We start from the raw sequence: 121,896 nt of genomic DNA on the forward strand, positions 1-121,896 counted from the left end.
GAAGTGTGACACTCTCGAATGGTCTCCTTCTGCGCCTGCTGACTACGAAAAGAAGGACGCCTTAACAGCGACGATAAGTGTTGTCCCCAAAGATGCGACCCTCACTTGCTCCGTCAAAGCGCAGGTGAAGATCGTAGAACTGTATGCTGTTGTGGCCAAGTTTAAGGACGGAGAGATAACCAAAGTCAAGGACATTTTGAAGGGCGCCTTTTCCGGGTTCGTTCCAAGCGACGGCATGAATGAGGCTGCCTGCGCTGCCTCGAAAGAGAAATACGTCAAAGGCACCCAACCGTTGCAAGCTGAAGAGGTCAAGTTCCAGTGGACTGCGGACAACTCGGCTTTAGGCGGCGCTGGAATTGAAGCGCAAGTACTTGTTGTGATCTGCGAAAAAGGGACCAAAATAAGCTGTTCAAAGATACTGGCCTCCACAAAAGCAGCTCTTGCACCAGCCGGCCCTCAAACTCCGGAACCCGTGAAGTGTGACACTCTCGAATGGTCTCCTTCTGCGCCTGCTGACTACGAAAAGAAGGACGCCTTAACAGCGACGATAAGTGTTGTCCCCAAAGATGCCACCCTCACTTGCTCCGTCAAAGCGCAGGTGAAGATCGTAGAACTGTATGCTGTTGTGGCCAAGTACAAGGACGGAAAGATAACCAAAGTCAGCGACATTTTGAAGGGCGCCTTTTCCGGGTTCGTTCCAAGCGACGGCATGAATGAGGCTGCCTGCGCTGCCTCGAACGAGAAATACGTCAAAGGCACCCAACCGTTGCAAGCTGAAGAGGTCAAGTTCAAGTGGACTGCGGACAACTCGGCTTTAGGCGGCGCTGGAGTTGAAGCGCAAGTACTTGTTGTGATCTGCGAAAAAGGGACCAAAATAAGCTGTTCAAAGATACTGGCCTCCACAAAAGCAGCTCTTGCACCAGCCGGCCCTCAAACTCCGGAACCCGTGAAGTGTGACACTCTCGAATGGTCTCCTACTGCGCCTGCTGACTACGAAAAGAAGGACGCCTTAACAGCGACGATAAGTGTTGTCCCCAAAGATGCCACCCTCACTTGCTCCGTCAAAGCGCAGGTGAAGATCGTAGAACTGTATGCTGTTGTGGCCAAGTTCAAGGACGGAGAGATAACCAAAGTCAAGGACATTTTGAAGGGCGCCTTTTCCGGGTTCGTTCCAAGCGACGGCATGAATGAGGCTGCCTGCGCTGCCTCGAAAGAGAAATACGTCAAAGGCACCCAACCGTTGCAAGCTGAAGAGGTCAAGTTCCAGTGGACTGCGGACAACTCGGCTTTAGGCGGCGCTGGAATTGAAGCGCAAGTACTTGTTGTGATCTGCGAAAAAGGGACCAAAATAAGCTGTTCAAAGATACTGGCCTCCACAAAAGCAGCTCTTACACCAGCCGGCCCTCAAACTCCGGAACCCGTGAAGTGTGACACTCTCGAATGGTCTCCTTCTGCGCCTGCTGACTACGAAAAGAAGGACGCCTTAACAGCGACGATAAGTGTTGTCCCCAAAGATGCCACCCTCACTTGCTCCGTCAAAGCGCAGGTGAAGATCGTAGAACTGTATGCTGTTGTGGCCAAGTTCAAGGACGGAGAGATAACCAAAGTCAGCGACATTTTGAAGGGCACCTTTTCCGGCTTCGTTCCAAGCGACGGCATGAATGAGGCTGCCTGCGCTGCCTCGAAAGAGAAATACGTCAAAGGCACCCAACCGTTGCAAGCTGAAGAGGTCAAGTTCCAGTGGACTGCGGACAACTCAGCTTTAGGCGGCGCTGGAGTTGAAGCGCAAGTACTTGTTGTGATCTGCGAAAAAGGGACCAAAATAAGCTGTTCAAAGATACTGGCCTCCACAAAAGCAGCTCTTACACCAGCCGGCCCTCAAACTCCGGAACCCGTGAAGTGTGACACTCTCGGGTGGTCTCCTTCTGCGCCTGCTGACTACGAAAAGAAGGACGCCTTAACAGCGACGATAAGTGTTGTCCCCAAAGATGCCACCCTCACTTGCTCCGTCAAAGCGCAGGTGAAGATCGTAGAACTGTATGCTGTTGTGGCCAAGTTCAAGGACGGAGAGATAACCAAAGTCAGCGACATTTTGAAGGGCACCTTTTCCGGCTTCGTTCCAAGCGACGGCATGAATGAGGCTGCCTGCGCTGCCTCGAAAGAGAAATACGTCAAAGGCACCCAACCGTTGCAAGCTGAAGAGGTCAAGTTCCAGTGGACTGCGGACAACTCAGCTTTAGGCGGCGCTGGAGTTGAAGCGCAAGTACTTGTTGTGATCTGCGAAAAAGGGACCAAAATAAGCTGTTCAAAGATACTGGCCTCCACAAAAGCAGCTCTTACACCAGCCGGCCCTCAAACTCCGGAACCCGTGAAGTGTGACACTCTCGAATGGTCTCCTTCTGCGCCTGCTGACTACGAAAAGAAGGACGCCTTAACAGCGACGATAAGTGTTGTGCCCAAAGATGCCACCCTCACTTGCTCCGTCAAAGCGCAGGTGAAGATCGTAGAACTGTATGCTGTTGTGGCCAAGTACAAGGACGGAGAGATAACCAAAGTCAGCGACATTTTGAAGGGCACCTTTTCCGGCTTTGTCCCAAGCGACGGCCTGAGTGAGGCTCCCTGCGCTGCCTCGAACGAGAAATACGTCAAAGGCACCCAACCGTTGCAAGCTAAAGAGGTCAAGTTCCAGTGGACTGCGGACAGCTCGGCTTTAGGCAGCGCTGGTGTTGAAGCGCAAGTACTTGTTGTGATCTGCGAAAAAGGGACCAAAATAAGCTGTTCAAAGATACTGGCCTCCACAAAAGCAGCTCTTACGCCATCCGGCCCTCAAACTCCGGAACCCGTGAAGTGTGACACTCTTGAATGGTCTCCTTCTGCGCCTGCTGACTACGAAAAGAAGGACGCCTTAACAGCGACGATAAGTGTTGTGCCCAAAGATGCCACCCTCACTTGCTCCGTCAAAGCGCAGGTGAAGATCGTAGAACTGTATGCTGTTGTGGCCAAGTTCAAGGACGGAGAGATAACCAAAGTCAGCGACATTTTGAAGGGCACCTTTTCCGACTTTATTCCAAGCGACGGCCTGAGTGAGGCTCCGTGCGCTGCCTCGAACGAGAAATACGTCAAAGGCACCCAACCGTTGCAAGCTGAAGAGGTCAAGTTCCAGTGGACTGCGGACAACTCGGCTTTAGGCAGCGCTGGTGTTGAAGCGCAAGTACTTGTTGTGATCTGCGAAAAAGGGACCAAAATAAGCTGTTCAAAGATACTGGCCTCCACAAAAGCAGCTCTTACACCAGCCGGCCCTCAAACTCCGGAACCCGTGAAGTGTGACACTCTCGAATGGTCGTCTACTGCGCCTGCTGACTACGAAAAGAAGGACGCCTTAACAGCGACGATAAGTGTTGTCCCTAAAGATGCCACCCTCACTTGCTCCGTCAAAGCGCAGGTGAAGATCGTAGAACTGTATGCTGTTGTGGCCAAGTTCAAGGACGGAGAGATAACCAAAGTCAGCGACATTTTGAAGGGCACCTTTTCCGGCTTCGTTCCAAGCGACGGCCTGAGTGAGGCTCCCTGCGCTGCCTCGAACGAGAAATATGTCAAAGGCACCCAACCGTTGCAAGCTGAAGAGGTCAAGTTCCAGTGGACTGCGGACAACTCGGCTTTAGGCAGCGCTGGTGTTGAGGCGCAAGTACTTGTTGTGATCTGCGAAAAAGGTACCAAAATAAGCTGTTCAAAGATACTGGCCTCCACAAAAGCAGCTCTTACACCAGCCGGCCCTCAAACTCCGGAACCCGTGAAGTGTGACACTCTCGAATGGTCTCCTTCTGCGCCTGCTGACTACGAAAAGAAGGACGCCTTAACAGCGACGATAAGTGTTGTGCCCAAAGATGCCACCCTCACTTGCTCCGTCAAAGCGCAGGTGAAGATCGTAGAACTGTATGCTGTTGTGGCCAAGTACAAGGACGGAGAGATAACCAAAGCCAGCGACATTCTGAAGGGCACCTTTTCCGGGTTCACTCCACCCGACGGCGTGGCAGAGGCTGCCTGCGCAGCATCGAATGAGAAATACGTCAAAGGCACCCAAACGTTGCAAGCTGAAGAGGTCAAGTTCCAGTGGACTGCGGACAACTCGGCTTTAGGCACCGCTGGTGTTGCAGCGCAAGTACTTGTTGTGATCTGCGAAAAAGGGACCAAAATAAGCTGTTCGAAGATACTGGCTTCCACAAAAGCAGCTCTTACACCGGGCACCGCACCGCCACCCCAAGGCCCGGAACCCGTCAAGTGTGACACTCTCGAATGGTCTCCCCCTGCTACTGGTGGCTACGAAAAGAAGGGCACCTTAACAGCAACAATAAGCGTTCTCCCCAAAGATGCAACCCTCACTTGCTCCGTCAAAGCGTTAGTGAAGATCGTAGAACTGTATGCTGTTGTCGCCAAGTTCAAGGACGGAGAGATAACCAAAGCCAGCGACATTCTGAAGGGCACCTTTTCCGGGTTCACTCCACCCGACGGCGTGGCAGAGGCTGCCTGCGCAGCATCGAATGAGAAATACGTCAAAGGCACCCAAACGTTGCAAGCTGAAGAGGTAAAGTTCAAGTGGACTGCGGACAACTCGGCATTAGGCAGCACAGGAGTAGAGGCGCAAGTACTTGTTGTGATCTGCGAAAAAGGGACCAAAATAAGCTGTTCAAAGATACTGGCCTCCTCAAAAGCAGCTCTTACACCGGGCGGCGCGCCACCAACCCAAGGCCCGGAACCTGTAAAGTGCGACACCCTGGAATGGTCTCCCTCTGCGCCTGCTGACTACGAAAAGAAGGACGGTTTAACAGCAACAATAAGCGTTGTCCCCAAAGATGCAACCCTCACTTGCTCCGTCAAAGCGTTGGTGAAGATCGTAGAACTGTATGCTGTTGTCGCCAAGTTCAAGGACGGAGAGATAACCAAAGTCAGCGACATTTTGAAGGGCACCTTTTCCGGGTTCACTCCACCTGACGGCATTACAGAGGCTGCCTGCGCAGCATCGAATGAGAAATACGTCAAAGGCACCCAGCAGTTGCAAGCTGAAGAGGTCAAGTTCCAGTGGACTGCGGACAGCTCGGCTTTAGGCAGCGCTGGTGTTGAAGCGCAAGTACTTGTTGTGATCTGCGAAAAAGGGACCAAAATAAGCTGTTCAAAGATACTGGCCTCCACAAAAGCAGCTCTTACACCGGGCGGCGCGCCACCAACCCAAGGCCCGGAACCTGTAAAGTGCGACACCCTGGAATGGTCTCCCTCTGCGCCTGCTGACTACGAAAAGAAGGACGGTTTAACAGCAACAATAAGCGTTGCCCCCAAAGATGCAACCCTCACTTGCTCCGTCAAAGCGTTGGTGAAGATCGTAGAACTGTATGCTGTTGTCGCCAAGTTCAAGGACGGGGAGATAACCAAAGCCAGCGACATTCTGAAGGGCACCTTTTCCGGGTTCACTCCACCCGACAGCATGGCAGAGACTGCCTGCGCAGCATCGAACGAGAAATACGTCAAAGGCACCCAGCAGTTGCAAGCTGAAGAGGTCAAGTTCCAGTGGACTGCGGACAGCTCGGCTTTAGGCGGCGCTGGTGTTGAAGCGCAAGTACTTGTTGTGATCTGCGAAAAAGGGACCAAAATAAGCTGTTCAAAGATACTGGCCTCCACAAAAGCAGCGCTTACACCGGGCGGCGCGCCACCAACCCAAGGCCCGGAACCTGTAAAGTGCGACACCCTGGAATGGTCTCCCTCTGCGCCTGCTGACTACGAAAAGAAGGACGGTTTAACAGCAACAATAAGCGTTGCCCCCAAAGATGCAACCCTCACTTGCTCCGTCAAAGCGTTGGTGAAGATCGTAGAACTGTATGCTGTTGTCGCCAAGTTCAAGGACGGAGAGATAACCAAAGCCAGCGACATTCTGAAGGGCACCTTTTCCGGGTTCACTCCACCCGACGGCATGGCAGAGACTGCCTGCGCAGCATCGAATGAGAAATACGTCAAAGGCACCCAAACGTTGCAAGCTGAAGAGGTAAAGTTCCAGTGGACTGCGGACAACTCGGCTTTAGGCAGCACAGGAGTAGAGGCGCAAGTACTTGTTGTGATCTGCGAAAAAGGGACCAAAATAAGCTGTTCAAAGATACTGGCCTCCTCAAAAGCAGCTCTTACACCGGGCGGCGCGCCACCAACCCAAGGCCCGGAACCTGTAAAGTGCGACACCCTGGAGTGGTCTCCCTCTGCGCCTGCTGACTACGAAAAGAAGGACGGTTTAACTGCGACTATAAGTGTTGTGCCCAATCATGGGACCCTGACGTGCTCCGTCAAAGCGCCTGTGAAGATCGTCGAAATGTATGCTGTTGTCGCCAAGTTCAAAGATGGAAACAGAAGACGAAGACGTCGCGATGTTTTGAAGGGCACCTTTTCGGGGTTCACTCCTAGCGACGGCGTGAAAGAGGCTACCTGCGCAAGATCGAAAGGTATATACGTCAAAGGCACCAAATCTTTGCAAGCTGAAGAGGTCACGTTCCAGTGGACTGCGGATAGCTCAGTTTTACGCAGATCTGGTGTTCAAGTGCAAGTGCTTGCTGTGATCTGCGAAAAAGGCGCGGGGACCAAAATACGCTGTTCAAAGATACTGTCCTCAACAAAAGCAGCTCTTCCGTCGCCGAAGACAGATGGCGATGACAACAGCGGTTCATCATTTTTTATGAGCGCTCTTGTTGCGGGATTTCTTGTTGTTCTCAGCTTGCTTGCCTTTGGACTCCCAGGAAGACAGGTCGTCTTAGTCACGGCTTCTCTACATTAAAGCCTTGTTTCCGGTAACCTGTGCTACGATTTTGTATTTTTCTTCTGGTAATGGGAAAGCGCGGCATATCACTCCATCAGCAAGAGACATTGTTCAGTGGCTTGACTCTCACGGCCAGAGTCGTGTAGCAGACTTGTAAAATAACATCGGTGAAGACACTGCTTTGCTTTGTTTACCTCCTAGAAGCTATAGCATGATAATACCAGGAAGAATTATCTTGCGTGTGGGTTTGGAAGTTTTGATTGCACAAGTTTTCCAATAATTTGCACATAAACCTGAAATTGTTATTCTCCCTGTTGCTCATGATCATTCTTTCTACACTGCAGCAGTCTGTAAAGCGTATCATTGCTGACTGGCTCCTCAGTCTTTCTCTCTTGTTTTAGGCTGTGCTTTCATTCAAATGGTGCACACTGCGCGCGTTTTCAAGCGCGTTTTGATGCAGGCACGCTTTCAACGTTGTCATGTTCGCTGCACCATGTTAATATATTATTTTCCTTATTGCCATCCATGCTACATGAAAAATCCTGAAACAAAATCGCCGAAAGAATATTAGCCTTCGCAGGGTGAGAGATCTACACCCCTCGGGTGGGCACCTGGACTTCTGTCTGGCGCTTTAAGCAGCTCGCATTGCGCTGATAGGCGAGCTGCTCAAAGTTCCAGCTACAAGTCCAGATGCCCATCGCCTATCAGTACTGTGCAGCCGCCGCGGTGACTTAGTGGTTACGGCGCTCGGCTGCTGACCCGAAAGACGCGGGTTCTATCCCAGCCGCGGCTGTGGAATTTTGATGGAGGCGAAATTCTAGAGGCCCGTGTACTGTGTGACGTCAGTGCAAGTTAAAGACCACCAGATGGTCGAAATTTCCGGAGCCCTTCACTACATGGTTACACATAATTGCGCTTTTGGAATGACTTGGGACAACACAGAGAACGACACAAACACTGGTGCGCACCAGCGTTTGTGTCGTCCCTGTGTTGTCCGAGGTCATTTCAAAACCGCAATTATGTGTGACCATGATAACTACCAACTCGCCCAATTTGACACCCTCTTAATATTCTCTTCACTACGGCGTCTCTCATAGTTCAGTCGCTTTAAGAAAAACCCTCATAAACCATATCAGCGCAATGCAGCTTCGCACTTTTCTAAAGAGCGTTTGCACTTGTAAAGTTTTCGGTACACGTTTATCTTTGAGAAGTGACGGCTTCATGCGAAAAATGCCGCGCGCACAAACGAGGAACGAACTCAAGATAGAGAAATTCATTAATGACGCAAAAATTAACGATGTTATAAGCAGTTTTTCTGCGTTTACTGAACAACGAGAGCTCAGAGGTGCGCAAAAGATGGTTTGGTTTGTGGGGTTTAACGTCCCAAAGCTACTCAGGCTATGAAGGACGCCGTAGTGGAAGGCTCTGAATTTTCGACGACCTAGGGTTTTTGAACATGCACTGACATGGCAGAGTGGGTGGTGGTGGTGGTAAAAACATTTATTAATTATAGAGAGAGGTGTTGGGGTCCGTGACCTGAAGGGTCACGCCCTTACAACCACTAGGTGGGGATGCCTAGTCAGGCACCCCATTGGCGGTTGCCGCAGCCCGGGCACGCTGCGTTAAGGCCCATTGGGCCTGGAGGGTGCAGCAGCCGGACAGGGTCGCCTCCCAGTCCTCTCGGGTGGGGTTTGAGATAGGGGGTAGGGATGGGTTCTGCTGGCAGGCCCACACCATGTGGTAGGTGTCCGACACCTCCCCACAGTGAGAGCACCGCCCGTCGAATTGAGGATTGAAATGCTTTAGAGTTGCCGGGCACAGCATCGTGTTAGTGAGCAGGCGCAGGAGTACCCGCTCGTTGGCCTTCCCTAGCCCTTTGCAAGGAGTGGGAAGAGTTTGGTGGGTGGATTTGTAGTAATCGCATATTTCCTTGAAAGTGTAAACCGGATTGAAATCGGAGTCCTGGTCATCGTCGGGTCCCGAGGGAAACGCCCGGAGAGAGAGCGCGCGGGCCGCGGCGTCGGCTGCTTCGTTTCCGTGGAGGCCTTGGTGACCTGGAGCCCAAATAATAGATCGGTGCGCAGGATCGGAGTCCCGGCTACAATTTTGATAGATGCGATAAGCCAGGGCAGTAGCCCACCCTTGCTCGACGTTTCGACAAGCCCCTCGCGAGTCGGTGATTATGTATTTGGAGGAGGAGTCGGAGGCTGCCAGGGCGATGGCGACCTCTTCTGCGTGAATTGCTGACTGGGCCTTGAAAGTAAGGGCGTCTACTGTTTTGCCCTCGTGGACGACCGCGGCCGTGTACCATCCCTTGGGGTCCGGGCCGGAGGCGTCCACGTAGAAGACTCCTGGTTTATTCCAAAAATGGCGGTTCAAAGCTTCCGCCCGCGCCTGGCGCCTGCCATTATGGTCCTCTTTGGACATGTTGGTGGGGAGAGGCCGCACGTGGAGGGCGCGTCTCCAGTGTACGGGAAGGCGGCATCTCTCCTCTGTGAATTGGGTGTGCTGGATGTGAAGCCGGGCTAGAAGGCGGCGACCCGACCCTGTCTTTGTGAGACGAGTGTATTGGTTGGTGAGCTGGGCAGAGTAGACGGGCCTCCAGCATTTCGCCTCCATTTTAACATGAACGCCGCGCCCGGGATCTTTACGGTCGGCAGCCGAGCACGATAACTACTGAGCGAGCCTCCGCGGCAACTAGAAGCGCGCAAAAGAGGTTTCTGGGGCGATTTCATGTGGCGCCCCTGACCCCAGCCCGAAGCAACAAGGAGTCATGACTTTCGATACGGCGAAGCGTCAGTGCCTCCGAAAACAGCTGGCGAAACCCGAGGACAGAATAATAATTGGTATTTGTGGAAGGGAGATGGCGCAGTATCTCTCTCATATATCGCTGGACACCTGAACCGCGCCGTAAGGGAAGGAATAAAGGAGGGAGTGAAAGAAGAAAGGAAGAAAGAGGTGCCGTAGTGTAGGGCTCTGGAATAATTTCGACCGCCTAAGGATCTTTAACGTGCACGAACATCGCACAGCACACGGGCGCCTTAGCGTTTTGCCTCCGTAAAAACGCAGCCGCCGCGGTCGGGTTCGAACCCGGGAACTCCGGATCAGTGTAGCCGAGCGCCCTAATCACTTGGCCACCGCGGCGGGTAAACCGAGGACAGATGAGCATCTTTTACAGCACCTTTAAGATAAGAAGGGCGGAGTAATTTAAAAGCAGTATTTTGAGGATCAGCGCTTTCTTCGGTATAATATTTTCAGTAGTGCTATGCATCAGAATAAAGCTATTTTATGTTAATTGACAGAATGCTTAATAATCATAATAGATGACGTTTTAACTATTTGAGATAGGGGCCACATTCATTGAGAGGATTGGCCATATCAATATTTGGAAAATCTAAAATCTCCCGCGTAGAGCTTTCTTTTGAGAGAGATGAAATTCTGCGGGCCATTGTTTTATTGACCCATCTGCAGTTTTGGTGGTGGTAATGGTCAGTTTTGTAAACGATACTCAGGAGGCCGGTAGTTTTCCATCCCTCCAGCCTCAAGGAAGGGGCGGCAGCTATCTTCCCAACGCGTAATATAAGACGCATGAAAGCGATCAGCTGTTTATCAAAGCGGCGCCATTGTACAGAGGAGACCCTGATGTCATGCGCTGTGCGAAGCCAGTGCACGCTCAACAACCCCAGGGGGCTAAAATTAATTTTGGGCCCTATACTTTTGCGCCGCCTTCTCTCTTCCGTCTTTCAGTGACTTTGCAGTCACTTCTATTACGGTGCGGTTGAGATGTCCACCGAGAAGTGAGAGTTACTGCTCATTTCCTATTAACTATTTATTACTCTGTAGCGTGCGCAAGCATGGCTACATTCCCCCCTCCCAATAATGGTGATAAAAGCGTTTTATTTTGAAATAAAATTGGTCGTCGATCTCCCTATAATTGGAACCGCTGTAGACCTTTCGGTCAACTGCTGAACTTTGGGGTCTCATCTGGACAGCATTTCCTCCCACTCCTCAATCGTCGATTCTTTTATCCTTTCTATTTCTGAGCTGTTTTGGTAGGCCCATACCATGTTGTGTACATCCGCCTCTATACCACAGTGTCTACATTGTGGCTTCTGGGTAGATTTCGTGAATTCTTTTGGGGTTTTAATATGCTGTAAGTTTGGTTTTCTCCAGAAACTCCTTTTCCTTATCTTCTTCCTGACGAAAAATCAAAGCATGTGCATGGTGGGTAACTCGTGTTAGACAGCATTAGGAACACAATAACAAGTATCCCTTCTCTCAAACGTGGATTTAAAAATTCTGTATGCCGATTTAAACGTTTCAGTTTTAGTAGAAAGGTGCTGAACATGACAAAAGCGAGGAAGTTAGCAGAAGAAGCACCAATGTGTAAGCCAGCGGCAAATTTAAGTCGCGGAATTGCTTGCTTGCTTTGCTTCGCTTTGCTTTGCTTTGCTTTGCTTGCTCCTTTCCTTTCTTGCCTCTCATTCTAGAAACGCAGCGACTCTCATTTTCTTTCTCTTCCCGCTCTCAGTATGCGCGAATTTGAAACATTGCGTGCGTGGTGTTCGTATTTCCGCACAAAGCCATTTTCCGTTCTTCGATCTCCCAGTTTACAGGTACCCTGTCGTTGCGTCGTCCAAACTGTCCGCCTATGCCCTTTTACTAATCCGTTTCCCCCCTCTAAACGCACCTGTTTCCAGCAATTCACGGCCTCTGTCTCGGCCACTACCCGTAGTGGGTATGTGTCATCTTTATTTCAGGCCAACCAACCTTTCTGTGGCACTTCCCCGGAAGGTTTGGTTTTCTTCGCTAATGACGGATTCGAAACAGAAGGGAAAACAGAAACGGATGGAAATTACGCCGTGCGAAGCAGCTGTGGCGCTTGAAGGACTGGTACGGAATGCGACGAACACAAGACGCACGTTCCGAAACGAGTAGTATGCCAACTGTTCATAGCGACCAGACGGCTACACTTGGCCGTAAACTAGATATGAGCGTGCCATAGGCGATGACCAAGTACATTCGTGGTCATGGAACTTAGTGAGCCTCAATGGCCGGCCAGCGCCGCTTTCAGGGTGAGGACACCGCCCTCGACAGCGGCATGTTGGGTCCCACTCTCCCGTTCGGCTACATTGGAAGCAATGCGGCGGCGGGCTGCTTCGAACAGAAAACTGCCTCCACCGAGTGATATTCCGCAATTTTAACGCGATAGCATTAAGGAGCTCGTGTCGCAGAAAAGCCGGTGTCGTCGGCGTCTTTGGCCGTGAGCGAAAAATGACGCATCTCGGTGGACACCAGAACCGCGCCGTAAGGAAAGAGATTTTCCTTCCCTCACGGCGTGGTACGGGTGCCCAGCGAGAATTGTGACAGGCGTCATTTGCTTTGCTTAAAACCAATTTTCATTTCAATCCCCTTTCCTTACAGGCGTCCTTTCCTTAAATTGTCCAACAGGCCAAGCGTCGCGCCGAACTGGCGTCGGCGTTCCGTGGACTCCTTGGCAGCCCTGCAACACGCTTTCGCGTCTCATTCTGAAAGGCGAAGCTTAAGCGTCCTCCAAAATTTTTGTACTCCCAAGTGGGGTACCGGTCGTACATTCCGAAACAACATTAGTGTCCCTAGCCGTTAGCGGCGAAACCTGCAGGGGAAGAGCGCTGAGACCCGCCGCGGTGGCTCTGTGGTTAGCGCGCTCGGCTACTGATCCGGAGTACCCGGGTCCAAACCCGACCGCGGCGGCAGCGTTTCGATGGGGGCGAAACGCAAAGGCGCCCGTGTGCTGTGCAATGTCAATGCACGTTAAAGATTTCCAGGTGGTCTAAATTATTCCGAAGCCCTCCACTACGGCACCTCTTTCTTCTCTTAGTCCCTCCTTTATCTCTTCCCTTACGGCGCGGTTCACGTGTCCGTGAGACAAATACTGCAAATACCAATTTTCATTTTCACTTCTTAAATCTACTTATGTGCTTTCAATGCGAAAACATTGTTATTTCCTTTTTACTTTGTGTGTGTGTGTGTGTGTGTGTGTGTGTGTGTGTGTGTGTGTGTGTGTGTGTGTGTGTGTGTGTGTGTGTGTGTGTGTGTGTGTGTGTGTGTGTGTGTGTGTGTGTGTGTGTGTGTGTGTGTGTGTGTGTGTGTGTGTGTGTGTGTGTGTGTGTGTGTGTGTGTGTGTGTGTGTGTGTGTGTGTGTGCGTGCGTGCGTGCGTGCGTGCGTGCGTGTGTGTCACGTTTGGAAGACTCGGGCTGCATTTTTTTCGCTTTCCAAAAGTTCGCGGCCGACGGTTAGGGACGGATTGATAGGTAGGTAGAGTGACTTGACTCCCCGTAACATTATCACTCCCCTCACCAGGCAGTTCAAGTTTTTACTCTGCTCTCTTGAGATCCAGGTAAGGGGTGGCGCACACGAGCCGATTAACGACGAAAGCCTTAACGAGCCGACGTGTGTTGCGCTCTGTCATGCCCTGTCGCGGAGTTGCCACGCGTTTAACGAGCCGTATGGTCTGCTGGACCGAGGTCTTCAACCTGTGCGGCGTTATTTGTTGCATGTTGTTGTTGTTACTTTGTTGACAGGCGTACAAGGCGCCTCTAGGCCTCCCCAGAAACACGTACACCACGAGACTTCTGTCTCTTGGCGGCCAAAACACCCTTGAAGAGCTCACTGAGGCATAACTTACATCTCAAGAGCAGCGGCTCAGGCAGACAGATACAGGGCTCTAAATTTGCGAAGCTTAAGCATACAGGGCGCGTACCCTTCAGGCCAGGTGATTATACCTACACAGATGCGCGAACGCATTCGGGTCAAACCTATCCCCAAGAGCATGCAAGCGGACCGTCATGAAAACCGGAGGAGGGCCAGGACGAAGAAGTTCAACAAAAAGTATCAAGGGGACGATAGTGCCGTGTATTTTGATGCGGCACATTATACATTTACAGGCAAATACGCTTTCGCTGCGAGCGCGGTGAGCATCTCCCGCAGGGTAGCGGCTACGGTGGTCACGGACCGAGTGGAAGAGGCCGAAGAGGCTGCAATAGCACTAGGAATCGTTCAGGAAGGTACCAGCACAATTATCCGTGATTCCAAAACAATAATAATAATAATAATAAATAATCATTGGTTTTTGGGGAAAGGAAATGGCGCAGTATCTGTCTCATATATCGCTGCACACCTGAACCGCGCCGCAAGGGAAGGAATAAAGGAGGGAGTGAAAGAAGAAAGGAAGAGGTGCCGTAGTGTAGGGCTCTGGAATAATTTCGACCGCCTAAGGATCTTTAACGTGCACGAACATCGCACAGCACACGGGCGCCTTAGCGTTTTGCCTCCGTAAAAACGCTGCCGCCGCGGTCGGGTTCGAACCCGGGAACTCCGGATCAGTGTAGCCGAGCGCCTTAACCACTTGGCCACCGCGGCGGGTAAACCGAGGACAGATGAGCATCTTTTACAGCACCTTTAAGATAAGAAGGGCGGAGTAATTTAAAAGCAGTATATTGGGAATCAGCGCTTTCTTCGGTATAATATTTTCAGTAGTGCTATGCATCAGAATAAAGCTATTTTATGTTAATTGACAAAATGCTGAATAATCATAATAGATGACGTTTTAACTATTTGAGATAGGGGCCACATTCATTGAGAGGATTGGCCATATCAATATGTGGAAAATCTAAAATCTCCCGCGTAGAGCTTTCTTTTGAGAGAGATGAAATTCTGCGGGCCATTGTTTTATTGACCCATCTGCAGTTTTGGTGGTGGTGATGGTCAGTTTTGTAAACGATACTCAGGAGGCCAGTAGTTTTCCATCCCTCCAGCCTCAAGGAAGGGGCGGCAGCTATCTTCCCAACGCGTAATATAAGACGCATGAAAGCGATCAGCTGTTTATCAAAGCGGCGCCATTGTACAGAGGAGACCCTGATGTCATGCGCTGTGCGAAGCCAGTGCACGTTCAACCAACCCAGGGGGCTAAAATTAATTTTGGGCACTATACTTTTGCGTCTTGATGGAGTCTGGTAGTATGCCCTGTGCCCTATAGGCCGCGAGCATATCGCACATTACTTATTGTGTAAATAGTTTGTACATATTACTTCTCCCCCTATCCTCTATTCCTGTCCCCTCACCTCTTTCATTTCATCTCTCCATTCTGCCTGCTGTCCTTTATTTCCGCTGCCCCAGCTCAGGTGCTTCAGGATCGATGGCAGATGCCGGGGCTAGCAAAAATCTTTTCCTTCCTTTTTACTATTATTTTTAATAAAACCACTACCACCACCACCACCACTATACTTTTGCGCCGCCTTCTCTCTTCCGTCTTTCAGTGACTTTGCAGTCACTTCTATTACGGTGCGGTTGAGATGTCCACCGAGAAGTGAGAGTTACTGCTCATTTCCTATTAACTATTTATTACTCTGTAGCGTGCGCAAGCATGGCTACATTCCCCCCTCCCAATAATGGTGATAAAAGCGTTTTATTTTGAAATAAAATTGGTCGTCGATCTCCCTATTATTGGAACCGCTGTAGACCTTTCGGTCAACTGCTGAACTTTGGTGTCTCATCTGGACAGCATTTCCTCCCACTCCTCAACCGTCGATTCTTTTATCCTTTCTATTTCAGAGCTGCTTTGGTAGGCCCATACCATGTTGTGTACATCCGCCTCTATACCACAGTGTCTACATTGTGGCTTCTGGGTAGATTTCGTGAATTCTTTTGGGGTTTTAATAAGCTGTAAGTTTGGTTTTCTCCAGAAACTCCTTTTCCTTATCTTCTTCCTGACGAAAAATCAAAGCATGTGCGTGGTGGGTAACTCGTGTTAGACAGCATTAGGAACACAAAAACAAGTATCCCTTCTCTCAAACGTGGATTTAAAAATTCTGTATGCCGATTTAAACGTTTCAGTTTTAGTAAAAAGGTGCTGAACATGACACAAGCGAGGAAGTTAGCAGAAGAAGCACCAATGTGTAAGCCAGCGGCAAATTTAAGTCGCGGAATTGCTTGCTTGCTTTGCTTCGCTTTGCTTTGCTTTGCTTTGCTTGCTCCTTTCCTCCCTTGCCTTTCATTCTAGAAATGCAGCGACTCTCATTTTCTTTCTCTTCCCGCTCTCAGTATGCGCGAATTTGAAACATTGCGTGCGTGGTGTTCGTATTTCCGCACAAATCCATTTTCCGTTCTTCGATCTCCCAGTTTACAGGTACCCTGTCGTTGCGTCGTCCAAACTGTCAGCCTATGCCCTTTTACTAATCCGTTTCTCCCCTCTAAACGCACCTGTTTCCAGCAATTCACAGCCTCTGTCTCGGCCACTCCCCGTAGTGGGTATGTGTCATCTTTATTTCAGGCCAACCAACCTTTTTGTGGTACTTCCCCGGAAGGTTTGGTTTTCTTCGCTAATGACGGATTCGAAACAGAAGGGAAAACAGAAACGGATGGAAATTACGCCGTGCGGAGCAGCTGTGGCGCTTGAAGGACTGGTACGGAATGCGACGAACACAAGACGCACGTTCCGAAACGAGTAGTATGCCAACTGTTCATAGCGACCAGACGGCTACACTTGGCCGTAAACTAGATATGAGCGTGCCATAGGCGATGACCAAGTACATTCGTGGTCATGGAACTTAGTGTGCCTCAATGGCCGGCCAGCGCCGCTTTCAGGGTGAGGACACCGCCCTCGACAGCGGCATGTTGGGTCCCACTCTCCCGTTCGGCTACATTGGAAGCAATGCGGCGGCGGGCTGCTTCGAACAGAAAACTGCCTCCACCGAGTGATATTCCGCAATTTTAACGCGATAGCATTAAGGAGCTCGTGTCGCAGAAAAGCCGGTGTCGTCGGCGTCTTTGGCCGTGAGCGAAAAATGACGCATCTCGGTGGACACCAGAACCGCGCCGTAAGGAAAGAGATTTTCCTTCCCTCACGGCGTGGTACGGGTGCCCAGCGAGAATTGTGACAGGCGTCATTTGCTTTGCTTAAAACCAATTTTCATTTCAATCCCCTTTCCTTACAGGCGTCCTTTCCTTAAATTGTCCAACAGGCCAAGCGTCACGCCGAACTGGCGTCGGCGTTCCGTGGACTCCTTGGCAGCCCTGCAACACGCTTTCGCCTCTCATTCTGAAAGGCGAAGCTTAAGCGTCCTCCAAAATTTTTGTACTCCCAAGTGGGGTACCGTAGACGTATTCGTGCTTAATACAACGAGACAAGCTGTTTAATAGCGAAACGAGCTAGTATAAAAAGAAATTCGCGGTTAATTACGCAAAAATATTTCTTTCGCAGCTATAATCTGTCGAGAAACGGCGTCTTCTGAACAGTCGTTACATCCTCACAACAGGCGTGTCATACTCCAGTAGAAGCTGTTGACCCGGATACTAGACATTTCATTACTTTTCAAACAAACAGGATTACTTATATCGAGCTGCATTTTTATATTCGCCATACCCGCCGTGGTGGCTCAGTGGTTAGGCACTCGGCTACTGATACGGAGTACCCGGGTCCCAACCCGACCGCGAAGCAGCGTTTCTATGGGGGCGAAACACTAAGGCCCCTGTGAGCTGTGTGATGTCAGTGCACGTTAAAGATCCCCAGGTGGTCGAAATTATTCCGGAGCCCTCCACTACGGCACCTCTTTCTTCCTTTCTTCTCTTAGTCCCTCCTTTATCTCTTCCCTTACGGCGCGGTTCAGATGTCAAACGATATATCTTACAGATACTGCGCCATTTCATTTCCCCAAAAACCAATTATTATTATTATTATTAGACTAATTCAAACATCTCGTTCGCCATGAAGTGCGAGGAGTCTTCATTGACGGCTGCTAATTCAGTTTACGAGGATGGAACTTTGAAGTTGCGCATTATACCGCCGCCCCCCGCAAAAACTGGTCTAGAATCTACGGGCGTCCTCTGTAACGTCGGTGTAGCAGTCAGAAATGACGGCTTACCTCAACTGGTGAAGTCTGAGATTGAAGGCGCCATAACTCTCCTGGCTTCCCGTTTTTGTCTAACTTATGTTTCGTGAAGAGTATGTTCAATTGCGATTGCTCTCGTCTCATATAAAGGTATGTAAATTTCGGCGCGAAATATGGTCGTACATTCCGAAACAACATTAGTGTCCCTAGCCGTTAGCGGCGAAACCTGCAGGGGAAGAGCGCTGAGACCCGCCGCGGTGGCTCTGGGGTTAGCGCGCTCGGCTACTGATCCGGAGTACCCGGGTCCAAACCCGACCGCGGCGGCAGCGTTTCGATGGGGGCGAAACGCAAAGGCGCCCGTGTGCTGTGCAATGTCAATGCACGTTAAAGATTTCCAGGTGGTCTAAATTATTCCGAAGCCCTCCACTACGGCACCTCTTTCTTCTCTTAGTCCCTCCTTGATCTCTTCCCTTACGGCGCGGTTCACGTGTCCGTGAGACAAATACTGCAAATACCAATTTTCATTTTCACTTCTTAAATCTACTTATGTGTTTCAATGCGAAAACAGTTATTTCCTTTTTACTTTGTGTGTGTGTGTGTGTGTGTGTGTGTGTGTGTGTGTGTGTGTGTGTGTGTGTGTGTGTGTGTGTGTGTGTGTGTGTGTGTGTGTGTGTGTGTGTGTGTGTGTGTGTGTGTGTGTGTGTGTGTGTGTGTGTGTGTGTGTGTGTGTGTGTGTGTGTGTGTGTGTGTGTGTGTGTGTGTGTGTGTGTGTGTGTGTGTGTGTGTGTGTGTGTGTGTGTGTGTGTGTGTGTGTGTGTGTGTGTGTGTGTGTGTGTGTGTGCGTGTGTCACGTTTGGAAGACTCGGGCTGCATTTTTTCGCTTTCCAAAAGTTCGCGGCCGACGGTTAGGGGCGGATTGATAGGTAGGTAGAGTGACTTGACTCCCCGTAACATTATCACTCCCCTCACCAGGCAGTTCAAGTTTTTACTCTGCTCTCTTGAGATCCAGGTAAGGGGTGGCGCACACGAGCCGATTAACGACGAAAGCCTTAACGAGCCGACGTGTGTTGCGCTCTGTCATGCCCTGTCGCGGAGTCGCCACGCGTTTAACGAGCCGTATGGTCTGCTGGACCGAGGTCTTCAACCTGTGCGGCGTTATTTGTTGCATGTTGTTGTTGTTACTTTGTTGACAGGCGTACAAGGCGCCTCTAGGCCTCCCCAGAAACACGTACACCACGAGACTTCTGTCTCTTAGCGGCCAAAACACCCTTGAAGAGCTCACTGAGGCATAACTTACATCTCAAGAGCAGCGGCTCAGGCAGACAGATACGGGGCTCTAAATTTGCGAAGCTTAAGCATACAGGGCGCGTAGCCTTCAGGCCAGGTGATTATACCTACAGAGATGCGCGAACGCATTCGGGTCAAACCTATCCCCAAGAGCATGCAAGCGGACCGTCATGAAAACCGGAGGAGGGCCAGGGCGAAGAAGTTCAACAAAAAGTATCAAGGGGACGATAGTGCCGTGTATTTTGATGCGGCACATTATAAATTTACAGGCAAATACGCTTTCGCTGCGAGCGCGGTGAGCATCTCCCGCAGGGTAGCGGCTACGGTGGTCACGGACCGAGTGGAAGAGGCCGAAGAGGCTGCAATAGCACTAGGAATCGTTCAGGAAGGTACCAGCACAATTCTCCGTGATTCCAAAACAATAATAATAATAATAATAATAATAATAATAAATAATCATTGGTTTTTGGGGAAAGGAAATGGCGCAGTATCTGTCTCATATATCGTTGGACACCTGAACCGCGCCGTAAGGGAAGGTATAAAGGAGGGAGTGAAAGAAGAAGGAAGAAGAGGTGCCGTAGTGGAGGGCTCCGGAATAATTTCGACCACCTGGGGATCTTTAACGTGCACTGACATCGCACAGCACACGGGCGCCTCAGGGTTTTATCTCCATAAAAACGCAGCCGCCGCGGTCGGGTTCGAACCCGGGAACTCCGGATCAGTAGTCGAGCGCTCTAACCACTGAGCCACCGCGGCGGGTGATTCCAAAACGGCCGTTCGCAACTACGTGAGGGGTCGTATCTCCGCCACTGCATACAAAATTATTCGCACGATGCCAAAAGATAGGAAGGAAGTGGATCTGGTGTGGGTCCCGACACACGTGGGTGTTCCAGGGAACGAGGCCGCTCACCAATATGCTCGAAATTTTGTCAGCCGAGCTGGTGAGGTGGTCCCGACCCGGATGTTCCCAGGGGCGAGACGCTAATTGCATATCATGCCATGCCCAACTATTAAAGCGAAAGCTTTACAAGCCGCGAACTTGCGATTTCACCGTGGCGGTGCTCCGGGGAGGAACATGACGTCACAACGCGCTCCTCTCCGCAGATATTTCTCTTTCTCACGTTCCCTAGTCACTACTGGGCATGCCCCAATAGTAGCACCGAGCCACAGGTGTTCCGCCGCAGCGCAGCGCCGCGCCTTTCCTCAAAATCCAACTTTCAATTGTTAGTTTTCTCTTTCCTTTTTGCCTTTCTCCTTTATTCCTTCCTTTACGGAGCGGTTCGGGTGTCCACCGAGATACGTGAGACGGTTATTGTGCCATTTCCTTTCCTCAAAAACCAAACAAAACAACTGAGCCGACGGCGTTCATAGAGTTCCCCGCCGCGGTGGCTCAGTGGTTAGGGCGCTGGACTACTTATATATATATATATATATATATAATTATAATTGGTATTTGGGGAAAGGAAGTGGCACGGTATCTGTCTCATATATCGTTGGACACCCGAACCGCGCCGTAAGGGAATGGATAAAGGTGGGAGTGAAAGAGGAAAGGAAGAAGGAGGTGCCGTAGTGGAGGGCTCCGGAATAATTTCGACCACCTGGGGATCTCTAACGTGCACTGACATCGCACAGCACACGGGCAACTACTACTGATCCGGAGTTCCCGGGTTCGAACCTGACCGCGGCGCCCGTGTGCTGTGCGATGTCAGTGCACGTTAAAGATCCCCAGGTGGTCGAAATTATTCCGGAGCCCTCCACTACGGCACCTCTTCTTCCTTTCTACTTTCACTCTCTCCTTTATCCCTTCCCTTACGGCGCGGTTCAGGTGTCCAACGATATATGAGACAGATACTGCGCCATTTCCTTTCCCCAAAAACCAATTATTATTATTATGTTCATAGAGTTCATTGGCGTTGACAACTTGGCAAAGGCCGTTCATTTTCACGAAAGGAAAGGCGCACAACCGGCTCTGTGAGTCAGTGGAGATCACAATCTCGCTTTCGTGTACATTGCGTTGGTGTCCAATTGCAAAAGCCTGCTTTGATTGCGTTCCGCACACTGGATATGCAGCGCGCCCTCCCTGCCACCCTGGGAGGTGGCATGCAGTTAATGGTTGATCGCGAGAGATTGATAACCAGATGAATGCTGCGGCCTAGCTATTGCTGCAGTGCCGAATCTCAGCCACAACGCTGTCAGCCCTAATGCAGTCAGGCCACATCTCTCACCACCGCCACATGTATAAAAGCACGAATGAGGCGTCCGCATATCCAGGAAGCCAGTTACGCACCCTTCCTTTGCTCAAAACCATCGCCGTCTAGAACAATGTCAACGCCAACAACAATTAACATGGTGAACGCTGACATCTTTCGCTTTGTATATTCTGCTAATCCACATTAATTTTTTACAGGGAGCTTAGAGCGAGCGTGCCCCCCCCCCCCCCCCCATGCGCGCACGTTTCACTCAGCCGCGAACAGGTGTGGAGGCGGCTGCAAACGCGGTCGCAGCCAAACCCGTTGACGTATTCCAATACCTTTCCCGATTTGGTAAATCCGTGTTGTCAGCTGTGCGGCGAGCCTGCCACCTTAGACCACTTAACCTGGGACTTCACGGAGGCTCCGCCTACGGCAGATCTAGTCACATCTCCCAAGCTTGAAAAATTTGAAGCCGTTCTCGCCAGTCCGGACCCGGACGTTCAGACCCGGGCCGGGGCAAAAGCGCAGAAGGTCGCCGACAGACAAACTGCCGGCCACCTGGAGGGGCTGAAATAACCCAGGAAGATCACCTTCTTCCTGACAATAAAGTTTCTCTCTCTCCCCCCCCCCCCTTCAAATTCTCTGACGGGTGCCAACAAAGTTATTTCTCTCTCTCTCGCATAGAGTTGACACAAAGTGCAAAACGCTTGTCCATAACGGCCTGAGGTACGAATCCTCGGCGTGTTCCAGACTGCCCACTCGACGTCTTTGGAAACGGACAGGACCTCAACATACGCAGCTACGCTTTTGGTATTGCATCGTATTTTCTTGCCTGGCTAGACGTAGCGGCTTTGGCCGCCGCTCTAGCAGTCCGGAGCACGCGCTGGGCCGTTCGAGCTGTTTTGCTCTCTGCGTGACAAAAAGAAAAGAAAGCTATTCTTACGCGATGCTTCTTAGTTGGAGCTGTTCTAACAAATTCAGTTTAAAGCGAAAGCTTTACTACTCGCCTCCGTAGCTTCTTCGCCGTGTGCGCGAGTTTGACCTTGAACCGACCTAGAACCACGTGACAGCTATGACGTCACTCAGCCGCCGCCGCCGAAACCGAGCGGTCGCCTCTGTATATATAAGCTGTCGGCTTTCATTGTGTTCATTTGCGTTGGCGTTGAGTACGTTCTAGACTTCGACTATTTTGATGAATCCACGTATGTTTCCTGAAGTAAGATGATGTGAGGGGGGGGGGGGGGCTGGGCTTGTAGAATGTGCCTTGGAGCACACCCTGCATGCCCAGCCACACACCCTCCACTAATATTACCAGCTACGCCCCGTATAACCAGCAAACTGCACCGGACACACGGCTAAGCACCGCAATCTGGTCCACCGAAATTTAACAGGCAATCAAATAGACCTAAATCACCCCGACGTTCTGCACACTTTCGTGCAGGTCCTACCGAACACCTGCTCAAAAATCCGGTTCCACATCCTTATGTCTACTCACCCCCCTCCCCCCCCTGCGACAAAAGCACATGAGTGGCGACCCTCGTTCTTAAGGCCTGCGCGACTGCACAAACAGGGAAGCTACACATTCTTGGTGACTCAAACGCCCCGCATGCACCCGCAAAGCATGCGGTGGAAAGGGAGCCAAAGTGTGGGAAACAGCCCAAGCACAGGGACTGATACTACACCTAGACCCCGACAGGCCTACTCGTATTAGCAACAGCGTCACGCAGGACAGCTGCACCGAAGTCACTTTCGCCCGCAACATCCCAGACGCGCGCTGGGAAAACCTCGGCATGAACATAGGCAGCGACTACTATGTTCTCAGCATCACCTTCACGGCTACTTACAGCAAAGCCCCCTAACCGAACATCAAGCACACTAACTGGGGCGCCTTCAGATACGTGCGCGCCAAATGCACTTCAACCCCCGCAGACGATGTGGACACATGGACAAGCTCACTGCTCCAAGACACCGCCAATCCTACTTCCACAGCTACCCATGACGAGGATAGCCCCACTCCCGACGAAAAACTCATACACATGTGGGAGGCCCAGCGCAGTCTTCATGCTCCGTCTCGTTCGCCTCGAGCGGGAGATCAAAGCTTACTCCATCAAACTGAGTCAGGAGCAATGGCATCAAAGCTGCAAATGTCTTAACGGCAAGCTAGGATGCAAAAACTTGTGGTTTCTGCTCAGACATCTACTGGACCCAACTCACACCAAATCCACATCTCACACGAACTTCACCCGCGTCATATAAACCGTTCAAAGCACAAATGAGGAACACCTCACCACCCTGAAAGACACCAGTACTTCCGCTGAAATGCCCATCCCTTCAGGATACACGGGCGCTCAGAACACTGCATGGACGCCGCCATTACAGCAGCAGAAGTCCGCGTCGCCCTCAGCCACATTAAAACCATCGCGGCGGCCGGCGACAACCGCATATCCAACAAGATGCTCCGCAACACCGACGATCAGTCCGTCCAGGCGCTCACGGACCTCTTCAACCAACACTGGCATGAGGGTCACCTTCCAGATACCTGGAAGCATGCCAAAGATATATTCATACCTACAAACGAGTGGAGCTGGGCAACCTCCGGCCCATCACGCTCACGTCCTGCCTGGGAAAGGTCACGGAACACGTCATACTCAATAGACTGCCCACTAACGTACACCAATAGGACATTTTCTCCCCCACTGTAATCGGCTTCAGGACCGGCCTCAGCACCCAAGACATTATGTGGAAAAACCGACACGGTATCCTCGATATGAGCCAAAACCGAGCTACACGAACCATCGTAGGCCTAGACGTCAGCAAGTGTTTCGGCAGTGTCGCATGCTTCTATCCTGGCCAACCTCTCAGAAATAAATGTAGGCGTCCGCACCTACAACTACATCGCCGACTTTAATCATCACCGCAGAGTGAAACTTCACATTGGAGACCTCCAAAGCAAGATTACCTAGAGTCACCCAAGGAAAGCAACAAGAATCAGTCCTATTTACGTTCCTTTTCAACACTACTATGACAGGCCTCCGTCCACTTCTGGAAGACATTCCTCACATTAAACCCTGAATATATGCCGATAAAATTACCCTCTGGACCAACTCTGGCTCAGAGGGGGAATCGAAAACCCCCTCCAAAGAGCAATTGACAAAATCCAAGCCTTTGTAAGGCGAACGGGCTCACATGTCCCCCCCCCCCAACTAAGTCCCAATCGCTAGTCGTCAGGGATAGACAAGTTCGCATGCCCGTCCCTGACCCTCAAGAGCCTATTGTGCTCTATGTCGACACACATCCCACACCTCCGGTCCAGACCAACCACGTTCTTTCTGGGCGTTATAATACAGAACAACACGCCAAACTAGGAGGCGATTCAGCGCCTCCGCACCACAGCCAACCAGATCAACGGCCTCATCCGCCGCAGAGGTGTGAAGGAGGTCGACCTCTGTCGGCTCTGGCAAGCTTTCCTCATTAGCAGCATAGTCTACTCCTACCCCTACTATCACCTTCGCCGGGAGGTCGAGGAAGCTGTGAACATTATACGCTCAGCATACAAAGCTGCACTGTGGCTGCCACAGTGCGCCAGCACACAGCATCTCCTCCAATTCCGCATCTACAACACACTGACAGAACTCATAGAGGCACTCAAGACGGCCCAAATCTACCGCCTCTCCCGCACCAAACACGGCTGGCCCATACTTGACAATCTCAACATCAACCCCATTGGTTACGTCCACCCCACGGCCCCCCTTCAACTAGGGGTCCATAGCCTCCTTGTCGTCAAACTAGTCCCCTATATCAGGCTACCTGGCCGCCATAATACGTGCCGCAAGCTCAAAGCCCAAGCACTGGTTGCCACATACCTTGCCGACGAGCGCGCAGTACACGTGGACGCTGCCCGGCAAAATGCAACCACGCCACAATCCACTCTCGTCACCACAGCCGCAGTACAAGCCCACTCTCCTACCGCGGCAGAAGAAGCCGCCATCGTGCTGGCCATCGCCGACTCACGTACGCCCACAGTCCCAAGCGACTCCAGAAGAGTGGTACAAAAATTACTCGGAAGGTTTTATCTGCCACCCCGCTGCACGCATCCTTCGCGGCACCACTCCCGACCATAAGATCAACCTAGTCTGCGTACCCGCCCCCGCGGGAAACTCAGGAAACGAAGGGGTCGACCGACAAGCCCGAGGCCGAACCAACCTGACGGCCGCCTCCATGAATCCAGGCGTTCTTGCTGAGGCTCACCAGACCTTTGCTGAAATCAGCAACCTTCACAGAGAGACGAGACGCCAATACCCGCCTGCCTACCTCGTCTAAATTCTAGCGCAAGACACCATTCTCCACAGGTCGCAGACACACTCGATTCTTGGCCATTCTAGACTATCAATCATCACAGACGGTGAATACGACACCACCTGCTGAAATTTCAACCAAGGTAAAGTCAAACTCAGGCGCATACCCTCTCGGGTTGCGCGGGAAACCCGTTTTCCCGAACCTTACTGCCAGCTCCCTCCAAAGAGGGATGGAATCAACTCCTCAGAAGGCCAGACAGGACCATACAACTGGCACTCGTTTCGTGGTCTCAGGAAGTCGCCCCCAGCTGGGGACCACCCCGAGCCCACCAGCCCTGAATCTCGACATTCTATGGTAATAAAGTTGTTTCTGTCTCTCTCTCTCAACAGGAAAGGAAGCACGCATAACTGACCCCCTGGGTCAATGGACGCCGCGTACGTAGGGTGGTGAGAGAGAGAGAGAGAGAGATGTGCGTTGCATGCATTAGCGCTGACAATGTTGTGGTAGACGCGCGGCACTGCAGCAAGAGACCGCAGCGTTCACTTTGTGACCAACCTCTCGCGGTCAACTATTAACTGCCACCTGAGGGGGTGGCATGGTGGACGCGCTGCCTATCCAGTGCGCAGAACGAAACACACTCAACGTTACAGGCGCCAAGCCGCTGTCTACTTGCCCGATACACCACAGCTTTCACTCTCTAACTAGGTTCAGGAGTAGTTAAACCGCAGATGATTTTTTGCTACTAATATGTGGTAGGAGGTACTCTAATTACCACAAGATTTCCAATCGGTTTTGGGTACAATATTTTAGGAATGTCGAAAGCAGCATTATGGACGCGCAAAGTTTGTTTGTTAGACGCCACGCTTACCTAATTTTTGTTATATCATCGATTTGGTGGCATCTTCAAACAACATAAAACGTATAGATGGCTAAATTTTCGCAATAGAAACTTTTTGCTGCGCAAAAAACCGCCGATTTTTTCCCACCTACCAACTTATTTTACACCAAAAGTAGGGTTGCATCGTTTCGGTTCCAAGCTCGCGAATGGGCTCAGTTGGGTTGCGGTTCCAGGCAGAAAAATTGGCAGTGACTTAGCTCTGCTATTCCAGGATATACGTAGCGAGGGGTAAGTTTGCCTGGCTGAGCTTGTTGTGGTCTCTGTATATTTAGTAATGTGAGACATTGGGTATACACATCTTTTATTCATTTTGCTTGACTGAGACGAAGACTGCCCGATGACCTGTGAAGTAGCATGCAGCGATCTCAATTTTGTCGATACAGTATTTCGATTTGGTAGAGCCTTTTTAGTATAGAAGCTCAATAGTAGTTCCCCAATGTGTAGTCTGGACGTGAGGGTCGAAAGCTAAATTAGTCAAACTTTTCCTTCATACACTGACTAAAGGGGTCCTGTTTCCTGTTGAAATCACCCAAAATCACACACAACTGTGAAACCGTGCCGTAGGCTGGTATACACGTGGGAACCACATCAATCGTCTGCTTGACAGATGTTCCGGGTGCCACGTAGACTCCTTGGATGATAATGAAGCTCTCCAGAAGCCGAACACAGCAGGCTTCACCATTATTCACCGCGATCGAAGGGAGATGTCTGACAGCTGTGATACCTTGTTTCACGTACACACAGACTCCAGCGTTCTTATTTGGTTCATGCCAACTGCAAGGCGAAAACCTCAGGATTGGAAGAGTTAATCTTCTCTTGTCTATACCGCCGTTTAGCAGCGGTTGGACTCTCCTTCTCACCATGCATGTCAAAAGTTGTGATACAGACGCCCACTACATCTTCCACTACATCTCCGCCTTTTATACGCAATCCTACGCATGCGACGCGGGGTTCGGGTGATACAGCGGCGTGCGGCCAGGCGGCGACGAACAACACGGCGCAGCTGTGGGGTCTCTGGTTACCGTGGTATCGGCGCATGCGCACAACTGCTCATCCGCGTGACGTCATTCTCGGATTTGACGTTGGAGTAGGCGCGCGGCCACGGCGACGGCAAAGCTCAAGCCGCACTTTGCTCCTCTTCGGTTGCTATGGTAATGGCGCATGCGCACAACTTTCCTCTCCCCTGTACTGCGAAATGCTCGACTGGTAACCCAGTGTACCTCTCGCTACAAAATACTGGCTCATTTCAGGTTTAGGCGATTGATCGATTGATTGATTGATTGATTGATTGATTGATTGATTGATTGATTGATTGATTGATTGATTGATTGATTGAGTAAATTCGACCACCTGGGGATGTTCAATCTGCACTGACATCGCACAGCACACGGGAGCCTTTTTTCGCCCCAATCGAAACGCGGCCGCCGCGGTCCCGTTCGCACCCGGGTACTCCGGCTCAGTAGACGAGCCCCTTAACCATTGAGCTACCGCGGTGGTACGTTAAAGAACCCCAGCAGGTAGCAATTAACGGAGACCTTCACTGCGGAGTCCCTCATATCCTGAGTGTTTCGGGACATTAAACCCCCGTAAAAGATAAACCATCCTCGAAACAAGGCCACCACAGATAAAAGAATTTGGCTGTGGTTTAGCTCTGGTTAACACTAGTTGAACTGCGAAAGCTTCGTTTCCTCGGCACGTCGTCTACGCAGCGTCTCATTCCGACGCTCTTGAGAACTCAAACCGGTCTCTTCCGCAGTTGAAGCGTCACTCCGGGACGTGGCACGACTTCTAGCCGCATCTTCTTTACGACGCTCCTCGAGTCGTGCGGCGCGTTCTTCTGGCGTCTCTTGAGCGCGTTGTCTCTTCCTCGCTTCGTTCTATCGTTGCTGCGTATCTGTCGCGCTCTCCATAACGACTACAATATACTACTACTGCTACTGTTGTTGTTGAAAGGAAGAAAGAAAAGGAAAGTGCACACCTCCTCTCCCTCCGCCCCTGCGGAGCACATCTGGTGGAGCGAGCGGCGACGGTAGCGGCGTCAACGGCGGCGCCATCTGTTGGAGCGCGACTGCGGCCTTGCTAGACAACGGCAACTCAAGATCGTTCGTCGGCGACGGCACACAGCATACGGCATATGGCTTAAGTGCGCGACGAGCCTAAATGGCACGCTGGCTGGAGTAGTGAAGCTTTTGCTTTAAAATGTTTTTTTTTTTTGTGGGGAAAGAAAATGGCACAGCATCTGTCTCACATATCACGGCGGACACCTGAACCGCGCCGTAAGGCAAGGGATAAAGGATGAAGTGAAAGAAGAAAGGAAGAAAGGGGTACGGTAGTGGAGGACTCCGGAATAATTTCGACCACCTGGGTATCTTTAACGTGCACTGACATTGCACACCACACGGGCGCCTTAGCGTTTCGCCTCTATCGAAACGCGGCCGCCGCGGTCGGGTTCAAACCCGGTTACTGCGGATCAGTAGCCGAGCGCCCTAACCGCTGAGCCACCGCGGCGGGTACCACCAACACCACACCTTTCTTACTGCCGCACATCTTGCCTTCTTCCGCCAAGGAACGTACTCGCGGGCCCGCCACTTATGTGACAGCCCCAAGAGCCGACTACACTCATATCCCATTCTCCTGTCCAGCACACTTGCCCCTGCCTCTTGGCACCTAACCAATCTGCAGTAGTGGAGGCGACTAGGCACGGCCAGGAAGCCACAACCAGCACCCTGAAGGCCGTCCAATATGCTGCTGCGTAATTTTCTTTATTTTATGCCTTCACATCAATAAACGTTTTTCACCACCACTCCGTTTCGATGGAGGCAGAACGCAAATGTCACCCGTGCGGGGCGCAATGTAAGTACACGTTATCGATCCCCAGGTGGTCGAAATTATTCCAGAGCCCTCCAATGCGGCAGTTCTTTAAATTCTTTCCCACCCAACTTCCTCCCTTCCCGCACGGCGCGGTTGAAGTGTCCACAAGAAATAAGACATTTACCACACCTTTCATTTCCTCATAAGCAATCATGCAGCAGTAGCTAAAAAGCAACGGACCGACGCCGTTGGCAGAGACTAAGATTGTAGTGAATCGAAACCCTTCGTCGCCGGCAGCCCCAGACCAAGCTCCGAGTTCCAGCCAGCGCGCGCATTCCGAGCGTCAAAGCGTGTGGCGTCATCTTCATCAGCCGTTTGTCGCAGCGCGCTGCTCACAACCAGAAGAAAACACTCGCGTCTCCAGATCGCAACAAAGCGCAACAAATTGTAACACTTGCCAAAAATATACACACTTCGTAAATTATAGCATAGACGTCATCGGCTCACGCAATTCTATACGCGGCATAACCCACTAAAGAGTGAAGAATACGTGGCATTCACCTGCACTTCTTTCTTTGCACTCACATGAAATATTACCTTCCCTTTCTTTGCTTTAATTTTACCGAGATAACGCGCAACAATTTGACCACCAACGCCTCCCGATAATCCGCCGATCTCCTAACGTAGGCATGCATCATCTGCACTTGCAAAAAACAAGATGTCATTAAGGTTTATCCCACTCGGTCTTTCAAATATTATATTTCATATACACTGCTCTATATAGCGGATCTAAAAAAAAATCAATTTCAAACAAAAACACAGCAATACACCAAAAACATTTTCACACTTAGAACACCAAAAGCTTTTAGTTCAAAGACAAGAAAGAAGAAAGTGCCCTCCGCAATGGCCAAAGGTATTCTGCTCCAACTGTTCTTCGCATGCTTTCTTTGTAAGTCAGCATCCCAACCCGTGAAGTGTGACACTCTCGAATGGTCTCCTTCTGCGCCTCCTGACTACGAAAAAAAGGACGCCTTAACAGCGACGATAAGTGTTGTGCCCAAAGATGCAACACTGACGTGCTCCGTTAAAGCGCAGGTGAAGATCGTAGAACTGTATGCTGTTGTGGCCAAGTTTAAGGACGGAGAGATAACCAAAGTCAGCGACATTTTGAAGGGCGCCTTTTCCGGGTTCGTTCCAAGCGACGGCATGAATGAGGCTGCCTGCGCTGCCTCGAACGAGAAATACGTCAAAGGCACCCAGCCGTTGCAAGCTGACGAGGTCAAGTTCCAGTGGACTGCGGACAACTCGGCTTTAGGCAGCGCTGGTGTTGAAGCGCAAGTACTTGTTGTGATCTGCGAAAAAGGGACCAAAATAAGCTGTTCAAAGATACTGGCCTCCACAAAAGCAGCTCTTACACCAGCCGGCCCTCAAACTCCGGAACCCGTGAAGTGTGACACTCTCGAATGGTCTCCTTCTGCGCCTGCTGACTACGAAAAGAAGGACGCCTTAACAGCGACGATAAGTGTTGTCCCCAAAGATGCCACCCTCACTTGCTCTGTCAAAGCGCAGGTGAAGATCGTAGAACTGTATGCTGTTGTGGCCAAGTTCAAGGACGGTGAGATAACTAAAGTCAGCGACATTTTGAAGGGCACCTTTTCCGGCTTCGTTCCAAGTGACGGCTTGAAAGAGGCTCCCTGCGCTGCCTCGAACGAGAAATTCGTCAAAGGCACCCAACAGTTGCTAGCTGAAGAGATCAAGTTCCAGTGGACTGCGGACAACTCGGCTTTAGGCAGCGCTGGTGTTGAAGCGCAAGTACTTGTTGTGATCTGCGAAAAAGGGACCAAAATAAGCTGTTCAAAGATACTGGCCTCCACAAAAGCAGCTCTTACACCAGCCGGCCCTCAAACTCCGGAACCCGTGAAGTGTGACACTCTCGAGTGGTCTCCTTCTGCGCCTGCTGACTACGAAAAGAAGGACGCCTTAACAGCGACGATAAGTGTTGTCCCCAAAGATGCCACCCTCACTTGTTCCGTCAAAGCGCAGGTGAAGATTGTAGAACTGTATGCTGTTGTGGCCAAGTTCAAGGACGGAGAGATAACCAAAGTCAGCGACATTTTGAAGGGCACCTTTTCCGGCTTCGTTCCAAGCGACGGCCTGAATGAGGCTCCCTGCACTGCCTCGAACGAGAAATACGTCAAAGGCACACAACCGTTGCAAGCTGACGAGGTCAAGTTCCAGTGGACTGCGGACAACTCGGCTTTAGGCAGCGCTGGTGTTGAAGCGCAAGTACTTGTTGTGATCTGCGAAAAAGGGACCAAAATAAGCTGTTCAAAGATACTGGCCTCCACAAAAGCAGCTCTTACACCAGCCGGCCCTCAAACTCCGGAACCCGTGAAGTGTGACACTCTCGAGTGGTCTCCTTCTGCGCCTGCTGACTACGAAAAGAAGGACGCCTTAACAGCGACGATAAGTGTTGCCCCCAAAGATGCCACCCTCACTTGCTCTGTCAAAGCGCAGGTGAAGATCGTAGAACTGTATGCTGTTGTGGCCAAGTTCAAGGACGGTGAGATAACTAAAGTCAGCGACATTTTGAAGGGCACCTTTTCCGGCTTCGTTCCAAGTGACGGCTTGAAAGAGGCTCCCTGCGCTGCCTCGAACGAGAAATTCGTCAAAGGCACCCAACAGTTGCTAGCTGAAGAGATCAAGTTCCAGTGGACTGCGGACAACTCGGCTTTAGGCAGCGCTGGTGTTGAAGCGCAAGTACTTGTTGTGATCTGCGAAAAAGGGACCAAAATAAGCTGTTCAAAGATACTGGCCTCCACAAAAGCAGCTCTTACACCAGCCGGCCCTCAAACTCCGGAACCCGTGAAGTGTGATACTCTCGAGTGGTCTCCTTCTGCGCCTGCTGACTACGAAAAGAAGGACGCCTTAACAGCGACGATAAGTGTTGTCCCCAAAGATGCCACCCTCACTTGTTCCGTCAAAGCGCAGGTGAAGATTGTAGAACTATATGCTGTTGTGGCCAAGTTCAAGGACGGAGAGATAACCAAAGTCAGCGGCATTTTGAAGGGCACCTTTTCCGGCTTCGTTCCAAGCGACGGCCTGAGTGAGGCTCCCTGCGCTGCCTCGAACGAGAAATACGTCAAAGGCACCCAACCGTTGCAAGCTGAAGAGGTCAAGTTCCAGTGGACTGCGGACAACTCGGCTTTAGGCAGCGTTGGTGTTGAAGGGCAAGTACTTGTTGTGATCTGCGAAAAAGGGACCAAAATAAGCTGTTCAAAGATACTGGCCTCCACAAAAGCAGCTCTTACACCAGCCGGCCCTCAAACTCCGGAACCCGTGAAGTGTGATACTCTCGAATGGTCACCTTCTGCGCCTGCTGACTACGAAAAGAAGGACGCCTTAACAGCGACGATAAGTGTTGTCCCCAAAGATGCGACCCTCACTTGCTCCGTCAAAGCGCAGGTGAAGATCGTAGAACTGTATGCTGTTGTGGCCAAGTTCAAGGACGGAGAGATAACCAAAGTCAGCGACATTTTGAAGGGCACCTTTTCCGGCTTCGTTCCAAGCGACGGCCTGAGTGAGGCTCCCTGCGCTGCCTCGAACGAGAAATACGTCAAAGGCACCCAACCGTTGCAAGCTGAAGAGGTCAAGTTTGAGTGGACTGCGGACAACTCGGCTTTAGGCAGCGCTGGTGTTGAAGCGCAAGTACTTGTTGTGATCTGCGAAAAAGGGACCAAAATAAGCTGTTCAAAGATACTGGCCTCCACAAAAGCATCTCTTACACCAGCCGGCCCTCAAACTCCGGAAACCGTGAAGTGTGACACTCTCGAGTGGTCTCCTTCTGCGCCTGCTGACTACGAAAAGAAGGACGCCTTAACAGCGACGATAAGTGTTGTCCCCAAAGATGCCACCCTCACTTGTTCCGTCAAAGCGCAGGTGAAGATCGTAGAACTGTATGCTGTTGTGGCCAAGTTCAAGGACGGTGAGATAACTAAAGTCAGCGACATTTTGAAGGGCACCTTTTCCGGCTTCGTTCCAAGTGACGGCTTGAAAGAGGCTCCCTGCACTGCCTCGAACGAGAAATACGTCAAAGGCACCCAACAGTTGCAAGCTGAAGAGATCAAGTTCCAGTGGACTGCGGACAACTCGGCTTTAGGCAGCGCTGGTGTTGAAGCGCAAGTACTTGTTGTGATCTGCGAAAAAGGGACCAAAATAAGCTGTTCAAAGATACTAGCCTCCACAAAAGCAGCTCTTACACCAGCCGGCCCTCAAACTCCGGAACCCGTGAAGTGTGACACTCTCGAATGGTCTCCTTCTACGCCTGCTGACTACGAAAAGAAGGACGCCTTAACAGCGACGATAAGTGTTGTCCCCAAAGATGCCACCCTCACTTGCTCCGTCAAAGCGCAGGTGAAGATCGTAGAACTGTATGCTGTTGTGGCCAAGTACAAGGACGGAGAGATAACCAAAGTCAGCGACATTTTGAAGGGCACCTTTTCCGGCTTCGTTCCAAGCGACGGCCTGAATGAGGCTCCCTGCGCTGCCTCGAACGAGAAATACGTCAAAGGCACCCAACCGTTGCAAGCTGAAGGAGTCAAGTTTCAGTGGACTGCGGACAACTCGGCTTTAGGCAGCGCTGGTGTTGAAGCGCAAGTACTTGTTGTGATCTGCGAAAAAGGGACCAAAATAAGCTGTTCAAAGATACTAGCCTCCACAAAAGCAGCTCTTACACCAGCCGGCCCTCAATCTCCGGAACCCGTGAAGTGTGACACTCTCGAGTGGTCTCCTTCTGCGCCTGCTGACTACGAAAAGAAGGACGCCTTAACAGCGACGATAAGTGTTGTCCCCAAAGATGCCACCCTCACTTGTTCCGTCAAAGCGCAGGTGAAGATCGTAGAACTATGTGCTGTTGTGGCCAAGTACAAGGACGGAGAGATAACCAAAGTCAGCGGCATTTTGAAGGGCACCTTTTCCGGCTTCGTTCCAAGCGACGGCCTGAGTGAGGCTCCGTGCGCTGCCTCGAACGAGAAATACGTCAAAGGCACCCAACCGTTGCAAGCTGAAGAGGTCAAGTTTCAGTGGACTGCGGACAACTCGGCTTTAGGCAGCGCTGGTGTTGAAGCGCAAGTACTTGTTGTGATCTGCGAAAAAGGGTCCAAAATAAGCTGTTCAAAGATACTAGCCTCTACAAAAGCAGCTCTTACACCAGCCGGCCCTCAAACTCCGGAACCCGTGAAGTGTGACACTCTCGAGTGGTCTCCTTCTGCGCCTGCTGACTACGAAAAGAAGGACGCCTTAACAGCGACGATAAGTGTTGTCCCCAAAGATGCCACCCTCACTTGTTCCGTCAAAGCGCAGGTGAAGATTGTAGAACTGTATGCTGTTGTGGCCAAGTTCAAGGACGGAGAGATAACCAAAGTCAGTGACATTTTGAAGGGCACCTTTTCCGGCTTCGTTCCAAGCGACGGCCTGAATGAGGCTCCCTGCGCTGCCTCGAACGAGAAATACGTCAAAGGCACCCAACCGTTGCAAGCTGAAGAGGTCAAGTTTCAGTGGACTGCGGACAACTCGGCTTTAGGCAGCGCTGGTGTTGAAGCGCAAGTACTTGTTGTGATCTGCGAAAAAGGGACCAAAATAAGCTGTTCAAAGATACTAGCCTCCACAAAAGCAGCTCTTACACCAGCCGGCCCTCAAACTCCGGAACCCGTGAAGTGTGACACTCTCGAGTGGTCTCCTTCTGCGCCTGCTGACTACGAAAAGAAGGACGCCTTAACAGCGACGATAAGTGTTGTCCCCAAAGATGCCACCCTCACTTGTTCCTTCAAAGCGCAGGTGAAGATCGTAGAACTGTATGCTGTTGTGGCCAAGTACAAGGACGGAGAGATAACCAAAGTCAGCGGCATTTTGAAGGGCACCTTTTCCGGCTTCGTTCCGAGCGACGGCCTGAGTGAGGCTCCCTGCGCTGCCTCGAACGAGAAATACGTCAAAGGCACCCAACCGTTGCAAGCTGAAGAGGTCAAGTTCCAGTGGACTGCGGACAACTCGGCTTTAGGCAGCGCTGGTGTTGAAGCGCAAGTACTTGTTGTGATCTGCGAAAAAGGGACCAAAATAAGCTGTTCAAAGATACTGGCCTCCACAAAAGCAGCTCTTACGCCAGCCGGCCCTCAAACTCCGGAACCCGTGAAGTGTGACACTCTCGAATGGTCACCTTCTGCGCCTGCTGACTACGAAAAGAAGGACGCCTTAACAGCGACGATAAGTGTTGTCCCCAAAGATTCGACCCTCACTTGCTCCGTCAAATCGCAGGTGAAGATCGTAGAACTGTATGCTGTTGTGGCCAAGTACAAGGACGGAGAGATAACCAAAGTCAGCGACATTTTGAAGGGCACCTTTTCCGGCTTCGTTCCAAGCGACGGCCTGAGTGAGGCTCCCTGCGCTGCCTCGAACGAGAAATACGTCAAAGGCACCCAACCGTTGCAAGCTGAAGAGGTCAAGTTTGAGTGGACTGCGGACAACTCGGCTTTAGGCAGCGCTGGTGTTGAAGCGCAAGTACTTGTTGTGATCTGCGAAAAAGGGACCAAAATAAGCTGTTCAAAGATACTAGCCTCCACAAAAGCAGCTCTTACACCAGCCGGCCCTCAAACTCCGGAACCCGTGAAGTGTGACACTCTCGAATGGTCTCCTTCTACGCCTGCTGACTACGAAAAGAAGGACGCCTTAACAGCGACGATAAGTGTTGTCCCCAAAGATGCCACCCTCACTTGCTCCGTCAAAGCGCAGGTGAAGATCGTAGAACTGTATGCTGTTGTGGCCAAGTACAAGGACGGAGAGATAACCAAAGTCAGCGACATTTTGAAGGGCACCTTTTCCGGCTTCGTTCCAAGCGACGGCCTGAATGAGGCTCCCTGCGCTGCCTCGAACGAGAAATACGTCAAAGGCACCCAACCGTTGCAAGCTGAAGAAGTCAAGTTTCAGTGGACTGCGGACAACTCGGCTTTAGGCAGCGCTGGTGTTGAAGCGCAAGTACTTGTTGTGATCTGCGAAAAAGGGACCAAAATAAGCTGTTCAAAGATACTGGCCTCCACAAAAGCAGCTCTTACACCAGCCGGCCCTCAAACTCCGGAACCCGTGAAGTGTGACACTCTCGAATGGTCTCCTTCTACGCCTGCTGACTACGAAAAGAAGGACGCCTTAACAGCGACGATAAGTGTTGTCCCCAAAGATGCCACCCTCACTTGCTCCGTCAAAGCGCAGGTGAAGATCGTAGAACTGTATGCTGTTGTGGCCAAGTACAAGGACGGAGAGATAACCAAAGTCAGCGACATTTTGAAGGGCACCTTTTCCGGCTTCGTTCCAAACGACGGCCTGAATGAGGCTCCCTGCGCTGCCTCGAACGAGAAATACGTCAAAGGGACCCAACCGTTGCAAGCTGAAGAGGTCAAGTTCCAGTGGACTGCGGACAACTCGGCTTTAGGCAGCGCTGGAGTTGAAGCGCAAGTACTTGTTGTGATCTGCGAAAAAAGAACCAAAATAAGCTGTTCAAAGATACTGGCCTCCACAAAAGCAGCTCTTACACCAGCCGGCCCTCAAACTCCGGAACCCGTGAAGTGTGACACTCTCGAATGGTCTCCTTCTACGCCTGCTGACTACGAAAAGAAGGACGCCTTAACAGCGACGATAAGTGTTGTCCCCAAAGATGCCACCCTCACTTGCTCCGTCAAAGCGCAGGTGAAGATCGTAGAACTGTATGCTGTTGTGGCCAAGTACAAGGACGGAGAGATAACCAAAGTCAGCGACATTTTGAAGGGCACCTTTTCCGGCTTCGTTCCAAGCGACGGCCTGAGTGAGGCTCCCTGCGCTGCCTCGAACGAGAAATACGTCAAAGGCACCCAACCGTTGCAAGCTGAAGAGGTCAAGTTTCAGTGGACTGCGGACAACTCGGCTTTAGGCAGCGCTGGTGTTGAAGCGCAAGTACTTGTTGTGATCTGCGAAAAAGGGACCAAAATAAGCTGTTCAAAGATACTAGCCTCCACAAAAGCAGCTCTTACACCAGCCGGCCCTCAAACTCCGGAACCCGTGAAGTGTGACACTCTCGAATGGTCTCCTTCTACGCCTGCTGACTACGAAAAGAAGGACGCCTTAACAGCGACGATAAGTGTTGTCCCCAAAGATGCCACCCTCACTTGCTCCGTCAAAGCGCAGGTGAAGATCGTAGAACTGTATGCTGTTGTGGCCAAGTACAAGGACGGAGAGATAACCAAAGTCAGCGACATTTTGAAGGGCACCTTTTCCGGCTTCGTTCCAAGCGACGGCCTGAATGAGGCTCCCTGCGCTGCCTCGAACGAGAAATACGTCAAAGGCACCCAACCGTTGCAAGCTGAAGAAGTCAAGTTTCAGTGGACTGCGGACAACTCGGCTTTAGGCAGCGCTGGTGTTGAAGCGCAAGTACTTGTTGTGATCTGCGAAAAAGGGACCAAAATAAGCTGTTCAAAGATACTAGCCTCCACAAAAGCAGCTCTTACACCAGCCGGCCCTCAAACTCCGGAACCCGTGAAGTGTGACACTCTCGAGTGGTCTCCTTCTGCGCCTGCTGACTACGAAAAGAAGGACGCCTTAACAGCGACGATAAGTGTTGTCCCCAAAGATGCCACCCTCACTTGTTCCGTCAAAGCGCAGGTGAAGATCGTAGAACTGTATGCTGTTGTGGCCAAGTACAAGGACGGAGAGATAACCAAAGTCAGCGGCATTTTGAAGGGCACCTTTTCCGGCTTCGTTCCAAGCGACGGCCTGAGTGAGGCTCCCTGCGCTGCCTCGAACGAGAAATACGTCAAAGGCACCCAACCGTTGCAAGCTGAAGAGGTCAAGTTTCAGTGGACTGCGGACAACTCGGCTTTAGGCAGCGCTGGTGTTGAAGCGCAAGTACTTGTTGTGATCTGCGAAAAAGGGTCCAAAATAAGCTGTTCAAAGATACTAGCCTCCACAAAAGCAGCTCTTACACCAGCCGGCCCTCAAACTCCGGAACCCGTGAAGTGTGACACTCTCGAGTGGTCTCCTTCTGCGCCTGCTGACTACGAAAAGAAGGACGCCTTAACAGCGACGATAAGTGTTGTCCCCAAAGATGCCACCCTCACTTGTTCCGTCAAAGCGCAGGTGAAGATTGTAGAACTGTATGCTGTTGTGGCCAAGTTCAAGGACGGAGAGATAACCAAAGTCAGCGACATTTTGAAGGGCACCTTTTCCGGCTTCGTTCCAAGCGACGGCCTGAATGAGGCTCCCTGCGCTGCCTCGAACGAGAAATACGTCAAAGGCACCCAACCGTTGCAAGCTGAAGAGGTCAAGTTTCAGTGGACTGCGGACAACTCGGCTTTAGGCAGCGCTGGTGTTGAAGCGCAAGTACTTGTTGTGATCTGCGAAAAAGGGACCAAAATAAGCTGTTCAAAGTTACTAGCCTCCACAAAAGCAGCTCTTACACCAGCCGGCCCTCAAACTCCGGAACCCGTGAAGTGTGACACTCTCGAGTGGTCTCCTTCTGCGCCTGCTGACTACGAAAAGAAGGACGCCTTAACAGCGACGATAAGTGTTGTCCCCAAAGATGCCACCCTCACTTGTTCCGTCAAAGCGCAGGTGAAGATCGTAGAACTGTATGCTGTTGTGGCCAAGTACAAGGACGGAGAGATAACCAAAGTCAGCGGCATTTTGAAGGGCACCTTTTCCGGCTTCGTTCCAAGCGACGGCCTGAGTGAGGCTCCCTGCGCTGCCTCGAACGAGAAATACGTCAAAGGCACCCAACCGTTGCAAGCTGAAGAGGTCAAGTTCCAGTGGACTGCGGACAACTCAGCTTTAGGCAGCGCTGGTGTTGAAGCGCAAGTACTTGTTGTGATATGCGAAAAAGGGACCAAAATAAGCTGTTCAAAGATACTGGCCTCCACAAAAGCAGCTCTTACACCAGCCGGCCCTCAAACTCCGGAACCCGTGAAGTGTGACACTCTCGAGTGGTCTCCTTCTGCGCCTGCTGACTACGAAAAGAAGGACGCCTTAACAGCGACGATAAGTGTTGTCCCCAAAGATGCGACCCTCACTTGCTCCGTCAAAGCGCAGGTGAAGATCGTAGAACTGTATGCTGTTGTGGCCAAGTACAAGGACGGAGAGATAACCAAAGTCAGCGGCATTTTGAAGGGCACCTTTTCCGGCTTCGTTCCAAGCGACGGCCTGAATGAGGCTCCCTGCGCTGCCTCGAACGAGAAATACGTCAAAGGCACCCAACCGTTGCAAGCTGAAGAGGTCAAGTTCCAGTGGACTGCGGACAACTCAGCTTTAGGCAGCGCTGGTGTTGAAGCGCAAGTACTTGTTGTGATCTGCGAAAAAGGGACCAAAATAAGCTGTTCAAAGATACTGGCCTCCACAAAAGCAGCTCTTACACCAGCCGGCCCTCAAACTCCGGAACCCGTGAAGTGTGACACTCTCGAGTGGTCTCCTTCTGCGCCTGCTGACTACGAAAAGAAGGACGCCTTAACAGCGACGATAAGTGTTGTCCCCAAAGATGCCACCCTCACTTGTTCCGTCAAAGCGCAGGTGAAGATCGTAGAACTGTATGCTGTTGTGGCCAAGTACAAGGACGGAGAGATAACCAAAGTCAGCGGCATTTTGAAGGGCACCTTTTCCGGCTTCGTTCCAAGCGACGGCCTGAATGAGGCTCCCTGCGCTGCCTCGAACGAGAAATACGTCAAAGGCACCCAACCGTTGCAAGCTGAAGAGGTCAAGTTCCAGTGGACTGCGGACAACTCAGCTTTAGGCAGCGCTGGTGTTGAAGCGCAAGTACTTGTTGTGATCTGCGAAAAAGGGACCAAAATAAGCTGTTCAAAGATACTGGCCTCCACAAAAGCAGCTCTTACACCAGCCGGCCCTCAAATTCCGGAACCCGTGAAGTGTGACACTCTCGAGTGGTCTCCTTCTGCGCCTGCTGACTACGAAAAGAAGGACGCCTTAACAGCGACGATAAGTGTTGTCCCCAAAGATGCCACCCTCACTTGTTCCGTCAAAGCGCAGGTGAAGATCGTAGAACTGTATGCTGTTGTGGCCAAGTACAAGGACGGAGAGATAACCAAAGTCAGCGGCATTTTGAAGGGCACCTTTTCCGGCTTCGTTCCAAGCGACGGCCTGAATGAGGCTCCCTGCGCTGCCTCGAACGAGAAATACGTCAAAGGCACCCAACCGTTGCAAGCTGAAGAGGTCAAGTTCCAGTGGACTGCGGACAACTCAGCTTTAGGCAGCGCTGGTGTTGAAGCGCAAGTACTTGTTGTGATTTGCGAAAAAGGGACCAAAATAAGCTGTTCAAAGATACTGGCCTCCACAAAAGCAGCTCTTACACCAGCCGGCCCTCAAATTCCGGAACCCGTGAAGTGTGACACTCTCGAGTGGTCTCCTTCTGCGCCTGCTGACTACGAAAAGAAGGACGCCTTAACAGCGACGATAAGTGTGGTCCCCAAAGATGCCACCCTCACTTGTTCCGTCAAAGCGCAGGTGAAGATCGTAGAACTGTATGCTGTTGTGGCCAAGTACAAGGACGGAGAGATAACCAAAGTCAGCGGCATTTTGAAGGGCACCTTTTCCGGCTTCGTTCCAAGCGACGGCCTGAATGAGGCTCCCTGCGCTGCCTCGAACGAGAAATACGTCAAAGGCACCCAACCGTTGCAAGCTGAAGAGGTCAAGTTCCAGTGGACTGCGCACAACTCAGCTTTAGGCAGCGCTGGTGTTGAAGCGCAAGTGCTTGTTGTGATCTGCGAAAAAGGGACCAAAATAAGCTGTTCAGAGATACTGGCCTCCACAAAAGCAGCTCTTACACCAGCCGGCCCTCAGACTCCGGAACCCGTGAAGTGTGACACTCTCGAGTGGTCTCCTTCTGCGCCTGCTGACTACGAAAAGAAGGACGCCTTAACAGCGACGATAAGTGTTGTCCCCAAAGATGCCACCCTCACTTGTTCCGTCAAAGCGCAGGTGAAGATCGTAGAACTGTATGCTGTTGTGGCCAAGTACAAGGACGGAGAGATAACCAAAGTCAGCGGCATTTTGAAGGGCACCTTTTCCGGCTTCGTTCCAAGCGACGGCCTGAGTGAGGCTCCCTGCGCTGCCTCGAACGAGAAATACGTCAAAGGCACCCAACCGTTGCAAGCTGAAGAGGTCAAGTTCCAGTGGACTGCGGACAACTCAGCTTTAGGCAGCGCTGGTGTTGAAGCGCAAGTACTTGTTGTGATCTGCGAAAAAGGGATCAAAATAAGCTGTTCAAAGATACTGGCCTCCACAAAAGCAGCTCTTACACCAGCCGGCCCTCAAACTCCGGACCCCGTGAAGTGTGACACTCTCGAGTGGTCTCCTTCTGCGCCTGCTGACTACGAAAAGAAGGACGCCTTAACAGCGACGATAAGTGTTGTCCCCAAAGATGCCACCCTCACTTGTTCCGTCAAAGCGCAGGTGAAGATTGTAGAACTGTATGCTGTTGTGGCCAAGTTCAAGGACGGAGAGATAACCAAAGTCAGCGACATTTTGAAGGGCACCTTTTCCGGCTTCGTTCCAAGTGACGGCTTGAAAGAGGCTCCCTGCGCTGCCTCGAACGAGAAATACGTCAAAGGCACCCAACCGTTGCAAGCTGAAGAGGTCAAGTTCCAGTGGACTGCGGACAACTCAGCTTTAGGCAGCGCTGGTGTTGAAGCGCAAGTACTTGTTGTGATCTGCGAAAAAGGGACCAAAATAAGCTGTTCAAAGATACTGGCCTCCACAAAAGCAGCTCTTACACCAGCCGGCCCTCAAACTCCGGAACCCGTGAAGTGTGACACTCTCGAGTGGTCTCCTTCTGCGCCTGCTGACTACGAAAAGAAGGACGCCTTAACAGCGACGATAAGTGTTGTCCCCAAAGATGCCACCCTCACTTGTTCCGTCAAAGCGCAGGTGAAGATTGTAGAACTGTATGCTGTTGTGGCCAAGTTCAAGGACGGAGAGATAACCAAAGTCAGCGACATTTTGAAGGGCACCTTTTCCGGCTTCGTTCCAAGTGACGGCTTGAAAGAGGCTCCCTGCGCTGCCTCGAACGAGAAATACGTCAAAGGCACCCAACAGTTGCAAGCTGAAGAGATCAAGTTCCAGTGGACTGCGGACAACTCGGCTTTAGGCAGCGCTGGTGTTGAAGCGCAAGTACTTGTTGTTATCTGCGAAAAAGGGACCAAAATAAGCTGTTCAAAGATACTGGCCTCCACAAAAGCAGCTCTTACACCAGCCGGCCCTCAAACTCCGGAACCCGTGAAGTGTGACACTCTCGAGTGGTCTCCTTCTGCGCCTGCTGACTACGAAAAGAAGGACGCCTTAACAGCGACGATAAGTGTTGTCCCCAAAGATGCCACCCTCACTTGTTCCGTCAAAGCGCAGGTGAAGATTGTAGAACTGTATGCTGTTGTGGCCAAGTTCAAGGACGGAGAGATAACCAAAGTCAGCGACATTTTGAAGGGCACCTTTTCCGGCTTCGTTCCAAGCGACGGCCTGAATGAGGCTCCCTGCGCTGCCTCGAACGAGAAATACGTCAAAGGCACCCAACCGTTGCAAGCTGAAGAGGTCAAGTTCCAGTGGACTGCGGACAACTCGGCTTTAGGCAGCGCTGGTGTTGAAGCGCAAGTACTTGTTGTGATCTGCGAAAAAGGGACCAAAATAAGCTGTTCAAAGATTCTGGCCTCCACAAAAGCAGCTCTTACACCAGCCGGCCCTCAAACTCCGGAACCCGTGAAGTGTGACACTCTCGAGTGGTCTCCTTCTGCGCCTGCTGACTACGAAAAGAAGGACGCCTTAACAGCGACGATAAGTGTTGTCCCCAAAGATGCCACCCTCACTTGCTCTGTCAAAGCGCAGGTGAAGATCGTAGAACTGTATGCTGTTGTGGCCAAGTTTAAGGACGGAGAGATAACCAAAGTCAGCGACATTTTGAAGGGCACCTTTTCCGGCTTCGTTCCAAACGACGGCCTGAATGAGGCTCCCTGCGCTGCCTCGAACGAGAAATACGTCAAAGGCACCCAACCGTTGCAAGCTGAAGAAATCAAGTTCCAGTGGACTGCGGACAACTCGGCTTTAGGCAGCGCTGGAGTTGAAGCGCAAGTACTTGTTGTGATCTGCGAAAAAGCTGCCAAAATAACCTGTTCAAAGATACTCTCTTCAACAAAAGCAGCTCTTCCGTCGGCGCCTGTACAAAGCACCGAACCCGTGAAATGCCACAACCTCGATTGGGTTCCAAGACCGAATTACGTGCAGGACCCAAGCGTTTCTCCGACTATTAGTATTATCGCAAAAGGCAAAATACTTACGTGTTCTGTCGTAGCCCCGCAAAGCGAAGTGATCGCCGATTTGTATATCGTCGTTGGAAAATCTATGCTTCCAAACACTTTCCCTACGAGTGTGACCAACGTCCTGAAAGGGTTGTTTTCGATATCAGTGCCCATAGATGGTCTCAATGTCGATAATTGTCCTTCAAACGGCTATCAGTACCTCAGGAGCCTCCAGGTGCTGAACGTTCAAAAGGTCGATTTTAAATGGCAAATCGATGATTCTCTTCTAGTCAGCGGATTTAAGAGAGTGCAAGTGTTTTCAGTAATGTGCTTGAAGGTAAATGGCGGGGTGAAGAAATGCTCGCCCATCAAAACATCGGCTGAAGTAATAGTCACGAGTGGCGATATTCCTATCGAAGAGGACCCAAATAACCCACGGCGCACAAGCAACAGCGGATCATCATTTTTCCTGAGCGCTCTTGTTGTGGGAATTTTTATTTTTGTTCTCAGCCTGTTTGCTTTGGGACTCCCCGGAAGACTGGTCATTTCAGTCCCAGTTGCTCTACAATAAAGTCTTGTGTCTCGTAGCGTACCGCGATTTTGTATTTAACTTTTGGTGACGAGAGAGATCGGAATATCAGCTCTTCAGCAAGTGGCACTGTTCAGTGAATTGCCTTTTTTTTTAGTCTTGTTCTATTCGCAAGATACCATCAGTGAAAACTCTGCTTTGGTTTATTATTTGATTGTACTTCAAAGGCCCGCAAGGGGGCATTACATGTTTACCTTCTAGAATATCCACACCGGGCTTCTAAATCCAGCGAAATTGTCATACGATGTCGCCGCAACCCTTTAGAATTGGACCCAGATTCTTGCTGATAAAAGCAAGCCATCTAACAAAACATTCAAAAAGGCCGCCAGCGTCTGGAAGACGTTAAGTAACAAGAGTAAGCTGTTTGGCTTACTAGACGAAGAAAGCGAAGAAGAACGCGCCCGCTGTCGAGTTACTCCCCCTCATGATACGTCCCAAACGGAATTTGCTTCATTGGGGGGTCAAGGTGGGCCTAGAGTTCGGCTTGCGGTGCGACATGGTAACGCTTCAATTAGTAATTGCATGTGTACAATTTTTACCTACTAATTGTGGTTTTATTTCTATACCACAAACATAGGGTTTTATTTGCCTACCAAAATCGGTACACAGCTGTCCACGGATGCGTGCCCCTTGTTGTCGGAGTATATATAGCGGAACGGATGTATACGCACATACATACCATATGACGCATATGATACCTGATACCTGATTTAATATCTGCTGCTGATCCTTGCACCCAAGATCTTAAACTTATTTTTGGAATATGGCAGAGTGCTAGACGCACTCTGGCACGGGTCGGCCCGGTATTGCACTGCCTCCGGGATCGGCCCGGGGCCTATGGGCCTATTAGCGCACGGCGCCTTTTCTGTCTTTTCTCTCCAATCCGTTAACTCTCCTAATTTCAGCAGGGGGCAGCGAGTGTGGCTCGGCATGAGCCAGTAGGTAGGCCCGCGCACTTTCCTTTCTTTCTTCCTGTCAGCAGCAGCAGGGGATGTATAAAAATACAACGGTCCCGTAGCGGGTCAGTTTTCCTCCCTTTGTAGGATATTTTTTGGGGGGGAGGGGCAGGGGGGGGGGGGGGGGGGGCAAAGGATGGGATGGGATCTTAGATTCGAGAAACCGACACTATAACGCCATTCATTTCCCTAACGTCATACTCACATAGTTCCTCCTCTATCTACCATATTGGACCGTGACGTCATCATTGGCACGCGGCAGGTGGTTGTTTCTACAATGCTATTGTAGATGGCGCTTCAAGTTTCAATGCGAGATGTGCTGTTTTCTAGTTGCTGCAGCCACTGGCGTTGTGAACTAAGGGTCCAAGCCGAAATCTTGAAACGTGATAAGTAGTTGCTGCCACGGATGGCGCTGGGATCTCGGGGTGGTAGCAGACCCCACGAAATCTCTAAACGTGGTGAGTAAGAGCTACCGCTCTTAAAACCCCATCCACGCGCGGGTTTCTCTCTTTCCACGTTGATGCCGGGTACCTTCGCTACTGGCTTGCAGTCACTTCCTTCCAACGTCTACGCGTGCTAAAGCAACAATTTTTATATAACCAAAACAAATTTATGTAATTCTGTGCAGCAGTTATTAGAGACATGGTTTAAAATAATTCCGGTAATTAAGAAGGGTGCAATAGAACAAACGTTATGGTGAGAGGAGACAGCAATGATAATAATGATGTCGCCGTGTACTACGCGAGGACAATAGGCTCCAATCAGACAAAGAATACAGTAGCCGACAGTGATACTTCTTCATATGTTCTTTCTATCTGTCGGTACTTGGAAGAAACTTTCCAGACAAGCATCGGGTTACAAGTTGAAATTTGTTTGTTTTGCATCATCACCCGAATTCTCTTGTCCACGCTGAAAACACGATTAAATAGGGTTACAAAGCAAAGAACACAAATCGGGTCCGAGGTTCAGCGCCGGGGTGGCACTGCCCGCCCAACGGCAGTGTTCCTTCTTTCACTCGGAGATCGCCGTGAATCACCACCGCACGCAGACTCTTGCCGCTAGATTTACATCATAGCACAGCTGGGCCTCATCTGCGCGTCCTCCAGTTCTTGAAAGAATTCCTGTTGTTGTCGCTGCTCTCATCAGCGCCACCGGCCGGCGACACCAGTGCTAATCCCCTTTTGACTTCAGCGACGACTCGCCACTGTGCACTTGCCGCCGCCACGTGCAGATGGTTCGTCACTGGCCCCGCACGCTGCTGGTGCTTCGTTCGCAAGAGCGCGTCTCGCCCTCTGTTGACCGGTCGTACCCGAGGGGGAGCGTTCTTCCATTAGACTTGTTTACATGGACCCGTCAACGGCGGGTCGAGTCGGGACGCGCCTGATGTCGGGCTGACCAGCCCGACCCGAACGCGTTTATATGAAACCGTTTGCTGTCGGGCAAAGATAGCCACTACCCCAAGCGTCGAGCAAGCAAACGACACGCGGACGCTAGAAGAGCAGGAGGAACGCGCAGCCTTGCGCAGCGCCGCCGGACCAGAGAGGCTCCTTCCAACCGGGTCGGGCTGAGACAACCCACCCCGTGCAGTCGGGCTGGCCCAGCTCGACTCGACGGTCACTCCGCTCGACCCCCTAGCATATACATGAGTCCGACAACCGGTTTTCAGCCCGGCAGCCTACTCGACCCGAATTTTGTTGGGATCATGTAAACCCCCAGATTGAACTAAGGCTGTCTCGAGGAAACCCCTTGTTTTCGCTCCTCAGGCGGCCTTGCGGTAGGTGTCAGGCATAATGCGGATACCATAGGAGTTTCAGACTGTCGACACCGCATTCAGAGACGCATATAAGGCTGTATTGGCCAAATCCGAAATTGAAGCCGAGGTATCGGTCTGCAATGGTCCTCCATTCCAAACCCAACAAGTAAGAGGCTTGGGCAGTGGCCCCAATCACGCGCACTGTTATTTAGCAAGGTTTAATTCGGCCCCATCTCAATGACACAACTGCTCCGTATTCGAACGGCTCCGTTATTCGAATACGATCGCCACGTCGTCGGCAAAAGCAAGCAAGCGTAGATCCTCGTTCCGACGATGCAGTCACCGATAAGTAGTTTGGCGGGGCAGCAGGTCTGTCCGGATAGCGACGATTGTCGACAGCCACCTTTTTTGACAACGCAATGCACAGCGCGCACTTGTGGTCACAGGCAAAGGAGCCTTCTTCGAAGCGTCCTCGGCTCACCGGTATTTTCTGCATGGACTGTTCACGCGCTTTTGTCTGCTTCCTCACAGCCTATGCTGGCTCAGACGTTTAAGGGGCAAAACCGGTTAACGCAGCGTTGACGCGCCGACATGCCTGGCAAGAGCCACTGACGCGACTACGCTTCCTTGGGCGCAGACGTCTCGGAAAGTTCCGACTGATGGATGACGAGGCCTCTACCTCAGTCAAAGCTGGAGGGGCGAAGTTAGCAAAGCAATAATTGAGCCGTAGACACCACTCCCGAAAAAAGAAAGAAAAAGCTCACGCAACGCAAGGATATGACCTAAACTTCACTTATGGAGACTCGCCCTGCTCTGTACCCTATAGGGTTTGCTTCCCCGCGATGCGTCCTCTCTAGTTACCTTAACTATAAAGAGAGGACGCCAGTGTCGCAGCGACACTAGCGTCAACAGACGGCGTGGTTGTTGCGGGCGCGGTGGGGATAGCTCGCTCTTCCTTCGGCTCGAGAACTCATAGCGAGCGGACGTTTCAGAGCGGCACTCCGCTCTCCGCCAATCAGGCGAAGCCTCGTGGACACATTTCCCGCGAGTTCATGCCGTGCGGCCTCGGAGTTCCTGCCCTACACGAGAGTGGGCGAAAATTCGTCCGTAACAAGGATCTATCTAATCTGAAAACGCAAAATGAGCACAAATCAACGAGAAATGATGAATAATTGATAAATAAATGATAAATAATGTAATAAATATTTTGCGTGCTGTTTAAATTGTATGTTTAAAAAGGACACAGATCAACAGATCTATCACAGAAAAGGGGTTCGAACCGTTCTTTACGCATCATAAAAACACAAACGCATCCCACTGCGCCACAGAAGTAGTGAAACGACAACAGATCTATCACAGAAAAGGGATTTGAACTGTTCTTTACGCACTCTAAAAACACAAACGCTGTCCATTGCGCCACAGAAGTAATGAAAATTGAAGATTTTTTGTGCTTTCACACTTTCTCACAAATATTCGCCTATTACTGAGCATGCCCCCTAATGAATATACCGCACCGGTGAACGTCACGTGAGTAACACCCATACCACGCAAAGGCTTAGATGAACCAGCGAAATATATATATATATATTTAATTTTGTGATCAAAACGAGCAGCGCCATAAAAAATAGTGAGAACAACTAGCTTCTCACCAGAAGTCGTCCATCACTAGCTGTGAATGGGTATTATGTTCCTTCGGCTTAAGAACTCATACCGAGCGGACGTTTCAGCGCGGCACTCCGGTCTCCGCCAATGAGGCGAAGCTTCGTGGGAACATTTGCCGCGAGTTCGTCCCTCGGAGTTCCTATCCTACCCGATAGTAGGCGAACATTCGGCCATAGCCTTGCTAATGAATCAGATGACCTCGATTCCTTAGGATATTTGGTCGCTAGTCGGCGTTATTGTTTCTGCACCAATAAATGACATTTTGTGTCAGCCAGCGTCGTGTCGTTCCTGTGTTCCCCCAGAGTGCGGCCCGCCGTGGTCTGCGTGCGCTAGGCAGCGCGCGCGATACCGGAATGGGTCCGTTGTTTGAACTGCCAGCCGCGAGTGAGCGGGCGAAATGTATTTCTCCCACCGTTTCAAACCCCGCACCTGGCAGTTCAAAGTAGAGTCGGCTCTTGGAACACTGGATGACTGTCTCTTCATTTCAAAGAGCGCTCTTTGTCCGGACTTGGCAAGTGCTCTAGGCCTGACGTGAATTCTGATCGCTAGAACCTGTGGCATGCTCTGCTGAGTACGAGACAGATTCCGCTGCAGCATGTTTGAACTCTTCGACATGCCTAGCGCATTTTGAATTGGATTTCCAAGTATTTTCCTGGAGTTTCTTCAGCACGAGAACCACGTTCTCTGCATCGATGGACCACGAGGCCTTATGCTCGCGAAGTTGCCAAGCCCGAAGCGAGTGATTATGGAAGCCGCGTGGGTGGTCCCAGTTTTCCTGTACATAGTTTCTCTGTTGTCTCTGTTTCGACTCTGAGAGTTGCGTCCCCGGGAATCGAGTGGCCTGGGGCCACGGGAGCCGTACAAGCTTGGTGGTATTGCAACTCGGCACCGGGCTCTCCAACACACTCCGATACGGTGGGTGCTGGCCGCTCAGAAGCTGTTTTCTGCAGTGAGCGGGGTACGACCACTTCACAGAACTAACGTCTCCTCGCTGCTGCGCGCACGTAACCCTTTTCAGGTCTTTGTTCTGGCTTCCAGTCGCTTTCGGGGTGGCAGTCAGGCTATAATCTTCGGAGCTGCCAGCATCACGTCAGAACAGACACTACCATCTGGCCGTGGTGTCGGGAGGGGCCCTATTTTGTGCGCACACGTTTTTATAGCCTCGCCCGAACTGACCAGCCTTTCTCGCTCGAACTTTTCATATGCACAGCCGCGCGAAGCGTTCCGCTAGTGAGTTAGTATTGCGCCACGAGGCCCATGCGGACACCGCTGCCCCTACGTTAAAGGTATGCGGAGAACGTTTCGGCAATCACGCAGATCCAGTGGAGTCAGCCGGGCTTATGTCCTGTGCACAACGTCTCGGTGCCGCCTGTATCCTGTTCGGCGCATCCATTCGAGGCAGCTGTGGCGAGACCAGTCAGCCACTCCAGATGACCAGTCACCTCCTACTGCTGTTACCTTGGCGAGAAGATGCAAGCGTGCTGACTTGCGCGCGACTACTGCAGAATCCTGGCCTACAGTCTTCAGTCTGTCTTATCAACATGGCCCTATCCCGCATGCCAGTCGTTCCTACACAGACCTGCACCGCGGCTACCTTTGGCAAATCGCGGAAGTATGCGCGGACGCCATCGGTATGACTTCCGCTGCGAGACCTCAAGTTCATGAAAACCAGGAGTCGCCAACGCAGCATGCAGCGAAAAATCATAATTTCCGATTCGCATTCGGCTCTATTTTTAACGACACTGTTCGATTCGGTTTCGAAAAGCTACATTCAGACACCCGTAAACACAGGTTTCGCTTTCACACGTTCCCGTCTTGACTAGTTCGTCTTTTCCCACCTCAGTCGTCGCTTTTCTTGCCTTTCTAATTCGAGTGTCCTTTTGCGTTTGTCCTTAAGCAGTGTGCAGCGGTGGGCACGTTCGCCCGATCAATTACGGCCCTGTGTATACTACCAGCAGCAAGGAAAGTTTTCTGGATAAAAGTCGTCGGCACTAGCTCATGATTGGCTACTTAGGGTGTCATGAGTATTTTTCTGCGCTTTTCACGGCCTCGGCACAGTACATTTTAGGTTCTGTCAGGAGAAGTACTAGACTGACCCGGATCTTGCTAGTTATCGGCTACAGCACGAGTGTAGTCCCTCTGCTATTTCTCGCGGCCATCCTTGGCTGGTGATAGCTTCTGAGTGTTAGGCTTAAAATATTCATGCGGCTCGACGCAGCTGAAAGCGTGTGGAGTGAAGAATAGCTTGCGCCTAGTGCGACTCAGTAAGATCGGCACATTTCAGCAATGAGGAAAAATAACTCGAGTGTTAAAACTGTTCAATGTGAGAGTGAGGGCTAGGGAAAAAATGAGGGTGAGGCAGGAGCAAGGATTCAAAAGTGACGTATAGGGAAGAGCAAAACGAGGCAGTTTGCCCACCTCTGGTGCCCCGTACCACCGGGTGCCCATCGGCTTCTTAATAGCTGCAAGCTTTCTCCTGGCCTGGTGGCACAAGGTAGAATTCCTCCGCGTCATTCGCGCCTCGTGTTGTCGTTGCAGTTCGTCCACCGCCGTGAACAGTTCCTGCTGCATTTATGGCCCGTGTAATTCGGCCACCAAGCAGCTCCGGGGATGTATGTGGAACGAAAGCAACTTGCGATTAGGGTTATTTGCCGCATTTGCCTACAATGCCGTCACCAATAACCGTTTTAAGTTTATGCTTAGCTTCAGTAGTTCTTGCTATATATAGATGTCGTCAATATGGTACTTTCGCTTCTGGGCCATCTTCACTCGTCCGCTCATAAACAGTGAGCTAGGCTCTACGTTTTCTCTTCAGACATACTTGATCATTGATCTCTTAACTCACTGTGCCACATAGTGTTCATTAATAAAAATTGTCCTCCACGAGCTGCGCGTCCTCAATTTAAGTTGAACTCTTTTCGTTAGCCTCCACGCTTCTGCCCCAAAGGTGAGTACCGGTAAGATACAGCCGTTATGTACTTTTCTCTCCAGGGATACTGGTAAACTGCCATTCAAGATCTGAGAGTACCTGCCAAATGCGCTTTATCCATTCTTATTATTTTAGTTATTTCGCTCTCGTGATCAGGATATGTGCTCACCAACTGCCTTATGTAGATGCTTTCCCTTACCACTTCCAGCGCCTCGCTACCAATAGTAAACTGCTGTTCCCTTACAAGACTGTTGAACATTACTTTAGTTTTCTGCACATTAATTTGTAGACACACCATACTGCTTTGCCTAAGTCAATGATCATGCTTCGCCATTCATCCCACGAGTGACCTAGGAAGACAATGCCATCAGCGAATCACTGATTATTAAGCTATTCACTATTATCCGTTATCCCTAGCGGTTAACAATTCAGGTCTCAAATACCTATTGTAAATAGGCGGTGAATGGCATTGCAGCCACCGAGATTCGCTGCCTGACAACCTTCCTTATTGAAATTTTATTGCTCTCTTTATGTAGGACTGTCGTGGCTGTCACCACCGGTACTCACCTAGAGGGCAGAAACGTGGAGGCTAACGAAAATGGTTCAGCTTAAGTTCAGGACAGCGCAGCCAGCTACGGAAAGAAAAATGATAGGTGTAACGTTAAGAGAGCGGAAGCGGGCCGAGTGGGTGAGGGAACAAACGCGTGTTAATGACATCCTAGTCCAAATCAAGAGGAAGAAATGGGTTCGGGCAGGGCATGTAACGCGAAGGCAAGATAACCGCTTGTCATTGAGTGTAACGCAGTGGATTCCAAGAGAAGGCAAGCGTAGCAGGGGGCGGCAGAAAGTTAGGTGGGCGGATGAGACTCAGAAGTTCGCAGGCATAGGGTGGGCGCAGGTGGCAAAGGACAGGATTGACTGGAGAGAGAGGGGGGGGGGGGATTTTAATGAGAGGAAAGGAGGAGAGGTCGGCCGGTGGTAGCGTGAACCTGGCCTGCTACTCCACACTGGGGAAAGGGGAAGGGGAGGAAAGGGAAAGAGCGAAAGAAGGTTGATGGCACAATACAATGAGTTTCATGGGGTGATGTCCACACACACACTGCCTGGCACTCGCATCGCGGTGATTAGACGCACGCGACCATTATGTCTCAAACCCACACCGACGCATGTCATTAACACAAATCTGCACACTCGCGCATCATGTCAGAGCTGTCACTGTGTATGCACTAACGCGGTACGCTGTTTAAACCGTGTAGGCAGTGCGCAAGTGGTCGCAGACGGGTACCCAGGCCTGTTTCACATAAAAACTTGAGCACGGCCTTCGTTGCACACCACCCCTCAGCGCGTTTTGCCCTCGCGCGTAAAAGATTTTCTTCAGAGAGAGGGCGAGAGTCCAGTTGTCTCACGGTCGCTTCCAATGTTCTCCTCTCATCAGTGTAGTTCGGGCACTCTCAAAGAAGGTGTCCAATAGTCTCTGGAGCGTGGCACTGCATGCAATTTGGATTAGTTTCTATACCGATCTTGTGACGATAGTGTTTGGTGTAGCCAACGCCAAGCCGTGACCGGTGAAATGAAGTCCCTTGACGTCGCATTACCCTAGATGGCAGACGAAATCGTGAGTCGGCGTCAAGCTTAGAGATGCGGTCCTGTTGATGGTTGCGGTTTGCATTAAATGCGCCAGCAAGACTCCAATGTCAAATCTGGAAAAAGCTATTTAAGTGAAAGCGCCATTAGCATGAGCTAGCCGAGCCTCGAGCATGCTCCTTTACCGCAATGCCGGGTTCGGTATCCACTGAAGCTTTATGATATGGTCGCGGTGAAAAGCCTCAGCTAAAAAATGCACATTCTGTTGAACTAGCTGCTCGCATGTCCTTGGTTTAACGTAAGTTTGTATGACCTGTAATGCAGACCTCGAGTCGCAGAATATAGTCCATTTGTGCGCGGTCTGGTGACCAATATAAAGGGCGGATTCTCGTATGGCTGCCAATTCGGTTGCCGTAAATGACGTTTCAAGCATTAGCCTGAAACGGTGACATAAGGCTGGCACTGTCACCGCTGCAGCTGAAGAGGTGGTCGTCACGGATCCGTCCACAAAATCATACTGGGAATCACCGTACAAAGATGCAATGTATGACAGCGCCAGCTGTTTCAGACCGACTGTTGGGATGTGCGTCTTCGTTATCCGTGGAATGGTTGTACGTATGTACGGTTTGGGTACTGCCCAAAGTGGCGCCTCCGCAATCTGGTGTGGCATGTAGTTCGTAGGCACCACATTGCACTGCATCCAGGGGGCTTTGCAAAAAGGCCGAATCTGGATGCACACTACTAATATTGGTCAGGGACAGATGACGATGTCTGATTAGATGTCGCAAATGCACACGAAGCGGTTCCTGTTGGAAATAAAATTACCGCTGAGCAGGCGCGGGCAGCGTAAAATGTGCTCCATGTAGAAGTTTTGCATAGCAAACCCAAGCCTACTCTCAGAGCACGTGCCTGTGTGCTTTCAGTCGTACGGAGGGCTGATAGTCTGACCCCCGAGAGAACGGGTGCACTGTATCTGAGAAGACCGACCACCAGCGCCTGGTACACGTGATGTAAGAATCGCTCACATGGGCCCCGGGAGAGACATGGCAGAGACGTGGGAGAGGCCTTTCCCCTGCAGCGTGGGTAGTCAGGCTGCTGATGATTATTATCGTGGCTGTGCCAGGGGTAGAAAACTCCAACTAGTTTCGGTTTGAAATACTTCACCACACCCTGGTGAATGAAGAACCGGTGGCTAAAAATGAATAATTGCTGTGCATGCTATAGCAAAGCCACAGGTGGCCGAATTTGCTTGCTTAGGTGTGCTGATTTGCTAGTTTTCATAATGTTTGTGCGTAATGCATCGCATCATTCTAATAAATGCCATTCTGGGGAAAAAAGTAGAGGTGGCCGAATTGTCTGAGGCACCGGAAGACGAAGTTGCTCCGTTTTCGCCTTCTTCCAGCCGCTGTGGGGAAGAAATGGCGCTGACGTCTAGATCAGCTGAACAATGGGGTCTATGGAAGTTTCCTACCCCTGGCTGCACAGCTGTCACAGATATCTTCCAGTATTAACACGATCGCGTTTAAGAGCTCGTGTCGCATAAAAACCGGTGTCGGCGTCATTGACCATGGGCAAACAATGCACGAAAGATAAGCAGAGAAGCAACCTGGGGGGCAGGTGCGCCACCTAGGTCACGTCACCCAGTGGCGTCATCAAAACCTGCCCACCGAGTTAAGTTAATGATTAGTCGCGAGAGGTTGCTCGGGGAGAGCAACCTGGGTCGCACAAGTAGCAACACCTGCCATCGCAGGGCAATGGTGCATCGCTTAAGCGCTGCGCAAGGATTTGTATAAGGATTTGTATAAGAATGTTCAATAGATAAACGTCAGTTCTGCACATATATGGGCATTAACCCATTAGCTCTATCGCGTCATACTCGCAAGTGGAAGCTTAAGTCTCCCATCCAGTTTTTTTTTGTATCTGCTCCTTCCAGTCACTAGGAGCTAGGTCAACTTTCTGTCTTAGAACATCTCGACAGGATATCTGATACATGCTCGGCACAGACGAAGGAAAGAATTGTATAGTACACATCCCTGCTTTGTGAGATATTATGAAAATATATGACAAGAGATAATTCGTCGGGGGTTCTTCCAAACAGAGGCACACTTTATCGAAATATGCACTATTGCACACCAGTTATGCTTTACTTTTCACTTTTAGGCCCGACAAGTTTCTCTGCCGCTGAAAGGACAACGCACCACATCGGAGGCGTCACGAAAGAACAAGACTTTAGTCTTGAAACATAAGCCACCTTCTGGGTCGGCCGGTTCGATGTCTGAGTCAATTTCTCTCAAACGGCATGCAATATTCTTCGCAGCCCTTGTACCTACCTGTGGTGAACTTACAAAACAAGGCGAACACCCTTTAAAAAAACGTCTGTTGCCTTTTCACGGCCTAAAGCTTGCCTGACTATTGCTATGTTCCGTACACATTTCTATACTGCCTGCTCCTACCTGCGTCCTTTCTATCCGTCGGGCTAATTCTGAATGCTCTTTGTATCTCCCGCCTCCTAAAGAAACGCGTTGAGCAAGTATACGAACGCAACGTTCACCGCTCAATGACAGAAGAGTCCCCTCTCCTAACAGACTTCATAAGTTCACTTCAAGCTTACGTGGACGCAAGCACGAAAGACCACATTTTGCACACCAGACTCATTTGTGCAGCTCTCCTTGACGTAGGCCAGGCTTGCTCCTATATCACAGATGCGCGGCTGTCCTCTGCATTAGCAGAGCTCGTAGCCATTCGTGATTGTTTGTCGGCTTGAAAAGACCGCCTGCATTCCACCACCGACCCGTATTCTACAATATACAGATTCCACACAGGTAGTTCGGGCTCTACGGCGCGCAGCCAGTCCCTTGGACATCGTTGGCGATGTGTGCAACATTTTCCATGCTCCATCTGAGCTGTGTGGGCTCGACGCCCTGTGCACCACCTTAGGCAAGTTAGCAATGCGTCCCATCCACTGCGGGTGACGTACCCGCTGCCTACACTGAAGCTATCCGCAGGAGACGCCGTACTGCCTGAACAGTACTTTCTCCGGCGCTCCACGCGTGCTTTCATTCCACTGCGTAGATCAAACCTTCCAGGCGCTTTCACTCACCGTGAGGAGGCAGCGTTTCGAAGAATCCGGGTGGGAGCTACACTGATGCCAGCGGTCAGGGCCTCCTGGACATCGTAGTCTTCTCTTCCGGCCTGCCCCTTCCGCTGCGCTCCCGCTACAGGGGCAACGCTAAATCACTTTTCGGTAACTGCCCCGGACTTCGGGCGGCACGCAAGCTGCACCTCGGCAGCTAGGGTTAGCTCCTAGCAGAAAGTATCAGGCACAAGAATGTGGACGCATGGGCCCCAAGGCCGGACTTTCTCGGCATTTCTAGCCGACACAGGTCTGTATATGTACCGTCTTTGCCAAAAACAACTAAGCAGCTGCGACGCAGCGAAAGAGAGCTCTCAGCCGGGCGGCGGCGCTGCCCGCTGCTCCCCGACTGCGAGTGCAAACAGGATGACGCAAGCCCGCGCTGTCGCCCTCCTCCTTTGGATGATAAGAAGTAAGCGGGCGAGCAGTTTCGCGCCTTTGGGGTACTGTCGTACTGAGCGAGGGCGCAGGCTTACGTCAGCCAGTTTACACTCGCAGCCGGGGAACAGCGGCCGGCGGCGCAGCCGTCTCTCGGCTGCAAGCCAGTTCCGGCCGCCGGCGCGGCTGCTCGGTTAGTTTCGGCAAAGACGGTACTTTTGACTGTGTTATGCCGAAGGGCGCATTTGCGCAACCAAAAAAAAAAATAAGAGCACACAGTTTTCTCCTCAGCTAGCGCCCTTCCGCAAGAATTGGGCGAACGCCTTTCAGACGCCACCTCTTTGGGAAAGATTTCAGGCTCAGTGCAATCCCGAACCGCGGCGGCAGCACTTTCATGCAGGTGAAACGCAAAAGGCGTCCCTGTGACGCGCGTCATCAGTGCACGTTAAAGAATACCAGGTGGTTGAAATTTGCCCGGAGCCCTCCACTACGGCGCCTCCTCCACCATTCCACTCTTCCTTATTTCCCTTCTTCTCACGGCGCTGTTCAGGTTTCCACCGAGAAGCGAGAAAGCTACTGAATTTTTCTTTTCCTGAAAACCAATTTTATTGACGGATGATATTTTCGTTCCTAAGCGAGTTCCTTGATGACATAAGTGATATAAGACAATGGCATTAAAAGCGGTGGCCTCGCTGAGACAGGGGCTAGTTATTTCTACATGCGCACGCATCATTCGACAGCATCGATCGTCGTTCGAAGGGTGAAGTTACAGTGCCTGACTAATGTAGCATGATCGCGAAGAAAATAAAGTCACTGATGAACACAACTGCTATCGGTAACATTTCTCTTTCCCTTCTCGCAGTTGATAGTGGCCACATGACCACTGCAGTTTCTGAAAGGAAAAAGTTTTCCCTTTTTGTCCCCTAGCCTTTTTCACCATTCTCCGTGCCAAGCTGAGTTGATCGAGGTGTATTCATTCGCGTTCTCTGAGTAATGTAAAAAAAAGGGACGGGGAAAAGCGGACAATTTTGCTATTCGGATTCAATATTGAACGGAAGAGCAGATTTCAGTGGAATAAATCTTATTCATGTTTGTTCTCGATTTGGCAGATCTCTTTAATCATGGATTCCTTCCTCTGCTTCTCTTGAACGACCGATGAAGCCGCCTACAATACAAGGGCACGGCCCCGATCAGGGAACCGTCGCCAGGCAGCGAGAGGTTCAGGTCTTCGACTGAGCCGCCTCGGTGGCGTTGAAGAGCAGCGGGTAGAGGAGCTGGTTGCCGCTGTCGGTGGTGTAGAGGGACGCGTCGCCCGGGTTGTACGCCAGGAAGGTGGTGTTGCCGAACGGGTTGCTGAAGTTGAGCCTCGGCGCGTCCGTGAGCAGAGCGCCGGCGTACAGGTCGTAGGCGAGCCCCACCTCGGTGCTGTGCTCGCTCAGGCTGTTCACCGCGTACAGCACACCGCACACCACAAACAGGTGCGCCACCTGCCGGTGGTCAATTGTCAGGTTCCAGATGTACTCCGGTCGGAGGCTCTCCTCGTGGACCTGTGGAGGAAGGCAAGAGACGTCCATGCCACATGCTTATTGATCGGTTGCTTGCTTGCTTAATTGATTGATTGATTGATTGATTGATTGATTGATTGATTGATTGATTGATTGATTGATTGATTGATTGATTGATTGATTGATTGATTGATTGATTGATTGATTGATTAATTGATTGATTGATACGTGCGCAATCGTAATTGGTTTGCAGAAGCTAGGAGGTATGCGCCGCCCGTGATGTATAGCACCTGGTTGCTGCCTCCATGCTGATAGTAGCTATCTGTGGCGCCTTCTAACTCTAGCGCCCTCTATCACTGCCGCTTCATCACCCAATTATGTCGGAGAAGCGAGGTGCCTGGAAGTTTTGATTGTTGTTTCTCCTGCCCTTGCACGCCCTTCTTAAGCCCGAACGCTTTATATGCGTCCATTCACACTCGACTGGAATATTCGACGGTAGCGCTCATTTCGTCACCTATCTCCTACTCGTGCTAACAGAGTTCTCTGAGAGCGACACGCAGTGAGGTACGTGCACTGTAGTATGACACCTGCAGGTCGTAGTCAAGGGAAGGCAGCAGCGGGGTGTGAGAGAAAAACCTTACCTTCAGTATCATGGTGTTGTTGGACCTGCGGCTCGAGTAACTGAGCCACAGACCGTTCTCGTCGGCCAAGATGTTGACGTAGTTCCTCTGCGCCTCGTAGAGGTAGCTGCCGTTGCGGTACACGGCGTCGTCCAGCTTCAACCGCGCTGCCACCCTGAGAATTTTGAGCACACCTTAGGAATGCGCGTTGTGTTCGCAGTTCAAGAAAGTATCGTTAACTCCCATCGCGAACATTCCTCCGAGATAAACGCAAAGCTTGCTTTCTAATGTAAAGTGAGCAAAGCAAAAGAGCAAATCAGTAAGCAGGTAACAGGCATTGATAAGGTTTGGGCAAAGCTAGACAGAGACGAAGAATGTGGGTACAAACAAGCGTGGACTGAGGATGTACTTATCATTCGGGATGACAATGCTTACACACCAAAGCCCACGCTGAGCGCGTGTGAGTCAGAATACTGCCTGCCTCTTGTTATTCATTCTTGTCCAATCGTCCAGTTCTTATTTACCTCAGGCGATATTATTACCCTCGGTAAAGCAATGCGATTTCACGACCATGAAAATTAAGCGAAGAGTAAATTATTCATTGCTCTGCCTTTTCTGGTGACATGAAGACTTTGCTATCTCGAATGCGGTTTGGTCTCGATGGCGAAACAGCCTGAAACTAACTAAAAACACGGAGCTCAACCACACTTCCGACATAGCAGTGACAACGGCAAACTAGGAGTAGACTTGAGAGCACTCCTCTTCCTTTGTCTTCGCCTTGCATATGAAGGAATTAAACAGCCATTGAACCGAGGAAAGAATAAAGGAATGTTTTTATTTTTATTTGTGGTGTTGATCAGTGGAAAGTTACAGCGTAATCATTCTTATACCTGGAAGATAATAGCTTAGTACATGACGCCGGAGAGGTCCGAACCCACGACCTCTGCACTTCGCGCACGGTGCGCTACCAACTGAGCAACGGCGGTCGGAGTTCAATCTTCTGCTTTCCAGTGTATTTGAGTTGCGGGCAGCCTGACCTTAAGAGTGTTCACTAGCGCCCCACCCAACCATAGCGGCGGATGTCGAATGCCCTGTCATATCACAAGTGCCATGTGGAACGTGATCGAACTGTGTGGGCGGAAGCTGCGCCAGCGCTGGGGAACACTCTCAAGATTAGGCTACACGCAGCTCAGGTACACTCGAAAGTATATTAGACAGGCATCGCCGTTGCTGAGATGGTCGAGCACCGTGCGTGAAATGCCGAAATGCGGAGGTCGTGGGCGGAGCCATGCGGTTGTTTTCCTTCCTAACCAGCCATCCTTTGTAAATAGTTTGTGTATATTACCTCTCCCAATATCCTCTCTTCCTGTCCTCTCACCTCTTTCATTTCCTTTCTCCGAAATTCTAGAGGCCCGTGTACTGTGTGATGTCAGTGCACGTTAAAGAACCCCAGGTGGTCGAAATTTCCGAAGCCCTTCACTACGGCGTCTCTCATAACCTGAGTCGCTTTGGGACGTTAAGCCCCCATGAACCTAAACCTCATTTCCTTTCTCCATTCTGCCTGCTATCCTTTATTTCCGCTGCCCCAGTTCAAGTGCTTCAGTATCGATGGCAGATGCCGGAGCTAGCAGAAATCTTATCCTTCCTGTTTATTATCCTTTTAATAAGCCACTGCTACTAGAGACTGCTTACACTTTAATTTCCATTGATCAACACCAAACATAAAAACAAAAACATCCCCTATTCTTTCTTAGGTTCGGTGGTTGTTGGGTTCCTTAATATGTGTGCCATAAAGAGCCCCTCAGTTCCTTACCCTTGTCCTAGCCTTGATGATGATGATCGAGAATTTTTATGGCGCAAGGGCTTCTGCAGCCAAAGAGCGCCATGGCACAAGGTATTTTCGTTTGCTCAAGGTGGGGTCCAAGACCCATTTCCCAAACATTTCAACCTGTATAAGCCCAGCACCAGGCCAGGGGAAGCTTGTACCCATTGTATCACCGGTGGATACCCGGCAGCGCTAGGGATCGAACCTCGCACCTTTGTCCTAGCCTTGTGTGCCCTAGCCTTGTTGCCGAGCTGAATTCAAGAGGGTAATACACCAAGTATCCTAAAGAGTTAGAATACTAAAGATATGTAGTACACAGGGCAGATGCTCTCAGGTCATAAACAGTAGCTCGGCAAAATCTGTAAAGAGTAAACTATTAAATACTAGGCATCTTTCGAGTACTCACATATGCCTATAGGACATAAACTTGGAGGTTGGTTAACGAAAAGGCTTGAAATTAAGTTGAGGACGACGCAGCAAGCTATGAAAAGGGAGCGGACGCAGCTAACTTTAAGATACACGAAGAGTGAATCGGGCAACAAACATGGATTAGTGATATTCTAACTTAAATCGAGAATAAAAAATGGGCACGGGCAGGACTTGCAACGCAGAGGGAAGGTAAGCGATGATCCCTTGGAGTAACGACGGACAATTCCAAAAGAAGGTAAATCTAGCAGGGGGCGGTAGAGAGTTAGATGGGCGCATTCCATTATGATATGTGCGAGGATACGGTGGCCGCATCTGGTGCAGGAGACGACCATTTTGAGCTCAATGTGAGAGGCTTTCGTCCTGTAGAGGACTTAGGTGTGGTGACGATACTGGTGATCTCAAATGAACAGTCTTCCCTCGCTCATAGATCGGCACTATTAAGGTACTCACTTGAGCGGGTCCCCGCTGCCTCGTGCCGCCAGCGGCACCCGGACCACATAGTTGGTGTCGTTCTGGTGGTAGTAAAGCGACCCATTGTACAGTATCTGACCGTTGCCGTGGAAGGGCGCAGGGAGGCGCAGCGTGCGGTAGCCCGTGCCACTCTGGAAAGCCGCCTTGGAGGGGAACTCGAGCAGCGAGGTGCTGTCCAGCTCGTTGGCTACGTAGAAGGTGTTGGGGTCGTATGGTGTGCTCTCGCGCATCCAGTTGCTGAACGCGCCGCCGGGCTTTCGGTTCAGGACGGGCTTGCCGATGCGCTCGATCACTCGACGCGTCACCAGGCACTCTGGGACGAGACGGTTGGAAAGGGTCTATACGCAAGTAACTTGACACCTTTCCTGAGGTGTGCTCACATTGCATCTACCTGATTAAGTTTTGAAGATTGATGCAGGTTCCCTTTGAATGGTTCACTCATTTTTCATCTTACTCTGTAAGGTTTTCCATCATCGCTAATATCTGCGAGGGCACTTGGAAACGATTTTAAGGGAAAGGCTTCGGCTTCTACTGTTTTCTGACGGCGAGGTTCAGGGGTCCACCAAAAAAAAAGGAAAGTAAGTTGGCGCGCATTCCCTTTCTTCAGAAACTCTCGCCGATTTCATCCTTAAACTCTGTTTTCTTTTTCTTTTAGAACTCTTACCCTGATTCCGAGGTCTCCTGGCCAGCCAGTTAGTCCTGTTAACGGTGCTGTCGACGTTCTGAACGTTGATGATGTCAGTCAGCGTCCCTGTAAGATATCAAAGAGTGAAATAATTAATAATGTGTTGTCTGTTCTGCAATATAAATGCTAGAATTTTTATTATCGTGATCCTGCATTGGTTGTTTTTCACGAGTTTCTTCCCGTTAAGGCTACTAGTTATTTGAGTTCTTGCATTCCAGTCTATCTTATTCTCACTGGGAGGGAAGTTACAAATCCTGAAAAGAATGCACAGAGCAGTGGAGCACTCGCCTGGTCCGCAAGTCTTCAGCCGAGCGCTGGTGCATTCCGGACACCGCCTGCAGTCGCCCAAGGTCTGCTTGGTCGGTGGCGCTGCAAAACGCAAAGATTCATTGGCAGCCTCCGGGCAGCTGAAGTCGTCAGCGTCAGCTGCCCGTACACGCGAACGCCGGACCGGCGTACTTACCGTGCCCAGCAGTCCTCTCCGAATCGTCGAATTCCTCGGTCCTTTCATCCTCACCTGTAAGACACACGAAAGGCAGTGAGTTTTCTGAACCTTCTTCAAGAAATCTGTTCAGCTTCTAAGGCGAGGTAACCATGCAGTTTTTGGACAATAAACTTTCATCTCATCTGACCTGATTTGATTTGATTTAATGGAATAGCTATTTTCGTGCCAAAGTGGCAGTGTGGACTATGAGGCACACCGTATTTATGGACTCCGGTATAACTGCAACCACCTCAGCTCCTTCATGAGCACCGAGTCATAGTGCACAGGCATTTCCCAACTTCACCATGCTTTCAAAGCGGCCAGCTGGCCAGTAGAGATCCCGCAAACTTGGACTCACCAAGTACCACAGCCGCTTTGCCACCGCAGCGGGTATGTACAGGTCTCATGAAAGCGAGCAACTGTATTTGGCACAAAAACACGAATACTTTAGTTCTTTCTCGAGTAAACTTCGGCATAACTTTTGGACATTATATGCCAAAAGGAACACCAGTTTATGAAAAAATAGGATGTAGGCTTGTCACAGGCAATTACGGAGTGATCAATAATTTAATGTTTAGACTTTGTTTCCCGCAGTGTTAGAGGAACCTGTACTTATATTATAGATGACGGACAAAATACGTTTCGGTGTTCATTGCAAGCGACGTTTTTGAGAACGGAATGTGCCTGTTTTTAGGATCCTTCTTTTGATGATACCTGTGGAGGGCAGGATGACAGTGAAAGTCCCAAGTAAGTGGACATCTTCCGGTCAGCTTTTCTGTCTTTTCCTTCGTGTTATTCCCTCTCTTCCTTTTCAGGTCGAGTATCGGTTAATATGCGGTCAGACTAACGTCTCCGGTCATCTTTAATGCCCGCATACGGCGCCTTTGATTTCTACGTTTACTTATTTTGTTGCAATGTGCTCAACTGGTCTCACGGAGTTATCAATTGGGCGCCAAGCCTGCCCTCTATTTCGAACTGTAGCCCATCACCCGAGCTCCGACTCGTTTCCTTTAAAACGATCCAGCAACAAAGCAACAAAGAGCCCGCAGCCGTCAAGCATGAATAAACTAATTCTAAGACAAAATACTCAATTCTCCTCTGATACGCCTCTTGTTTAACACATTAAATACCTTCCAAATGCCGCATTGAAGGCAATAACAAATAGCGAAGTCACAATAGATCTTAATACTCTCGCCCGCCGTTTATGTCTTCCTTTCGAGTATTATCAATTTCTGGAAACTCTGAACGCCTCAAAGCTGATGACTCCTCTTCACCAAAGCTGTAATGCTGTATTATTGTTACATTATCTTCTTCATTGACAGCTGCATTGTCTGGTTCTTTTTTCCCAGTTTGTTCGCTCATATGTACGTTCTGTCAAGTCGCCCAAACCTGGATGCCAGTGAGTGAATGCCACACTATTTGCCCACACTAAGTCCAAAGTGAAAAGAATAAAACTGAGCAACTCTTGCCACACATGATTCTCTCTCTCGCTCTGCCTGCGTGGATACATGTCTGTGAGTCAGTCAATTATGCGCGTTTTGCGCTCGGGAACCACGAAGCTTCAAGAAGGCAGAAATATCCCTGCTTTGCAGTGAGATATAAGTACAATAAGAACTTATAAGACAGGGGAAGCTCTATCGAGGCAGAAACCAAAATCATTCTGTAACTACCGTATGCTACGTGCAGCCTAAAAGAACCTTACGTGTTGTCAAGCAGTCGTTAATTACCAGCACATGCATCTTTAGTTGTGCAAGTTCTTCAGGCTTTGTGACGTGTGCTTATGTTGCTGTTTCTTGCTTGTATTTCTCCACATTATTTGGTTGCAGTACTCTAAATAGTTCAGCGTAGCTTCCCGCATTTGTACTTCACTCTCGGGAAACAACTGTATACATAATCCTATCGAATTAGGTTAGAATTATGGAGACTTATCATTATCGAGATTTATCATCGCTCAAGTCCGATTAAATTTCTCTTCCATGCACCCTAGTGAGTTCTTCTGCGAGGCTGTTGCACGCCTTGGGAATAGAAAAGAAGCGAGGCGCTAGAGAAAATATGTGCATGCTGGAGAAAAAAAGGTTTTTTTTGTCAAATCACATACCCGGTGCAAGTGAGGTAACCCCACTGAACAAAGAAATGGGATTAGACCAGATTGGGTGCTAATATTTCAGTGCTAATGAGGCAACAAATAGGGAATGGTGGCTCATACGCACTGTAGACGGTGAGCGATCCGATGGCTTGTCCTAAGGCGTTCTTGCTAACGCAGTGGTAGAGGCCGAGGTCCTGCGTCTCCACGTCGGTCACGTTGAGCGTCATGAGGGTTGTGTAACCGCGGTCCACCTCTCGCACCCGGTACTTGGGGCCGTCCTCGAGGAAGCGACCCGAGCGCAGTGTCCACGTGTTCACGGCCGCCGGGAAGGATTCGATGATGCACTCGAGCAGCGCCCAGCCGCCCACTTTTGTCGCCACCGACCACTGCTTGATGCGCACGAAGGGCGGGACTGGTGATGCACGCAGAGTGAAACGGAATTGTTTTTTTTAGATTTAGTTCACTGAATGGCACGTCAGTGTACGTTATAAAGAAAAAATTTGAGGCAACGCCACGTAATGTTACGCGAACAAAAGCGTCAGCTGCAAGTTGGAGGGGTATGTTGAAGACAAACCCCTTGAAGGGATTCCTGTCATGTTGCGTCGTTCTAATGGACAACAGCCAGCAGGCCAGGTAACCCTGATGTGTGATCAGGTAACTTGGGGCGGATGATGACACTGAGATCTTGGCGTGGTTTAACTGTCCCTGAAAAGCTGATGCTTAAAAAAATTGTGGTACAGAAAGAGAGCCCTAGATAAAGGCACAGCAATAGGATTTCTTTCCCCAAGTGAATATATATTCATAGGCCGATGCAACAACAAATCCAGGTAAACCATATCGAGTGAATTACGTAGCGTTCGACTCATATGCCTCTGCGAAGAGAATATGATCGGGGCAAAGTTAGGTGACGAAATTCGGATGAAAATAGAGACAACCTTAGCAATTCGCCACAACATACGTGAAAAGTGCATACATCTGCAGCTGCGCAAGTCGGTATTGGCGATAAGGGACAAACAAAGTTATTACGAGGAAGTAACAGGCTCCTAAATATGAGGGCTTAGGCGAACTACAGTAGTAATGAACTACCAGAAACTGTAAGGCATCGCTAGCATGAAAGCGACCATCAAGGATTTCGATATTGAACGGGATAAAATCCTTCTACGTAGGTGGGACAGTACAAAAGCAATTAACCGAGGGTCACCACCACATCTCTATTTTTTCTTGAGTTGGGGCTTGAAAGGTGAGTACGGTGCACTGGAAGGTCACTTAGTAGTTTATGGCTAACAAAGACTATCTAGGTTTTAAGGGTCATCACCGCCAGGCGAGACGGGTCCGGACGCTCGCCCTTGAGCGGGAGCAATTAAGCGTAGCGCATGGTCAGGCGCGTACGCGAGTAGCAGGCGCCACGGCGACTCCGACGCGCAAGGACGTTGTATGCTCTGCGAGAACGGGGCGGCTTAACGAAACGTAGCCGCACAAAACGGATGCCGCCGCACGTTACAAGGCAGCAACGACATGATTAGCGCCACTTTCCAGATTTTGAGGGACGCCTGTCAACAGTCGTCACGAAGACCAGTAGTTTGTTACCCGCGGTAGTGGCGGCTCGGGTGAGATCGATAATTTCCCTAACGCTGGGAAACGCCAGGGTCACAAATTTTCAGGAAGCCGGCGACACGTGAAAGTGGTTTTGATGCATTTTCATGTGTTTCTCTTTTTACATGGTAAGGGGCAGAGTTTAAGTTATACTGTGTAAGTGTGGGGCGTGGTACGTAAACCTAGTGGGCCAATCATTTTGAGGGCCCATTCCCGGAATCATTCCCGGAATGCCATTTTCTTAAAGCAATTTTGATGTTCTTTTCGTGTAGTGTATTTTAGGGATAGGGCTTTGAACTTGCAGAACTGGAAGGCGTGCCATGCAGTTTGTAAACCAACCATGTGTTAGTATGTTTTGATTGGGTTGTGAAAAATGTGGGCTAGCTCCGAGATCATTAAGAACGGGCCCCGGAGCCTGGAAAATTGTTCTGGGCTACGGTCAGATGTAATGCATATTCGGCTATGCCGAGTAGGGGTCTCCCCTAGTGTTAGCCAGTTCCGTTGGCCGTTTAAATTGTCTCTTGTTCATCAACTTGTATGTAATGTAAATTTCTGTATATAAACCTTTAAGTCGTACTCCCTTAATACCTGCACCTTAATTCGTCGCAAGACCGTCTCTGACGGGGCACCCCTGGTGCGAAGAAGATAAGCAACTCAAGCAGGACCAACAACTTTACTTAGTAACTAAGTTTATGGTTTATTGGGCTTTAACGTCCCAAAGCGACTCGGGCTATGAGGGACGCCGTAGTGGAGGGCTCCGTAAATTTCGACCACCTGGGGTTCTTTAACGTGCACTGACATTGCACAGTACATGGGCCTCTAGAATATCGCCTCCTTCGAAATTCGACCGCCGCAGCTGGGGTCGAACGCGTGTATTTCAGGTCAGCAGCTGAGCGCCATAATCACTGAGTCACCGCTGCGGCTGGTAACTTAGTAGTACCCCTTTAAGGGCGAACCGCAAGAACAACATAAGACAAGACGAAAGTCGCACTACTCTTACGAAAAATTTTTTAGACAGTCTATATACTTTTCATAAAGTTTTCTCAATAAATTTTATAGACTTTCTATAGACAAATACTATAGACTAGTTTGTAGACAATACAAATTTTATGGACAGTCTACAGGCAATCTTCAGATTTGTGGCCGTACACGTTTAGTGCATTTTTTCTGCTGGCAGTCTATCGACTGTGAATAGTCAAAAGGAAATTCCTATAAAAAAGCAATATAGTCAAAAAATTCTATACAAAATCATTAGGACATTTTTATAAGAGAAGGGACAAGCTTCCTTTCTGCACTCGTCTCCCGGTTTTCTCTAGTTAGCTATTTTCTTTCGTGCGTGGTTCATCTTACCCGAGAGAATATAAAGGCGACCTCATATCCGCATACCTTCAGAACCCTCATTTTAGTTTTCCTCACATACTCGCTTTTCGACTAGCTTTCCTATCCAGTCCGCCGCTCTAGAAGCACGGTACCACCAATGACCCTCTCCTTGGATGGCGCGTTTCGCAGTGGCTGCCGCAGATGGACTGTGCACCATTCCTCTCCTTACGCCATACACCCTCCCTCCTCCTTCGATGGTAATCATTCTTCGGACGGTTCCCATGGTAACCACCGCCGGTTGCGCATTTCAACGGTCTCACCATACCTTTTTCCTTCCACGGTAGCCGTCCTTCTCATCGTTCCATGCTATCTATTGTCCGGGCGGTTCCCGCGGCGACCATCCTCCGCATGCATCACGCTATGTCTTGTTCCTGCCACAATGACCATCCTCATGTTGGGAACACCTCCGCTCTCGCCACACCCTCCTCCTTACCCGGTAGCCACCTTCCGGACGGTTCCCGTGGCAAACACCCTCCGATTACACATTCCTACGCTCACGCCATACCATCCTTCTTTTGAGATAACCCTTCTCCTCCTTCCCGAGCAGCAGCCCTCCGGCTGGTTTTCGTGACAGCCACTTTAATCACATGTCAATGTCATGCTTAACAAAGCATAACCTCGATAAACAATGCAAACCAATGTGACAGTGCTAGCGTACCTAATTCGCATTTGGCCTAACGCCTAACTACGTGAATCGACCCTAATGCTAATCATCCATCTGTTGGGAATTCCCCCACTCTAGCAATACCCTCGTGTTCCTTCGGTAATGAGCCACCGGTTGCACACCCCTCCATTCAAGTCATACCCTCCTCCTTCCATCGTAAACCCCCTCCGAATGGTTCCCATGGCAACGCAGCCACCGGTTACGCCGACGACTGCGGATTACTACTACGACGACGACGACGCGAAACCAGGAACGGTCTTTTAACATCTGTCGCTGTAAAAGCCAGACTCCCATCTACAGCATTTGAAATGAATCGCTATGTAGAGAATATGGTGATGAATGAAGGACATTTAAAGCAGGAGTGTCAAGTATGGCCAAAGAATGCCAACTGCACGGCAGGTAATCGTGATAAGTATGTATACCTACAGGTGACCTCCAGGAGGACCTCCTTGGTAGCTTCCACTGGCACGCCGTTGGAGGCTGTGCAGAAGTAGCGCCCCATTTCTTCCCTTGTCACATGCGTCAGGTTCAGCAGGCCATCCTTGACAAGAGACTCTGAAAGAGACCAGGCAGCAAGACATGATCCTGTGGAAAACCGCTGTGTACCCATCAGCACTGGGGATCGAACACTGCGCCTCCCGTATATGAGTCGGATGCTCGAACGACTAAGTACACTGTTGCGGTCAGTTTCATACACTGCTCCCCATTTAGGCTTGGTCCTGTCGATTGGTTAGGTTAGATTACATCAGATTAGGCGCAGTCTGTCCTAAGGAGCACTCTGACTGCCGTCGTTTCAAGCATCTCCGACATCCGCCAGGTGCCAACTGACCGTGGAAACGTTCCCCGTAGATGGGCCTGCCGTTCTCCCTCCTCCAGGTGATGATGGGTTCCGGCTGACCCGTGGCCGCACAGTGGAGCCGTACGTTCTCCCCCTCACGGATGGTCACAGTCTGCACTGTGTGTGCGTCCACGATGGCCGGCGGAACTGCGAGGTGACATTCACACAGGGCGATAACGAGCTGCGATTAGAAGAAATCGAAAAGAGCCTCAGAGAGAAAAGCTACTGAGCTCGAAAGTTCAGGAAGGCAGATGGAGGAAAAAACGGGGGGGGGGGGGGGGGGGGGGGGGGGGAATTGACGGGCTGTGAACGGAGGAGACACACAGTAACTGCGAATTTATCGTTTTTACGGCGACAAGCTGTTAATGCTTAGGTCAAAGCTAAGGCAATGTAGCCCATACACAGTCCCCGTTTTTCGTTCTTCTGAGGAGAAGCAAGGGACTTGAACGTGTCCAGCATGAAGGTACTTAAAATGTAAGAGCTACCGAAAAGTGGAAGCTTTCAACGCACGGTTTCTCGTCCCACAAGCCGCGATTACGACGGTAGTAAAGAACTGTCACGGCCGAAAATAGATATTCTGCTGCACTAAGAAACACGTTGGAATGACGACTCCTCAACTGTAAGTCCTGTAAGACATACCTGCATGGTGCAACTTTAGTACAGCCTTATACCACTAACCTATTTTAAGAAAAAGGAAAACAATGCAAAGAGGTATGTTTATTGACCCTGCGCTGTATCAGATAACTGTTTTTTCAATATAATCGTTACTTACGAGGCGACTATGAGATATTTTTTTCTTAGCACTAAGTTTGCAGTTACATATATGAACGACTATCTCTCTTTCAGATTTTGTGACCAAGAATTACGGGAAGCCATAAGGCTTCAAGTGAATTGCGATTTTGACAATGGATCTGTGCCAAGGCCATGGACGATAAGTCTCTGGCTCGCCGCTGCTGGCTGCATATATAGAGTGAAAACAAGCTACAGCTTAATCGCGAGCTGTAAAAGGCAGGCAGTGTGACTTTACGCTCGACGCCGCCGTTCCGACGAGCGAGCGGTACTCGGAAGTCGAAGCGCACTTTACGCCAGCACACGCTGCCTTAGCGCAGTTTTATGGAGCGCAACGCATTTCGCTGCGTAAAGGCGCCTGCCTGCTCGACGTTCAGGTAACAAGAGGAAGGGAAAAGGAATTCCCGCTTAGAATTTTCATCTGCCGATGTTTCGGCATGCCATGGTCGGGGCCAAGGCAACCGAACCACGCATACACAACGGGTTCTTTAGACCATGAACGCGTGCGAGCGTAGCCAAAACGCCGCATGATGCCCTTCAGCCAATACGGAGGCTCCAACTGTGTGTTCGGAACCCCTGGAGGCGGAAGAAAAGGGAGCGGAAGCGGCATAGCAGTCAAACGGGCGGTGCATTCGATTTGCAACTCAGCCGAGTGGTCGTTCACGCGAAGCCGTAAAACAACTCACCGCCTGCGCCACTCACAGACTCCTCAGCGAGTTTTCGGAATCCACAACGACTCTCTGGAGAGTGAAACTCAAAACGCACCCGCGAGCGCTTTCGCGGATCCGTTTCGCCTGATCGCAGGCGCACGCGACAATAGAACTTCAGGCTACGGCGCCAAAGTTTCGCTTTCTCCGGTTTTTTTTGTTTGTTTCTTCTGCGAGCGTCTCCCAGGAATATTTTGCTGCGTCGCGAAGGCCTAACGATTTAAACGCGCAACACCCACTGTTGCACCTTACGCTGCTGGAATATCTGTAATTCTCTCTTTATTTTTGTTCGCTCTCTCATTCTCTTTAAATTCATTCCTCAAGACAGACGCAGATGAGAGAAAACACCGTACGCTCGCAAGAAGTTATTTCGCTTGTAACGGATTTAGGCGCAAGTTGACGCGTAGAGACTATAAAAGGAAACGGTCTGTTTTTTTGTTGTTGTTGTTGTTTTTGCTGTTGTTTGATCCTATCCTAAACCCGCAGCGTTAAAAGAGTATAGACACCATACTTTTGGGTGAGTGTTTTCTTGTTTGTAATGATCCGTAAGACATTATCATAGATGGATTACCACCTGGTATTCTCCTAGGACTGCTAAATAATTTATAATCGCATTTCTTTCTCGTGCTCTTTCGGTTTCGGTTTTAAAAGCCGAATGAGAACTGTGACGTCAACGTGTGCTTACAGGTCACGTGAGATATGCAAAAACTGCCATATGATCGCTGCTTACACATTCGTTGCCATTCCGGCTCTTGAGGAAATTTGGCTTCAGCACTGCAGTAAATTAAAACGATGAAGCAGCGATTATATGGACGATTTTCCATGCCTCACGTGAAAAAAAAAGCACTCTGACGTCACAGCCATCATTCGGATGTTGGCACCGAAACCGAAACAGGATGACAGAAAAAACTCGATTATAAATCATTTAGCTTTTGTCGGCGAATATTACCTTGTGATTCATGCGTATCAGTGTCTCCCGCATCATTGTAGAGAAGAAAACATGCCGCCAAAATTAGGCGTCTATACTCCTTTAAAATATTGCTCACCTGCCTTTTTACGGTCCACTATCCGTCATCCGCCACTTCAATGTGCAAAGCTCCCACGCATCTCGGCTTTCAATGCGGATGATCGTAGAGCAACATAGCAATAACGAGACATGTACTTTGTCTTTTGAGGTTGCTTGGAGGACACGAAACCTAAGCCCAGTGACTTCTTTCCTATTGAAATCAAATCCATAGGTCCCACCTGGTAACACAGCAGCTGGGTGCCGCATCTTGCTATACCACGGTACACAAACGCAGCAGTGCTTGGGGCAGATTGGAATAAATGCGCCGGCACAGGGCTGCTGGGGACTTACTGAGCAACTCTTCCGTCTTGAACGGGGGTGTGACGTTCACCGCCCATGCGCTGATGCCAGGAATGCCTGTAAAAATTGATCAATTTCTGTCCTTTCTCAGCCCTTTAGAATGAGTCACTAAGCACATGCGATACTATATACACTGACATTTTTTCTCTTACTCTTCACCACTTATTGAAGGAGCATGAAATCACTCTACCTATATACACATGCAGTTCTTAAAACAAACACAAACAAAAAAGGCATACGCACCCGGTGTTCCCGGCTGGCCTGGCAGCCCTCTCTTTCCTCGAGGCCCTGGAACGCCTGCGATATTCATGAAATGAAGTGAAGGTGACTGCGATTCTCTCTGCAAGCAAGCAAGCTAGCAAAAGACTTGAAAAAACTACTGCCTACACTTGAGAAGTGTCTACTTTTTTATAAAATTAAAGCAACTCAACTAATGCAACCTTAGTAGACATCCTGATTTTACAGCAGGCACGGTTGTGCATTAATTACTCAAGTCGTAATCAGACTGACACAAGAAATGCATGAAATACGGGGAAAAACGAATAGATTAATCAATAAATTGTCAGTTGCTCTGGCAATCAATGAAGCAATGAATATGCTCAGTACGAAACTTTCTTCTAAGGACTTCTAAGGAATTGAGTGGTTAGGAAAGTAGGATCTATAACAGTGACCAGTTTCATCTCATTCTTATTATCTTATTTCGTCTCCTCTTGCGTTCTAGTGTTCGTTTCTAAATAGAAGTTACGGATTAGCTCGTTATAAAGTAGGTGGATAATCCAGCCTTATTATCCAGCAATCCACCAAGAACGTGGCGCTATTTTTTTATACGAGTAATAAAAACTTCCAAAAATCTTTGAAATTTTAGTTGGCAAAGCACAAAAGCCTATCTAGCTAAGCCATTTCTTTAGGCTATTTGGTACGATCGGAGGCACACAAAGCGCCCGCGCACAAAGAAAGACAAAACTGCACAATAGCTACAGGAGAAAGCAATATGTGTCATCTTTCATTGTCTTCTTGGTGTTTCTGTGCACGCTGCTAATGTATTTGGCTATGCAGGTGGCACGAAACGTGAGAACAACGTTCGGTAGACCTCCAAGCATATCATTCCTTTTTTAACTCCCTCATGTGCGGTCCGGTAAAATTCAAGGCAAAAGTTATGAAGTTCCAGCACTTAATCATTCCTGGCCCCTAAATTTCAGAGGTGAAAGAATCTGGCAGGTTTCTTTCGAAACATATTCCCACCGTAAATGAACATAACTAAATTGGACTAATTTCTTTTTGTCCAAAAAAAAAGAGATAAAACTGCCCACCCGTACTCATGCTCAAACAATAAATGAACACCCAAATCGAAAATCATTCCATCAACTGTGACGTATCACTACGCCCGTTGAAATTCTAGGTTGCGTCGTTCTTGCTGTGAGCGATCTTATAACAGGTCCTGTGCATCTTTGACAGAGGTGCACCTCGGAACTTCTGTACTTGGCTTTTTGAGAAATATGGTAGGAAATCCGGTTTGCGTGAGAATCTGGCAATCTAATTCTGTTCTGCGAGCAGAAACAACTTTTCGCATTTCGAAAATTCGTATCGTAAGTGGTGTACAGGGCATAAAAAGCGGAGAAGTGCATACTTCAAGCAAACAAGGGAATGTGCTTCTGAGAAGACAGTCCTGCAATGCATCTGCTTCATTACTCCTTTCGTCTGCCTTCTTTCAACTGCCTCAATACTGACGCTAAGGGCGAAGCCAAATAGGCTCGTGCATGAGGAACCAGAATTAGTACGATGGGGTATACGTACCACTGGGGGCAAAAGTAACAGACCCCCACCCCTTCAAGTTCCGAACCGTGCCAATTTGCATACAGGCGCCACTTGACAAAGCACAGTCTCGACAACGGAAGTGTTTTGTCAGGTGGCGCCCCAACACAATATGGCACGGGCCAGAACTTGGAGGGGAGGGGGGGGGGGTTCGTTTGCCCCCGATGGTATTTCAGAGATGCTCCTTCATCGCTCACCTCCTGCTCCTTTTGTTCCTGGAGGTCCCTGGGGTCCCGGGATGCCATCCTTTCCTTTTAAACAGCAGAAAAAGCACGATAAGCTACCTCTTTCTATTTGTATGAATTTTTTCTATTTTGTCGTCTGCCTTTCTGCCCAAAGAGCCTTCGTATTCTCTGTATTAATGTAAACATTCCGAAGCAATTTTGTTATTGTGTACTCGAGTAACCAACGCTAGTGTAGCCTCTCGCCGGAATGCAACTAACGCGGCGATGGTCATGGTATTTGCCTTCTCGTGTCATGTTAAGCTGTCGTCCATCCAAGTTACCTGTCCAGTTTACCTTGTAGCCATGCTCGACGGAAATGTTTGCATGACTGAGACCTAGTATACGCTTAGACTGTTTGACTACGGGAAAAATTCGAATAAACGTACACTAATGGGAAATATCTGCATGCAACTATTTAAATCTCCTAACCCCGAACACCTTCCGCCACCTAATGACGTGTTTTCAAGGTTCCCTCCGAAATAATTCGGGCTTAAGTAAAAGAAACGGGTCCACACAGCCACGCCACATGACATCCAGATCCTGAATAACAGCAGTTTTGACAACGCTGGTGCGTTGCGCCACAATCAAACGATTAACTTAAAACTGATGGTGCCAGAAAACACCAGTGCAGGAAGCCTCTCTGACCGTTAACTCCATCGGTGCCGTTCCGGCCCGGAATGCCGTCTTTGCCGTCCTTGCCGTCAGTACCGGGCCGCCCGTCTGGCCCTTGAGGTCCCGGAATGCCGTCCAGGCCGGGCTGTCCTGGAAGACCGTCCCGTCCGTCCAGGCCTGCAGCTCCGGTCTCACCCATTGAGCCTGCGCCGTTTAAGAATCACTTGCGTATTCCTGCTCTTGCGTTACTCAGCGTTAATGACTTTCGGTTGGTAAGGACTAAGTCGCGGGTCCGATTTCCGGCTGGGGCTGCAGAATTTTGCATTCTGATGCAGTCGAAGACTAACAAAAAAAACGCTCGTGTAGTGAGTTTTAGAGCGCAGCTTTTAAGCTCCCGTTCGAATACTAATTTTAAGTGTTGCACATACTAAGTGTCATGAATACAGAGCTAAGTATACCAAGTGTTGCGAATACTAACTCTTCAGAGCCCACCATGATGACTGGACATAATTCTGTCAGTTCCATCCGCATGTCAGTAGATGGCGAAGCCGCATCTGAACCACCGCTAGGCCTTCTGGATAGCGAACGCCGGCACTTCCCTTTGTGCTTCGACGCTCGACGGCAACGGCGGTGCGGCTGCCTGTTTGGTCATCCTCCTCACTCGATTCAGAGGTTCACGACGCCCGGCGCTTCTGGAGAGGCTCGTCGGCAGAAACCACTTCATCAGCCACCGGAGCAGGGGCCTTTTCCGGAAGCTGCTGCTCAGGAATGGCCACAGGAGTTGAAATGCCCGCAGCGGCACAAGCATGGTCTTCAGGAACGGGGACTTGTTCCTAAATGGCAGCTTGACACGGCCTTTCATCCAGTGATTGCGCTGCATCATCTTCCACCTTTCCCTCGGACGCGATAGGAGCCTGTCGTTTGTCAACAGCCGGCGGAATGACACTGGACGACTCGGCCACGATGGTGGCAGGAAGATCTCCGGTCGCGTCGAGTACTTCCGTGGCGTCCATGCTGCGTTCTTGCAAGGGGTCATCAGATGGCCGGACGCGATGCCGCAGCTTGTGCACAAATGCCACCACACAGCCCTCGGCTGTGGCCGAAGCGCCGGTAATCCTCACGGCGTGGCGTTCGACGAACGTGCCCAACGCAATTGCAGGGGATACAGAGGGGTGGGCGTTCAGAGATAAGTACAAGGCTCTGCACGCCACACGCAGTCAGCAGATGTGGAACATTAGCAACGCTGATCCCTTCGCAAGAGACAAAGTAATATCGCGGCTGAGTGTCCTCATTTGCTCCATGTCTGCAACTTTCCAGTTTTCTCCGGAAATCGTCTTCACTTTCCCGCACACCTAAAGTACTTCGCCTATAAAGGCATCTTCCAAGCGTTCAGGAAGTCACGGGAGTTTAATCTTAACCTTCTTTGGTTCCAGGTCTATACGACAACGCAGCGGCAGCTCTTGACCAACAAGTCACCATATAAGATGAGCTTTTCTTTAGACTGTCAATTTGCAGGACATCATCCAGACATGAGACATCTGGAATTGTCCGGTGGGATTAATCTCTTTTAGAGCCACACCTGCAAGGCATCCCTGAAGTCTTGAGCATGGTACGGGTGTCCGGCGATGTCGGCATGCAGGGAAACGGAGTCAACGACGAGCTTAACAGTTGGATGATGGGGGAGCACAATACGATAATCATTTCATTTCTGTCGGCGATAACCTAAGCAGAACCTCGGCCAGAGGCCGATCGAACTTCTGTTGCAGCAGAAGAAAGGAAGGAAGGAAGGCCTCAGACGTTGCTGGCACATACCCACTACGGGGGAGTGGCCAAGACACAGGCGGTTAATTGCTGGATACAGGAAAGTTAACATCGAGGAACGCTACCAAAAGGAACGGCGTCTTCGTCTTTCTATCGCCGCAACCGCCCACGCCTCGTGTTGTTGTTTGCCTCGCGTTAAACTGCAGCACACTCTCGCCCTTTGCATTGCACATCGTCGTCTTCTTCAAGTAATGCTGCTACCGGACTAATATACACATTCTCGCGCGCAGTGCATTGCGCATCGTCGTCTTCATGAAATAATGCTCAAGCATCCGTCTCGCATTCGGGAGGTGCTGGGTTCGATCCCCAGTGCCACCGGGTGCCCACCGGTTTTTTAAAAAATGATAATAATAATAATTGGTTTTTGTGGAAAGGAAATTGCGCAGTATGTCTCATATATCGTCGGTTTTTAAAGGGTACAAGATTTCCCCTGGCCTGGTGCTCGGCTCTTCTAGAATGAGATGCTTGGGAAAGGCGTCTTGGACCAAACCGTTGCTTTCACGGATCAGAGATAAGTTCCGCCGTCCAGCAACCCTAAATCCGCCTCGTGCGGCACTTTCAAGGCTCACACAGTGTTGGGATTTGAAGACGCGAGCTCCTTTCCCACGCCATGCACCCTAAAAATCCGATCACCAGGCCGGGGAACGGCTTGTATCCATTACAGCATGAGCGGTGGGTAACCGGCTGCAGTGGGAGTCGAACCCACCACCTTGGAATCAATCTGCAGACCTTAACAATCCCGTACCTCAGCTCCATTGTGTGATGATGGGTTACATTCATAAATCCATTAACTATTATCGCAAGCACAGGGTGAACAGCGTACGCAGAACGCGCATCGACGTGCATCGTTTAACAAGCAGTTCTTTTCATCATCGTTTAATGCACTCTCCTTTAAAACTGGAATGAAACAAATTCCAAGCCATATCTCTTTCCTCTGCAGTCCTACAGTGGGAGCAGTGTCACTCTTTTCGAGTAACAATCGCATCACGGTCATCGACGTGTTCGCATCCCTGATTTGAAGCTCTTCGCTCACGTATCGCTCTCCATCAAAGTTGTCCGCTGCGGTAGAGTGTGATCGTCTGCTCCACTTGTGACTCTTTTCCCGACGAGGTTGGCCGCGGACAACTTTCGAAGGTTATCGCTATTCTGGTCACCTGCGTCGTGCAGCCGTATGGCTAAACTACTGAAAGAATGCTTCCTCGATGCACCCGTGCACAGATGGGGGACCCCAAAAGCACGCTTGAAATGGCAGTCATTCTGGCATGCAACCGAGATATCACCCAACCACGAGAGGTAACGTCCGTATGGACAAACCAACTCGTCCTTTCAGACGACTCGCCGTGCTGCACCACATGAGAAAACGGGCTGCTCACTTGATTTTTTTTTTCTGCTTCTTAGAGGTACCGCTGTATGGTTATGCTCTGCGAGGGTGCTCCGACGAAGAACTCAAACCAAAGCAGGTCAGGTCTAAAAACCCGTGTTTGCGCCGATATGAAACCTCCCGAGGCGCTCCAAGTTCTTCAACTTTCTTTTCCCATATGCTCCCTAGGAGTTACCTTATCGCTTTCATCTCTTCAAGTTCCCCTCCCAAAAATGTCTGCGTTCTTCTATTCTATTGCCGATGGCATCCTAATACTCTTACAGAAGACAAGATTTTATCTCTTGTTGGGGTGACGGGCTCCCGGACCCACCTTATGGCCAAAATCTTCGCTACTTGCCAGCTCATAGTTTTGTTGTTGTTTTTTGTCTCATTCTTTTCTTCTTTCTTGTTCGCCTTCTTGCCATTACGCTGGCGTATTTCAAAAAAAAAAGAAGTTGGGGGCCCCGAGATCCATCGGAACGGAAAACAATCATTCTGGTCTCGTTCGTTGCGATAGCCGCGGCCGGCATCAGAACCCCCAGTGTCCTGCGGGTACGGCGAGCCCGAAATGTGATTTCGGGAGGAATTCAGCTTCGAGGGGGGAGAGGCCCCGGGAGCAGCAGCACATGCGGGCCGCGGTACACAGAGAAATCCATACCACGATTCTCACATCACCGCCGCCGTGACGCTAAAGCATCTTCTTCAATATCGACTCGGGGGGCGAAGTCGTGGGTTATCGCAATTATGAGCATGGCGTGTGGCGACGTCTGCGCGTCTTTTGTTCCTTGTGTAGTAGCGTACGAAGGGAATGACAAATTCGCAATACGGACTAGACTGTTTGCGAAAATGACCGCTGTGCACTCTTTTTGGAGCATTCATCAGAGAACTTTGCAGAAGTTTGTTAGTTCTGAGTCTGTGGCTTTAACTGGTACCCCAGGTAAGCGCCGTCAACATCGCTGGATGCCGCATACAGAAACTTCCGTGCATCCGGATTCAAATAATGCTTTCAGGAAGAAAAAAATATAAATAACGCTGCAGGCCGACATCTTTCGGCTTTTCGGGGTACTTTAGTTCGGAGCACTGTCGGGTGCCGGAACCATAGAACTTAATTCACACAAAATAATGATCGCGCCGCCTGTTGGACCTGGCATGCGCTAATGAACCCGCATTCTCGAAGGGATCCCACCAGAATGTTGCAAATACGGTACACGCGGGCGAAACTGGCTCGTCAGCGGGGATCGTTCCCTGCGGACGGACACCGGTGGCTTCCACCGCATGCCAACGCTGCCTGGCGTGCGTGGTCTGCCCGCATCAACCCCCCCCCCCCCCCTTCCTTTAAATGGGCCGCCATGAAACAGGAGAGCGTCGCGTCACGTAGAGCACATCGAGGCCGTCGGCGTAGAATGGAAACTGGACGCCGCCGAGACCGCGTTGTGCATCGAAGGCCATTCAAGCGGCCGATAAGGTCGTTCCCATTCGGCCAGCGTGGCTGCCTGTAGTGCACCAACGATCCGACGCTGCTCGGACCGCGGGCCGAAACACGGAAAGGCACTTGATGCTGCGCGGTGAACGCACATACACAATACTCAGCACGTGCGCCTTATGGAAGTGCCCGGTGTGGGCTGGTGGGCCGTTTTTTTTTTTTGGCTCACAGCTTTATTTTTTATCATCGTCTCCTGCTGGCTGCCTCGAGATGCATCATTTCCTTTAGTTGCTTTATACTCTCGACGGAAGTTCACTCCAGATATTACTCTTGGCAGTGAGAGTGGGGGTAATAACCAGGCGGGGAAATCCCCTGAAAAGCTTCAGTAAATAACAAACTTCGCCCAAGTAAACAACCAATACTGGGAGAGTAACCGGAAATGACGCCATTGAGTGGGACTTAGCCCTGCTGACGATAAGCTCTGTAGAGGGCGAACGGATCGGCGCCACTACTGCAAGGCCAGACGCTACCTTCGACTTGCGAGTTGTGGCTCTTGTGTTTCTTACGAAAACTTCTCACAACAGAAACACTGTTTACGCGAAGGCTATGGTGAACGCGCACGAAGAAAATTTATTTATTTATTTATTTATTTATTTTCAATACCTCAAATACCCCATTAGGGTGTTGTTTTACATGACGGGCACACAATTTCGGCAGGCGTTTTCCAATAAAGTCTGCAGATTATTTTTTTAAGAAATACAAAAATTAAAAAGGCCGTTTTGTAACGAGTCATGGGTGCGATTCGTTCGGAACGCATCATGCTTTGTCCCTGTTCGGTATCACAGCTCACGGCAGAATGCTCATTTGGAAGTTTAACACTGAAGTGCTTTGTCTTGTTGTCAAGGGGAATAAATCAGGAGCGCACGGGTGATGTGTATAAACAGTTGCATGCACGCAACGTAACAGCAATGCGAATGCAAGAAAACAGGCATTCAGTTCGCATAACTGGGGGCTGAACTTTGCAATATCCGTGCACTTTCCAAAGACAAAAGAGCGGTAGTTGCCAGACTTTTCGTTTTCTATTATTCTATAGATTCCCCACGGTTCACCGTTGAAACGAACGTACTCGGTCTCTTGTGGTTGCGTGACATAACGTAGCATCACGCGCACTTCATCTTGTTGGCTGGCTTTATGATTTGCCTCACAATCACAAGAGCGCGCTGCTGATATTTCTAATGCACTGTATTTCTGTGCGACGCGCCTCCCTTGAGGTAGAGCATCGTTAGGCACAAAAAACAATAAACGGGATTCTTATGAGATACTTATATTGCTTCGGCTCTATAAATGCTTATGAAATGGAAAGCTTATAAAGGAGAAGAAAGAGTACAATCGTAACAACTCAAGTGCTCATTGCGAACGCTTGAGTACGTCTCATAGCTTTCACTTGAGTCGCGACAATTTGTGACAAGGTGCATTGGACATAGTGATAGAGTATAGTACGGTGATAGGATGGTAGTGCAGAGTATCGGCTACAGTTAGGCATAGTGCAGTTCATAGGCACCCCTTCCTTCTTTCTAGGTCATCACTCGATATTAAAGTTTCTAGAACCCACACGCTCGGCCGCCGTGGCATATCTGTAGTCAGAATTTTCTGTCCTCTAATCTTTCGGTCTTTCTGGTGGGTGCTGCGTGCAGAAAAAGTTCTTTGATCACATCAGTCATCAAGCACTCAAGTGCGCCTTACTTTCTAGTCCAGTCACTTGCTGGCCCATGATCAGGCACGTTGAGTCGACCGAAGGTAATGCAAGATAATGCCACCTGCCTCAGAAATCGATGCGATGAGTACTAGGGAAGCTCACTCACGATCCTCAGCTCCTAGTGCGTAAGTTCGCGAGTCCAGAACGTTTATATCGTAGACTTCCGAAAACCAGCAAGATCTGCTCAAGCAACAGTAAAGACAAAATGCTTTCTTAGCAGTGAAACGTTCGCCATGGATATAGGTCGTTGTAACTGCACATCCCTCAAGCAAGAGACTATAGCGCAGAGTAGACAGGACACAGAAGAAACGAACAACACGTCTACTCTGTCTACTCTGCGCTATAGTCTCTTACTTGATCATGCACCAACAAGCTCAAAAAGCCACGCTTTTGCACATCCCTGACTGAAGTGGCCTTGCGAAGTAAAAGTCGGAGGGGACAGCTCGCCTTAACAATACGATGTGATAGCGTTAATGGTTAAATGCCTATATATGCGGAATTAGTCATTCTAGACTTTACATTCATATGTCCCTGGGAGTGCTCATACCACTCCTGGCGCAATGGTACAGCGGTTAAGTGATGCACTACTGCCCTGAGATAGCAGGTGCTGCCTCCGATGGGGTTTGTGCGACACAGCAATCTACTAATCACTAATTTAACTGCCACCTACCGCAATGATCAATTTGCTAACAGTCGGGTGGGCAGGTTGTGAGGACGCCACAAGGTGACGCGATCTAGGTGACTCCACCAGGTTCGTTCTTCGGGTATTTTTCTATCATAACGCTGTCGACGCCGACGACGCTGGATTTTGTGCAGAGCAGAAGCCTTGTGTCGTTGCGTTAAAAACCGCCCGGCAACGGGAGAGCGCTTAGCTATCACGTTCTCGAACTTCTCTTTATTTGCTCCGGCCCGCATCATCAAACCTATAGTCGGAGACAAGTCAAGAAGGCAGCGGCGAATGCCGCTCAAAAGAGGCCCCCCAGCCAATGCCGTCGACCGGTTTTGATGACGTCACGGTTGCAATGTAGCAGAGGCTAGGCAGGAAAGAAGAGGAGGCGGGCTATAGGGGCTCGGAGGGGAGAAGGGAGTAATTTGGAGAGAGGGCGCAGGGTCACATAGTGATGAGGGGACCACTCCGCATGGCACAGACACAAAGGACCATCTCCATCTCTCCCTTGCCTAGCCTCTGCTGCATTGCCATAAAAAGTTGTCCGCGAGTATATGTCGTGAAATCCCAGGTGACTGGCAAGTGTCACCGTAAAATTCTATTAACCGCGGCGTCACTGTATCGATATGTAGCGGGTTACGCGAGTTACTCTGTGGTCGTTGATCAGACCCACGGTGTATAAAAGGAAGCACAACGCAATAAAGGTGGTCCTTCCCATGTCAGTCACAGTGTCAGCGTCTTGTAGATAGCAAACAACTCGCGCCGCGATTCACGCAAGCCTCGTGCTCAACCGTCAGAAGCATCCTAGGTAATAAAAAAAAATATATGCGACGTGAACAACAGAACAATAACCGACCTATGTTCCGGATGTGGCTTCAGTTTCTCATGGCCAGTGTGCTTGGAGAGGCGTCACTACATCATAAGTTCATAACCAATCTTCTGGATGAAAAGTCAGTGCCTCACGACCAGCGTGCTGGGTGACGTTTCAGTGCTTGACGACCAATGTGCTCGGAGGAGTGTCAGTGGCTCATTCTCCTACACACGTTACTGTTCTGCTGAGCAAACTCACCTTTGTCTCCTTTCAGTCCCGGAGGCCCGACGGGCCCGACGGGTCCAGGGATTCCTGGCAATCCCGGCAGTCCCCTCAGCCCCATGTCACCTTTCTCCCCGGGATAGCCCGGAATGCCTGCACTTGAGAGAGCGCACCGTCAGCATCAGCGAGATGCACGAAGTCATGTGACGGGCACCCACTGCCACGATCACTCAATACTGCTGATGTTATTGCACCTGTTCTTTGTCGGTTCACAAAAGCATATATCAGCCAGCCTATAGCAGCAACTGCCAGATCAGAGGCATTTCTTGCAGGCTGATGCTTGGCAGATGAGGCTTCCGCTTTGCCGTCACTTCCGCTGCTTAAAGCATTTTCTCCTTTGTTTGGTCGGGCGTGACACAGCTAGTGGACAGAAATAGCTGGTGAGTTGGCAAGTATTCCGAATGCCACAAAATAAATCTCTTTCTATTTCTCGGGTAAGCCTCGAGCGCCGGCAACACATCTTAATCACCTAAGCAGGTGTAATTAAAGGCTAACTATCTCATCTGCCTGTTCAGAACAAGCAGCCTCTGGCTCTCGAGGAACATGCACCATCATCCTTGCCCTTTCTGTGTAAAAAGGAACTTAATTTCGCTGTCAGTGTCAAGGTTCGCAAAAAAGCCGACGCACATAAGGCTTAGCTTCCTTCTATATTAGCAACAAAAAACATAGAAGACATGAAGAGCCGAGTGATCCATGTGTCCAAAAGGTCCTTAGTGCCAATGATCACGGATTCGAGTATATGCGATAATATTAATCTGTAAATATTGTACAGAGTCCAAAAATATCGAAATAGGCGTTTTTCGACACATGGCTGTGATACTGATATGCAGATGTGATGGCATTTCTTTCCTTTCTGGCACAGCCAGCGCACTGCTCCGTGTACTGTACTGTACTTGTGACCCTTCAAATTCTATAAGCATGAAGTATGTTCTCTCTCCGACCGTATTTTTTTATTACTGACGAGTCTCCTTGTACAGGTTTCTAATGCGATAACCTTGTTCTACCATATGTCTTTGCCCTCATCTCATATTTACCAAGGTTTTGCACAGCGCTTTCATTACTTCTCGCTGTTTAACGCATCTGCTTAATACGTCACCAGGTTTCCCAGGGTGTCCTTGCTCGCCAGGACCGCAGTACTCCTTTGAAGTGAAGCAGAATTCTTCCAGAACTGGCACCTGAATCGCGCAATGACAGAGAGAAAGCCATCTCAGAAGAAAAAAAAATAGGTAAAGTAATTTGCCAAAGGAGCAAATATGGTGAGAATTTTCGTAACAGGCAATGAGAGGGGCAATTTCATCTCAGGAAAGAAGAGAGATTAACAAAGTTGCCAAAGGGACAAATACCTTGAAGAATTTTCTTGTTTACTCGCCTATTTTAGCACTATCGGTAAATTGTTACTTCAGCGTGTGAGCAATAGCTATGGAGAGCAGACTGGTGGATATTCTGTAATTGGAACAACTTACCTGTCAGCGTAAAACCCGCACCATCTATTTCATTATTTCAGCATCTTATCAGATCTCTTCCTTCCTATTCCCACTGCTCATATTTTATTCACTCTGTAGACGTCAATGATGTATCATATTTAATTTCCTTTTGTGCTGTTCGTACGGCTTTATCGGCGCTGAATTAATGTTAAAATGTTCCTTAATACGTTGATATCCTATATTTATTGCAGTAGTTTACGTTGATATCTTTTCTCATAACTTTTCTCGTCAGTTCTGTTTGTAACATCTTCCGATTTATTCATTGCTTTTTCTTGCTTTCAGGAGGTCTTGGAACGATATTCGCCTCAGCAATTTCAGCATGCAGTCCACGCATACCTAGCAATTCTGTACAAAAGCGTTTTTGAGCGGGAAACCATTAATGAACGCAATTTTTTCATACACTGAAAGCTTTCACTATAAAAACTAATATATCTGCAGATCATCCGACCGCAGTCCTGTAGTTTTTTTTTCTATTCATTTTTTTTTGCTATCGTCAAAAGCGTTCCCCATTCGTTTTCTATGGCAGTCTCTACTGTTCGATACGACCCATGGAAACAACCTCATATGTTTGCATCGCACACTTGAGGGAAGCTATAAAATGTCGCAGTCAGGAAGTGCTTCCATTATCCAAAGCCGGAGTTGGCAATGAGTCCTCCTCGTTGCGTAACAAAGCTCACCGCATATCCCGCAGCGGTTGTGACGCGTGAAGTGTGACGTTATCGGCAGGCTGACAAAGAAAGAAGGGCAGGGGATAGTGGAAAGGGGTTTGACCGCCAAGTCCATTGGGTTCTTGGATTGCGGCGAGCTCCACGCGTTTGGTGAGTTAGGTTAGCCGAGATCAATTGCAACTTCGGCCAGTGGATTATGGAAGCGACCTCTGTTTAGTAGACCTACATGTACAACAATTAAGGTTATCTTTGCATATTTTCATTTTTTAGTTTATTTATTTCATACTGCAGATCATGTTACAGATCCAAGCAGAACAAATACATATTAGATGTTACAGATACAAGGGCAACCAGTAACAATAAAAATAAAAATAAAAATAAAAAAGGCGTGCAGAATGACAATGCACTGACATTCATCGTGTCGGTGAATTCCATACGCTGATGGTATGTGGGAAAAAGGAAAATTTTGAAGTGTTAATTCTAGCAAAGTAAGAACTAAGTGATCGAGATGATGGTGGCGTGTGATGCGTGTAGCTAAAAATGATAAGTAGGGTGCATGGTCAAGCGCCAATTTGTTATTTATGAGCAAGGAAAGAAATTCTCGTCGAATATTTTTCTCCTTGCCTCAAGAGGTTGGATACATTTTGATTTCATTAGCTCAGACGGAGAATCAAACGGTGAAAATTTAGAATAAATAAATCTTACGGATTTCTTTGGATTCCTTCAAGTTTCTTAATATTGGTATGAGTATAAGGATCTCACACCATGCATGCATATTCGTGCTTAGGCCTGATTAGTGAGTTATACGCGAGCGGTTTAACCTGAACGGCGGCTTTGGAAAGTGTATTTCTCAAAAACATAGTTTGCGAAATGCAGACGAGCAGATATTTTCCAGATGTGAATTCCCGGGCAGATTGTTAGTTAATGTTACACCTAAGTATTTAACGCTGGAAACTTCATGTAGTGGTGTTTTTCCAAGATGATACCTGTGGCCAAAAATATTTTGTTTACGTGTCACACGAAGGCAGTTTGTTTTTTCTTTGTTTAAGGCCATTTCCCATTGCTGGAAACATGCAAGGATGTTAGTTAGATAGGTATTTAGGTCAATCTGGTGATTAAAACATGTAATGTCTCGGTACAGCAAGCAATCATCCGCAAACAAACGAATCTCTACGCCCGGAACAGTTGTGTCGACGATGTCATTAATATACAGCAAAAATAATAAAGGTTCAAGTACACTCCCCTGAGGCACTCCAGAAGTTACTGCAAGAGCGTCCGATTCCTCTCCATCAATTGAGACATACTGCTTACGTACGGTTAGTTAAATAGTCTGAAATCCAGGTAACTAATATCTCAGGTAGGCCAATAGATTTAAGCTTTAGAATTAATTTATCATGAGGGACTTTGTCAAAAGCCTTGCTAAAATCTAAGAATATTAGGTCAACTTGGCTATTGCTGTCTAAGGTCAATGCAAGCGAGTGATATCCTTTACGAAAACCATGCTTAAATTTGGATAAAATGGAGTTTCGATTTAGGAATTCATTTATGCGACCAGCAATAACGTGTTCAATTAATTTACAGCAAGATGAAATAAGGAAGGATGGGCGGTAATTTGATAGCATTAAACGATCCCCTTTCTTAGATACAGGGGCGATTCGAGCGGTCTTCCAGTCATGCCAGTATTCCAGTCATATTAATGTTTTGACCTCTAGCTACGGGACATAAAGGCTGCTCAGTAGTAAAAAAAAATGACAATGAATATTGCGTTATTGCTCAAGTTTTAGTGACATCATTTGTTCAGTTACATTTTTCTTTAGACAAAAATAATAACACTCGGAGAATGGAATTTGTGGAAATATGACGGCACTTTCTTTTGTCTCCAAAAATTTTGCAACGACTACAAAAAATATACGATAAAAATAAAGCATTCAGAGCACAGTTTAACCAAAGACTCATCGTCGGTTCAAGCAGTAGACTGCCGATAGACTCCAACACGTAAGAAACATTTTGTTTCTTCTTCTAAAGAATACCGTGGGTACAGCTCGCTGACCAACTAATGTAACTGCTTTTGCTCTGTATGTAAGGTCTTTCCTTCTGTCCGCATAATCTGCTCAAAATTTGTGTAGCTTCCCTTCCGACCAAGAGCACGTATATTATCAAAGGACCAGCACTGAGCTACAGTTTCGCTAAGCATTATATGATTGTTGAGCAGTCTATTCAGGAATGATATACGCTTCCATGTGCCGATATTACATGTGTGACAATAAGTGAAACGCTCCCAGACTTGCTCGGCAAAGCAGCCACTTCGAAGAGTAGTTCCTTTTCAAATCACAAGAGGACGAACGTTGAGTCTATAGTCGGATAAGGCAAACGACTGAACCGCCATTCAGAGTGTGCCTTCGTGTTCGCCTGCGAGGAATACACCGGATTTACTATGCGCACATAGCAGGTGAAACGACAGAATACGTTTTCCGTTGCTCTTATGCATTTAAGCACTTACTATTCATCTCTCAGGGACCGCTTCGGTATTAAAGCAAAGGTCATCCGGGCATTCTCAATTCTGCAATGTTTCCACGCTTTTTTTTTCATTTTGCTTGTCAGTATTACAAGCACTTGTCATCATTTCTGCTCGAAGTTGTTTTTTTTTTGTGTGTGTGTGTGTCTGCGTTGCTCTTCCCGCCTGCCTTGCTCGGCACTAAATTTCTAGAACAAATATACAAACAATAAAACAATGAGCGGATGACTGACCGGTATCCTAGCGTAGGAGCTGACCAGCATGGTGTTGCCGTCGGGACTGTTCATGTCGTTGCGGGGAAAGAACTCCACGTTGGGTGTAGCGGCCGCCTTGGACGACATCCTCGCGTACACGGGCTCCTCGGATGCTCGGGTCGGCCGCTGGGCCGCCGCGGTCGGGCTGCGCCTGGCTCGTGGCCCGGAACTACCGACATCGCCACGGGAGCCTGCGGACACGTGGACAGCGGCGGGAGAAGGATCTGGCACCGGAACACATGTTTCGCTCCGTTGGCCGCTGCAGGACGAGTCCCTAGTGAGGGTCAGGTACAGGTTCGTCGCCGTCAAGGCGTACAACACCGCCATAAACAGATACACGGCCTCGAACGACCTGAAGGTCGAGGTCGCGTCGGTACTGTTCTTCATCATGTACGGTCGTCCGTTTCCGAGTGGCGCCTCCGCTTCGTAAGGTTCTTCGTCTGTAAAACCTGCTTGATAAACTCACTAGAACAGCGCACCTCCGGTGCTCCTAACGGTCCCGAGTCCGGCCTGGAGCCATCCTGACTGTTGTCGTGGCCAAACTATTAGGACCACACGCCGCGGTAGCTTTTTCGTCCCAAGCAAATCGGGCCTCTGGCAAGAGAGTTCCGTATCCGGTAGCTCTTCGACTGCAAGAGATGCGCGCCCCCGTATTCGAGGAATGCTTACAGCGAGAAGCGAGCGAGCGGCGTCCGAGTCAGGGGACGTCTGCGCTTCTGCTCCGTGCTCTGATTGCGGGCTGGCACGCTGGAGAGTATCAACACTTGAAACCTGATGCTGTAACCACGCGGAGGGGTGCGTGCGATAGATGGACTGCGTGGCGTCTTCTGCTGAATGTACCTCTATTCCCCCCTTCTCTCTCACCCCCCTCACCCCCCCCCGCCCCCCTGACGCACTTTCTTTTTACTGCTCGTTGAGGCGTTTTTCTTTCCGGGTATTTTTCTTCTTACTTGATTTCATTTCGTGTCCGCCGTCTTAGCCTCCTGATAGTAAGGTCAGTCTCTTCTCGTCGCGTGTCAGATAGGCATATTGCACTTCGCACTCTGTTCTAGTTATGTGCTCTTGGCTCATTACTCGAGCAAAGGAGAAAATCCCACTGCCGTGCAGCACGTAACGACGGCATAAAATTTTCTGTACTTGTACATTTGAGTACTTCGAATTGAGTAAGGAGCAAAGCAAAGAAGCATTCGAGTAGCGCATAGTCCTGAAAGCGCTGTTAGGCTCCCAACACACGTTTTCTTTCTTCCCGGACAACGGCAGCTGTGTTTCGCCATGTACATTTTTCGTTCATTTCAAAGAGGACAGATAAGATTTGTTTTATCAGTAAAATTTAATTTTTAAGGATAATTTTTATAGCGAGCCTTTGATTGCTGGACTCGAACATGGTGCAACCGGTCGAAGCATGGTGTTTAAAGAAATGAAAAACGTATCATAAGTGCGCAAATAAAACGGACATTGGAGGATTAAATGTGCCCAATGTGTGTCAGGAAACACTGAGGAGCTTCCAGTGATATGAGAAGACGAGGGTAAGGAGAATGAGTGGTTTGTTGTGACAAACATATGAAGAACGCCAACAGTCACCGGAACCAAGGAATGCATAGCGGAATGCTTCTGTGCTTTTTTACTTGCAGTGTTGATCAACTAGAAATAATAGTGCATTCATTTTATGGCTGGAAGATAATTTCTTTAGAGCTACGTATACGTCAGTAACAGTGGGTCGTAACTTAAGGGTACCAAAAAAAAATTACAGATGATTACGACGGTTGGCAATGCCAAGTTCCATTAAAGTAAGTGGGTGGGCGAACGGGCGGTTCGGTGGGTTGGCGCTTCTGGAGAATGGAGGTGGGCGGCGAGAGTCGATGGATCGAGGGAGGCAGCCCCCTAGCTAGGGAGCTGCCTAAAATCGCCTGAAAGAAAAATAAGGGAACGGAACACAAGAATGACGTCAAGAAAGGTCGCACTTCCTCCAACGCACTTGTATTGCATGCCCAAATGATGCAGCACTCCATTGACTGGGAGAACGCCACAATCTTGGACACGAAGAAACCTTTATCTTCACGATTACTTCTCGAATCATTTTACATACAGACGACCAAGAATGCTATCAACAGGACGAGAGGGAATCTCCCCGATATCTACGCCCACTCACTGTGCAGTCAAGTCCGCTTATAAGTAGCGGTCCATTCCGCCCATCCTCATTGTGAACAAGGGACCCGTACGTGTCTCGAAACGTCATGTGTTAAATATTTTTTTTCTTTGGCGAGTGTATGTTTCTTGTGCTTCCAACGAGGAACGACTACTGCATAAGTCGTGGGAGTGTAAATAGACGACAATTACAAGTTGAGAATATGAGCAGCTGTGGTCTTAGAGAACGTCGATGGTCAGGTGACGGCAGCTACGTCTCGAGGAAGGCCCTTCCAGTCTTCAGCTGTCGTTCAGGGGAAGAATGGATCGAGAAACGGAGCTGTTCCAGTAAATTATCAAGCTATTCTGAAGGGCATACGCGGGAGATCAGAATAGTCGTTTGGAGTCCGAATGTGAGGCCCGCCTAAGTGTGAGTGTGAGTATGAGGGGGAGGTCTACTGCTTTTAGTCCTTCGACGTTAGGAGCATCATTTGTAGCTCACGTTATTCCAGGCCAGCGGAATAGTAAATTGAAGCGAGATAGTAGCATGAACAGATGTGACGTGAAAGAAGAGAAGCGAAGAAAATGATAAGGTGAACAAAAAATGAGTTTATTTGAGGAGCAGGTGTCTGAATGGGCTTACCCTTTTATAGTCGGATACAGCTTAAATCTGCAGTGACGCTCTGCTAACATTCAGAATCATAACACCGAATTCCTGCACAGCACAAAAGTACGCTGTGAAGCCCAGTCATTGTTGTTGTTGTTGTTGTTGTTGTTGTTGTTGTTGTTGTTGTTGTTGTTGTTGTTGTTGTTGTTGTTGTTGTTGTTGTTGTTGTTGTTGTTGTTGTTGTTGTTGTTGTTGTTGTTGTTGTTGTTGTTGTTGTTGTTGTTGTTGTTGTTGTTGTTGTCAAAAGCTGATTATTTTTTTACTCTGCTGATTTGTCGCCAGCGGCGTAACACAGGACGCCGCGGATCGTGACGCATTCTTATCAACTGCTTTTTTTTTTCTTAAGCTGTATCCTACTTTAGTGAAAAACACAGGGTATTCGGAATATAAAATGTGACGACGACGGCAAAGCTCCGTTTGACCAAGCGGTCTCGTTTTCTTAAAGGTGGCAGAGGAGCGAAAAATATGTTTTTTATTCATTCCCAGTCTTGCTCTCGTTTCGTTTTGAGTAAGAGAGCCAGCTTATTCCGGTTAATATTTTCACTTTTGTAATATTTACTTCTTTTCAGTGGTTCAAATTACCATACTAACGGAGAATAGACACAAATTACAGAAGCTGGTTTTTCGAAGCGCGCTGAAGGAGAACAAAAAACGGCTTTGTGGCTACTGAAGACTTAGTAACGCCACCTCGCAGCATACTTTCAAAGCCAATTGTTTCGGCCTGTGTGGCGCCAAACTAGATGGCGCTGAACTAGCACTGCTTCTTAAGGAAAATTAAAATGTAAGAACAGGGTTAGTACTGTTTATAGAGTCGAGACAGCCCTTAAACAATTACTACCATCTACTGGTGCAACGTAAGCAAAACGACAGAGTTAAACCAGCCTAATCACAGAAACTTTCTGACCACCAATACAAGTGGCGGACATGCAACAAGCAAGAGAAATAGTAACATAATCCCCAACAAAAGACTGGTGCTATGACGAACTCATTTGCTTCAGCACCAAAGGAATACAGGGAAAGGCAAAACACGAGAGCCATTGCAAAGGCAGAAAAAAAAACACGAAGCTGGTGGAATCTGGAAATTAAACAGGCAAATGAATTCGGGCGATGGGCGTCAAAGCAGCTCAGAGTGGCCTGAAGGGCCGTATTGGGACAGGAAGAGGTAAACAGGAAATGCTATGGCAAATGTTGGCGGTAGTTAAGTCGGAAGGATCTGATCGCATGTCTTGAGTCATCGCGCATCTTGAGGCTGTGGACCCCGTGTATTCTTCCTCTGTGTATGTACGTACGTGATACATATATAATCAGTGTTTTTCAAAGTCCGATATGCATCGCAGAGAATTTTTTTCGTAAATTCGGTACCGCGGGTACGGTTGCCTGCTTCCATTCACTATTGGTTGTTGCGGAGGAGTATGTACTGGTAAGTGAGTATTTCACCGCTGCATATCATTCATTTTGTTCATACAAATTTCATCAAAAGCTATGCAGCACAGGCGTCACGCTTACCAAAAATTTCACTCCCCTATTCCCCCTCCTTTCCCGCATCACACCAAGACCGACGTCCATCTGGTGCCGTTCATTAACAGTACTCTATCAACACAGGGACGTGAAGTTCCGCGCGCAGAGACCTGCATTTGTCTCGGGGTGTGTATTGATGAAGGAAGGTAATATTTAAATATCCATGGCAGAACACATCAAGACGAAAGGAAAGAGGAGCACAAAGAGGTACGGTACAGTAGACATGAAGTAATACAAGCACTGTGGAAAGGTGTATTTGTTCTGGGGCTGAAATTTGAGAACGCGCTGTTGTAGTTGAAATCAGATCTGCAATAAAAACTGGAGATTAACCAGAGAAAGCCTGAAGGTACGGCTCTGTGTGCTTATGGGCAGACAACAAACGAAGCTGTACAGGGAGATATGGGTTGGTCGTCCTTTGAAGCCTGGGAAGCAGAGAAATATGTCGTTTGCGGAGAGGCTACACGAAAAATGGATGAGAAGAGGCGGGCAGTCAAAGTCCTCAGATACTCGCACAGTATAAACGAGGACACGCGTGGGAGGGAAATGACGCTTACGACAGGGTACAGGGTAGACAGGAAATAACAGGGAAAAGGAGTAAGTTCCCGGAAGCCCTGGCAACCGAGACTGCTCACTGGAGACAAAAAAATGGAAACAAAACAATCACTGAGTGAAATAGAGCCGAAACAATGAAATCAGGAAGGAAACGCTCTAATTCCAGACAGAGCGCCTTCCTTTCTGAAGCGTGATATCAGGTTGTCTTAGAACGTGGCAACATAGAAGTACGCGTGGACTGGAGACAATATTTCTGTAGCGTGCTTGAGCATTTGTCGAACTCATGTCCAGCTTGCTCAGGGAAAAATAATGAAAATGGAAAAATTGTAAGACCCTGTTATGGAAATATTGTTTATTTTATTGTTATGAAATATCGCTTACACATACCGAGGAATCTAGTGACACTAGATTGTCGACATACGCAGTGAATCCTGAGTGAGTGTGCAGTTGATATCCAAATCTACCTATATTCGGAGTGTTAAGCTCCTGCTGTCGCTTATTTCTAGGCAGTATTCTTGATAACATTAAGAAGACGAATTCTCTGCCTTCTTTACCACTTCAGAGTTCTAAGAATTGGCTTTCTTTTTACGCCTCTTGGTGATTATTTAGACTTGGGTGGTTGTCTCGCAGGCTCCTTAGAGACATGTTGATCTCTTTTCGTGCTACTTAAGCATCATGGAAAAATTTGAACCATACAAAAATGGTCTATAGACTTCTAATAGACTCTGTTGCCTTCCTATAGATATTCCTTTTTGTCTATTCATAGTCTATAGACTGTCTATAGGCAAAAGTCTACTAAAAGTGTATGGCCATAAATCTATAGATTGTCTATAGACTATCTATAGGAATTTTATTGCTTATAAACTATTCTCGAGAGCTTGTTTACAGAAAGTCTTTAGACTTTATAGACAAAAGTCTGTGGACAGTGTCTAAAAAAATTTAAGGGTAATCCTTAGCTTTGTGTGCACGCGGCCGCGCAAAGCACGTAAATTCCTCTTGCCTTCCACTTTGTCCAGATAAGCAGACGTCTTATCGATTCGAGCCAGCATTGAAAAGAGGAAGTCGGTGGGATGAGGTTGGCAACAGCTCACAATAGCGACAGTTCCCGGTATGTGATATTACAAAGGGTGCTATAGTCTTCCGTATCGCATCAAATGTCACGGCTCTACATGTGTGCCCCCTTTTATCACGATTATGCGTCAACATTATTTGGCAAAGTTCGGGCCAGCACGTAGCCTTGGAGCTGCCTCTCACTTTGTAGAGGCAAACGCCTGTTTTATCAGTCCGAATTATCGCCGGAAAGAAGGAGGAAGTCGAGTCGATTAGGTCGTCACCGCTTAACAAAGAGCCGTGCCTTAATGTGAGGACAGCAAGAGTCATTCTCCTAGGTGCATCATAGCTATCACAACTCTGCAGCCGGATAAATTTCGGTTACAATTATGTCACCCTTGTTTGTTCATTACTTCACCAGCGCGAAGCTTTGAAGGTTCTCCTCGTTTCATTCAGATAAGCTCGTGTCTTATCGGTCCGAGTTGTCACCGTAAACGGCAAATCAAGGTGATGAGGTAGTCAGAAGCCTAGAAAAGATCTGTGTCGAAATGGGAGGTCACAAAAAGAGCTGGTCTCCTAGGCAGATATGACAGTAATTGAACTGCTATGAAATTTCTGTAATTTAGTTACTTTCCTGGGTAATTCGTAACGTAATGATATCTTTTTTTCTGGTATGTCAACTTAATAATGTAATCAATCACTTGGCGACAATAACTCTGCAGTAAAAGTAAACCTTTACTTGCGAAATTACTTTCATTAAAATGCTCTCCTACACTTAGGGTCAGCCAAAGTTTGTTTACTCATGCACCAAACCGGGCGCAGCAACGAAGCCCGGCAAGAAGTGCCTACAACTGTGCCTCCGAGACAGCCGGTATTTTCTGTTGACGCCTCGCTGCCCGCGGGTATTGGATGGGTAGGCGGGAGTTATTGGGATTCACAAAGGTAGCGTGATCGGAGTAGGAGTAGGAAAGAGAAGGCCAGTGACGGGGTTACGCATAGGAAAACAGGGAAGTACTTCATGCAGGGGATTTACATCTCGTTAAAATCGAGACGAGGGGGTCGGAGACCGAGAAGACAGCCTACCTCCTCCCACCGTCGCACACTCTAGCATGCTAACTCAGCGTTGCTGTTCGTGAGTGGGAGGGGGATGGTAAAGTTGGGAGAGGAGGTGGATTTCTTCGAACCCGACAGCTCGCACTAAGCACAGCAAGATATTGCAGCCCACGGAAGATCACCTCGAAGTGGACCCATATCTCACTTCCCTGTGTAACCGTCGACATGCTGTAATACGCCGATGGAAAAAGCAAAAATTCGCCGCCACATCCAGTCCCTAAGTCAGGAAGCCCTAGACTACGCGGCACAACTCTGCGCCTATAACTTGATGGCTCTATGCTAAGAAGCTGGACATTCGACTGACACTAGTAAAGCATGGGCCCTCCTTCGCTCACTTCTGGGCCAGTCGAATACTCCTCACACTTTGGACACACTTCTGTTACATCAGAACGTCGTACCACTAACTCTGGCGGTAGATGTTGTTACCCACTCCTAGCCTACCGCCTCTATACAGTCCTTCCCAACTCGCCTCCTTCCCCTTTGTTTACTGCCTCTCACACAGATCAACCGTCTATTATATCAGAATTAAAATCTGCGATCTTTATCCTACCCGTCGCGGTGGCTCAGTAGTTAGGGCGCTCGACTACTGATCCTGAGTTCCCGGGTTCGAACCCGACCGCGGCGGCTGCGTTTTAAATGGAGGAAAAACGGTAAAGCGCCCGTGTACTGCGCGATGTCAGTGCACGATAAAGATCCCCAGGTAGTCGAAATTATTCCGGAGCCCTCCACTACGGCACCTCCTTCTTCCCTTCTTCTTTCACTCCCTCCCTTTTCCCTTCCCTTACGGCGCGGTTCAGGTGTCCAACTATATATGAGACAGATACTGCGCCATTTCCTTTCCCTAAAAACCAATTATTAATTATTATTAATCTTTATCCTCCGCCGAGCGGTCACCCCTGGTGAAGACGAGATAACTAACAAGGTGCTCACTAACTTACCTGAAAACTCTTTCCAATGTCTCCCATAAATTACAAACCCTGCTTGGTTAACAGGCATGCTCCCGCTTTCGTGGAAATTAGCGGCGATCATACCACTTTCAAAGTCTGGTAAGCCACCCACCAATCTCCTCGATTGAGGAGATTTACGGGCGACTTACCAGACTTGATGATGTTCTGCGTAGACAAGCTGATGGCGCATGGACCTCACTCGTTTGCTTTAGGTGCAAGAGCTCTGCCCAAGAAACGGGCGGAAATATGCAAGGCGAGAACATTACCAAAACCAGCACGTCAGGTAAGCAAGGCCCAAGGATTTTTTTTAATTTACCGCGGTGATTCGCATAAAAAAATCGAGAAAATTTGGCAGTGATTATAGCTTGGGTGCTAACCGATAAAGCTGGGCCCTTTCGTGTTTTTCATGCTCATAAATATTATTAAACATATGCACCATTAAATGAACATAGATTTCTAATCATATGTGTACAGGTGAAAAGCGAGAGCAGTAATGGTGGAACCACCGATAACTAGCCCAGCAGTTTACTCTATTGAGAGCAATAAGGTCGCCTTTTCCCGCGCGCTGTCCTCTCGGAGCAGTTAACCGCGCCTTGTACCCTCAGTTCGCATGAAAGGCATGTAATGAATGTAAGGCCGCTGTGATAACATGATTTTCTTTCAATTCTAGTCCATTCTTCTCATCCGTCTGTCTATTTGATTCCAGTGACAGCTGGGGCACTGGGCAATCGAAGTCGATAAATAAACAAAGCGTATGTACTTCGGATGATATCATTATATCGCTCCCCACTCCAAGTCCGTGGATAAGAAACCACCTTATATCTCCGCACACACATGTCGTAACAAGGCCTGCATTTACGGAGACAGTCGTGCAGAAAAATCTTCGCGCTTGAAAAGTGCCAGCTAGTCACGTGTGCTTGGCGGCGCTTTTTTTTTAACATATAGCGCCTCGTATTCACACAGGCCATTCAATTAATTTTTTTTTTCAGAAATGTAGGCTGGGTGCCTCATAAAAACCGTGCCTTCATGGTTCTGAAAGCGTTTCACTGCAACACCAAAACCTCTGCTCGCGTGCTCTCTCTCTGTAATAATAATAATAATAATTGGTTTTTGGGGGAAAGGAAATGGCGCAGTATCTGTCTCATATATCGTTGGACACTTGAACCGCGCCGTAAGGGAAGGGATAAAGGAGGGAGTGAAAGAAGAAAGGAAGAGAAAGGTGCCGTAGTGGAGGGCTCCGGAATAATTTCGACCACCTGGGGATCTTTAACGTGCACTGACATCGCACAGCACACGGGCGCCTTAGCGTTTTTCCTCCATAAAAACGCAGCCGCCGCGGTCGGGTTCGAACCCGGGAACTCCGGATCAGTAGTCGAGCGCCCTAACCACTGAGTCACCGCTGCGGCACCAGAAAAACCACGCAGTGGCACTCAGCGGCTTTTCTGTCTCGTTACCTAGCAGGCGTCCCCGAGAAAACAGCGCTCACGAGAAAACATTTCGCAGCAAAATTCTAACAACGCCTGAATGTGCCGGCGAACCACACAGTCCACGAACCAAACGACAAGGCTATGCGCGCCGATCCTTCTTAGACTAGCAGTAGTACTAATGCATCTTTATTCACGGTGCCTGAGCAGCTCGGCATCCATTTCATAAAAATCGCTTATAGGTTTATGCCCCGGCTAAGTTTAGCACCTCGGTACTTAAAATGTGATTGTACGGCAGATTATTAACCACTTCAGTTTTTGTCAATGACGTGCAGTCAGCTTCGCGGGTGTGTGTCGTCTCTAGTGCGAGGCGTATGGGAACGACGAGTTGTGCCGCTCGACGGCACAGCCGGACGGCGTGAAGTCTGGGTTCGCGTCGGTTATCGCGCTGGTTATCCGCAGACAAAACAAAGCGGACACTTTCGCTTCCCCCAAAGGTGTTGACCTGATAGCGGTGATTACGTACAGCTGCCACATTCCACTCACTAAGAAGGCCTACTCCAGGGCCTATTGACATTACTCACGTGGTCAGAAGCTAGTCAGGGTATCCTTGAGTCTTGACATCACTGAGTTTGTATAGTGCGTGCGTAAATAGGAGGAATATAGCCGGTTGTTTCACCTCGTTGATAACAATTTAGAAAATGTCAATTAGGTGTTCAATGTAACGAGGCGTGGCGAATTAATCGGCGTGATATGAGGCAATCGGGGAATCGACGTTCCGGAATGGGGTTAGAGACACTGCTCAAAAATAAACGAAAGCTATAAATTGTGACGTAACGACGGCAGATAAAACGAACTGCTTTCTTCGGCACAGATTTGATTCTCTTTGTCTGTTTGCTCATAGGGATTCCATACAATGCAGCCATACTCGATAGGCAGTCGCATGAGTGTTGTGTAATCTAATGGCGCATTCCACTGGCAGAGCAGGAGCACTCAAAAGCTCTACTTGTTCTTGGATGCAGGATACGGGGACAAAGCTTGCTTCTCCGGAGCTTCGTTGATTCTCAAATGATTATTCAATTTTTGGCGTGCATCTTCGAGTTTAAAAGCTCTGCTCTCCTACAGAAGCTGGTTACTGTTCCGCTGCTTTAGAAAGAGGCTGCACACCGCCCGTCCCTGGAAGATGCGAAAGCAAAACGTGCCGCTTTGTTGCTTCCAGGTCACGGTACAAACAAAAGAGCAATGGTGTGGGTTTCATGAAAAACAAAAGGACCTTCTTCATTAAGTTTTCCTTCAAGCACTAAAATTTTTATATACATACGTTGCGGCCTCCTGGAAAAAAGTTATGAAAAGAAAGTGCTTTTTACACCAGGAACTCCGAGAGCTGAAAGTTTGTGCGGTGGACCTAATAACGGTGCCCAAGCGCCCTGCATGCACACAGCAACGAGCGCACTCGCCCAGCTTCAGAGTGTTGGCAGGTACAGCTTGCTTGCTTTCTGTTTTCCTTTCCTGTATCCATTCACATCGGCATAGCCCAGTTGTCGAGCGAAACTTCTGAATCGACGCACAGCCCAACAGAAGCTTTCGCTCGGAGCCTGGCAAAGCGACGGCCCGACCGCCGACCAGAGTAAGCCAGCAGGTGCCAGCAGGCAACACCAGAGTCACTGCGAAAGTCATCGCGCAAGCCCAGGAACGTACAGAGCAGTACGGGTGGTAGCTACCACTGAAAACCTCTCCCACACCGACCAGAGATCATTCACGGCCATATCTGCTATCTTTAGAGAGCCATCGCGACTTAGGGCCGATTGATAACACGCGCCATTCTAAGGAGTGCGAGCGCGCGCAGGGGCGTGACACTCCGCTAGACTAACTCCTCCACTCCTGGTTTTTGTCCCCCCCCCCCCCCCCCAATGGCTTGGTGCCCTTGCTACCTCTGCTTCGGCGCATGACGCAAGTGTCGACAGCCGCAGGTGGGAGGTATCGCCGCCGGTATCAGTGGTTGCGCGCACCGCAGATATATAAATCCGTACCTTCATTGGAATAGGCAGCAGCCGACGCCGGTGGCGAACTTGGCACCACAGAACGAGAGAGCCCACCGGCCACTAGCATCCACTTGGGAATATCGGTTGGCGCGGAACATCAGATCATGTTGCTCTTCGGACCGGTAACGTGCTTTGCCGTTTCGACAGCTGCTGTTGATAGAGTTGGCGGAGTTACGGGGGCGTCAGGCGCACGCTCGACGACGTAGTTTTCAAATGTCGCGCAGCGCGCGTGTTTCTAGCCTTCGAGCGCATTCGCACGATCACTGTAGCGTTTGAAATGTCCCCGTGTGATGGCGCCGCCGCATGATCGGCCACGAGTAGTCCTATTGACAAGTGTACGATTAAAGTACCCGCGCGCGCAATATGTCATCTAGGATTGCCTTGTTTCACTTGCCGTGCTCGTGAATGCCAAACTCTTGTGTTGACTGACAAATTTCAAGTTCCGTTCAATAATTTTTGTTTTACAAAAGGTTTAGCCGATGGCCGCAAGAACACAAATGCGCCTTCGAGACGTTCTGAGAGTCCATTCCTGAGGACGCTGCGTCCTCCTTAGATGTCCTCACCTGGTCCTGTTGTTCGTCCTCAACATCCTCGGAAAGTCTTCAAGATTGCCGCGGAGGTTTTCGGGACGTGAGATGATGATACGGCGCGGAGAATGCCCGTTATCATTTGCTTACTTTCTGTGGGCATGCATTCGCAAGAACTGCGAAACGGTTTTCTTTTCCTTCTTTCGTGCCGGATTTTGACAAAAACTAATTACGCAGAAGTTGGACCCCGCTTGGCAGTACTGACTTGTTTCATTACCACCTTTGTCTGTTCCCACGGGTTGTTTGTGCAGTTTTTTTTTATACACTGGCGTCTACAGCTCTCCCTAGACTTTACCACTTCAATGGCAATTTTACCACTTCAATGGCAAAGTCACTGGGGCAAGTGTAACTAGTGTAGGCCAAAGTGTATAAATATATACCAACCAACGACAGAAATCCTGGTTAAACAGCAATTGTATTTTAAGATGCGTCCTGAAAACCTATTATTTCTTAAATCAGAATTATTCTCTTTATTATGTCACTATCGCATACAAATTTATTTTAATTAAACCTGCACTTTAATGTAATAAGCGCCGCGTGTGCGAGATAGAGCGGACTTTCAGTGCAATGCCATAGCATTGTTCAGCGACAGGACGTTTGTATATAGGACATTTGAGAAATTTTCATCCTCGCGTCGTTCAACGTCGTACAGACGCAGGACATCGTTTTGACGTTTGGACATAATGCACTCAAAAGGTCTCGAGGACGTCCTGTTTTGGATGAGGATGTTTGCACCATTTAAGGACGTCCTCAAGAGGTTTGGTTTTGTCTGTGACACATAAGTAGAAAGCAGTTGTATTTTCCACTAGGTTTTTCTGCTTCACTTAATTGCCTTTCATGGAATTGCATTTTTCCATGCAGCGAGCCAACATACCACAGTCCAAGATAATTATTCAAGTCACGTGTCACTGTAAAAGTTGTAACTGTACCATCACATGTATTCAAGAAATAATATTTTCCAGCAGAAATGTATTGCGTAAGGAAAACTGTGTTCTCTTCCAGTAATGAATGTCACTTGAAGAAGCCACTTGCAGGCAAAATGTGGTGCTTATGAAATACTGCCTTTTATTCCAGTGACCGAGTAAGGGTGGCTTGCACTGCCTTACGTTAACAATTTACCAGGCTGCATATTAATAAGTTCATTATTTTGTAATTCCAGGTTAAGTCATTGAGAAAAATTACTAAAGAAGAATGGCAATTTTTTGCCGTTTCATCGTTAAGCCTTTTGGTGTCTTTGGGCTTCACGGTGGAGCGACTGGTAACCCTGCCAAAGACCTCGGATGATTACACTTTTGCCATCATGTTGTGCTTCACGTCAAGTAAGTTGTACATTTTGATTTACTGCATCAGATAATGCAGTTGTCGGCTTTGAGACGGAGGTTTGGTAAATTCATGTCTAGAATTTTTAATCATCGCATTTATCCCCCTTCGAGATGTTTCTATTTAGGTCTGTAATTTTTTTTTTTTTTGCGCAGGTGTCACTCTTTTTTCACGCAAAAAAAAAAGCTTATGTTTATTCCTTCAAAAGAAAAAGAAGTATCTCAATATTAAAACCAACAGTCCACTACGTTGCGATTATCGTCATATACCGGTTGTTTCCGCGAATGTGAACCAGCAATTTTTAAACAGGCATTTTTGAGGTATGAAGGCGGCTTCTGCCTCGCAATACTACCTGCATTAACGGACATCAGAAAACAGGTGAATGGAGTTTACTTGTAAACCGGTTAACTAATTTCTGATAATTGACGTTTAATTATCACAGTTTAGGATATTGATTGGAATTACAGATTTGCAGCCGGTCGTAGGTTATAGCCATATAAGTCTTTAGAATTTCTAAACCCAATTGACGCAATTGCCTCGGTGTTGTGGCCAAACAGATTTGAACTACATCATACCAAAATACATGGGCTTTCGAAAAGCAAAAGCTTACAGGCAGAGCAACCTCTCCAGTACATGTAACTAGTCGAACTATCCATATTTTGTCGAGCCAACTGCCAAGGGCAACTGTGTTTCGGAACTGCTAAAAACTGATATGGCTATTACTAAAGACCGGCTAAAACACTCCAAATGCAAACAAGTGCCTATCTGTAACAGCAAAAAAGTTTATTTTCATAAATTGTTAAATGGCTAACTAGTTAACATTAATCACCCGTTTTCTGATGTCCACCAGCGCTGGTATTATTGCGCCGCAGTAGACGCCTCCATACCTCAACGAGGCTACTTTCAAAAATTCTGGTTCACCTTGGCTGAAATGCCTGGTGTGCATTCAAACGGTAGACGTTCTGCAACCAAAGTATCTTTTGCATTAATCGAAATGCTTCGGGGCACTATAGCGCTCAAACTTCCTAATGACTACGGCCCAGTGCATTGGCCACAGCTGATGTTTTTCAGTTTTATTTGTTTTCTCTTTGTTTTTACTAATGTCGGAGAATAAAATTTGCAGACCAGAGTGGAGGTTATTATTCATATCGTTGTACATTTGAATACTATGGGCTTTTACAACCACCAGTTTGAAGTCTACAAACTGTATCAACAAAATCAGTGCAGTAATGACACGTAGTAAATGCTTGCGTTATAACGTTCCTGCCCTCCCCAAAACAGGAAATAAGGAGCAGTTATAAGGGCTTTAATTAGCAGTTGCATATTCGTCCGTCTACAGTTTCTTTTTTTTTTCAGCCATAAATGTAGGCAACACGGAGGCGCTCTCGTTGAGAACTGCTGTATCAGTTTGTATGAAGTTTGCTGTACGTAAAATAGAACGGTAAACCCTACTAATGCCCTGAGTATTGTTCTTTGTCTAAGTTTGTGTCTCCGTATTTGTGTGTACTTCATATGCGTTTGTCGGACTGCGTATCAGTTTCTATATATGCTCACGCGTTTGTGTGTGTGTGTGCGCGAGCACACATCAATTGCCGGAACCACAGATACATATATGAAGGAAGCCAACAGTCACCGAATCCAAAGTGCATTGGGTGCATTGGGTGCAGTTAAAGAAGTGCCAAGGTATAAGTATCTTGGTGTTGTAATAAACTCGCAACTAAAATGGAATGACCATATAGACCACATTAAATCCTCATCTTTACGTAAACTCGGTTTTCTTCCCTATAAACTTAGGGGCGCACCTAGCAGCTGCAAGCTATTAGCCTACAATAGCTTAAAAGACCAAAACTCGAATATGCCGCCATCGTTTGGGACTTCCATGCAAAAAAAAAGACATTAGAGAATTAGAAAATATACAGAGACGTACAGCACGTTTTATATTTAATAGGTACAATAGAACTGATTCCCCATCTTCGTTAATGGCAGCAAATGATACTAAACCACTTCAAGTCAGACGCTAGATAGCCCGCCTATCCTTAATTCACCAACTAATTCATGGAAAACTAGGCATTTCTCCAATCCCCTATGTGCAGTTTTCAGAAACGCGTAGAACTCGTCGTTATCATGATCACACTTTAGCACCATACTTCGCGCAAACTAAAGCTTTTAAATTTTCTTTTTTTCCGCAAACGATTGACGAATGGAACGCCCTGCCTCTACGAGTGATATCGGCTGTTGATTTTGACGAGGCACTCTGGGAGCTACTTTAGATCTATGTACTACATTAGACAAATTTTTGTTCTGTGCTTTACTATGTAGCTGCTCTTGTGTTGAGTAAATGTATTTTCCTGCCCTCCCTGCCTGGACTCAAATGACGGTATGCAGTATTGTGGAAAAAATAAATAAATGTTTCTATTTTTTTATTTGTAGTCCTGATCAGTGGGATAATAATATTTAGACTAATCGGTCGCTTGAAGAAAATTACTTATAAAGCAGCAGATTGGACAGTCGTCGCCGTAGCTCAGTTGGTAGAGCACCGGACGCGAAATCCAGAGGTCGTGGGTTCGGATCCCACCGGCGGCATGGTTGTTTTTCTGCTGCTTTATAACTCATTTTCTTTAAGCGACGGATTAGTCGAGGTTTAATTCTCCCACTGATCAGCGCTACAAATAAAAAAATAGAAACATTCCCCAATGCACCATGGATTCGGTGACTTGGCTTCCTTCATATGTTGGTCAAACGAGGCCATTTCCCCATTTCCTTTACCTTGTCTATATATATATATATATATAGCGTACACCAACGTTTGACACGCCAATATATCGTTTCAAACGTTGGGCTACGTTCTTACTACTACTGACCGTGCCAGGATTTCTCTTTTCACTGGATTGTGTGTGTGTGTGTGTGTGTGTGTGTGTGTGTGTGTGTGTGTGTGTGTGTGTGTGTGTGTGTGTGTGTGTGTGTGTGTGTGTGTGTGTGTGTGTGTGTGTGTGTGTGTGTGTGTGTGTGTGTGTGTGTGTGTGTGTGTGTGTGTGTGTGTGTGTGTGTGTGTGTGTGTGTGTGTGTGTGTGTGTGTGTGTGTGTGTGTGTGTGTGTGTGTGTGTGTGTGTGTGTGTGTGTGTGTGTGTGTGTGTGTGTGTGTGTGTGTGTGTGTGTGTGTGTGTGTGTGTGTGTGTGTGTGTGTGTGTGTGTGTGTGTGTGTGTGTGTGTGTGTGTGTGTGTGTGTGTGTGTGTGTGTGTGTGTGTGTGTGTGTGTGTGTGTGTGTGTGTGTGTGTGTGTGTGTGTGTGTGTGTGTGTGTGTGTGTGTGTGTGTGTGTGTGTGTGTGTGTGTGTGTGTGTGTGTGTGTGTGTGTGTGTGTGTGTGTGTGTGTGTGTGTGTGTGTGTGTGTGTGTGTGTGTGTGTGTGTGTGTGTGTGTGTGTGTGTGTGTGTGTGTGTGTGTGTGTGTGTGTGTGTGTGTGTGTGTGTGTGTGTGTGTGTGTGTGTGTGTGTGTGTGTGTGTGTGTGTGTGTGTGTGTGTGTGTGTGTGTGTGTGTGTGTGTGTGTGTGTGTGTGTGTGTGTGTGTGTGTGTGTGTGTGTGTGTGTGTGTGTGTGTGTGTGTGTGTGTGTGTGTGTGTGTGTGTGTGTGTGTGTGTGTGTGTGTGTGTGTGTGTGTGTGTGTGTGTGTGTGTGTGTGTGTGTGTCAGATGACCTTCCACGTCACACTCGCGGTAATACAGGACGTACTACGTCCACCGCTATGGACGAGGGTGACGCTAGTGAACACTCTCAAGGTTCGCTTACACGCAAAATGTAAATACCCACGAGAGGAACAGATTTTACAACCGTCGCGTAGCTCAGCTGGTAGAGCACCGAACGCGAAATTCGGAGGTCGTGAGTTCGGATCCCACCGGCTACATGGTTGTTTTTTCTGCTGGTTTATAATGAATAGAAGTATTACTCTTCCATTGTTCAGCACTACAAATTAAAAAAATAGAAACATTCCCCTCTAAAACGGCTATTCTTAACTTTGCCAGCGGCACTGTGGCCCCACCACCCGCCGCCTTTTGCGTTCTTGGCAGCCCGACAATCCGTAACCCCTTTTTTGGACACCCGCACATGCGGGCATTCGAGTTAACAAGGAGACTCACTCGCTGGCCCGAGGTCTTACTTTCCGGGCTCTGGAGGAACGGCGTTCCTCGGATGCTGAGGAGCACCTGCTGTCCTTTTGTGACATCCTTACCTACTACCGCAAAAAGTGAGAACCTGCGCTGTCCATGCACCGACCCTCACATCACACAAGCCGCCGATTGGCGCAACAAACACGCACAGCCCCACACTTCATCCTCCTCAACGCACGCTTTCCTGATCGACTTCCCTCTAACTGCAAGCTCTGTGGCAAACCTGGAGACTTTCTACACATACTACTCACTTCCCCCTCATTCCCACATCCTACTGTGCCAGAGGTGGCCCTAAATTACTGGGAGCGTTAACTCGCCAGTACCTCAGCTCGGGACCAGCGCAAGATCATTACTAACACTCTCTGTAGGATAACCCTCCAAGGGCTCTCCTTTGATTTGTAAGAGGGCCCTCCTTAAACGGGGAGGGCTCCCAAGTGTCATGCAGGGGGCTCCGTCCCGACCCTCTGTAGTATTGGCAATAAATGTTTCCATCACCACCACCACCTTAACGCTAGCGCATTAACAAGCTGTCGGTGCTAACCTATTGATGTACCCTACCGTGAGGTAGTAGGAGTGCTCGGTGCAGTGTGTAATTATGTGAACACCGTGAACATTGTACTTGATGCTCTGTAAGGCTTCCCGCAGTGTGGAATTATGTGAACACCGTGAACATTGCTCTTGAGGATCTGTACGGCTTCCCGCAGAGAGATAACAGAATTATTTGATCGCTAGCCCTGAACTCTTGTGACACGTTACTATAGAGGTGCACTAATGGAGAGCGACAGGCTGTTATGGTGCGGCAAATTTGAGAAGTGTGGCTGTTTTGCCAGGATGGTACATGGTTTCACGAACAAGAAATGACGCTAAAAGTAGCGTGCGCGTGTGTTAATGTCTTCCTTTTACCACACTGTTTTTTCGCGACGTTTCCTGCGAACTTCTCCTGCCAACCATTTCAATTCTTTCTTCCTTCCTTTCCTCTCTTTTTCTCCTTCGTTACCTTGTTCAACTGTAGAAAGAAGGCAGGAAAATGGGATTCCGGACAACACAAAACAAAATAGGAAGTGTCGAGGAGGTCCCCTCAGTTCGCCCCATCGACGCTTGTTCATTTCGTTCTGTTTTTTTTTTTTCAGCCAGTGAACGGCAGGCAACTATAACCTTCATTTGCTTTACCTTCTTACCTATCCATTCCTCGTCCTTCGTCTCTTACTGCTGTGGCAAAGTAAAATAAAAAGTAAGCTCCAGTCACAACTCTTATATGCGACTGGAGCAGCAGGGTGATGTTGAGCGACAGCACATACTGAGGCGCCATCTACTTTCGCAATCTGCACAACTTAAAAGAAATGAACTGTGGATCACTCACACAAGTGTGTCTGCTGCTTCAGTTCCTCATGTTGCATTTTAATTGGCGCAATGGGTAGCTCACAGTGTAAGTAACAATAATTCCTGCATGGGAACAGGCTTTGGTGATAAGTACAGTGTTTGTCAAAAATATACAGTCCAAGAGATTTGCTTCCAAGCCGTGTAGCGCGGCTATTAAGCACATCTGAAAGTCCTAAGCTTGGGAGGGCTGACGACTTAAGTTCATATTGTGATACAGAGCAAAGCGGACAACGGACCTAGGAAAGAGAAGACGACACAGGCGCTGAACTTATGTTTGTCTCGGCTTCGTGAGATTAGGGTCTCTGGGTATGCAAGAGGAGCCGCGCGGCAGGGCTCAGAAGCAGACCCTTTGGACTGTATATTTTTGACAAAGACTGTACATGCTACGCACAGGTGAACGAATATAGACAAACAGTCGTGCAATCATCGATGGGACACATGGGCCTGTCCACTTCCGAGTCCCTCATGGGCGCCCTCGATGTAGCCAGTGTAAGAATGCATTAATAATTTTTTTAAGGATTTAAGTGGAGGTGCACCTGTTCTTAGTGCGTTTAGTGTGTGCTTGTTAGTGTTTTATATTGTCTTTTTTTTCCTCCAGTATTCTGTTTCTTCTACGTTGTACATGGCATGCTCCAAGAAAGATACCAAGAGATTGCTGTCTTCATGGCGAGCACTGTTCTCCTCACCGTCTATCTCATCATCAATGTGGTCTCTGATGTGATCTCTGGACATGGATCTGGTGCATCATTCATTCAAAAAGCGGTAAATGCACTCAGTAAATGCGCTCAGCAGACACGAATAGGGGCACTGAGGGGCTAGTTTGGATAAATTTTTCAATCAATCAATACACTTTCTTTGATGCTTTACTATGGAAACAGGTTATACAGCACAGGGTTCCACAGTCAGATTGCATCGGGGCGCCCTGTGTTGGTAAATACAAGCTAATCTCACAATAAGCAGCACGAAAAATGCAATCATGAATGTTGTCGATAGTTGTAAAAGAAGCCAACAGTCATGGCGACCACAGAAAGCATGGAGGTGGGTTAATTTTTTTATTTTTTTGTGCGTGGTAGTGCAAATTGGAAACAGAGATTGAACAATGGTTTAAGATAGGAAGAAGAAAAAAAGACTGGTGGCTTAGCATTGTCAAGTACGAATTATTGCGCGAAAACTCGCTTCTATTTTTTTTTTCTTTTTTGCACGTGGAGTCGTGGACACAACCGCCACATACCTCAAAGCGCAATCGAGGTGTCTGCTGACCCAGGTGAGCCAGTTATGCGCCTTTCCTTTTCCCATAATCAAAAGAATCCAAACCTTGCGCTGGTTTTGAGAACAGGAAAGGCGCATAACTTCGCGCTGGACATGGAAGTTGGACGACGCTCCGCAATGCATAGCGCGAGAGTGTGGTGCAGGCGTGTGCGGTGGCGGCGATAGCCTAGTAGTCGTTCTACTAAAATGGACTTTAGCAGAAACAACAGATTCACAATTTCGATCCATCATGCGTGTTTTCCAGAGGCTGTGTAATCCAATTAAAAATAGTATATCTATGGGTTCATCAACAAATGACAGTGCAGTGAGATATCGTACAGAATGCGGCGTCAAATTAAGCCTTTTTTTTCAATGTCCGTTGCATGATGTTCCAGAAGAGTATTGCATCTAAATAATTGTATGCCCAGACCGAGTTTGAACCGGAGTGGCACTTACCCTTAGTGCTGTGTTGTTCATTACCTTTTTCTGGTTCGTTGTTGCTTACATGTGTCATGTTATGATTTATTAGCTATGTGCTCCGAATTGACTCTTTTCGCGTCCTTCATTGCTGAAGTGTGTTGATTTGCCACCGTTGTCTGAATGTTTGTAAATAGCTCATGTACATAAAACATCGCATTATTGTAATGAATATAATGTTGAAAAAAATGTCAGTCGATTTGGTAATTAGGCCAAATGCGGATATGTACGCTAGCATGTGGTCCAGTGTCGCTTGGAGCTACGGCCTGCTAGGTGGTACCAGGCTACCACCTAATTACCACCGCAACTTCTTATGTCTAGCTACTGTTCAATAGTTACAATAGTTACCGCGGAAGTCGAGACCGTAAAAGAAGGCGCAACGGGTGAATTGTTGCCTCGGGAATCCCCAGGAGAGCGGACACCCTGGAAGGAGGAGGGTATATGGCGAGAGCGTAGGAAGGCATACCCGGAGGGTACTTACTATGAGAACCATCCGGAAAAATGTTACCATGGAAGGAGGAGGGTCAGCGAGAGTATAAGGCGCGACCGATGGTTGGTTGCAAAGGTAACCAGCTGGAGGGTAGTTACCCTGCGAGGAGGAGAATGGCTACTGCCAAAGGAGGAAGGTACGGCGGCAGCGTTGGAAGGCGTAACTGGCTGGTGGTTACCAAGGGAACTGTATGAAAGGTGGTTACCGTGGAGGGAGAAGGATGTGGCGAGAACGGGGGAATCGCGAAGCGGGGTATGGTTACCGCTGAAGGAGGAGGGTATGATGAGAGCATATGAAACCTTAACAGGAGAATGGTTACCGTGGAAGGGGGAAGTTATATGGCTAGAGTGCAAGGCGCAAGCGGAGGTTGACTGCAATGGGAACCACCCGGAGGGTAGTTACCCAGGTAGGAGGAGGAGGGTACGTCGAGAGCATAGGAATACATAACCGGATAGTGGTTAGCGTGGAAGGAAGAGGGTGAATATGATGAGAGTAAAGGAATGTAGCACCGGCCATCTGTGGCAGCTGCTGTTTTAGCGAGCCGCCCGAGGAGAGGGCCACCGGTGGCGCCGCGTGCCTAGAGCGGCCGATGGGAGAACTAATCGAAAACCTAATATGTGCGGAAAACTAAAAAATATCGCACCATAAATAAACATATATGAAGTCACTCTCATATTCTCTACCTCAACGTATCGTAAAATGTAAATACCCGAACAGCTGTCGCTGAATCTCGCGTTGCACAGCGGTGACTGTTCTCAGATTTTTCTTGTTTTATGCCTTGGTTTTTTTTTAGTTTCTCAAATGCAGCCATTGCACCATGAAACTGAAAAAACGCATCATTCACACTGCCATATTCGGATATCCATCAAATCTTTCCCTATTTGCGTATTTTTCACAAACAAAATTGCCGCATTAAATGTAAGAAAAAAAACTGGAGATATTGCCCAGCTGTAGTTTTCCAGATGTCTTGCTCTCCGTTTAGGATATTTACAGAGTTTTGAGCTTGTGTGCTGTTTTCCATTTCAGTCACTGTATTCTTAATTTCTTTTTTTTTGCCTCTGCTGGAAGTGACTTTATTGAAATCTTTTGTGCAGTGATGATTTGTATGTGAATGAGGTGCATGTCACACGCAGGTGCGACTCGGAATTGCCCTCGTGTTGTTCTTACCCCTCATCCTGGTCCTGGGTGGGCGCACAGCTCATACCTATCGAAACAACCGCTGGCTGATGTTCGAAATCAATGCCAGCGATGAAATGCAGGAAATGTTTGGAATGCTTTTCCTGTGTTCCTCTCTCATCTTCTTCGATCTGCAGCTGCAAGTAAGCTTACGACAAGTTTATTTCTTGTCATTTGCGTTGGTAGCAAACTAACACCCGTAAAAAAAGAGTACAGTACTCACGGATTGAAATAGGACATTCGGAGCGCTAGCCTTGCAGTGCCACGCAGGCATGTGGTAAACCACAGGCCGGATCATTGGCTACTGGAAGGAACAATTCTGCTTTGTAGATGTTCTCCCTCTCGCGCCATACCACAATGCACCACCTTGGTTCCATGAGCGTCTACGGGCAGCGCTCCATGAAGCGACGGCCACGCGCTCCGAATGTCCTATTTCAATCCGTGAGTACTGTATCTTTATTCAAGCCTAACACCACTGCACATCGCACAACCCTAGCAAACATTATGACATATTTGTTATGAAAGATGATGGAGGAAAAGCAGTCTGGGGCACTTGTCCCCATCTGCAATATTAAAGGTACACTGAGGACAGTAGAATGCACAGGTTTCTTCAAAAGGGTGGAGCCGAAATTCATAGTAGCACCCATTCATGTCCTCTGTATAGAAGGGAACAATACGGGACTAAATTTGCTCCCCGTTCTTCGCTGTGTCTATTAGGGGCACCACTGCCCACCTTAGCCTTCTGCACAGATATATGACTGAGGAAAAAGTGAAGTTGGCCTGTATCGATGTGATATCACCTTCTAATCACAAAGAGACCACTCTCACCAAAAACGAAGCTTTAAAAGCCAGAGAAGATCAAGAATCAAAATGCAGGTGTCCCCATCAGCGGCTGATTGTGCAAGCACCCTGCCTGTTTTCTTGTTTTTAAGGGCCAAAATTTGCAGATTCTTTTTTCAGTTCACAGTTCCTGGCCTAATTTTGGCCATCTAGGGTTCTGTGGCCAAATGCACTTTGACAGCTGTTACTCTTTGCTCACAGATCACCATGTTGATCTTCGTCATGAATGACGGCATACTTATGAACACGACAGAGATCGTTGTGCTGTCTGTGGGGGTACCAGTGGCCATAGCTTTTGCTGTGATTGGGAACTACGCAGTGAGTGATGTTTCTTCTTTATATCCTTGATGTTTTGCCTTATGAAAATTTCGTCAGCCCGTTTTGCATGGTCAAAATTGGTTAGTAATAAGGGAGCAATTGCTCATTGCCATCCACCCGAACGCAGCCATACGGCTACCACGGAAAGCAATTACTCCATTATTACAAATTAGTAATTACTCCCTTATTACAAATTTACTCCACCTTGGGGGATTCCCCTGAGCAGTTGACCAAAAATTGGTTAGACATGACTTCTGGCTGGCCACACTGGCTGGCCGGTAACTCATTGTGCAGCCACTGAGAAACGAAAATTATGCGCCCACAAGCGTCCACGTCTGCAGTAAACATATACGACATGAATCGTTTTCCATTTACTTAATTTTGGATTTATGTTTCAACCTGTCTTCACTGCGGGTCCAGTTTAAGTCGGCATTTGATAACTTCGCCCCAGAACCCTTACACTCTTACATGAATTTGCATTGGTCATGTAATTGTAAGTTACGGCTGTGTAAAGCACCTGCCGTTATTGTATCAAGTATCATGGAATCCTCTTATTAGTTTGTAGGAGCTCCGTGTTTCATAACATTGCCTGTGGAGTGCGCGTCATTCTTTATGGCTAGCATGTGCAATCCAGAAAAATGCTGTCGTCAGCAACACATTACACCTTTTCACAATGACCTTTAGAAATGGCATTCTATCATGTCTATTTGTTTGTATGTTTGCATGATTTTCAAATTTGTTTCTCCAAATTGTAACAACGCCACTGTGATGATCAAACGGCCATCTGAAACACGAGATGACGAGAAAGGCATATCCGCATGCAATAAAAGAAATGCCACCAGCATTGGTAAATCCTCGTGAGAAACTCAGCATTTCGGAATCACCTTGACTGGGGTGACTATGTGCAAGGCATAACTGGGTTTTAAAATATGCGCACACCGTAACCCGGGTAGCACGTTAGAGCGGGCCAATATTAGAGATCCGTTGGCAAAGCATGGCCCTAAGTGGGCCCAATGTTCCCAATGATCATCTGATAGTGGCTGAACCACTCACTAACACATCAATGATGGCCCTGGTTCTCCGTCGCTTCTCCAGCACTGTCTGTGCTGTCATCAAGTCATAGCTATCATGGCTCACGTTAGCCAGAATTCTCCCACTCTTTGCCATTGCTGGCTGTGCTATCTTGGAATCATGACTATCACGGGCCGTGTTAGCCACAGTCCCCCAATATTTGCCAGAATCGGCTATAATAATAATAATAATAATAATAATAATAATAATAATAATAATAATAATAATAATAATAATAATAATAATAATAATAATTGGTTCTTGGAGAAAGGAAATGGCGCAGTATCTGTCTCATATATCGTTAAAAACCTGAACCGCGCCGTAAAAGGGATAAAGGAGGGAGTGAAAGAAGAAAGGAAGAAAGGGGTGCCGGAGTGGAGGGCTCCGGCTATGCCATTTTAGAAAGCTGTCTATGTTGGCCTAGCTTTGCCATCACTGATACAGTGTTAAAAGTATACTGACAAAACGCTGGTCAATCTTGTGCCATCTGCTAAAACGACATGGCAACGTTCAGTATTCATTCCTAGGCTGGAGGGGGCAATTCTAAGAGTACGATTAACGATGACCTGCATCTGTTGAATGGGCCATAATAAAAGCAGCAGTCTTCTTCGTAGGTTCAGCCCGGTCTCAAACCCAATTGTCCCATTGAAGCCATCTCTGTGGTCGCATGTCTCGCAATGCTTTTCCACAGTGTTGCTCCGCTGGTTCACCTTTTGAACACCTCATTTGCGCTGCGTAATTCAAGTTTTTTTTTGCCTATGTATGACACTGGGTACTTGACGCAAAGAATTTCGTAAGAAACTCCTTTGGCCTTCTCTTTCGGATTGTGTTCTTTATGGCAGCGGAGAAGCCCTAGGATTATGAAAGTAGGCTCTCTTTGTGCGCATATATCGAAGCCAGTGCTTTCAAAGCTGCTGAGCTAAGAATGTACCGGCTACCACCCAAGAAAATGAGTTAGCCCATGCATTATGCATTGCAGGAGTTTATAGTGGTCGACATGTTAAGCTTAAAAGCTCCATGTTTTGGAAACAGCCATGCGATTTTGACTAAATTTGGGGGCACACGTCACTCTGGCTGCTAGTATCTCTCTGAGATTGTTAATATAAAATAAAACACGGGTAAAGTGAGCCTATTGCTGCTGGTGCATGCAGCCGCTGTATTTTCATGCTAGCGAGTCCTATCTCTGCATGTGTATTGCATATTGTCTTTTGCTTCAAATTTTTTTTCTCCTTCTATTGAAGAAGTGCCCTTATATTGTTTACAGCATCAGCTAGTTTTGTCTCGAAATCTTGTGAAACTCCACCACTGCACGCATGCACATAATTACAGAATTCCGTTTCTACAGAGGCTGTAAATTAGTAAAGAATCTGATGTGGGAGCGCTAAAGTATATTATAAGTTTTTTTTTCTTTGTTCACTGCAGATATTCAACGAAAAGAAAGGCTGTCTCTGTGTTTTTGGGCTGCTGTGGACCTTCAATTTCGCCTACTTATGTTACAACTTCTACTATGTGAGTTACTTACCTTCCTCTCTGCACCCCCCCCCCCCCCCCCGCCTCAAAAAAATTTTATAAAGCAGTGAAAACACTTAACCACAAATACTTTCCCAACACAGTGCACCAGTAGAATGCTATAATCTTTTTTTGGATTGAATTATACTGCACATTAACTCCAGAAAAGAGAAGCAACTTAAGTTTGCTTGAAAGGCGTGCAGCCTGACATTTATTTATTTTTTCAGAGCACATAGTTTTGAAATTTTGTGCTTACAAATTGTTCAGGGGCTTTTCCCTTTTGTCTTGTTCCCGCCTTTTAGTAGTTTTCTCTCAAGCACCTTACCCACCATGCGGCTCAGCGGCTTTGCAATTCAGATACCAACGTCGCGGAATCGAATCCCGTCCGCGGCTGCCGCATTTCGACGGAGACCGAATGCAAAAATGTACCTGCGCTATGAGATGTTGGCACGCCTTAAATAACTTCGGATGGTCTAAATTAATCCGGAGCCTTCCCTACGGCGTCCCTGGTAGCCCATGTGTCACCACATAACAGTAGAATCTTGAAGATATTAACCTCACAATATTCGTATCATCTGCAATTCGTCTCACAAAACGAACAAGATCCGTGGGTAGAAACACAGTAACTCCACTCACACAGGTCTCTTCACAGCTGACATACGACCGCGCGACTGACGATTGTGACGATGGCGAAGCCAGCAGGCACACTGTCGCAATAAAAAAAAAATTATGGGCCGCGTGCGTACCGTGTGACTGGCCGTTGCGACGTCAGCAGTTATGCAACCACCACTCAGCGCTCAAGGGTGCGGTCACGAACCCGCGCGTTACTGTCATCCGTAGTGGCACGGCAGAGTGTTCAGAATACTAAAATCTATTACTCATAACACACTCTGGCGAGGTAACTTCGCGAAATCATATCGTCCCGAAATTCGTATCAACCGGGATCGTATCATCAATATTCTGCTGTGCTGCCATCACTCTTTAAACCAATTTACGTGACACAACATCGATAAAGCTTTTATGATTTAACAGCAGAAGCTCTAGACAGTATCACCTCCTACTTCCTTCTGTGTAAGGAATGCACTGTGTCCTCCAAGGTACACCGAAGGTTGTTTTTTTTTTTTTACAACAGTGTGCAGTAACACTTTCTTTGCTGTTCTTTCATTTAAAAATCAAGTTTAAAAAACATGTCACCGGGGATGACTGTACATCCAATATTCTTTTGTTCGTTGGTTAGATAAGTGTATAGTTAGAGCCTCATACACCTTCAAAATTGACTTCCTTGCAGTCTACGCACAGCTTCCAACGCTTCTCGAGGTCTTGGAAAAAGTTGGAAAACGCTTCTTTTGGCAGGGCTGTCAGCTCCTTTGTCGTGGCCTCTTGAATGGCCTCCACGCTCCCCATCCAGCGACCTTTTAGGGATCTCTTCACACGAGGAAACAGAAAAAAATCGCATGGAGAGAGGTCAGGCAAGTATGGCGGATGGGGAAGTAGAGTAATGATGTGCTTGGCGAGAAATTTTGTCACGCTGAGAGCATTATGCGGCCTTGCGTTATCATGAAGAAGGCTCCATTGTCCAGATGCCCATAAGTCAGGGCGAAGGCGTCGCAGTGCATCATGCATGTCTTGGAGCACACGGATATCAAACTCCTGATTCACCATCTGCCCTTGTGGGACGAACTCGTGGTGTATGACACCTCTGGCATCGAAAAAAACTATCAGCATCGTCTTTGTTTTGGTCTTCTGTCGCCGCACCTTTCTCGACGCCGGAGAGCTTGTGGACCGCCATTCGGCGCTCTGCCTCTTTGTTTGAGGATCGTATTGAAAACACCATGTTTCGTTTTCAGCAATGATGCTGTCGACGAATGCAGCATCCTTCCCTGCCTCGGAGAGAAAATCAGCACTCACTGATGCACGCTTGTCCTTCTGGTCCTGTGTGAGGGAGTGCGGCACAAGTCTGACATTCGGCTTTCGTTTCCCCAAGTTTTCATGCAAAATTAGGTGGCATGTTCAAGTTCAAGTTCAAGTTCGTCATTATTTACATCAGGACGATGTAGGTAGGCCCAGACAGAAAAGTGAAAAAAATTCACTTGAAGGAGTCCGGGCCCCCTTCTACATGGAAAAATACAACGAAGACAACAAAGCGTGGTTAACAAAGACAAGGTAGAAAAAAAAATTAAGAGGCACTGCGAGGATATATTGTTAAAAGACAAAGAAAAGAACATATACGCCCAAAACATGAACTAAAGTCTTACTAATGTCGAGAGCATATGATAGCATGCGGACTGTAATGGAGCGGTCTTGCTGAAAGATTTCCCTGATCCGAGCCACGTTCTTTTCATTCCGTGAGGTTGAAGGGCGTCCCTGCCTTGTGTCGTCTTCCACCGACGTTCTCCCCGAAACGAACCTCTTGTGCCACTCGAAAACTCGCGCCCCCGATAATGTCTCGTTGCCGTAGGCGTCACGAAGAAGCTCATACGTCTGTGTGGCTGTCTTGCGAAAATTCACACAGAATTTTATGTTTACACGCTGTTCGAGGTGGACGTCCATCTCTCCACATTCACTCACAGTAGAATGCGCAGACGACTAGTGACAATGTATTTTTCTACATGTAGTTTCATTGTTTTATTCAGGCTTCAAATCAAATAGCCTTAATCGCCAACTTCAAGTATTCTGACGCTGTTTTGAAGAATGGGAGCTCTCAGAATGGCACGTTTGTTCACAGAGAAATTAAGGAAGTTCACGCCATGACGTTCATGTAAAAAGTATTGTATCAGAAGTCTGTAATTCGTCTGCATTTCATTCTTTCTGTCTTCAAGTGAGCAATGACATACTATTTTCCTTTTTTACCTAACACACGCATACGTGGCTTTGTTAGTAAATGTGGCGATGGTAACAAAGTTGCTAATAGATGTGAGTGTTCTCTACCTTATTTCATAAATATTTCCTTATTTTAGCAAGCTCATAATCCTGTCAAGCACGAGGGTGTCCTGCGGTAGGAAAAGAGCAGTAATCACATGCTTCTCATTCTAACATGTGCAGTTAAAACATTCCTTCCAATAGGTGAGGTGCGTTTCCCAAGCAAACGAAAAGGACCATATGGGAAAATCATGTTCCAGCTATTTCCGGTGCCACATTTCTCCCACACGCTGCCTTTTGCATTGCAATTGCCGTGCATCCGTGCATCGTTTATTTACTTATTTATTTGTACTGCGACATCGCCCTTTCCACAGCACCACCGTAAGATTGGCGCGTGTATATCCTCTTATCTAAAGGTCTTATCTTCTTCTGTTGAAGTATATTTGGGCTTTAACTCATGTCAGTATTTCTGCCCTTCGTATCATGAGTGTTTTGTGATGTTAAAACCTATGCAGGTGAAATTGGTGGTATTTTGTGACTGTAAAACTCTTGCTTGGGTTTGTTGGTTCATGCTTGAAGACGTAATGAAAACGGCCCGACGAACGAGGGCGAAAGTAGAACACAAACTGGCGCTAGTCCTGTAGTGTGCGTTCTGCTTTTGTCCTCGTTCGTCGCGTATTTTTCAGAACATCTTTATGACTATACTGGTTGACGAGTCGGAGCAGCTAGACTGTCGGATGTGTCTCTTAACTGTTTAACTGCTAGTGTTAGGTAAGTGTGTCATAATTCAACGGCCAGTATAGAAGATGTGCAGTACTGGGTCGGAAATGGACGACTTGCCAGTTCACCACAGCTGTGTGCAGGTCCATTACACTATAAAAGCTCAGTTTTGCCAAAAGAGCTACCTTAATCGCTGGTTTCCAGTTACCGTTTTTACTCTAATATAACGCGAGTTTCTAGCTTTCGTTCATCGGTTCAAGAACGTATCTCGCGCTACATTCGTCAAACTGGCGTAGAGTTCGCGCAGCACGAAACGCAGCGTTCGCCTGGCTGACGTCGGGTGCTGCTGTGTACGAGAGTGCGTGCATCAACGTATCACGTATCAAAAGCTTAATTACTGCGCAGAATTACATCGTGCGCATTTTAAACTGTTACATCTCTAATAACATCGACGTATCTGTTTCCTCCGTACGTGCCACACGTGTCATCTACATTTTTTGCGTTCCCTCGGTTTATAATAGGCTTGAATAGGCAGAGTCCGTCTTAAAATTGTAATATATTTTTGTTTCATTTTCTAGAGGTCTCAAATTCTCTCTTCGCGTTATATTCGTTATCGGGTTATATACGTGTAAATACGGTAGTTGCGAGAGCCACACTGTTGACATGTCACAAATTCAGAAAAAGTTGCCAAAAAGAAAAGGCAGAAGTGAAAATGTCTCTAAAAACGTTGCGTGGTCATTTTGAGGTACTTGGCGCCCGGCACATTGTGCATATAGTTTGAGAGCCAGTGGTGAATGTCTACTTGAAGAGTGCCTCTTGAGAAACTTAAACGACTATCCAATATTAAGTAACTTTGATGCTCTCCTCTTGTGCAGCTACATAAACATGAATCATGGACGGAACTGTACCTATCCACAGTGGCATGTGCTGCAGTGGCCCTGGTGGTTCGACTGCTCCTTGCGATCAATGTGGTCATCGTGGCGCTCAACTTTGGCAAAGGAGTTCTGCATCAACGTACGCATGTTTGCTTTTTTCTTATCTTGCTTTTATTCTTGCCTTACAAACTGTAAGGGAAAGCACAAGCTGCAATACAGAATGAAACTGGGAAAGATACTTGAGAAAGATCAGTCACTGATGTATCTATGTAGAGTGTTGTTAGCCCGGAGCATGCAGTAGAACATGCAGTACTCGTGCCAACTGATGTGGCGAGAGAGTAACAATATTTTCATTATTCCAAAAAGCTCAAAATAGTCTTTTTTTAAGGAATTAAGGCAGCTTCTGCAGCACAATAATACCTGCGTTGGCGGCCATCAGAAAGCAGGAGAATAAAGTTAACTAGTTAGCCGGTTAACTAATTTTTGATAGTTAACTTTTAACTATTACAGTTAAACAGCCGGTTGCAATTAGAGGTTTGTAGGCAGTCATTAGTTATACCCATATCATGATGATGATGATGGATTTTTATGGCGCAAGGGCATCTGTGGCCAATGAGCGCCATGGCACAAGGTACTTTCATCTACTCAAGGCGGCGCCAAAGACCCGTTTCCCAAGCATTTCACTCTAAATAAACCGAGCACCAGACCAGGGGAAAGCTTGTACCCACTGTATCACCGGTGGGCACCCGGCGACACTGGAAATCGAACCCCGCACCTCCCGCATGCGAGGCCGATGCTCAGACCAATAGGCGACCGCTGCGGTAATATCCATATCAGCTTTTAGAATTTCTAAAACGCGATTACCCTCAGCAATGTGGCCGAACAAATTTTGGCTACATCGTGCCAAAATACATGCGCAGTCGTAGAACATGAAGGCAAAGCAACCCCTCCAGTGCACATAACTAGTCGAAATAGCCCAATTTTGTCGAGCCACAGCCCCGAGGGTAATCGCGTTTTCGAAATTATATAAACTGGTATGGCGATCACTAACGACCGGCTACAAATCTCTAATTGCAACCAGGCGCCTAACTCTAACAGTAAAAAAGTTAATTATAGAAAATGAGTTAAGCGGCTAACTAGTTAATATTATTCACCTGTCTTCTGAATTTCGCCAACTCGAAGCAACAAACAGTGTGGCAGAAACTGACCTGGGCTCTATAGCAGTAGTGATAAAACATATATCATCATTGTTCTTATTCTTGTTTGCCTCCGTATTGGAAACATTTTCCTTTCAAGAAGAATCAGAATTTCATCACAGTGTCTTAATACGTCTTCAGTTAGTTAAAACCCTAACATGACACACCTATCAGTAGCAGATCATTGTAGCTTTACGATATATTCAAAGGTATGCATGATTGTCTACCACCACATGATCCTGACATAGTGGTCAAAATTGCACGACAGGAGGTAGAAAAACATGTTTGTGATGTTTATTGTCTTTTTTTTTATTGGCAATTTATCTCCGCCCAACTTTTCTTTGCGTTAGATGTAAAAACTGCAGAAGAGAAGAAATTCTTGGTGAAGAAAGTGCAAGCCACAGGATATTATAGCCATAAAGTTAGATTGAGACCTATGCATATTCCATATTCTGTGATAATAAGCTGCCGAGTTCGCATATTGACGCTTATCGTGTACTATCGGGGGTAGAATTATTCAGGACGCACAGCCGCTGGTTCAGATTCACGGATAGTTGGATAAGGTCTAACTCTTTAAATCGGGAGGTGGCTCAAGCCACCTAGCCATGACTCGTGATATTTCGCTCTTGTCTTGATTTTAGCCCCCAGTCAGATAACCTTCACTCGGTTATTTCTACGCGCTTAAAATCTAATTTTTCTCCACTGTCCTTAAACCCTAATGCTTTGAATAAATCAGCCCCGCTGCTTTCAACTGTCGGGTGAAGCCCCTTTCAGAAAAGTATCAAGTGTTCAGCCCTTTTCTCCTCCTCTCCCCACGCATAACATGCGGTGCGTCAGCAATACCCACGTCCTTGTCTCGAACAACCAAGAGCTAGCAGAACGTTCTTGCGTTTACAAATAACCTTTTTTCAACAAAGAGCTTCCCATAGAGTTATAGTTGTGTGCCACGAGTGTCACCTAGCTGTCCCATAATAGCACGTCCATTTCGCGTTCCAAGGGGTGCACGTCCTGCTCTCTGCCTTGGGCTTGGTGTGAGAAGCATCCCTCAAGATGTGTCGACAAGCGCGCTCGCGGCGTATGCCATCGCTCTGATAAGGCGTCAGATTTTTTTTATTATTTAACGGCAGCTCGTTGCTGCGCGTATCAAGTCGAAGGATTAGAACGCCGTTCCGGTGTCATTCTCAGAAGACTGCCACTCCTAGCAGGAATGGACACTGCGTTACGAAAATATGTCGCCGTAAGCGAAGTATTTTTTGTGGGCATTTCCGCGTCCTAGGCATGCCTTCCCCCAATGGTACAATAAACACACATATTAGGCGTTGTAGTTGTATTATATGTAAGCATTTTTTTCATAATTATACAATTATAAATCACATCAGATCAACCTCTTATATTCACAGCCCTATGGATAAAATATATCCGTGCATGTATAAGCAGAGTCATGCTTGGCCACCAACCTAAAAGTCGACCCTAACGATCTTTCTGTGCTCATTAACTTGAAAAAGGGCTAAATTATAAGGGTTTTTGAGCTTGTAAACCACAGTAAGCATCGAAAAGATTGAAAAGAGTAATAATGTATTTATCAGCCAATTAAAAACTGTCTTCCGCAAATATGGTGAGAGTTCGCAACTTATTTTCATTTATTGTATTGAGGAAGAGGACGACGAGAAATTTTTTAATTAACTTCCATGATCCTAGCTTTTTCACGCCGTTATTTGCTTTTGCTGTACCAATCTGTCCAGTCGCTGCAGTGTTCATGTGCCTTTTCTTGTACACGCGCTTTTAGTTGGCCTGTGCAGGCAGGTCGACCCTCAAGACAGAGCAAAGGCATGTCATAGTGTATCGCCTTACACTTTACCGCCTTTTTTCATTCATTTTCATGGGAACTCCAGTGAAAGCACATAGGACCAGACAGCAAGAGCTCAATATTCAAATGATACCCCAAGATGAAGTGTGATCTTGCATTAAAACATGGTTGTGAAGCCTGCAGCACATTCTGCCGGGTATGGACTCCATTGCTCATCTATAATATCGCTGCTTGTGCGGTTAATGCCAGTGTCACAGCTCGGAGCACTGTGTACATTTGCAGTAAGCCAATAAATCGTTCAAGAAGTGTTTTTAGCATGCTACTTGTAGTCAAGAGGTGTGCACGTCTTCTTGGGGACGCACCAAGCAAGCAACAATTGGCGAAAAAGGCTTTCCATCGTCTTCATGGCAGCCATATTGTGGTACAAGGCACGCTGATCCGTTGATTCACATCCATCATCCAAGCATTGGCATTATATTGTTAGGTGTTAGATTTAACTGCCACTCCTTGTTCCTTGTTAATCAAACATAAAAAGCTCGCATGTGGTATGTGCTTCACTTCACGTGATCTCCGGGATAGTCATTACCAGCACACCTATTAAATCCGCTTTTATAAAAGCGATGTCACGTCTTTTTTACCTCTCGTGAAATTTCTACTTTGAGCAAACAAACTCCTTGTGGTTCCTCAGTGTTGTTGGCAAAAGTTCTGACAATATATCGTGTCACAGTGGTTTGCCATTCATTCATTTGTTTTGTTAGTTATTGTGCAAACTCTGCATGGATCTGTACTAAATAATGCAAGCTCACCATTACTGATTTGTGAGCAGTTAAAATTGCCATAGCTTGGATCATAGCGTACATCTTCAAA

General features: G+C 48.4%; 2 protein-coding genes and 2 non-coding genes across 5 annotated transcripts; 2 read left to right on the forward strand and 2 right to left on the reverse strand.

The window, feature by feature from the left end:
• Window positions 1-19,627: 19,627 nt before the first annotated feature.
• TRNAS-ACU (transfer RNA serine (anticodon ACU)) lies at window positions 19,628-19,699 on the reverse strand. The gene has a single exon. It is a non-coding gene; the product is annotated as a tRNA-Ser (tRNA).
• Window positions 19,700-57,018: 37,319 nt separating this feature from the next.
• On the reverse strand, window positions 57,019-88,276 carry LOC144121282 (uncharacterized). The gene is made up of 16 exons (XM_077654400.1): window positions 87,538-88,276; window positions 83,734-83,812; window positions 82,614-82,730; window positions 74,551-74,721; window positions 73,879-73,932; window positions 72,113-72,166; window positions 71,861-71,926; window positions 68,999-69,154; window positions 68,596-68,724; window positions 64,657-64,944; window positions 62,426-62,479; window positions 62,251-62,331; window positions 61,942-62,028; window positions 61,257-61,590; window positions 58,574-58,727; window positions 57,019-57,974 (listed from the first exon to the last, which is right to left on the reverse strand). Exons 1-16 carry the CDS (start codon window positions 87,946-87,948, stop codon window positions 57,648-57,650), a joined length of 2,562 nt encoding a protein of 853 aa, XP_077510526.1. The 5' UTR covers window positions 87,949-88,276; the 3' UTR covers window positions 57,019-57,647.
• Window positions 88,277-98,978: 10,702 nt separating this feature from the next.
• On the forward strand, window positions 98,979-121,380 carry LOC144118569 (uncharacterized). 2 transcript variants are annotated; one of them, XM_077651474.1, is made up of 8 exons: window positions 98,979-99,117; window positions 100,742-100,901; window positions 107,042-107,205; window positions 109,792-109,977; window positions 110,876-110,992; window positions 113,486-113,572; window positions 118,027-118,165; window positions 121,115-121,380. In XM_077651474.1, the coding sequence occupies exons 1-8, from the start codon at window positions 99,100-99,102 to the stop codon at window positions 121,177-121,179; spliced, it is 936 nt and encodes a 311-aa protein (XP_077507600.1). In that variant the 5' UTR covers window positions 98,979-99,099; the 3' UTR covers window positions 121,180-121,380. The 2 variants fall into 2 exon arrangements, with proteins under 2 accessions (XP_077507600.1, XP_077507601.1); XM_077651475.1 differs by lacking the exon at window positions 113,486-113,572.
• On the forward strand, window positions 103,413-103,485 carry TRNAS-CGA (transfer RNA serine (anticodon CGA)). Its single transcript has one exon. It is a non-coding gene; the product is annotated as a tRNA-Ser (tRNA).
• Window positions 121,381-121,896: the final 516 nt, after the last annotated feature.

Source organism: Amblyomma americanum, chromosome 2 (genome assembly GCF_052857255.1).
Source record: "Amblyomma americanum isolate KBUSLIRL-KWMA chromosome 2, ASM5285725v1, whole genome shotgun sequence".
NCBI lineage: Eukaryota > Metazoa > Arthropoda > Arachnida > Ixodida > Ixodidae > Amblyomma > Amblyomma americanum.

Excerpts from the sequence above, each read along its gene's own strand:
- LOC144121282 (XM_077654400.1), bottom strand. The coding sequence starts at position 87,948 with ATGATGAAGAACAGTACCGACGCGACCTCGACCTTCAGGTCGTTCGAG. Across the intron at positions 74,722-82,613 it reads GGGACTGAAAGGAGACAAAG|GCTCAATGGGTGAGACCGGA; the intron begins GTGAGTTTGCTC and ends TAAACGGCGCAG. Across the intron at positions 62,332-62,425 it reads GGAGAGGACTGCTGGGCACG|CGCCACCGACCAAGCAGACC; the intron begins GTAAGTACGCCG and ends TGCGTTTTGCAG.
- LOC144118569 (XM_077651474.1), top strand. Across the intron at positions 109,978-110,875 it reads TCTTCGATCTGCAGCTGCAA|ATCACCATGTTGATCTTCGT; the intron begins GTAAGCTTACGA and ends CTTTGCTCACAG. Across the intron at positions 110,993-113,485 it reads CTGTGATTGGGAACTACGCA|ATATTCAACGAAAAGAAAGG; the intron begins GTGAGTGATGTT and ends TGTTCACTGCAG.